This window comes from Xenopus laevis, chromosome 7L (assembly GCF_017654675.1).
Source record: "Xenopus laevis strain J_2021 chromosome 7L, Xenopus_laevis_v10.1, whole genome shotgun sequence".
In the NCBI taxonomy this organism is placed as follows: Eukaryota; Metazoa; Chordata; class Amphibia; order Anura; family Pipidae; genus Xenopus; species Xenopus laevis.
Genome location: NC_054383.1, coordinates 24,257,490 through 24,387,587, shown reverse-complemented (window position 1 = coordinate 24,387,587; position 130,098 = coordinate 24,257,490). Strand labels below are relative to the sequence as shown.

Here is a 130,098-nt window from a genome sequence, read left to right as displayed (position 1 = left end):
GCAGAAAAATCCCCAGGCTTTGTGTCCAAATCCATCTGGGCAATGCCCAAGAATGGGCTATAGGATTTTTCCCTAAGGGCGTAAATAAAGAGCATTTGTCCAAACACACCCTGTGCACCCACTTTCACACTTTAGACGACAATCACTGCGGAGATAGTACTTTCTGAATCCTGACTTTAAATTAATTGCAATTATACAGTTGGTTCCTCAGACTAATGCATTTAAAATATATCAGGGTCAGCATCATAAAGCGGCACAGAATCCAATAAGACATTTTTATCCAACGAAGCGTATGCAATGATTTGGCTGGGCTTGGCACATTTGAGCGCCTGCCTCTGGCTGTCTCTACTACCTCTATTTTCTTGCCCTGCTGTTTGCTCAGCTGAGACCTCCTTATTATACTGCTGTCATGAGATGAAGTGACAAATGTTTACTGCAGAGCAGGACTAACTAGAACAAGCGGAGAGCAGCAGCCCTAGCTAAGTCAGGCTACAGCCAGTTAAACAACTGACCAGAACATATTTAGCTGAGATACAGGGTGTTTTGGGAAAACTAACAAGGAAAAAATTAAATACAGGGGCCTGGGGCAATTTCCACCATTGCAGCTCTCACACCAACCCCCAACGCTCTCACACATTCACTCACATACACACCATTCCCCGCAGTGAATGTACATTTCAACATGGAATGATGTCACACACCAATTACAAATTGTATTGGGAGTTTACAGGGGCAGTAGAGCCATGCTGTAGAGCTAAGGTATAATGCAAGTGGGATAAGGTAACTTGAAGAATATACTTTTCCTATTCCTTTTTCTCTGTAATAATAAAACAGTAACTTGTACCAGTGATGGGCGAACTTTTAAAAGTTAAAAGTTAAAGTCAATGGGTGTCCGAATAGTGTTGACGCGCGCCGATTTTGACGCAATCGACTTTTCAGACACGCGTCCAACAATGTTTTGACTTTTTTCTTTCGCCTGCGGTGAAATTCCGAAATTCACCAATTCACCGTGAGTTTGTGACAGCCGAATTTATTCACCCATCACTAACTTGTACTTGATCCCAGCTAAGATATCATTAATACTATTGGGTTTCTTTAATGTTTAAATTATTTTTTAGTAGACTTGAAGTATGGGGATATACAGTAAGTTACTGAAAGATCTGTTAGCATATAACAGGTAAGACACCATTGTATTGTACACGACTTAGGGGCACATTTACTAAGCTCGAGTGAAGGATTCGAAGTAAAAAAACTTCGTATTTGAATAGGCTACTTCGACCTTCGACTACGACTTCGAATCGAACGATTCAAACTAAAAATCATTCGACCATTCGATAGTCGAAGTACTGTCTCTTTAAAAAAAACTTTGACTACCTACTTCACCACTTAAAACCTACCGTGCTCCAATGTTTCCATAAGTTTTGTAAGCCTTTTCTGAAAAAAAACAAAAAACGTTCGATCGATGGATTAAAATCCTTCGAATCGTTCGATTCAAAGGATTTAATCGTTCGATCGAATGATTTTTCCTTTGATCGATCGATCGAAGTATTTGCAGTAAATCCTTTGACTTCGAATATCGAAGTCGAAGGATTTTACGTCGATGGTCGAATATCTAGGGTTAATTAACCCTCGATATTCGACCCTTAGTAAATATGCCCCTTAATTTTTTTATTTTACTGTTCTTTTAAAGCACTGGCAATTAAATTGTGTTCTCTCAGTAAAACACACAAAGCTTTGTAAGGCATCTCCAGTCTAGAAAAGCCCCCAAGCCCATCATACCATGGGATTTAGAAGAAGGCCAACAACCGTGACTTCCTTACAAGCTTTGGAAATCAAAAGCAGGTGCTCTGCCTCCATGTATTTCCTCTTTCTTGATTGCAAAATTACATATACAGGTATGGGACCCATTATCCATAATGCTTGGGACCTGGGGTTTTCTGGATTTGTATCTTTATACAGTTAGGGGCAGATTTATCACTGGTCAAAGTGAATTAGAGGGAATTTTCAAAGTAAAAAAATTTGAAATTCAAAGTAATGTTTGGATACTTCGACCATCGAATAGGATACTACGACTTTGAATTTACTTTGACTTCGATTCGAAGTAAAAATAGTTTGAATATTCGACCATTCTATAATCGAAGTACTGTCTCTTTGAAAAAACTTCGACTTCAATACTTCGCCAAATTAAACCTGCTAAAGTGCTATATTAGCCTATGCTGACCTTCTACAGCATTTTTCTAAGTTTTTGAAGTCAAAGTAAAAATCGTTTGATCGTACAATAAAATCGCTCGAATCGTTCGATTCGAACTATTTAATAGTTAGATCGTTCGATTTTACTTTGACCGCAGAATAGCCAAATTCGATGAAAAAAGTTTTTTAAAAAGTATTTTAATTCGATGGGACCCTTGATAAATCTGCCCCTTGTTCTACTAAGAAATAATTTAAACATTTAGGGGCAGATTTACATAGGGTCGAATATCGAGGGTTAATTTACCCTCGATATTCGACTGCCGAAGGTAAATCCTTCAACTTCAAATATCGAAGTTGAAGGATTTACCGCAATTAGTTTGATCGAACGAAAAATTGTTCGATCGAACGATTAAATCCTTTGAATCGATGAATTTTAATCCATCGATCTAACGATTTTTCTACGACCAAAAAAAGCTTAGAAAGCCTATGGGGACCTACCCCATAGGCTAACGTGTCTCCTCGGTAGGTTTTACTTACCGAAGTAAGGGGTCGAAGTTTTTTTTAAAGAGACAGTACTTCGACTATCGAATGGTCGAATAGTCGAACAATTTTTAGTTCGAATCGTTCGATTTGAAGTCGAAGTCATAGTCGAAGGTCGAAATATCCAAAAAAAACAATCGAAATTCTAAGTTTTTTTATTCTATTCCTTCACCCAATAGGATTGTTTTGTCTCCAATTAGGATTAATTGTGTGGGTTATTTATAAAAGCTTACATTTTTCTGGTCGGGCTCTTAAAGGGGAAAACTCACATTTTTCAAGGATAAGAAACCTTGAATTTTTCGAGATTTATTATGCTCCAAAGTTGCTAAAAGTCAGAATCCGAAAATACCAGTAAAAAGTATCTGTTATTATGAGCTGCATTTTATGTAGCATGTTGCATGACAGTAATAGAGATACTAAAAATAATATTTGAAATATTTTCCCTGTGCCTTTTCCCATCCTGCTTTATACACACGTTTTTCTTTCATTTTAATGCTGCCATAGAGTGATATTTAAACTCTCCCAGACACCCTGCAAAGCTTTTGGCTGGTTGCATTGCTCAGGAATAACCTTTCTTAGAGGCCAGAACATGAATAATACATTAATGGAGAGCTAAGGAGGAAGGCAAAATGTCAAATGGCAACTGTTAATATAGGCAGTAGGCACAGCAGGTTTAGGTAGAATCTCAAGTGATTGCCTCTTCCGTTCTACGGCTTTAATTAGTTTGTTCTAACAATGCCCAATCCGACTAAAGAGCACACACTGGTTTTCCTGCGTGGATCACAATGTAAAGGGTTTAAATGTCATTTAACACCTGGCGAATGCTCAATCCTTTTCCTGTTATTAAGTTGCCTAATGCTGTCTTCCCCCCTATACTCATCGTCTCACATGAGAAGGCTCCACTTATTTTATATTGAGTTATGATTATTGGATTCGAGTTTTAAATAGATTTATGGGTCAAGCAAACTTTATTCCAAAACTAAAAGAAAACTGAAAAAAATCATATGATAATAAAATGTATATTGCAATAATACTCTGTAAGGATAGTCAGATTATGGATTATACTGATTGTTCTAGGCCAAGAGATTGCCTGCAACATAGAGAGAGAGAGCCCTGGGTTAAACATCTGTCTTGAAGAGTTGTTATTTTAAGGGTTTCCTTATCACAGTGATCCACAACCAGTGACTCATGAGCAACATGTTGCTCACCAACCCCTTGGATATTTCTCTCAGTTGTGTCAAAGTAGGTGCTTATTTTTGAATTTTTTAGTTGCATAAAATCCAGGTGTACTGCCCAAAAGAGCCTCCTGTAGACTTATGGGCCCATTTATTAAACCTCGAATTTTTCTAGTCGAGTTTTTAAAGGGGAAAACTCGAATTTTTAGAGGGAAAATAAATCCAAAAGTGAAAATACTCCATCTCAAACCTGTCGAGGTCATGTACAAGTCAATGGCAGATCTTCCTGAATCTGCCATGCTGGCTTGCGTCCAATAATCCGATACAGTGTCGGACTGGCCCGGCGGGACACCGTGAAAAAACCCGGTGGGCCCTGACCCTAGTGGGCCCTCGCCGGGCCAGGTCCCCTCCCCCGATGCTTGTTTTTTAAAAAAAGAAGGGATCTTCGTTGATGCACAGTGTGCGCACGCGCGCCAATGGAGTGCCGTGTACGCACACACACAGAGGCGGCACCGTGTGCGCATACGCATTGAGGGGGCGCCGCACGGCGCTTTGCAGCAGGGGGACGGGGGGCCTGTAAGTCCGACCCTGATCCGATAAATACGAGTTTTCACATCGACAATTCAACAACGATGAGTTTTCAATCGTACAATTCGAACTGGCGCATGAGTTTGTCAGACTTTTTCAAGAATAATTGATTGATAAATGAGTTCAATTCATGGATGGGAGTTTGGCTGACTTTGTAAAATAATTAAATAAATTCGGGTTTTAGTATATAACCCCCTTAGGGTTGCTACCTGTTCAGTTTTAAACCAAACAGTTTGGTTTTTCTAAGGCCTGTTCGGGTCTCAATTTTCTGTTCAGTTTTCAACCATGCGAAACCGAAACAATAATTTGGCCAATAAAATAAAAACATTTAAATAAGATATTCGCCTTAACATAACTTAATTATAAAGTGCACTTCTTATCGATGCAGAAACAAGAAAAAAGTCTTATCAATCAAATATAAGAAATAGTTTGTCTGAATTAGCATTTCTTTGTTTCAGTGCTTTCTGGATAACTGATTTCTGCATAATAGATCCCATAAAAATGTAAGGATTTGGCTTACTCATCAGGCAGAATATAGATTGAGATAGGTTTGCAAACCCTGTGGTTTTGAAATTTCATTTTTTCAATGGGCTGTCCGTTTAAAATTTTCTGTCCAGTTTAAAACATTAAGAGACCCGAACAGAAATCCAGCCAGTTGTGCCTGAGTGATGCAATAACCTCGACCCAGTGGCATAACTCCACCTACATCATTATGTCTGCCTCTGATGTTATCATGCTCACCCCAAAATCACTGCCCCATCCCCCATGCTATCTGCCCCGCCCCACTTGTTGGAGTCTAGCCACCGGCAAAGTAGCCAATCAAAACCCTTAATTAGCACCCCAGGGACTTTTTCATGTTTGTGTCGCTCCCCAACTCTTTTTTTACCTTTGGATATGGCTTAGGGGTAAAAAAAAGTTTGGGTACCCCTGTCTTAGCATGTTGCACTTCTACACGTCTGAGTTGCAACTAGTGACTTGCACACAAACCACATTACTAATGCTGTGTTCATCCACCTGTCTATGGCCGATGTCAATTCCAAGCACAACTTTTACGCAAGTTACCGATGAGGATGCTGATTTGCTCAATTGCATTAGAATTCTGGGGAGATAACGCTACATTGTGGGTAAAAAAAACATGCTAGTTTGCACCAATGTTTTTCGCTTTGTGTATGAGCCCTTATATATTTAATTTCAAACATGTTCATAGCTGCCAAGTTAGTAACTTTAATGTCCAGGGACAGTCTTGAGTTTTTCTGTCCAATGGAAATGTGTGTCCTGAAAATGCCCCAGGATTTTATAGTTACACTGTAATAAAATCTAATAGCCATGTCTTTTGGTACAATAATGTACAGTGAGAGCAATACACTACGACCCTTTAAATGCAAAAAAAGATCAAAGTGCTTTGGCACTGCTGACATTTAGAACAAAGTCAAATTTGTATTTGTTTTTTGGGATATAAACAAATAATAGAAATTCTGGGCATGCTGTGACCATTCCGTAACCAGACTTTACTCAGTAAGATGTTAGTTACCCTGTTTATGAAGCGCTAACATTTCCACTATGATCAGTTACAGTATCCAGTTTCGGTTACCTTGGAGCAAGGGCTGCTAATAAGGACAGCTAAAACTGTCACCGAGCTCGTAAGGCTCGCTGTTTGGAAAATTCTACAGCTGTGAGATTTTTGGTTTTTTTCCAGAAAAATGTTGTCCAGTAAGTTCCAAAATACACAGTTCCCTTAGCACCAACAAACAATTCTTTATTGTTGACAGACTTTTTTTCCCCTCTCTAATAAAAAGGGAAAAAATGTTATCTGAGCTAGCCTAAATCCATGCTAATAGCAAAACCAAACGATTTTTTAGTAACCTTAAAGCAAGATTCCCCACCAGTGAATTTCACTGCCACTGATCTCTCGTGTTCTAGGGTTAATATGGATAAAGCTCACACTGTTATTCACATGTAATTGTCCCCAGGATACTACGATGAAATATGTGTAGAAAGTGTTTTAAATTATGCAGATACAAAAATTGCATTTCACATTACAAAAAAAAAAAAAGACCCCTTATCTAGAAAAAAGTGTAAAGTAAGATAATAGGTTCCATATTTTTAATATTAAGGGGGTTATTTATAAAAGTCCAAATGCAAATAAACTCAAAAAAATTAATTTTACTATTTTACTATAAAATCCAAATTTTTAGTGGAAAAAAAAACTCGAAGTTTTCGAGATTTGTCAGGATGGAAAAAGACAGAATCCGAAAATCCTCCATCTCAGACCTGCCGAGGTTGTCTAGAAGTCAAAGGGAGAAGTCCCTATCCTATTTGGAAGTGCTGTGCTGAATTGAGCCTGATAATCTCGCTATTTCGGGCAAAGATCCGAAAAATCGTATGATTCAGATTTTCACTCAGTTTTATCGAGTTTTGCTAAACTGCTGTTTCCAGTAGTGATGTGGGGGTCAAGAATTTCGGAACTTTGACGATTTACTAACGGTCGCCGGCATAACTTCGCTAGTGAAGAAGATAGACTCCAGCGATATTTCGCTCCCTAACACCAGGCGAATTTGCAATCTGTCGAATGGACGTAACTACGCAAATTCACTAAGATGCGGATTTTACTGAACGTTACCTCTTGCGCCAGACTTGCTTTCGCCACCTCAGACCAGGCGAAGTGCAATAGGAGTTCCTCAAAAAAGTCCCAAAAAACGCTGGCGTCTTTTCCTTTTTTCAGGGTGATAGGCTGCAAAAGTGCGTAAATGTTTTTTGGGGTAATTGGCTTCCCCCCTACATTTCCTCATATACGGCACATAAACTATACACTGAGCCATGTGTAGGGCATGGGCAAGGTATGATGTACTCTTATTATAACCTGAAATATATAGAGAAATAATTGCACCACATTTTGGTTGGAGAGTAGGCCGCAGCACTGTTTAACTAGCATTTTAAACACTACAGTGTAGTTTAAACAAAAATTATCATTTTTGATATCCGAAAAAACCAGCCGGCCTCTGCTCATACCGAGCAGGCCACCATATGACAATCCAAAAACCTAGCAAATTATAATATCCATGCCATATTTATTTGTCATGTCCACCAAATGCATAAACACAAAAAAATTGCTACTTATAATGCTGCAACAGTTTTTTTTTTTTTTCAATTTATTTATTTATTCCATTCATAAAACAATTGGGTGGGTGGGTGCAGTCCTTCTCCTCTGCTGACTCTGCGAAGAACCTGAGTCACCGTTGCCGCAGGTATTTTATACCCCACCAAATAGGTCACATGACCGCATTTGGCTAATCACAACCAAGTCACCTCACCTGCCGGGCTGGCATCCGCAATCAAGTCAACGCTCAGCAGGTGAGATTAACCACTTACTCGCCATCAACCTGCCCATGTCTGCACAGGTATAATTCCCTGCGCATCACATTGTAACAACTTTATTTTATTTCCCGGGCTTGTGTAGTGTAATGTATTTGCTGCAACATATACGTCCATTCAACTTTAACTTCCCACCCAACGCAAATTAGGCAACGCTAGCGCAACTTCACTTCGTTTGGCGCAGTAACGCCTGCGCAACTTGGCCAGCGTTCAGCGTCCTGGAGGCAACTTCGGTTTTTAGTGAATTTGCGTTGTCCTGGCGAATCTATGCCTGGCGAAGTGTTGTGCTTATTGTAAGCCAAGCCGTTGCTGGCGAATTTTTGGAGGTTAGTGAATTTGCCCCTATGGTAGATGGTCTTCCTGTAATTCAGAGCTTTCTGTAGAATGGGTTTCCAGATAACGGATCCCATCCAAACTTATAGTGAATCAATCCTTATTGGAAGCAAAATGTTTACATGATTTTCTTAAGGTATGAAGTTCCAAATTACAGAAAGATCCCTTATCTGGAAAACTCCAGGTCCCGAGCAGTCTGGAGAACAGGTCCCATACCTGTATACAAAATTTCAACATAGAGCCTTTGAGTAAAGCATTGTCATTCATATGTTATTAGGAGGTGTTCCTGTTTATACATTTAGATAAGGAGATCCTTGCTCAGGTGCAACTAGCTGAAAAAGAATCTGTGTATGGAAACATGCGGCACATTACAAATATGACTAGCTATACTTCCCCTGAAGGCTCCTTTTTGTATAATACATTTTTCTCTATGTCACACTGTGATGCCTGTTCTTCATTAGGCAAAGTCTATTGGAGGAACAATTCAGAGTAAAAAAGAAGACAGAAATGATTCAGATGGGGCTGTGATGTCAAGCGGAGTCCCAGAACAATTGTGCAGCTGTGCTGACAACAGGCACCAATTTGGCATTTGAGTAGGATCCAGCAAAAACTGACATCAAATAACACAGTGTGTAAATGATTTTCTGTAAAATCAAGTAAAACAAAGTAGAACACAACTGAGATTGTGCACATCGGTTAATTCACAATAGATGCCAATGTTACACCTGTAGAGGGCGCTGCGTACCATAAGGAATCCTCAAATTTTACTTCTGTGCACTTGGATGTGCTCTGATTGCTTTATGAGAGTAGTAATTGATACTTAGAATATCTTTGATAAATTATATCCATGATGCAGTAATACTACAGGTATGGGACCTGTTATACAGAATACTCAGGAAAAGACACCTTTCTGTAATTTGGATCCCCATACTAAAAAATCAGATGAACAATAATTAAACCAAAAGGACTTCCAATAAGGATGATTTATGATTTAAGTAAGGACCAAGTACAAGGTACATTTTTATTATTACAAAGAAAAGGGAGATCATTTTCAAAAATGTTAATTATTTGATTTAAATGGAGTTTATGGGAGATGGCCATTCTGTAATTCAGAGCTTAATTAATTTATTATAAATATAATATATATACTACATACACATACCTCCCAACATTTTAGAAATAGAAAGAGGGACAAAAAGAGTTGCTGCGCGGAGCGCTATGACATTTTTTTTGTTCTTGTGGCCACACCCCCTAATTACCATGTCCATTTTACAAAATGTGGCAGGTTATGAAAGTTTGTACACATTTCTGTGTTTTTTTGTTATTACAGTTTTGCTAATGAAGGTGAATTGCCCTTTAAGCTGCAAAGTCTTAGTTTCCCCAAGAGACCTGCTTATCTTAAATAGTTGCAGTTCATTCTTAGCTTATCTTAAATTGTCTAAGTGACCTGCCATGTATTCTGGGCTCTCTGCCAAAAGTCAATTACGTTTTTGAAACTATGGGGCAAATTTACTAAAGGGCGAAGTGGCTAACGCTATCGAACATTCGCCAGCGTGACGTCATTTTGCCACTGACGTAAATTCGCTAGCAAACTGGACCTACTCTAGCGCTACTTCGCAACCTTATGCCAGGCAAAGTTGCGATATGGTGAAGGGACGTAACTACGCTAATTCACTTACTTGCGGATTTTTGTGAACGTTACCTCTTGCGCCAGACTTTACTTTGCCATCCCCGGGCCAGGCGAAGTGCAATAGAGTAGATAGAGATGGTTCAAAAAAAGCTGACATTTTTTCTAAGTCCCAAAATTACGCTGGCGTCTTTTACTTTTTATAGGGTGATAGGCTGAAAAAGATCGAATTTTTTTTTTTTAGGGTACCCTCCTTCCCCCCTACATTTGATAACATATGGCACCTAAACTATACTGGGGGCACATGTGTAGGGCATTAGAACACATTTATTAAGGTTCCCTGGCCTTGTGTAGTGTAATGTGTTTGCTGCTACATATACGGCCTTTGTACTTTAATTGCACGCCGTATGCAAATTTGCCTTCACTAGCGTAATTTCGAACCGCTGATCGTAACATCACTAGCGCAACTTCACAAACGAAAGGTAACTTGTGTGCAACTTCCGATCTTTGTGAATTTGTGCAGCCCTTGCGAATCTACGCCTGGCAAAGTGCGGCGAAGTGCGGCAAAGCCAACGCTGGCGCAACTTCGAAAGTAAGTAAATTTGCCCCATGTTTCTTTTTTATGGCTGTTCGGTGCAGGAGATCAAAAAGAAAGTCGGACATTTCAGTAACGGTCCAGGACTGCTGGTTGAGCTGTCAAAATCGGGACTGTACCAGGAAAAATGGGACAGTTGGGAGGTATGCATATATGATACGTATTGAGAAACACTGCAAGGCCACTGTTTACTGTGTATTATTACATCAGGGGAAAGGATTAATTGAAAATTATTCATTGGGGGATTGTATTTTCTGACCCTCTGCTTTCTATAGAGCAAGACTGAGGCTGGTTATATTTTATAGCAGAGATAACACAGATGCAGATATACACTCAGGATCAGCTCAAGAGTCTGGAAGTATTGTCAATAGAGGCTTATTCACTACATTGTTACCGGATTTGGCCTGTGCTTGATTTAGGGGCATATTTATCAAGGGTCGAATTTTGAATTGTAAAAACTTTGAACTGAAGTCAAAGTTTTTTTTGGTCGAGTAGATCCGTTTTCGGTCAAATAGGTCTGTATTCGGCTGAATTCAAATTCGCCTTTTACCCAAAAAAAACTTAGATTTTTCAAAGTCCACCAATTGACACCAAATAGGTTCTAGGAGGTCCCTCAAACAGCAATTCGGCAGGTTTTTTGAATGGTCGAAATCAAATTTTTAAAGAGCTAGTACATGATAAATTTTGATATTTGAATTTTTACATTTTTTTCAAATTCAAATTGAATTTGAACTAATCCCTAGTCGAGGTACACAAAAAATAGCTCGAAATTCTATTTTTTTTTTTCCATTCGAAAATTCACCTTGACTGATAAACTTGCCCCTTAATTGTGAGAGAGGAAGATATAAGTCATCTTAGTATAGACAGAACACTGAACTCTTCAAACACAGAAAGATGTTAAATCTGAAAACCTAACGTGATAGAAAACAACAAGGGCAATTAAAAAGGTGTATTAGTAAACTGACCACTTTTTTCTTTTTCATTATGCGCTAACAAAATATTGGGTCCATTATCCAGAAACGCGTTATCCAAATTACGGGAAGGTCGTCTCCCATAGAGTCCATTTTTATTAAATAATTCTGTTTTCTCTGTAATAATAAAACATTACCTTGTACTTGATCCCAACTAAAATAAAATTAATCCTTATTGGTGGCAAAATAAAATTAAATTATTTAAATTTATTTAAGCATTTTTTAGTAGACTAAGGGGCAGAATTATCAAAGGTCGAGGTGAATTTTGGAATTTAAAAATCCGAATTTCGAGTTATTTTTGTGTACTTCGACTAGGGAATAGTCCAAATTCGATTCAAATTTGAAAAAAATGTGAAAATTTGAATTTTGAAATTTATCATGTACTGTCCCTTTAAGAACTCAAATTCAACTATTCGCCATCTAAAACCTGCTGAATTGGTGTTTTAGCCTATGGGGGAGCTTCTACAATCAATTTGGAGGCATTTGGTGGCCTTTTAAAAATTGAAATTTTTCAAATTTGATTCAAATTTGTAGCTCGATCCTATTCATCCATTTTTAAAAAAAAAACGTTTTTTTTTTTAAAATAAATTTCATTTTTTTTTTCAAATTTCTCATTTATGGGAGTTGATGGGATTTTTTAGAAAGTCCCATAAACTCGAAATTCGACCCTTGATAAATCTGCCCCTAATTGTATGGAGATCTAAATTACGGAAATATCGGTACCTGTACCTTGAATATCTTGGAATTAATTATTTGTTCCCTTATAATGCTGCCTAGGTTTAATCACACAGATAAAGTTAGAGATATATGAAGCTGTGGAGTATTGTGCATTATAAAATCCTTATTTGGAAAGCAACATGAGGTGCCCCAGGAACAGCCATTGTGCCTCTTAGTCGCAAGGCAAGGAAAGTGCATTTGATTTTATTGGTGCATTTCACTCAGATGGTTGGAAGATAAAAATACAGATATCAGTGATAAATCTCTCTTATCTTGTCTATCACTTTTCCCCTATTTAATGTTTAACAGTGGGAGATCATTAAAGTCGTGTTTTGGCAAGGGAAACGTTTACCGTAGAAATGTATCTGTCAGTTTGAACTGCCAGTCACTCCTAAGGGCCATGTGTAGCCTTTGTATAATATTGCCTGTGCCAGCTTTTAGTAAGCATGGATAAGCAGTAGGAGTACATAGGAGAACAACCCTTATGTACGTACAGTATGTATAACTTTATAAAATACGTTACATAGCACAGCTGGTTTTACTAAACAGATTGTGCTGATTGGAGTAAGATTCCAGGGTATAAACCAGAAATATGTGTGTGCAGGACATTCTAAATTGAGAAATCAGATGAGTAGCAAAAAGTCTTCAAGTCAAGTTGATTTGACTTATTCCTAGAGATAAAGGCATTTGTGTCACAAGCACTTGTGTATAGTTGTGCAACGATGCCAACCTCAATTTCAGAAAATTCAAAAGCCGCTAATTTCAATGCCTTGGCCACGATTGCGTCAGATGAAACTCCCCTTAGTGGGAATTCTGGGGAAAGAGGCTGCATTGTGGGGGGGGGGAAAACGTAGAAATTACTCTTGAAGATTGCACTTTACACACGGCATTTTCTTTTGAATGTTTTTATATAATACAGTGAACCCGATTTTAAGGAGCATATCAAGGGTCGAATTTCGAATTGAAAAAACTTTGAAATTCGAAGTCAAAAAGACCAACCAAAATTAAGTCAAAGTTTTTATGGTCGAATAGGTCCATTTTCGATCGAATAAGTCCTTATTCGGCCGAATTCGAAGTTTCTCCCAAAAAAAAAAAACCTTCGATTTTTCAAAGTCCACCAATTGACTCTAAATGGGTTCTAGGAGGTCCCCCATAGGCTAAAACAGCAATTCGCCAGGTTTTAGATTGCGAATGGTCACAGTACATGATAAATTTCGCTATTCAAATTTCCAATTTTTTGCAAATTCTAATCAAATGTGGACTATTCCCTAGTCGAAGTACACAAAAATAACTTGAAATTAGAATTTTTTTCATTCGAAAATTCACCACGACCTTTGATAAATCTGCTCCTAAATTCCCTGATTTTAAGTTTTCCTGATTTTTAAATTTTTTATTTGTGGTCCCACCAACACTGCATTTCAATGGGTGCATTTCCCTGATTTTAAGTCATGTTTTACTGGATTTTAAATCAAAATTTTGTCCTGATGTTCCCAAAAACTGCCTTTTTTTTCCTCTATGAATGTTATTATTTGTGAAATAAAGAGGTTTAAAATACTAACCAATGGTTTATTGTGCCATGGTTCTGCCTGTAAATGGTCAATTCCAATTATTCTGCCCCTTATACAGTCCTGTACCAATCACTTATTGCTTTAGTTTGTGTATGTGACTGACAGAGAGTCCTTGCACATGCTCCCCATAGTGTAACATTAAGGGGCATATTTAACAAGGGTCGAATCTAGAGTTTATGGGAGTTTCGAAAAACAACCATACACTCGAAAAAAAAAGGCCAATCTAAATTTATTAAAAAACTGGAATCAAATTAGATTGGAGTTTTTCCACCAAAAAAAATGTGATTTTCAAAAGTCCACCAAACGACTCCGAATAGAGGAGGTCCCCATAGGCTAAAACACCAATTCGGCAGGTTTTAGATGGCGAATAGTCTAATTTGAATTTTTAAAGGAACAGTACATGATCAATTTTCAAAATTTGAAATTCTATTTTTTTTTAAACTTGAATCGAATTTGGACTCTTCCCTAGTCGAATTACACTAAAATAAACTCGAAATTCGAATTTAAATCTGATAAATCTGCCCCCTAACACTGCAATAATTAACCCTTGTTATTAACACAGTTAAATCATTTCCCTGATTTAGCATTTTCCCGGATTTTACATCATTTTTTCCTGGTCCCCTGAAAATAGTAAAACGGGGGTTCTACTGTATGAGGATTATGTAGGGGTTGTCTACTGTAGGTAAACACTTCACTGTTACAGACAGTAATGGAGAACCAGCCTAAATAGCACAGAGACCCATTTTTTGGAACCCATTCCATTGGTTAATAATTTCTGCCTTATATATTTTCTATAAAGTATATTGTACACTTTCTCCTATTCCTCCAGGCATTTAATCGCTGCTTGGGGAAATGAAGTGCTGCTCTTACAAAGAATCACGGTCTTGTTACTGGGAGGAAACCCTGAAACAGCTTGATTTGCTGGTGGAAAGCTATAAAACACTGCAGTGCAAGCAAAGGTCATATCACTTGTAGATTAGGTAGAGCCTGGGAAGCACTGCTTACTGGCCACAGATACTGGATTCACACTCTAAGGGGCAGATATATCAAGGATCAAACTTTGAAATTCGGATAAAAGAAGACCAACCGAAATTTATTAAAAAATAATAATATATAAAATAATAAATACATTTTTCTGGGTGAATAGGCCGTTTTCGTTCGAATTCGAAACGTACGCCTCAAAGTAACATTGCATTAGATCAAATTAGATTCAAAGTTTTTTCTAAAAAATAGAAATAAAAAAAAACCTTTAATTTCTCAAAGTCCATCAATTGACTCTAAGTGGGTTCTAGGAGGTCCCCCATAGGCTAAAACAGCAATTCTGAAGGTTTTAGGTGGAGAATATTCAAAGTTGAATTTTTAAAGGGACAGTACATAATTCAAATTTTTTCAAATTTTTTCAAATTTTTTCAAATTCGAATCGAATCGATATTCCCTAGTGGAAGTACACAAAAAATAGCTTGAAATTCAAATTTATACTTTGACCCTTAATAAATCTGCCCCTAAGACTTGAAACAAACAACCCTCCTTTAAATGAACTTTTAGTTTTTATCTATTTTTTTGTGGTCATTGATTCATGATCTTTTCTGCTCAGCAGCTCTCCAGTTAGGAATCTCAGCTGCTATTTGGTTGCTAGGGTCCAAAATACCCTAACAACCAGGCAGAGGTTTGAGAACTAATGCTGCACTATTGCATCAGAACCAGAGAAAAGAAAGGCATAAAGAAACACTGCTTTCGGAGCAATTACTATTTTCTCCCATATTTTTAAGGAATGTACATGTTCTTCATTAGCTACTTTTGGGTACACTTCCCCTTTATGCGTTAGGCTGATGTGTTTAAGTTGAGAGATCTTCAAACTGCGGCTCATTGGCTGCTTTCGAGCTAGAAGTGACACGTGACAGCTAGAAAAGCGCACGCTGAACATCCCAGCGCAGCAGCAGCTCTGTGTACACATGCCATAAACCCGCATGTCTTCACACAAGACCAAGCCCTTTCCGTGCTAACTACGCCCCTTTCGCTTCGAAAATCCGCCCACCGTGGCTGAAAACACACGGATTGGTCCCGCCTCTTTCAGCTGTCAGTTTACTCCGCCCACTTGACAGAGCTCTCGCCTTATCATTTGTTCTTGGGCAAGTCGCTCACTAGGTGCCCGCCCCCTCCGGGAAGAGTTGGTTCAATTCTGGAAGCGGCTGCTAGCTCCTGTCAGAACACGGGCGGGTGTCGGGCAGCGCGGGCTAAGCCTGTGAAAGAGTTGGGATGGAGCCAGGCCGTGATTGGATGTGACCCCCCCTCACCCGGACTAAAGATGGCGGGTGGTCCTAAAGCATTGCCCCTATGTAACATGGCGGCGCACAGCCTCGGCTGGGTCCTGGCTCTGGTGCTTGTGGTGCTCTGCGGTTGCACGGGCAGCTCGTCCGCGGCCGGAGAGGACAGTGAGGAGACCGTCATTATAGGGCTGCGGCTGGAGGATACTGACGAAGTCTCGGCCATGCACGGCGGAGCTCTGCGGGTTAGTGAGCGGACTCGGGTCCGGTTGCGGGTTTACGGTCAGAACATCAACAACGAGACGTGGTCCCGCATCGCCTTCACAGAGCACGAGCGGAGCCGAAGCCAGAGCGGGGCCCCGGGGGAAGAGGAAGGTTTCCACCCCTGCGGTATCCGCACCTCGGACATCATCATCCTGCCTTTTATTGTGCTGAGCCGCCGCAGCTCGGGCATCGTGGAGATCGATATCAAACCCCTGAGGAAGACTGAGAAGAGCAAGTCGTACTACCTGTGCACCTCCATCTCCACTCCACCCAGTGGTGGCCACCCGCAGCCCTGGGCCGAGACCACCTGGATCTATCACGATGGGGAGGACACCAAGGTGATTGTGGTGGAAGAGAAGAAGTTCTTGTTGCCTTTTTGGCTTCAGGTCATCTTCATAGCCATGTTGCTGGGCCTGTCCGGCATGTTCAGTGGCCTCAACCTGGGACTCATGGCCCTGGATCCCATGGAGCTGCGCATTGTCCAGAACTGTGGCACCGAGAGAGAAAAGAACTACGCCAAACGCATCGAACCCGTTCGTAGACAGGGCAACTACCTGCTCTGCTCCCTTCTGCTTGGCAATGTCCTGGTCAACACCACATTGACTATCCTGTTGGACGACATTGCTGGATCTGGACTGGTGGCCGTGGTGGTGTCTACTATAGGGATCGTCATCTTCGGAGAGATTGCGCCACAGGCCATCTGTTCCAGGCATGGGCTCGCCGTCGGGGCCAACACTATCTTCTTGACCAAATTCTTCATGATGATGACCTTTCCCGCTTCCTACCCGGTCAGCAAGCTGCTAGACTGTGTGCTGGGTCAGGAAATAGGCACTGTCTACAACAGGGAGAAACTGTTGGAGATGCTGAGGGTCACGGACCCCTACAATGACCTGGTCAAAGAGGAACTCAATATCATCCAGGGTGCCCTGGAACTGAGGACCAAAACTGTGGAGGATGTGATGACCCCTCTCCGAGACTGCTTCATGATGGCTGGGGATGCAGTACTGGACTTTAACACGATGTCCGAGATCATGGAAAGCGGCTACACCCGGATACCTGTCTACGAAGGAGAGAGGTCCAACATCGTGGACTTACTTTTTGTCAAGGACCTGGCATTTGTGGACCCTGATGACTGTACACCTCTAAAGACTATCACCAGGTTCTACAACCACCCCCTGCACTTTGTTTTCAACGACACCAAGCTGGATGCCATGCTTGAGGAATTCAAAAAAGGTGGGACGTTTTGTTTTTTATTAATTACTGTTCTAAAAGGAGGCGCATAATGTAGGGAACCTTCTCACAAAGGCAATAACTGGATCACATCAGTAGATTAAAACCTTCTAGAAAAGTCGCCTGGTTTTATTGGTTCATTTTGGGCTTAGTATGAGAGCAGATCTATTTAGCTCATATGAGGTACAGTAACATGTAGTCTGGGTTTGCCCATTTTGGGACTATTCAGCTTTTCATTACAATTTTTAGATTCTGTTGAAAGTTGTAGTCTTATAGCTGGAGGTCAGCGGTTGGAGAACCCTATCAAAGATGCTTTACCACCAATTAGTACTTGGGTCAGGACTTAAAATAGGGTCCCACTACTGTAAGTAGCCTGGGTCACTATGATCCCCCACAACTACAGCAACAGTTCCTCCTGCAACAGTAAATGCTAATTAAAACATGATGCATAAATGTTCTAAACTAATTTGTGAAGTTGGTTCTCCAACCTAATTGCCTAGCGAGGCAATTTCGAGCGACAGTAGAGAAAAGATCGCCGCGTGTGTTTTTACGCTGGCGATTTTTCGCGATTCCCCATAGACGCCAGCGCAAAAGTTTCCCCAGCGATTGCGGCTTAAAAGTCGCGGCGAAAAGTCGCCGCGAGTCAAATCGCGGCGCTATCGCCTAGTGTGGCCTTAGCCTAAGTTGAGTAATTTAACAAAAGCTCTGTGGGGTTTCGCTGTCCCAAAACATGCTAGCTAGGATATGCCCATGCACAGTCCACACACCTTCATTTGCTCATCAGGGATCAAGTTGCTGATGAAGAATTTGGGGATTGTAGCTCAGCAGGTTGAAAATCCCTGTTAACGTGGCAAGGTAAACTAAAGTTGCCTGCTCTAAAAAATGTGTTGGGAAGCACTTTTTCAAGATGTCCTTTCTCAGTTCTAGCTATGTATTAAAATGTGCATAACAAAGGTTTGTAGGAGCCTTTCCAAGACTCTTGCATTGCACTTGCTTGGAAACGTATTATGAACAGAATGCAACTGTGCACAGCAAGGTGTACAAAAACACCTCTTGCGATTTGGTGGTGGTCATGTCCAGTTAAGGATAGTAATGCAAGTTCCCATGCTTCTCCAACCCTACCTGCATCATCCCAGTTTACATCAAGGTGCAAAGTACCCAGGGGGGGGGGGGGTTGTCCCTGGTTCAGCTGCACCCCCAAACAAGGGAAATTTGTGCTCACCGCTAATTTTGAAACCAATAAGCCTGTGACTACAAACTTAATACATGCACTCATTAAGTATTAAGGACATTGAGACATTTTGTGCCTTCAGTCTACTGGTAGACTAGAAGACAAGATACACTATCATTACTTATCCTGCCCAACAATCCTTTAATTAGTATCATGTTAAATGCAGGCAAATGGCTTTATCCTTGTAAGCAGCTTTGATGTGTGTTTTAAGCCTACATATTCCCAGAATAATGACCTTATTTGCAGAGCAGGTATCCTATGCTCCTTTGTTCATTACGTTTTAGAATTTTTTTTTATAATGACATTCAATGTCAAGACTAGAGGCCCTTAAAATCCAGCGCTACTGTTATTACCACCTCCATTCAGGGCTTCCATCAAAAATCCCACCTTTGGTTCCGCCTCCTGGTCTAAACATAACATTTGGAAGTACTGATGTATGCAACATGTATCATCCTGGTACAGTTGTACATTGCTTTCTTTTACAGTGGTATTCACTTTACTTCATTGTCATACATCGAAATCTTACCTATGGGACTCTCAGATCACTGGTATTGGTTTTTGTTTGCAAACACTACATCCTATCAATCGTGCAGCATTTCATTCCTTTTCTAATAAACTGTTTAGATTTCTTTGAATGTAGAAAATGGGTGATGGGAAGAATAAATAGGAAAACGTGAAATTTCTGTGTAGGACAGCTGTCCCCAACCTTTTTTACCCATGAGCCACACTCAAATGTAAAAAGAGTTGGGGAGCAACACAAGCATGAAAAAGTCCATTGAGGTGCCAAATAAGGGCTGTGATTGGCTATTTGGTAGCCCCTATGTGGACTGGCAGCCTACAAAAGGCTCTACTTGGCAGTATACTTATTTTTTATGTTTGTTATAAAATGGTAATTTCACCAGTGATGCCCCAAGCGTAATTTCGTTATATAGTGCCCGTGGAATTGTATGTCCCCACTGACTTTATTTATATCATGAAATAAACTTTCTCAGCAACTTCATAATGTACATTCATCATAAACGTACAGTCAGTTTACAGTTACTGGGGTTTGAAGTAATTCTAATAGCCGTAGAAAGCATTATCTGTCTCTGCACTACAGATTCTGACTTCTGAAAAAAAGTAACAGAAGCCGGTAGCAATGACATTCGTGTATAACTGAAACTTTTTGTTTTTACAAGACTGGCACCCAAGCCTAAACCACACTGATGATGTAGCCCCATCCCAACAGCGTTTCACCCTGTCATAGATAAGGACTGAGTGGTCTGCTTTTTTTATTTAATGCTCTTGATTATTTTACCTTCAAATATTTTGTCCTAAATTAAAATTTGTGGATTACAAAGGTTTATAAGGCTGTGACCTTTATAAAAGCACTGGCATGTTTTTATATTGTTTCTGAAACGCCTTGGTGACTTCTCATAATCTTATAAATGACAGTGGGGGTGCATTATCCTCTATATTTAGCATTATTTTTTCCATTACACCACCTTAGAACGGTGGTTCCCAAACTGTGGGGTTTGCAGGGACAGAAAATGGTACGTCTGAAACCAGCTAGTGGGGTTGATCTACAGGGTTATCCTAAAACCCATTATCCAGAAAGCTCCAAATTACGAAAATGCCATCTCTCATAGACTCCATTTTATCCAAATAATCCAAATTTTTAAAACTGATTTAGTTTTTCTGTGTAATAATAAAACCGTTCCTTGTACTTGATCCCAACTAAGATATAATTAATCCTTATTGGAAGCAAAACCAGCCTATTGGGTTTATTTAATGTTTACAGGATTTTCTACGTTTTACGGAAAGATCCGTTATCTAGAAAACCACATGTCCCGTGTATTCTGGATAACCGGTCCCATACCTGTACTAAAGAGCATGTATCAAACGTGAATATATAGATTTAGGTTTTTGCACAGTTACCACTTGCTTGTGTGATGGTCTCTCACAATAGGCAACCTTTCTCTCACAATAGGCAACCTTTCTCTCCGGTTTCAGACTCGAGGGCATATCATTCAGTTTGAAGTGTAGCTAGCTGGCACCCGTGGTAGGATTTTCCAAAGAAACACACAAACAAAGCTTGCATGGTTTGGCTGGGTTATGTAATTAAGAGGCTTATTTCCCTGCTTCATTGTAGCTCAGTAGAGTTCAGCGGCCGCACATATTTGTCATTGTTTGGCACTACTCTACTTATTAATGTGTCCGTGGTGTAAAACTAGGTTGACGGAGTCAGGGGAGATGGTGCATTACCAGGGTCACTTTCTTATTTACCTAGCGATGTTGTTTCATTGAACATTGTGCCAGTGAATTGTATTATTCTCTCTCATTTTGCCACACTTTGCGACTTCAAAGGTAGCTGCTCATATAAAACCACTTTCATCCATTGTATTGCTACAACGAGAATCACTGTGTTGTTTTCTATTCATCTGCATTCTGCTAACAAAATCAGTCCCAGAGATTTCTAGGAAAGGTTTGAACTGCAGAACAGAATTCGGGCTATACGGGTATAGGGTCTGTTATCCAGAAACCCGCTATCCAGAAAGCTCAGAATTACGGAAAGGCTGTTTCCCATAGACTCCATTTTATGCAAATAATCCACATTTTTAAAAATAATTTCCTTTTTCTCTATAACAATAAAACAGTACCTTGTACTTGAGCCAAACTAAGATATAATCAATCCTAATTTGAAGCAAAACCAGACTATTGGGTTTATTTAATGTTTACATGATTTTCTAGTAGTCTTAAAGTATGAAGATCCAAAATATGTAAAGATCCGTTATCCGGAAAACCTCAGGTACTGACCATTTTGGATAACCGGTCCCATACATTATAAGATCTGCTTATTTGGCGAGTTTGCCATACTAGCAAATATTTTATCGATTCGCTCACCTCGAGGTGGGTAATATTGGGCTGATCATTTTGTCCTTGGGCCAACGATCGGATCATAATTGCTGTTCTGCCAGAGGTCTGATCAAGGACTGTATCAACAAGCAGATATGGACTTCAATGCAACGAGAAATCAGACCTGTCTGATTTACATCTGCTCAATTTTTGGCCATATAGTGGTTCGGTCGGCCCATCAGAATGCCCACCATGGTCAGATAAACTGCTGAATTGGTCTCGGTCTAAAATCTGCCCCAGCATGGCCACCAAATGAGCAGATCTCTCTCCGATATGCCCACCTTGAATGGGAACGGGCGGTCGGATCACGGGACCGCATCAACGAACAGATGCGGCCGCGATCCGACTGGATTTTTAGTCCCATTCAATCGAGATCTGGCCGACTTTCGGTCAGATCTCGATCGGGGAAGCCCGTCGGGGGGCCCCATACATGGGCCAATAAGCTGCCGACTCGGTCTGTCGGCAGCTTTTACCGGCCCGTGTATGGCCACCTTAAAACAGAGGTATATCCTGACCTGGGCAAAGTTGTCAAAAAGGTGTCATGACTGTTGGTAACCTTATCTTTTGTGGCTACATAAGTGCACATTCTCTTTTTTCACCTGGGATCTAAAGCTTATAAATAGTATATGACTAGAAAAGTTGCTGTGTATTATATACTAAACTTAAAGGGGTTGTTCACCTTTGAGTTAACTTTTGGGATGATGTAGAGAGTGATATTCTGAGATAATTTGCAGTTGGTTTTAATTTTTTCTTATTTGTGTTTTTTAGTTACTTAGATTTTTATTCAGCACTTTGCAATTTCAACAATCTGGTTGCTAGGGTCCAAATTACCATAGCAACCATGCACTGATTTGAATAAGAGAGAACTGGAATTTGAATTAGAAGGTCTGAATTGAAAGATGAGTTGTAAAAAGTAGCAATAACAATAAATTTGTAGCCTTACAGGACATTTGTTTTTAGATGGGGTCGGTGATCCTCATTTGAAAGCTGGAAATATTTAGAAGACAGTCTGCTTTTTTCCTTTAAAAACCGTGGCGCGAACCGTGCCAAAACCGCTCGCTACTTCCGCATGTGTGTCCGTAGCCTAAACGTACAAAGTAAGGTTATAGAAGCTGATGCTACAGGACTTATTAAAGGATATGTCAACCATTAAAAAAATATATTCATGTAAAATTGCTCAGTGTAATTTTTTCCCCTCGCTTCCAAGATATTAGCAGTTTCTAATCTACAAATAAAATGAATTTGTAAACAACAGCGCCACCTGCTGGCCAAATTGTGACCAACTGTCTACGGCCTGAAAAAAAAATTGAATACCGGAATTTTACAGGATGATTCTGTGGTCCACCTAGAAACAGGTTTCTTTTCTTAGACATCTTTTTCTTTCCTGACTGTAGACAGTTGGCCAAAACAGCCAGTAGGTGGGGTTTTAATTTACAAATTCATTATATTAGTTTAAAAATTGCTACTATCTTGGGAACCAAAGCAAAATTTAATTGCAAAAGTGCTTAGAACACTGAGCAATTATGCGTTTACTTGTTTTGAGGGTTTACATATCCATTAACTATTTCTGATGCTGAATGCGCAGACTTCTATATTGCTCATATATGCATCCAGGGTTGGACTGGGTGGCTTGGGGCCGGCAGGGCCCACTAGAGCCCGGGGCCCAGTCTCTACCCTTTTATCATCTGAATTACTAGTCAGTCTATTTATTGTATGTTATACATATATACAGCATATTGCGAGTTTGTCCTTATGTTCAGGTAACACAACATATCCTGTGAATCAACAGAAAGATTATAGGGCGCTATTGTTAGGTGACTGTTGGGGCCCTGGGCTGGTACAGAAATCGCAGAACATGGGTTTTAGCATTTCTAGCCTTCATTTCTCTGTTAAGAATGTATCACCGGTTGACTTTAATACCATGTTTTGTCTTCCAATTACAATAAAATGTTTAAATTATAAGAGTTGAGATGCCCAGAAATTTGAATTTTGTATCATCTGATTTTGTCAGCATAGAAAATAGAATAAATTGATAAACTTCATAATAAAGGTTAAGATTTAACAACCTTTTGTTCTTCAGGTGCTACAATTCCTAGCATTCCTCGAGCGCATCAGTTAAAATATTGATGTTAGGGGTTATTAGGGGTCATTTTCCAACACAAGTGCAATTTCAGACATAAATCAGTTGAGTGGCCTCACTCAAAGTTGTGCCAACCATAGTTATATTAGATGCGTCTAAGAGAATGCACTTGCGATGTGATGCAAATCCGGTGCAAGTTGCGTCTAGCATTTTCAGAGTGAGCATTCAAAATGGTGTTTGCATGCCATTCACAGGGTGCAAGTCTGGTGCAACCCACTCTAGGAACATTGAAGCTACTGCCAGATCTAGGGATCATTATCTCCAGGGTTCCCCAGTGTCAGAACTTGCAGTTGTGCACCATTCATCAGACACGTGATAGACAACCATATGGAAGTGCAACATCATATGATCTCCGTTGTGTCCATTTAAGAGCACCCCCCACTTGCAGGTGTGTTCATAAATTACCCCTATTGTTTTAAAAATGTAAAACATTTAAACATATTGAAAACATGTATTGAAAAGTTGCATATCACTGCAGCTTCTTTCATTAAGTAAAGTTTTAATTATGGATTTACATCGCCTTTAATCGTAGATGGACCTGTGCAAATGCCATATAATAAGTGAGTTTCACTCCTTGTTTTTCCTTTTTTTTTTTTTTTTTTTTTTTTTTTTGTGGTACATGAAATGCATCGTGATGTAAAACTATTAATTTGTAATTGGTTTTCTGTCTTCACCACAATTGTCAGGAGGGTTGCGACTCCTGATTCTCCGTTAGCCAGAGTTGTACGTTACTGCAATATGCTGATCTGCTATAAAAAAACATAATTGTCCGACTGCCTGAAAATCAATGGTCATTACACTGGTTCTTTACTAGACTAAAATGCCCCATCTATATGCCGTCCTCCTTTATAGAGTGCTTTGGAAATCGAGGTTTACTGCGCTTGGTCAGTCCTAATTACTGCACCAGTAATGGGTATGAAATAATGATATGAAATGGACCAATACAAAGGAGGCTGGGGACCATTCAGTTGAAGTATGCAATGGAATAATACAAGTATGTATATGGAGAGGGTGCATACAATATGGGGCAGATTTATTAAGGTTTGAGTTGTTTTTTCCACAAAAATTCAAGTTTTCGAGTTGTATTTTTTGGTCAAAACTCAAATTTATGGGTCAAAAAGAACTTGAATAAAAAAAAAAAAATGTCAGTATATACCCGACCCTGATAATAGCTCGAATCTGAAAATACACCTGAAAATACATGCCCTAAACCTGTCGAGGAGTCATGGCAGAGTTCCCTTGAACCATTTGAGGCTGTTAACAGCCTGTTTGATGTTCGAGTTTTTTTTTTTGGAGGGATTTCCCGGTACACTCGAATGATTTTAGCGATTCGAGTTTTTTTTTTCCGCTGGAAACTAGGTTAATTCAAGTTTTCAGGTTGTGGGACTCTAACTCGCTGAATCAGTTTTTTACCAATCGAGTTTTTTCTTAGAAAAAGGTAAAAGAAACTCCAACACTCGACCTTTGATAAATAACCCCCTAAATTCGAGTTATGCAGTTAAATGATAGAAATAGATTGAATGGTGGAAACAGAACTTTTTATAGGCTATAGTCAACCACCTTCAATACATGCAATACATACATCACTGCTGTCACTCCCTCTATGGCAATGGCTGATGTCCAATCTTGCCAACTACAAAGGCCAACAGGGGCATTTGCCCATGGCCCACCATCAGCCATTTCATCTAGAATAGCATTGAAGCAGGAGTCCACAAACAGCTTGTGAATAGATGCCTTTTTGGCTTTGGTTCAATGTTCTTTAAAGGAGAACTAAAACTTAACTAAAGAAGAATTATGTTTTGGGCTTTTGTACCAGTTCAAGGCAACCACAGTTCTTTAGCAGGGAAGATCTGTGTCTCCAAAGATGCCCCAGTAGCTCCCCATCTTTTTTTCTGCTGATTCACTGCACATGCTCTGTGCTGCTGTCACGTACTGAGCTTAGGGACCCACTCACAATATACAGTACACATAGAATAGAAATGTCACAATATAATGCTGATTAATACAGATAATTACTACATGGCAGGACAGAAACCAGTGCAATTAGCATCAGAATTTAATAATCAGCCCTGTAGCATCCGCTTATATTACAGGCCTAATTTTCTGCTTGATAATTTGCAATGACCCCTAAACTTAGCTTCTCAACAGCTGTTCAGAGCCCACTAGGCATGTGAGTGTCTCAGACACTTTCCAAGATGGTGACCCCCTGTGACAATTTTGAAGTCCTGGATCATTGCTGTTATTGAGAAGCTAAAAGTTTAAGATGATGCAATAAGTTCATTATATAAAATATGGCATTTTAGCTATATTCATTTTTAGGGTTTAGTTCTCCTTTAACCAACTGTTGGTTCTGGTGTTTTTTCTAAACCCCTTGGATGATTAAGGTTTGCAAATGTGCTGGAATTTTGTCTATTTTCATACTGTTAGCTCCTACAATGTCATTTTTTTTGCTTCTCACATTAGACTTCAAGCTGTAAAGTGGCCCTTATCTACTACTTTTAAAAGACTAAATTGTCCCTGTATAATTTCCCCACAAAGCTATGGGCTCCTTGTTATCATCTAGTATTCAATAAATCTTTGGCTTCTAGCAGCCTTTAATCCGATTGTGATCCGAGTCAATCAGAGCAAATTCTGATCCTCTTGACTCAGATTAGAATTGACAGCCTAAGACAGTGGGGTAAATGTTTCAGCAGCCACAACTTTGCTTCAAATGTCCGAGACTAAGAGCATATGGGATCTAACGCTAGAGGATCTCAATTAACTCTTGAGGGACTGAGATCATTTATTTCTTTGCTTCTCTTCTAGTTCATTGCTTTTCTAAATAATCCCCCTTTTCTTCCTTCCATTCATGCAAACATATCTGTTATACACCAGTCTTAGGAATTACATTTTATCTAATACGAGACCTGTTTCAACATTTATGCTTTCAAAGAGCCCCGTCTTGAAGCCAAAATGCACATACAGTCTGACTTCCATTTCCATTTCATCTCCAGCCCAGAGATACATATCTTCCCTCTTCTAAGGTTGCTGTGACTTGTTGCCCCCATCCCAGGCTCAGTAGACTGTTGCTTCACTTTTTGTGGCACAGTAATATAATCAAACCGAGATATTATGTTTTCCAGTGGACCGGAAAAAAAGAAACACCGGAAAGCATAAATTGGGGTTAGGGAAAATCGGGGTTTGACTGTAATGCTTTTATAAAACATAATATTGTTTCACATAAGGCAAATGTATATTCTGGCTTCTGAAGGTGGCTAATATGGTACGGATTTTTTGACAGTTTTGGTCTTAATGCCCTAACGATCTATAGACATCTTGGAAAGTAAGTGGATCTGGCTGCTTGGAAACAATATTTGATCTGCTGAGGCCTCTTTGTGGATACAATTCAGAAGTAAGAGGGCTGTAGCACTTTCCTACTTTAGTTCAGATGGCCCAGATTATTAGATAATTTTTGAGTAATAACATGAATGTTGTCCCATCACTGCTGCCTTAATTGTCAGCCTTTTGCCATCTTCCCCTTCTTCCATCTTTCTTGGATTCCCGTCAATTATGTATCGCCTTTAAGGTACTTACTATAAAATGTCCCATTCTTTTTGGTTTGATACATGCCACATGTCCAACAGTTGCATATTAACCTCAGTAGTCATACTCTGTACCAGGCCACTAAAAAGCAATGCTACATATTCATCGTCCTGAAATAACTGCCTTCTGACCCATCTTCAGCAAAAAAGAACCCAACGTGTGCTGTCTGGACTTGAACCAGTATCATTCACTTCTGGGTAAAGTTTAAGCTGGCTGCTGAATCACTTGCTTTAGCAGGTTTTTAGCTCATGGAAAGGTACATCATGTTCAGGGTATTGGCAGATGCAGTGGTAAAATTCTGTAAATGCAAGAAAGAAATGGACTGTGGCCAGATTGTCGTGCATCTTGTGGTGTCCATCATAATGTCTCAGTTGCTATAAGCCAAAGCAAGAAACTCTTATGGAAATATTCTCTTACTAATTGAGTGTTGCTTGCTTGTGAACATCTTTGCTAATGGTTGTATTTGCACATTACAGTTTCTGAATATATAAACAATATGGATTGTGCATTACATCCTTTTAAAGCATCTTTTAGCCCTGATAATGTGCTTTTTTACCATATGGCAACCGTAAGTTATACATACTAAATATGACAGCACTGAAAAATACACTTTCATTTTTTCCCAGTTCTGCAGTTTTATTGCCAACCGCATAAAGCAGCTTATTACAGTATCACACCACAGTCCTGCTTGGGCTCCGAATGTTTATTCGCCAGTCTTTTGCTTTTGCTCAACAATTGAAGGGAAGCAAGCTTCTGTTTTGTTATGGGAAGCCTATCTGAGCACAGTACCAGTTGCGGGTTGCTTGCAATCTTTTAGATTACCAGGAAAACCCAGTAAAAGCAAAATTATGAGATTCCAGACCTCAAACCACCTTTTCTGTTTTGTCTTTCTCCAATCTTGAGAGGCCATCTGCATTCTGAGAGCAAACTCACCAGTACAGAATGTGTTTGTTATGCAAAAATACAGTTTCTGCAGTTAGTGTTTCTGCCGTGCCCTTAGTCTCTATATAGTTTGTGAGATAGTACCTCTAGTGAGAGAGTGAAAAGTCTGTTACTTTGTTCTACATCTTCTTTTCTCTTTGTTCAACACGCAACCTTTGCTTTATCATATTAAGGCAGAACTTAGTAGAACACAACTTTGTGCTTTTTTTGCTGAGACAATGTTAGAAACCGAGAACATCTTCTGCCACTTGAGCAGGCATTTCAAAAAGTGTGCCCGAGGCAAGTTGAGAATCTTGCCTCAGGCACACTTTTTGAGATCCCTGTTTAGGGAGCAATAGACCCAGAGCTTACTTAAAGCTTACATTACTGGCCTTACTATTTGATTATTTAGAAGGGCTGGAAAAGTAATTGAGTTTCAGAGTTTCCGTATGTGTTTCTGTTCCTGGAGGATTTCAACTTAATAAGCATCTTCCACTGGTAGTTTGCTTTTGTCATAGTCATCAGCAGGACGTTAGCAGTGGGAAGGGGTTGTAGTGACTAGCAGAGTTTCTAAAAGAGAATTTTGTTAACTACAAAGGCAAGAGACTGGAGACTGACTTCACTTATAAAGCTGAAAGATAAAGGCAAGGAATGCTCCAAATCCACGTTTTCTGGATTCGGCAAATCAATCCTGAACCAAATCCAAGTGCAAATTTTTTATTTCCAGGGGGAAAAAGCACCAATTTCCATAGTATAGTTTGGATTTGTTTTGGATTCGATCAAACCTGAATCCTGCTGACAAAAGCTTTGAATCGGTGTTTATTTCTAATATTCTTATTTATCTAGGGCCATCATTTCCTGCAAATACAAGACATACAGTACCAGTTAATTATACAGTTATACCAATATGCATAGTTAACGTTAAATATTGTTAGGAGACACTAAGGACCCCACTTGTGAGAGCTTACTTTCTAAACGGCAGATATTAAAACTACATATCTGTATTTTTAACAAACGGTCTCCTGTTTTTTTTGTGTAAAACCATTTACTGGTTGTTTGTAAAGTGCTTTTTGTTGCTAAAATTTAATCAGGGTTCAAGTAAATTGAAGGTCAGCCTCACAGAACTTAAGTTACCCAGTGTGACAAGTACAGCTGTCACTTGCTCTGTTATCTCCTGTGGCCATCTAGTTGCCGTTTATTGCAGAAACCCTTCAGGATAACTCTCGTGACATCTCTGATAGGCTTGTCACACTTGTTTTTTGTAAGCAATGGGCCCATAACCCCTTTTTTTGGCATTGACAAACTATTACTGTGCCTAGTAAAGCAAAATACAGCTATATCAATGAATTGTTTGTCTGGCACCATAATGTGCCAATTTTTTGGTAGATCGTTCATTAATTGCAATGGGAAAGTATCCAATTTGATTGTAGCCCTATCTTGTACTAGTGACTGATCCTCTGTCCAGCTCATTGAGCTCAAAGTAGGTAAATTAAAGCTTATATTCAGCATCTTCTCTTGCTTGGAATTATGTGATTGAACTTGGGTTGTTTATACTTGGCACAGTGTAACATTTCCTGATATGGTAAAGTCATATTGGGTGGCTTTAGGGCACTCTTTAGGTGGCTTGCACTGGAACAGGGATTGGGTAATTATGATTTGAAAGACAGATAAGGCCCTGGAAGGCCACTTTATAGGCACATTATTCTTGGTTGATCTTAGCTAGACCTTCAGGCTCTTCAAAGCTGGAAAGAGGTGGCAGCAATGAAAAATGATGAAGTGAAAGTATGTGTAAAGTCTTAAATGCTTGTTAGTCACTAGATTTTCAGACACTAGGCAGAACTGTTAGTTTTTTGGGGTTCAAGGCCTTATATGCAGTAACTAATAAAGCTGGTTGATTCTGCATGTTACAGATGTGCTTTGGGGTACAGTTTAGCAAATCACACTTCTCTTACCTTATCTTGCCTTTGCCACTCACCTTTGTACTATAAGTGGAACCCCCTCAAAAAGTCTCCAGCTACAGGAAGGCGCCTTTTGGAAATATTCCCATCGATTGCGCTTTTAAATCTTGACGAGATAATGTAGCCTTCATGTAAAGCATGTACAGCGTGCTTTCTGTGCTTCGTTTGGTCAGATCAAATCATTTCTGAATAAACGGAAACTGTGAAATTTAGAGTTTTGGAAAAGGTCATTGCTCTCTAAGAATTTCTGATTATTACCAGAATCTTTCTCCTCATCAATTTTTTTTAATACTTAGTGAAAAATAAGAATAATGTCGGATTGTAAGCTAAATTTACTTATGTGAAAAATAACAGTTACGGTATAAATTCAAGTCACTTGGAGTAATAAGTACATTTTGAGACTTCCCTTGAAAATCCCTAGCAGTGGCATTATTGATGATAATTCATATTTGTATGTTCATTCAGCTGAAATAGCACAAGACTTTGAATGTTTATGTAAAATTGCACATTATAATGCTCTGTGTCCCATATTTTTAATATAAATGATCTGTTTCCATCTCTCTAGTTAGTGGCAGAAGCCCTGTTTTGGTTGTAAAGGTACTTTTCTACAGTAGAACCCCCATTTTAAGTCCCCTGATTTTAAGTTTTCCCTGATTTTACATTGTTTATTTGTGATCCTTCTGTATATTATGCATTTCCCTGATTTTACATTTTCCTGGATTTTACACCAATTTTTTCTGGTCCCCTGAAAAACGTAAAATGGGGGTTCTACTGTATTTGAGATCTTACAGTATATTTATTGCCTGACTGAAATACAGGGTATTTCTAGCAATAGATTAACCAGAAAGCTCAGAAATAGGGCATTGCAATTTCTTCTATTTAAGCAAAAGTTTTTTTTTTATGGATTATCTTTTTTTTCTATTTTAATTGGATTAAACCATGTATAGGTATGGGACTTGTTATCAAGAATGGTCAGGACCTGGTGTTTTCCAGGTAACGGATTTCCATAATTTGGATCTTCATACCTTACATTTGCCAGAAAAAACATTTAAACATTAAATAAACCCAATTGGCTAGTTTTGATTATAATAAGGATTACTTATATCTTAGTCTGGACCAAGTACAAGGTACTGTTTTATTTTTACAGAGAAAAAGGAAATAATTTTTAGAAATTTGGATAAAATAGTGTGTATGGGATATGGGCTTCCTGTAATTTGGAACTTTGGATAAAGGGTTTCCAGATAACAGATCCCATAGCTGTACATAATGATAAGTAAGATGGCATATATCTATACTGATGGCAAAACAATTGTGGGTTTCCATTTTAGCATGTAAATATTTTTACACGTTTTAAGGCACATAAATTTAATTTACAGAAAAACCCTGTATCCAGAAACACCAGGTCCCAAGCATTTCTGATAATAGATCCCATACCTGTATTTTTTAGTTGATTATTATATGCAGAACTAAACAATAAAAAAAATATGTCGAGATTTATGGAGAATCCTTGTAACTCGATTCTGAAGACTGGTTATCGGAAGCAGAATATCTTTATTCTGGGGGGGGGCATACTATGCACCACATGTAGCATACTGAAAAATGAAATCACACCCACTTTTTTAAAACCCACCCATATTAAATTGTGTTTTCAGAAGTTTTACAAGATGTTGGAATGGGAGCTAAAATCTATTCAGGTTTAACAACCAAAAACAAACAGATATTGAGATTAGATGCACTAAACAAATAAATGTCTGGTTGTTGCGCATTGGTTATTAGACCTGGAGCAAATTCTGCACCAGTAACTACATCAAGGACGCTAAATACTATAAAAGCATAAAGTAACGGAAGTGTATGACCTAGAGCTTCCATGATCCTAGTCCTATTAAATTGGCTGCAATTAGTTTGATACAATAAAAATAATCAGGACTGGAGTTTTGTGGCTCAACGGGTTGAGAATCTTTTTGCTATGCTGTATACTGGAGTGCACACACAGAGTTTTTGGACCAATATTTGGGCTTTGTCTGGTAGTATTCACTTGCAGGTGGTCTTCATGTCAGTATTATCTCCAGCACATTATTTCATGCCAAAAATGATTGAGTTAACCATTATATCTTAGACAGAGGGCACTAGCAACTCAAGCATATTATGCAATAAGAGACTTTAGGTTCCTTGTAGGTTTACAACCATATTACACTACAGACTTATCATTAGCCATGCGGTGGGATTGGACAGTTTGGCAGATATTCACCTGTGGACCTGCAGTTCTTGTTCATTCCTACTGCATGGCTGACACTGTGTTGAGAGAAGTGCTTGCACCTAAACCTGTTGCTATTGAAATCTTCCTATTGCATTAATTAACTGTGACATTAACCATACATTGCCGCACGAGATTCTTCTACCCTCCCTTCTGTTCAGATCTGCAGGGAAATCTATGGATCTCCTCCATACTTCCATGTTTTTTTCCTTGCTAAATGCACAGTGTTAGAACTTCTAAATTCACCTACCCATTGACACCTGTAATAACAGCCATTGTTACTGCCTTTTTTTAGTGCGAAAAAATATGGCAGGCAAAGTTCAAAAACTGCCCTATGTGCCATTGAACTCACTAATTCCTTAGATATTCCTAGAAACCCAACAGGATTACTCATAAACAATTTTTTCATGTCTCTGGTACAAGGTATTTTGGCCAATTAGATGGCTTAAGAGCAAAATCTTTCACCTTTATGTAGATGTAACCCGCCTTGTTGCACCAGCATGCGTAGGCACCGGATCCGCACACTCACTTAGCAAATAGACGCACAGCTGCATGTTGGTACAGCACGAAGGTTTTCCTTCCTATTATTCCATTAGCCTTTAGCAGCCCAGAAGTATTTGGTGACGATTCATATGCATAAATTCACTGTGGTAAAATGGCCGTCCGTTTTAATCTTCCGACCTGCAACTAACCCTTCAGATTAATATAAAGTAGTAAAGCGAACAAATCACACGATGCTCGGGCCATTAATTGACAGGCGCCAATCGTACAAAAATTATGTCCAACAAACAGTAGTGTCAGTCTCCCATAGTCTCCCATAGGCAATCTTCCAATAAACGCGTTATCGTTAGCCAATCTAAATCTTTCGACAGATTGACCAATCGCCATGGCACGAAAAATGTTGGGACAATCCATACACAGTCCAAAAATCGTACAAATCTTCATTTCGTACAATGTTATCTTTGCGTCTGTGGCCAGCTTTAGGGTAGAACTCGTGCAATGAAACGCATTCAGGATGTCCTGAAGAAACAGGAAGTGAAGGAGAAATCGCAGGTAAGAACTACATTTATCCAACTGTCGGATGAAGCAGCGTTTTCATCTGACAGCCTGATAAATGTAGTTATTACCTGCGATTTCTCCTTCACTTCCTGTTTCTTCAGGACATCCGACATGTTGCATGCGTTTCATCGCACGTCGAGTTCTACCCTTACACAGACAGCACACTACTTTAAATGGTTCTGGTACGTTAAAAAAATGACCTTAAACATGGTGTATTATTGGCAGATCTAATGTCTTTTTAATAAACAGGGACGGCTGAATGAGGTGGTTTTGTAATAACATCCCCAATAGAGAAGAAAAAACTGTTTGTTATAAATGATCCTGAATTTTGCACATTATCTGCAAGCAAAATGTTCCTCTGCGTTCCTCTATGACCTTACTAACGTCAATAAATCTTTCGAGGCTTTCCAATACAATTTTATTGGACTAGCATAAAAATTACAACATGCTCTACGTGCACCAGTCTCTGCTCTCACCCTGTCTTGTAAAACTGCTGAACTTTTCACTTTAGCAACCAAAGTGTCTGAAAGTTACAAAATGTGTAAGAATATATTTGTGGTATTATTGTGGGTTGTATAAAATGCTTGCCACAGGGATCACATTTCAACGCTAATATATTTATATCATCAGCTGGCGCCTACTGAAATTGACCTTATGGTGTGAATGTGGTCCTTAAACTGTAAGCTCCACTGGGCCAGGGACTGATGCAAATGATACATAATCTTTGTAAAGCATGGCATAAATGTGTTGGTGCTGTATAAATGCACACAGGGTTAAGGTGCCCATACATGGAGAGATTCGCTCGTTTGGCGATGTCGCCAAACGAGCGGATATCCCTCCGATATGCCCACCTTGAGGTGGGCAATATCGGCTGATCCGATCGTGGGCCCTAGGGCCCAACGGTCGGATCCTAACGATGCCCAAACGGGCGGTCGGATCGCGGGACCGCATCAACGAATAGATGCGGCCGCGATCCGACGGGATTTTCTGTCCCATCCGATCGAGATCTGGCCGACTTTCGGCCAGATCTCGATCGGTGAAGCCCGTCGCGGGGCTCCATACACGGGCCAATAAGCTGCCGACACGGTCTGTCGGCAGCTTTTATCGGCCCGTGTATGGCCACCTTTAGACATACTCACAGTGCATGAGAAAGGTCAATAAATTCCAGGTACAATGAAAGATGTAGCAGACACAGCATAGGTGGCACCACTTAAGGAATAGAGTTGAAAGTATAGACCTTCCAGGTTGTCTGTACCTCATGTCAGGACCATCCTGGTCAGGATCCCTACAATAGATGTGGAACAGAGGTCGAACAATAACCTGTTTCCCTTGTCAGTACTGACTCACTCTCCTAGAGAGTGCTATAACAGTGGCTGTCCTGCACACTAGCTAACCTTGATCATGGGGTCCCTGTACCCCGACTTCTCTAAAGGGGTTGTCCCTTTAGGGCCTAACACTTCTGGGGCATTGACTCCAGACTCACCCAGATAAACTGCTGCAAGCCAAAGAGGAAGGACCTACCCCTACAAAGGATATGGTCAAGAACCTACAGGCCAATGAACTGGGTATGTAAAAAGAACAAATGGTCACATGAGTTTTAACCCAGCAACAAGGGAATGAGGCACTGGTAGATGAATGAAGTCATAAGGGACAATAAACCTATGGGTCCCTACAGAATCTTACAGGAGGAGGAAAGCAACAATGACTGGAGGATACCACCAGTGATTGTATTCGTTTATCAATGTTCCTATCAACTGAAAACTGCCCCAACCCAGGGTTCTTCTCATTGAGCACCACAGTGTGATCTTCTTTCTTCTCGCAGGTGTGCACGTGCAGTAGAGTGTAAAGCTGAATTATAAAGGAGAACTAAACACCTCGTACCAAAAAAAGTTCCCCCTTAACTACCTGCCATTACTTCTCATCCCGTCTCCACATTGTACAGTAAAAAAAAAAACCTTGGAAAAAAAATTTGACGCTAAAATGCAGCACAGAGTAGCTCCCGGGCACCATCATCCACCGCTACATATTCTTTTGTGACTCAACACTGACACAAAGTCTGCGGGAGCATACGCAGTTGGGACAAGTCAGGAATCTGATTCAACTGCTTAGTTCACCTTTAACAAAAAAAGCTGGCTTTTTCACTCTACCGCACATGCATTGGCACCTGGAATTTTGAAGAAAGGAGGAGTGTAAGAAGAGGATTACTCCTCACTGCTTGCTAAGAAGAACCCTGGGCCTAGGCATTTTTCTGCTAAGAGCACCAGCCTGGGGTATCCGTTATATGATTAAAATCACTTGGAGGTTCCTAACTTAGGGCACCCACAAGTGATTGTGGCTTTTTTCTCCTTTAAGAGTTTATGGATATACAACAAGTTTACCTTAAATCGTTAAGCGGCAGTATTTTAAGACCTTTCAAGATTCTCTTTGTAAATCAGTACAAGTACAGTAAATTGTTATTCACATAGAATTTATTACATTTGTTTTATATCTAGCTTTCTTCTGTTAAGAATAGAATTATTGCGTAAAAAGTGTTAGTTGCCACTTTAAGGGGCAGATTTTTCAAGGGTCAAATTTCGAAACTGCCATAAATTCGAAATTCGACCAGTCTAAATTTATTAATATAATCAAATTTTTTAAACTCGAACCAATTTAACGACCCAAAAAAACTCAAATTTAATTTGATTCGAATTCTCAAGTCGAATTTAAAAAAGAATTTAAAAAAAGAATTTAAAAAAGAAATAAAATTTAAAAAAGGCTACAAACATCAACAAATTGTTCACTGGACCTCTTCCATTGACTTATACAGTAATTCGGCAGGTTTTAGGTGGCGAATAGTCATATTCGAGTTCTTAAAGGGCCAGAGTATGATAAATCTCGGAATTCGAATTAAAACTTGAATGAGTTTGGCTAATTCACAATTTGAATTTAAGAGTTTTGACCAAAAAGAAAATTTTCACTTCGACCCTTAATAAATCTGCCCCTTAATGAGTATCCTATTTTTTATATTTCTTTTTGCCTGTAATTACATTGGCATCAAGTATAATTCTTGCCACCCAGGCCAGATAAATACCAGTGTGGTGGTAACTAAACAAAATATTTTCCTAAAATTCTGTTATTTCTGGTCCTTGAATTTGAATAAATGGAATTGTAATATTTGTCATGCTAAGCTATAATATAATATAATTAAAACCACTGTACTCAACTTTCTTTTTTTTGCCAGTTGTTTACTCAAGCAAGTACAATTATTGTACTTCTTTATGTAGTTCCTCAACATGGGTGGATTTTGTCACACAAGCAAGAGTCAGGAAAGCATCAGCCTGTGTGCTGAGCTCAAGATTGGCCAGGTGACATACCACCTTGAATGGCCCCTTGTTCCATTGTCCTTAATCATATCCAGATTCTATGGCACTGAACCATAGATTCTCACTTCAGCTGTCTCTAGGAGGTCCAAGTCATTCTTCTGCTACAGCATATCTTTCAGAAAATAAATTAATTGGTATGTGTGGGGGTAGACTTCAATTTCTCAAGTTAAGCAGGTGTTGATTTTAGAAAAAGTTTTCTTTCTTTTTTTTTTTTTTAAATTAATCACATCTGCTGAAGTTGTGTTTTTTTGTACCACAGTCTTTTCAAAACCCTAAAACTAAGACGAGGATTGGCACCAATGTGTGATTTACTGATTTATTTGCTTCTGGATAACCACAAAACTGGTTTGTTGCTGCTTTTTTAGAGCACTCTTCTGAACAGAACAAGGTGTACCTGAGAACCGCTTCACTTGTGCATGTTAAATCTACCATGTTCTCTCTTGGCATCATCAGTTTCCTGGCACATGGTGACCAAAAGTTAACTTGACGTGGGAAAGTTGCCTTTTGGAAACTGCTTGTTTGGATCTTTATAGAGGGGGAGAACATAATAAATTAAATTTTAACTTTTTAACTCAGGATGCAAGCAATTTATATTTATTGACACCTCTCTATGGATGAAGCCCCCAAATCATTTTTTAGTTTTAGACTACAGACACTTTCCTCCATAGTTAAAATATTTTGCAGAATTTTCTATAGTTTTTACCTTTGAAAAAATAATTCTTAGCCATACTAACCTCCTCCTGTGGCAGAGACTTTGCAAAGAAGCCACAAATATATTGATCGTTAATGTTGTCGTGCTATTGACTGTAAATATTTGTCATTGCATTACATATCTAGTTTTCATCTGTACACTAGATCATTTTGTACTTTTCTTGAAGGCCCTTTTACATTGTTGTGTTGATTGTAATACATTGTTGAGTTGATGGCAATAATGGTAGATATGAATGCAATTTATACATTAAATGGTGGTGTGTTGCGGGTTTCCTTAATTGAGAAGGTTCTGTCTAATTCCAGGCTGTGTCATTATGTGGCTATTAAGCAGATTAAGTGCTGTCTTGTATAAAAAAAGGCATAAACTCAAGGGATGAAAATATGTTTGCCTCTTTATAGGTCCCTGGTAAGGCTTCACCTAGAGTACAATATATAATGGGATATTAATAAGAGTGGAGAGTTGAGTAAAGGGGGTGTGAAGGAAAAAAAATAAAATCCCATTTTTACTTGCTTTAATGAAATTTATCTCCAATATACTTTAATTAAAAAATGTGTATCATTGTTATAAGAAACCTGACTGTATGCAGTGAAATTCCCCCTTGGTTTTACTTGCTCAGACTGCTGCAGATAGGAAACGTTAGATGGTCCCTAACTTCTCTGCCGGGAAACGATCATATTTTCAAGTCCCCCACCTTACTTCCCTGAACTCGAGCAGCTTTGTTTGTTTCCCTGTAGAGCAGCCTGGGACCGTGTAGAGCTTCGTATCCACAGGACCCAGTGCAGTCTGCATATTCTGATTATTAATCAGTCTTGCTGTATCAGCTTCTATGGCCGAACTTATTTTGCTGCTTTGATAATTTATGACGATCCGTAAGCTTAACCTCCCAACTGAAGCCCAGACCACACTGAGCATGTGCATGGTATTGGTCTTGCAAAGATTCTAAGCAAAGTTACAAGATGACAGCCCTCTGCAGCCAACTTTGAAAGCATAAATAATTTGTTTAATTAGGCTTCTGGTGCTTTCTAGCATTATTCTATTTTAGACTTTAGTTCCCCTTTAAGGGAATGGAAGATTCAAATTAGTTGTTCTGTCTGGGGGAAAAAAGACATTTGTATGGGGACATGATTGCTGTGTGCAAGTACTTTAGAGGGCATTATAGACTGATAATGCGGGTTTATCTATACAATAACATTCTTTTTGTATACAATAGCAGTTATTAGAAATTAAAATCAATTTACCACAGGCTATGTATCTACATAGCCAGTTTCATTATGCATTTTTATCTCTACTGTTAGTAGGACAATGGTAAAGAGAAAATGGCATATGAATTAAGATGCCCAATTCTTATATTGTCTATTGTTTGATCACCTTTTTTCATCCCTTGTATTGTTGGCAATCTAAATTCTTTGCAGCCCTTAGGGTCAGTCCACACGAGCAGATTCGGGGAGATTTAGTCGCCTGGCGACTAATCGTCACTTCTTCTGGGTGACAATCTCCCGAGGAAACTTCGGTTGACTTCGGAAAACAAAGTGCCGCGTATGCTTTAGAGCAGGTGACTTTACATTAAAGCGAATGGGAAGACACGCAAAGGCAATTAGGGGAGATTGTCGCCCAGAAGAAGAGGCAATTAATCGCCAGGCGACTAAATCTCCCCGAATCTGCTCTTGTGGACTGACCCTTAGAAGCTGAAAAGAATTTTGTCTTGGGTCCAAATATTGGGTGCATTGTATATATGTTATATTGGGCCGTGATCTGGAAACAATACTACATTTCTCCAAACCTTGCTAACAAAAGGAATACTATAATATACAATTAGGTAAAGTGTTGAAGACCACCTATATTTAAATTCTTTATACAATCATTCATTTTAACTGATAATTCCATCAATTCCATGCATTTTCATTGTGTTGCCTCATTGTAAGTGACTGTTCTTTTTAAAAGTTACCCCATCAATGTTTCAGTGGTCTGTTGCTCAATCCATTACAAGGCCTATTTCTCACTGATGAAGCAAAAAGTATTAATGGATGTGCCTTTTACTGCCAAACCACAGTTACAAAAATCATGGAACAATGTGTATGTTTGTAGTTAACCAATAGCTGTAGAACGGGGTGAGTAATTATGTTAATGTCAAAGTCCTGATTCCAGTGCCTGGCTAGACCTGTTTATACTGGACACTTCTGGCTGGTCAGCTATTGCAGAATAAGGGATGTGGAGATTTCAAGATGTTGTAACAACCTTCTTACAAATAAAACAAAACATTTTTGAAAGGTTTATGGAACATGGACTTGAAGAGGGCAAACCAGCAGGAAAGTTGTAGTATTTCACTGCTGATGTCCCAAGTTGACCATACTTGATAAGGTTCTCTCTCTCTCTAACCTTTCTTCTTTGTTTTATTACATCTTCTTCTGAATGTTTTTTTTCTTGCAGCATTATCTTTATTCTGTCTTATATGAACTCTTTTTCAGCTGCTGTCCCTTCTGCTTTCCTCTTTTATTTCTGCCAGCTCCCAATTACATCTGATGTAATAGTTGCCCTTTTATTAGAAATGTGTCAGCCAATTATTCAAATTGTAATAATTTAGTCCCTCTTGCCTTCCATCTCCATTGTCCCATCACCTTCCACTACCTGCACATCATCTCTCTCCTTGCCAAACATTGTCATTAGATAGTGTAGGTTGTCTAATTAGAGTATATACCACATTTAGATAGGAGATGATTGCCATGCTAACAGGAAATGGAGGCAAAATAAATTATTGGCCTAAAAGGTAGTCTGCTGTTGTCCAGGGCCACCAAGTGCATTCCCCCATGGTTTTTTTACTTGCCTTGTGCTAGGATACCACTAACTGTTGCATCTGCTCCTTTTGTCTGAACTATCTGGATATTCTTGTTAATTTGCTCCAGGGAGATGTTTACCAGGGTTTCTCAAGGCTGCTGTAGGGGAATTGTCTTGATGAAAACTGATTCATTGGTTTAAGTTATACTTCCCCTAGATAATTCAGGTATAAAATAACAAACAGGCTACATAAATGTTTGGTGTCACAGAAGAGATGCATGGTCCATGGTTTTTCATGACAGACAGCAGGTCTATGCAAATTTTGTTAATGGGATGGTTTCCACAGAGAAATTGCTTGAAATGTGAAGGTATCTTAACTGGACTTGCAGCTTTTTGACCTACAACCCCAACATTTACAGCAATTTTTGTGAGAGGCCAATAGGATTGAGCCTTCTGGAATATCTGTAGTCACATTCCAGAGCTCGTTTACCCACCTCCCTCAAGCCATGTCACACATTTATAATCATGTTTCTGATTGGATGCTGACTGCAGTTATATATATCCATTTTTATGCATTGGCTGTGGAGTATAATTTATTTTCCAGGCACAATTTGCACGAGTTTAAGGAAACCTGTTTCCAGCAGGGTTTTACTTGCAGCTCACTTTTACCTAAATGCAGAATTATGCTCACCACAAAAAGAACCATTGCTGTTCCCACTCCCATCTGAGTTGGAAGGGGTTCTGCTTAATTGTGTAGGATTTGGGGATTTTTGTGGACAAAATACTCTGCAACTCTAGGCAGTGTCTCTAAAGCAAAGAAAGTACTTTTTATTGAATTAAAAAGGGCATTACACTTAAGAGATGAAAACATAATTTTGCATAGATCCCTGCTAAGGCCTCACCTTTAGTATGTAGTGCAGTTTTAATGAGCTGAAGAGATGTGTAATTGGCAAAAGGAATGGAACAAGTATGAAAAAAGATTATCAAAGATGTTTTTTTTCCTCTGGATAAAAGGCCCATGTGAGGGTACATGATTTAATATTATTTATTAAACAGGCTTAAACAATAACAGGGCTATAGTAATTTAAATTTCTACAGTTTATATATTTATGTGTATAGCCCACATTAACTATGTAGTATGTAACTATACTACAGTGTGTTCATAGCCTTAGCTTGTCTGAACGACAAGCACTGCTCCCTAGAGCAAGTAGCACCTGTAGTTGCTTCAGTATGTTTCCCTTCAGCTTTTACCAGTTTTTGATTTTAAGATTTCTTTCAGATTCAAGCAGTAGTCGGTCAACATAGCCTTCACCTAAGAACAAGGAAAACTGGAGACTTTCCTTGCCTTTCATGAACTCTATTTATCTATGTTTAGACTTGTGCCTATGGCCAGTGACTGATAAAACAGGACATAACATTTTTCCCATTCAGTTACAGTTGTTTGCCGATTTGTCACTATTGAACGGACATCATAAACACCTCAACTGTGGAATGTGGGACTAACACTGAACTTTGTGGATTTTTGTGGTTTTGCAACTCTGGTAGCATTATCCTTACTCATTTACAGTATTTGTTTTGGGTTTTTTTCATTAAATGAAAGATACCTAGAGTTTTTGCTGTGTTTGATGTATATTTCAATTCAGTTATATGGTTTAAAATGAGTGGAAACTGATGGAAAAAGAAACCACATGGTAGTCGGTAGTGTTCATGGTTTAGTAATGTGGAACATTTCAGGCGGCTGGAAACCTCAAATGCGGTTCAGATCTGTTTTTCCTTAATTGACTTTCTTTGGTTGTAAGTGGGTAAGCTAAAAAGTGGATTCTTTATGCACAGAATACATTCTTGTGACTGGTAAGATTATATTGGGACTACTATTGTAAAAATATAAGGATGTTATTAACCACTGAAGGGTATGGCAGCCATATAAATTCACAGTGCGGTGCGTTGACTGCTTTTAAATATTACATTAAAGAACTGAAGGGTCTTGTGCTATGATTTTATATTAAATTAGGGGGTATATTTGACTGTAAGCTCTACGGGGCCGGGACCTCCTTTCTACTGTGTCTCTTACCACATAGCACTTAACCTCTGAGTTCTTTGTATTGTGTATATTTATTGTATTTATTGTCTGACTTGTCCTTGTGTGTACTTATATATTTTTCTTTTATATATTGTACTTTTATGCATTGTATGATGCTGCGGTTCCTTAACGGTGCTTTACAAATAAAGTTAAACATACATACATATTTTATTGATATACAATGTTCTATAAATCATCATGTGGCCCAGTTGACATTAACAAGCATGGGTTAGAGCTGAATATATCCCTGTACTGTTTATAAGAAAGCATTTTACAGGGTATTAGTGGCTTTGTGCATATAATGTTATATACAGTATTATTTGCTAAGCAGTGCTGTATCTATTTGTCATATTTCAGGAGGTTATACACAGGTATCGGATCCATTATCCGGAAACCATACAGAAAGTTCTGAAATACGGAAAGGCCATCTCCCATAGACTCCATTTTATCCAAATAATCCAAATTTTAAGAAAAAAATATTTCCTTATTCTCTGGAATAATAAAACAGTACCTTGTACTTGATCCAAACTAAAATATAATTAATCCTTATTGTAAGCAAAACCAGCCTATTGGGTTTATTTAATGTTTACATGATTTTCTAGTAAATTTAAAGTATGAAGAAAGATGCATTATCCAGAAACCTCAGTTCTCAAGCATTCTGGATAGCATACCATACCTGTATAATAAGTCCTTATTGTAAGCAAAACCAGCCTGTTGTGCATATTTAATGTTTAAATGATTTTGTAGTAGACATAAGGTATGAAGATCCAAATTACGGAAAGATCCATTATCCGGAAAACCCCAGGTCCTAAGCATTCTGGATAACCAGTCCGATACCTATATATGCCTATTGGCTGTTAAAGGGCCACTAAAGTCTTGCCGGGAACAATTAATTGCATGGATCTGGTATTTGCTTCAAACTTTGTGTCAGAGCATCTATCTGTGGCTCCCATCTTTGGCTACAAGCAAACTGTCTATGGATGGAGTCTCCTGGCCATCAAGGGGGTGCAGGGTATGTATATCAAGGCCAAACAGAAAGACTTAACAATTTATGCATCATAAGATGCTGAGGGTACAGATTTAGACTAAGGAGAAATTCAATATTGATAGTTCATCATTTTAAGTGAATACCAGGTTATACAATGTGTAATTTATAGTTGTGCACCAAATCCACTATTTTGGATTCGGCCAAACCCCCAAATCCTTCATGAAAGATTCACCGAATACCGAACCAGGTGCAGGTTCACTAGGGGTGTTTTAGGTTAGAGCGTAGGTCATAGATTTTGTGACCCTCACATCACTAGTATGCTATGTTATGTTACAAGCAGACGTATTCATTATCTGCACTAATGGCTAAATAACTATTTTGTACCTTATGGCATTCTATTAGCTAAACAGAGTATTGTGCTTTGAATCACTCAAAGGGCACCGATCTCAAAAATATTATTCCCCCCCCCACCCACCAAAGATGTCAGAGTCTTGACTTCAGATGGGGGAAACAATGGCATGATTGCTATGTCCCCCAGGCTCCGGTAGGCTACACCTACAGTGGGGGAAACAACATTTTGTTATAGGTGTTTTCCCCCCCATAGGCTAGAGTCCTGCGCGGAACCAATTTGTTAAACCCGACCAGCAACCCGAATACCTGCTTGGACCTGCTACCCGACCCGCATGTACTTTATTCGCAACCCGCTGAACATTAAAGAAACAGGAAGTGCTGTCATTGTAAACCAGAAGCGACATCATTAGAAGAAGGCATGATCAGAAAAAAAGGAGTAAAACTCGCTATTCAGAAGACCCACGGCCCGACCTGCAAACTCGGAGAACCGCGTCTATACCTGATCCCGAAACTTCTACCTACAACCCGCAGGGTAACGCCGATTTTTGCGGGTAACCCGCGGGTACCCGACCAGCTGCAGGACTCTACCATAGGCAGCTACAGGATAGTGCAACCACACTGAATTTCTAAAGCATAACTTACATTTGATTCATGTTATGTTCCGAAAAATTGTCAGATCCCTGTTTCAAACAGCTTTTGCAGCTCTAAAATATGCTTGTTTTTCTTAAAGAAAAATACCTATGTCAACCTCTGCCAATTCAGTCTAAAGGTGGCTTCACATGGGCAGATCCACTGGTTTGCAGAGGTTGCCAAACATACATTTTGCACTGATATGCCCACCTTGAGTGGCAAGGTGTATTGCCAGATTTTGCCTTAAACTAATTTGGCAAGGGTTTGTATAAAACACCACATATATTTGCATCGGAGGCTCATCTTACTCTATTACAAATTTACCTGCTACTATATTGCCAGTAGATTTGTAATACCAGCCCCGGCCTAGTTGACAGGTGTTTTGCTGGCTAGGTAAAACCTACATTAGTTGCATGGTTGTTTAATAAATTGTTACAGTATAATTAAGGACCAATAAAGCATCACCTTGCCAAATGCATCAGGCTTCTATACACCATGCATGGGCTTTAGATAGTTGATTGCTGAACCTGTAGACATTCCCAGGAGATTTTAAAGGAACAGTTCAGCGTGAAGATAAAAACCTGTGTAAATAGGCTGTGTAAAATAAAAAATGTTTCTAATATATTTAGTTAGCAAAAAATGTAATTTATAAAGGCTGGAATGACTGGATGTCTAATATAAAAACCAGAACACTACTTCCTGCTTTTCAGCTCTAATACTCTGAGTTAGTCAGTGACTTGAAGGGGGGGCCACATGGTACATATCTGCTCAGTGAGTTTGCAAATGATCCTCAGCATTCAGCTCAGATTCAAAAGCAACAGATATGACCCATGTGGCCCTCCCTCAAGTCTCTGATTGGTTACTGCCTGGTAACCAATCAGTGGAAACCAAGAGAGCTGAAAAGCAGGAAGTAGTGTTCTGGCTATTATGTTAGACATCCAGTCATTCCAGCCTTTATACATTACATTTTTTGCTAACTACCGTAACAATATTAGAACCATTTTTTATTTTGCACAGCCTATCTATTTACCCAGTTTTTATTTTTACACTGAACAATTCCTTAAAGGCCCCCATGTTGGTAATAGCATTGCGCTGTAATTAACAGTGGTTATGTTATTTACATGTTCCTGTGTTTTAGTCACAAAATCCCTTTCTGTTCAATAGGCTTACTGAATAATTTGCTCAGTCTTCTTTTTCAATATATAGTCATATGACCATGGCAGTACACTGAGCCTATTATGATATCTATAGCTCATCAGATTAGAGCGATGCACATAAGCCTTGCAGTGTTCAATGCATTCTACATTTACCAGCTTTTGTGGGAAAAAATGCTAGCTTTCCTACCCTTTTCTGTCTTTCCTTTTGAAGGAGAAGGAACGGCTTGGTGCACTTGGGGGTGCCAAATGTTAGGCACCCCCAAGTGATTGTATTGACTTACCTGAAACCCCGGGCCGGTGCTCCTATCAGCAGAAAACTGCACCAGCCCAGGGTTATTCCAGTGAGCACCAGAGAGCGATCCTCTTCCGTCTTCTTCTTTCTTCAATTTCCTGGGGCAAACGAATGCGCAGTTGAAAGAAATAGACGACTTTTTAGTTAAAGTTCGGCTTTTCATTCTACTGCGCATGCGCGCGAAGGTGGAAGACGGAAGAGGATCGCTCAGTGGTACTCAGTGGTGCTCACTGGAATAACCCCGGGCTGGTGCAGTTTTCTGCTGATAGGAGCACCGGCCCGGGGTTTCACGTAAGTAAATACGATCACTTGGGGGTGTCTAACATTTGGCACCCCGAAATGCACCAAGCCTTTCCTTCTCCTTAAATAACATTGGAATCACAGATTATTTCTAATAGGAAGATGGTGACAATCCTAGAGTGTGCAGACATGTTAACTCCCCCATATTTTGTCATTAGTACCTCTAATTTAAGCCCTTCCCCCCTGCCATCTGCCATTACAAACCCCCCCATTCATGGGATGGTAGCTTCCATTAGATAGCGCACATGCTAAAGGAAGAGCATAGAAGAGAGAATGTGCTGATTAAAGCAAAGGTGATCACTGTAGATTAACAAAATATTTCAGTAGGTCAGCAGAAAAAGGATGGAATAACACATGTATGCTATTTGGTGCATTTTTTCCCCTGAAGGTTCAAATGACAGATCCCTTTTGTAGCTCTTCTGACGTGTTGAATATTTCTTTGAACAATACACCCAGTTCATTAGATCACTGTGGTTGCTGGTTCTGGTCCTTTGTAGAGATTCAGTTCAGGTGGTTGCATACAATGTTCCTTCCATGTAAGCAGTTTTTTAAAGAATCCGTTGCTTTTAAAATACGGGGGGGAAAACACATGACTAAATATACTTTAGTTATCAGCTGAAGATGTAGTTTATTATGTGTTCTTATTATTGTCTGTATATTATCTGTGTTTTCACAAGGAGCGTTAAAATATTGCTTACCTCTATAGACTGAACTTATTGCTTCTCTGTATATTATCTGTTTTCACAAGGAGCATTAATTGCTTACCTTTATAGACAGAACTGTAACAGATGCATTCCTAGTGGCCATAAAAATGTATGTCTTTGCTGTAATCTTTGATGAACATTCAGCTTTCTCTAATTCTTGCCATGCAGTATGGCAGCTTCAATTCCCTTGTTTAGTTGAGTATTTAATGAAGAAATTGTGGTAAGTGTATTGGGCCACTAGTGTGGCATCTGCTGGGGGTAAATACCCACAACCATTTGAGATGCACAGAATCCCGAGTGCTTGGTCCTGGACCCATGGACATCTAAAGTTGTGGTTTTTTTTTTTTTGCTTATATTTCCATATGCTTTTAGGTTTCTAATTTGGTTCATGATTCAGACAAATCTTTTGTGGCAGATTCAGTATTTGACTGGATCTTAAATTATAGATTGAGTGCATCCCTAGAGTCGCCCCTTAATCAACAAGGTAGCTTTTTGTGGTATTGCTGGCAGTGCCTTCACCAGTGTTGGTGTCCAAAACGAGCTCCAGCCCTTGATAGGGAAACGGGTAAGTCGGGGCCCCCACACGTTACCATCATGTATCGTATTTCCGGGAAGCTCCAGTTACAAGCCTTACTATGGGTAGGCAGAAGAGGTAGGTATTTAGCACCCCTCTCTCTGTTGTGCCCTATGCACCAATTGCTGGTCCGAGTTACCCAAATCATAAAAATGTTACTTTGTAATTTGTGGGAAAAACTATTTTAAAACTAATTTGCACATATTTAATTATGCAATATTTTCTTTAGCCCAATGACGAGTAAACCCCATCCTTTTCCATGTTCACATGGAACATTGGCATCAAACCCTGACTGCAAATCCATAGGCTTGGGGAGAGATAAAAGTACTTGAAAGGAGAAGGAAAGTCGTTTAGCACTTGGGGGTGCAAAATATTAGGCATCTCCTAGTGAATGTATTTACTTACCTGAAACCCTGGGCCGGTGCTCCTATCAGCAGAAAACTGCACCGGCCCAGGGGTTATTCCAGCGGGCACATCCTCTTCCAGCTTCTTCTTTTTTTCCCGGGGCAGACGCATGCGTAGTAGAAGTTAAGTAAAAAGTTTGGCTTTTCACTCTAATGCGCATTCGCAGCTGCGCAAAGAAAGAAGAAACCGGAAGAGGATTGCTCCGCGGTGCTCCCGGGAATAACCTCGGGCCGGTGCAGTTTTCTGCTGATAGGAGCACTGACCCGGGGTTTCTAGTAAGTAAATACATTCACTTGGGGGTGCCTAACATCTGGCACCTCCAAGTGCTAAATGACTTTCCTTCTCCTTTAAACAAGAGGAAGACATTCTCATAGAATCGTGAAATTCTGCATTTTCCATTGCTATAATAAAGACTAAACCAAACTCACTTTTACCACCAATGATGGCCCAGATATTTAAAAAGATTAAAAATGTTGTATTATTGCAGATTAAATATTTTGTATTATTGCAGGCTTGGCCACTGTGCTTCTCCCCATTCCTGTTATTACACACCCTGCTATCATCACTTGGTGATTGAACATGCAGATCAATTCTCTACTTGTGTGGAAATATTCCTTTGTTCCTAGAGTGACACGCACAGTTTTTCAATTCATCTTTCATATTGAAATACAGTGAAAAAAGGCTCATTAAGTGCAAGGCTGTATTTAGTGGGACCATGCAGTATGTTATTTTTCTAAGCTTAGGAAAAGCGATTACTCCCTTATGGTGGGTATTTCTCAGGACTCAAGTTTTGCACGAATGCAGCATTTATTGGAAACCAAAAAAAATCCTTTAAAACGTAGATTGAAGACTAAAATTTGTCATAATATCGTGACACGTATATTGTAATACAATGCGATTGTCAGATGTCCTGGGAAAGCTGTTTTTCTTCTTGGCTGTATCTTGTGTTTGCTGTTAGATGTTGCAGAGAACATGCTGATTCAGCAGCAAAATGTGCTCCGTAACAGTTCCACCTTTTTATATGGCATATCATAAAGACAAGTGATTTCCTTGGGATAATTATTCTCATGTCTCCGTGACCTGCAAGAACATCATGTTAAAAAGTGAACCGATTTCATGGAAGAAGCAGAGCTGCACTATCCGATCCAAAGTTTTTTCGGAAAACACAAATATACCAGCTAGGTGACAACCCTACCTACTGGGGGGCATAATCAGAGGCACAGATCTTGACTGGAAAAGGGCTGTGGTCATCGTGACCTAGTACAAAACCCAAAACATAATGTGTAGCATTTTAGCCTACTTCTTGGTTAAGCTTTAGTTGGCCTTCATACATAATTCACACATCTATTTATCTAGTGTCATTCTCACAGCTTAGCTGGGACTGCACTGAGCTTGTGTTTGTAATTAGCTTGTTGTAGCTTTAGGGCTTTTAGTCCCGAGTAATTGTTTTCGTTGTGGTATTATGATTCACCAACGTGTAAACAAGCATGGGGAAGAATGTGCTGGGCAGCAGTGCCGGTCAATTTACGCAGTTCGTTATTGTTAAAGGAAACTATAGGAAAACATGTTTTTTAACCTCAGATTGTGGGGCTGTGTGCTTTATTTATGAAGAATAAAGATAGTGTGAAAGCAAGCAGCAGCATAAATGAACCCCCATCCTTGCAGGATTCTTTACCAGTATTTCTCTGCTGCACAGTTTTAGGATTTATTATCCAGAAACCCATTAATAGATCACATACCTGTACATGTCTCCTTTTCCATGCTTTCCATACTTATCTGCATCTGGAATAGTCCTAATATGTTTTCAGCTTTCTCTGTTCCTTGCTCTAGTTTGTAACAGGCCTGGAGATTGTGTCACATTTCGTCTCTTCCAAAAAAATTTGGACTGCTTACAATCAATATAGAGTCGATTTATGTAACTGATTACTCTCATACTCTCATGATCATGCAACAGCTCATTTGTGTGAAAAATGTAGAGCACATCTCTCTGTAGCGGTCATTTATGGCCACGAGTGCCTCTATATTGAATAAAACGTAACGTAACCTCCCCCCTCAATCGCCAAATAATTAGGGGGCTATTTATTAAAGTCTGAATGTTAAAAACTCAAAAAATTTAGTATTTTTATTAGGGATGCACCGAATCCACTTTTTTGGATTTGGCCGAACCCCTGAATCCTTCGTGAAAGATTCGGCCGAATACCGAACCGAATCCGAACCCTAATTTGCATATGCAAATTAGGGGTGGTAAGGGGAAAACACTTTTTACTTCCTTGTTTTCTGACAAAAAGTCATGCAATTTCCCTCCCACCCCTAATTTGCATATGCAAATTAGGATTCGGATTCGGTTCGGCTGGGCAGAAGGATTCGGCCGAATCCGAATCCTGCTGAAAAAGGCCGAATCCTGGCCGAATCCCAAACTGAATCCTGGATTCGGTGCATCCCTAATTTTTATATAAAAATGTATGAATTTTTAGTGGAAAAAAAAAACTCAGATTTTTTGAGATTTATTATACCCAGATTCTTCAAAAAGTCAGAATCTGAAAATCCACCATCTCAGACCTGCCGAGGTTGTATATAAGTCAATGGGAGAGGTCCTATTTGGAAGTTTCTGTGGTCTATGCGGGAATCAGCCCGAAAATCTGACACTTTCGGGCTTTTTGGGCAAAATTCTGAAAAATTCTGGCTTTTCGAGGGAAAAGCCTGAAAAAAATCGTATGATGCGGGGAAACCTCTAAAAAAAAAAAAAATGTAACAATTTGGGTTCTCTGTCGATTTTATCAAGTTTTTCCCCAATCCAATTAAATCGATTAAACTTTTTTTTTTTTTTTAATATTAAACAAGGTCAAATCGTGAATTCTAGTTTGGTCGGACTTTGGCAGCAAGTCACTGGCGGAAATTACGTTGCACACAACCGGATGTGACAACACATTGTCCGTGTGCATGTTGGTGTGATAAGCCGAGGGGGCGCGATTTGGTCCTGTGCCACTGTACCTAAATATAGCAATGGTTACTACAAAGTACATTTGTGTTAATTTGGGCTGTCAGGCGCAATTCCACAATGACTATGAAATTCTTGGTCGAAAATGCTGTGTTATGGGAAAAAAACACAACAATTGTGCTTACAAATTACACTTTGCTTGCAATCTGCTTTTATTGCTTCTTTCTGCTTTATTGATCCGTTCCCCTCTCAGATATAGATTTTTAAGCATAATTGATAGAAGCTTGATTAATGGTTTATCACAAGCTCTAATGTGTACACAGTGTGCCCATCTATTTGTACATATAAATTATTCTAAAAATAGTGACTTAATTCTCTAGCAAATGACAAGACTTGGGGCTTAAGGGTGTGGGTCACATTTATATGATGGATGGAATTATAAGGGAATTGCCATCTCTATAATTAATACTAATACCTGCACCAATGCACATTAATAATAATGATCTGGCCAAATGCACTTATTTACTGTACTGGATGAATATTGCTATATATAAGTGACTTTTAGTGGCTCTGTATCTAAGTATAAAGTAGTATATGCGCAGTGACATCCACGTTTTTGAAGCTTTCTGGTCGCTGAGTTTTTTGCCTGTTTACAATGATGACTGGTGGCAATTGGAATCTTTTGCTACATGTTCTTTTATCCCAGCCTTAAACAACCGTTATCAACAATCACAAACTTACCCGCCAAAGAGACACAATCGCACCTTATTTAAGAAAGTGACCTTGGGTGTGTCTGTATTTGGCAGTCAAGCTTATGAATATTTTATTTTAGGAATGTTCTGTTAGATATTTAATTTTAAATATTTTGAAAACACCTTCCTATTTCTTTGAGGTTTCTTTGTTTTTAAATGTATTTTGGTTATACAGTTAGACCCATAAATATTTGGACAGAGACAGAGAAGATTTTTCTGGGAACAAACAACATGCGGTCAAAGGAGATCTCCATGCAGGTGCAACAAGCCATCGTTAAGCTGCAAAAACAGAAAAAACCCATTAGAGAAATTGCTACAATATTAGGAGTGGCAAAATCTACAGTTTGGTACATCCTGAGAAAGAAAGAAGCAATGGTGAACTCAGCAACTCAAAAAGACCTGGATGTCCATGGAAGACAACAGTGAAAGAGAAACCCCTTCACAACAGCAAAACAAGTGAACAACACTCTTCAGGAGGTAGGCGTATCTATATCCCAGTCTACCATAAAGAGAAGACTGCATGAAAGTAAATACAGAGGGTGCACTGCAAGGTGCAAGCCACAAGAATAGAAAGGCTAGATTGGACTTTGCCAAAAAAAATCTAAAAAAGCTAGCACAGTTCTGGAAAAACATTCTTTGGACAGATGAAACCAAGATCAACCGCTACCAGAATGATGGCAAGAAAAAACTATGGAGAAAGTGTGGAACAGCTCATGATTCAAAGCATACGACATCATCTATAAAACATTTGGGACAGTGTGATGCTTTGGGCCTGTATGGCTGCCAGGGACACTAGTATTTATCCATGATACAGGACAGAAGCAGCCAAATGAATTCTGAGGTGTTCAGAGACACTCTCTGCTCAAATCCGGCTAAATGCAGTCAAATTGATTGGGAGGCGTTTCATAATACAGATGGACAATGACCCAAAACATACAGCCAAAGCAACTCAGTAGCTTATTAAAGCAAATAAGTGGAATATTCTTGAATGGCCAAGTCAGTCACCTGATTACCTCTGGGAGCACCTGGATAACACCTGAACTGGCACTTATATAACAGTGTAACAAATTGTAACCCACAGCACCTTAATACCCCCATGCGTCTGTATGTTACCCTCCCATTTAGACTGTAAGCCCTACGGGGTAGGGTCCTCTAGCCTTTTGTTTCCTTGACACTGAGGACTTAATCTGTATTGTAATTATATTTTTAATATTTATGTGAATTGTATTTCTAATAATGCACTTATTGTTACTTTTTATTCCAAAGACCCCTTGTTTGTTACTACTAATTTATTGTTTTGTTGTACAGTGCTTTGCCCTCAAGGAGCACTTTACAAATAAAAATATACATACATACATACCTGATCTGAACCCAATTGAGCTGCATTTCACTTGTTGAAGACTAAACTTCGGACAGAAAGGCCCACAAACAAACAGCAACTGAAAGCCGCTGCGGTAAAGACATGGCAGAGCATTAAAAAGGCGGAAACCCAGAATCTGGTGATGTCCATGAGTTCAAGACTTCAGGCTGTCATTGCCAGCAAAGGGTTTTCAACCAAGTATTCGAAATGAACATTTTATTTTCAGTTTTTTTAATTACTTTTGAGCCCCTAAAATGGTTTATTGAAAGCAGTAATGTTTTGGAAGTTTGATACTAAAATTAAAAGGAGGATTTGTAAAGTTGCATCAGATAGTTGAAGCCTAGGCGGGAGGACAATACATCTTTTTACTTTGCTTCAACTATCTGATGGAAGATTGCCTTCATTTGAGTGCCTGCTACATATTTATTTTCGGTTATCCGCTCCCCATGCTGAGGGCTCAGGTCACTGAGTAATAATTCTACTTTGTGGTTAGGATTTGTAAAGTACCTGTAACCCCATTGTCTGAAAAGACTATCGCTTGTTAAGTGCCATAGGAAGGGCATGTCTAGCTTTCTCAATTAGGAATCCAAACATTGTGGTGCACTTTATAATAAACCAAAATGTTTTGTTGGGCTTTGTTGCTGTTTTTAGAATTTCTATCAGATGTCATGACATTGATGTAGCCCACATATGGGTATGTTGAATATGGGAGGCAGGGGTATGAGTTGGAAGTAGTGGGAGGTGGACTTGAGCTTCTATCCAAGATATAAACTAAGACACAACATTGTTATTTATGTCCCGTGCAGCTGACTGTTTCGGTAACAGAAATGTTTTTCTGATAACAGACATTGAAGCCTTTGAGAGCTCAGTGTGGGAGTTGGGAGTCTACGGCTTTGCAGCTATCAGACTTTATATAAAACTAACATTTCAATGTTATTCTACTTCCCGTATTCCTTTGGGTCCACAAAGCAAATTGAAGTCTCAAATATTTAATTAGGTGTTTTTTTTTTCTTAATCTGTGAGGAACTGTTGGTTATCTGTGCAAAGCTTTTCATTTCATAATATTTTCTTTTGTTTTCCGTGACCAAAACACAGCTATCCTTCAGTATTTTAGGAGGGAATGGCACACCACAATCCCTAGACACACAAATAAGAAACTGATGCTTGGGTGTAACATTTACACTTACCCATAACATAATACCTTACCCTGTTGGATTCTTCTAAGATTACCAAGATTTTTCATATAGTGTTTTGTTTAAAAAAAAAAATAAACATGGCAGGTTTTTTTTTTCTTTTTAAAGAGAAGGTTCTTTGTCTCATATTTGTATATATTGAAACAAAATGGATGTTTATTTAGATTTTGATTTAATGGAGTAGACAAAAAAATGGAAGTTGCAATAAATATTGGCCAGGTTTGAAAGTCAGGGATGTACCAGAAAATATGGTTTTATAATTTTTCAGTCTATAATTTTTTTCCTCCCATTATTACTTTCCCAGTGCACAGGCTATTGTAGACCGATGCTTCTGGGATGCAGGTAGAACATGTACCATAAATACTTTTTCTTGCCTTACAGCAGTGTCGCATTTGATTTTTTTCAGCCTCTGCTTGAAGATCCAGCATTTGGCTAGCTGCCCTCTTGAAGGTCCACCTTTGACCAGGTCCCCCATTGCTCATGAAATAAGTACAGTTATAGGAAAATACCGGCGTGTTGCACTGGAAAGGAGCTCCTGGTATGGGTGGCCATATTGCAATGGCGGAAATACTGGGTGAGCAGGGGGTGCGATTGGACCAGGGTCCCCGGCAGATCCCGCACCGTTGTAGCCTATGTCAGACGTGTGCGTAATGATCAAGTGTGGAGACTCCTTATGTGCATGCACTCTATACAACATGACTGCCCACACCGGGAACTCCCTCCAGGCTCGGGTGGCTTTGTGCTGGCGGGGGCTAAATTAAAAAAAATGTTTTAACTGTTTCCCCCAACCGGACTGGAGGCTCTATTAGCCCTGCACCTCTGGGAAACAATTTCAGGTAATAGGTACCCTTTAGGGGAGTCGTATTGGGTATAAATAATAATAATTATAGTATTTGTTTGGTTCTGCCCAAATACACAGTAAGAATTAGGTCAGACTGAGACAATAGACAATTAAGGAATGTTGGCCTGGAACATAGTATTTGTACCTGTTAGAGAACTGGCTAAAAGATAGACTACAAAGAGTGGTGGTAAATGGAACATTTTCTAATTGGACCAGTGTTGTTAGTGGAGTACCGCAGGGCTCTGTACTAGGTCCCTTGCTTTTCAACTTGTTTATTAATGACCTGGAGGTGGGCATTGAAAGTACTGTTTCTATTTTTGCAGATGATACTAAACTGTGCAGAACTATAGGTTCCATGCAGGATGCTGCCACTTTGCAAAGTGATTTGTCTAAACTGGAAAACTGGGCAGCAAACTGGAAAATGAGGTTCAATGTTGATAAATGCAAGGTTATGCACTTTGGCAAAAATAATATAAATGCAAGTTATACACTAAATGGCAATGTGTTGGGAGTTTCCTTAAATGAAAAGGATCTAGGGGTCTTTGTAGATAACACGTTGTCTAATTCTGGGCAGTGTCATTCTGTGGTCACTAAAGCAAATACAGTTCTGTCTTGCATAAAAAAGGGCATTAACTCAAGGGATGAAAACATAATTATGCCTCTTTATAGGTCCCTGGTAAGGCCTCATCTGGAGTATGCAGTTCAATTTTGGACTCCAGTCCTTAAGAGGGATATAAATGAGCTGGAGAGAGTGCAGAGACGTGCAACTAAATTGGTTAGAGGGACGGAAGACTTAAATTATGAGGGTAGACTGTCAAGGTTGGGGTTGTTTTCTCTGGAAAAAAGGCGCTTGCGAGGGGACATGATTACACTTTACAAGTACATTAGAGGACATTATAGACAAATGGCAGGGGACCTTTTTACCCATAAAGAGGATCACCGTACCAGAGGCCACCCCTTTAGACTAGAAGAAAAGAACTTTCATTTGAAGCAATGTAGGGGGTTCTTCACAGTCAGGACAGTGAGGTTGTGGAATGCACTGCCGGGTGATGTTGTGATGCTGACTCAGTTAATGCCTTTAAGAATGGCTTGGATGATTTTTTGGACAGACATAATATCAAAGGCTATTGTGATACTAAGCTCTATAGTTAGTATAGGTATGGGTATATAGAATTTTAATTAAAAGTAGAGAGGGGTGTATGTATGGATGCTGGGTTTTCATTTGGAGGGGTTGAACTTGATGGACTTTTTTCAACCCAATTTAACTATGTAATAGTAGACTAAAAGCAGTGTGAAAGTTAGGATCCTGTATACAGAGTGTTTTAGAAAATATGTTATTCTTAGTGTACAACCAAATCCTTCGATGTATGTATGAGCCAAGACTTTACACTGTACTCTATAAAATACATTCTAACTGTCTGTATTGCAAAAGGCATTGCTAGTTGTTATCCAAATCACTGATTATTGCTAAAGAACACTAACATGGGCAGATAACAAAAGCAGTGTAGTAATTTACCTTTTTAATGCATCTCATACAATATAACAGGCATAATAATAATGAGCAGATTTGTCTCTCAAGTGACCCCATGTATCTTAATTACTTTTTTGTTTTCTACTTTTACTTTTTTCGGACCGTGTGTGGAGTGCCTCGACATTTTTTGTGCAATGTCTATTGGTCGTTCAGTTGATCAGACAGGTTAGAGAATTTCTGTTGGCTACTGATAATATCTCTGCACATATTGCGAATCTGCCGATCAGTGGGAGACTGTAACCAGCTTTTGTTGACATAACTTTGGTAGGTCTGTCAGGTCAGAACATCGTCTGATCTGTTCTTTTACTACTTTATTTAATTTGAAAGGTTATTGGCAGGTCGGGAGATTGGTACGTCCGATTGTTCATTCGATACTGCAGGTATATTTGCATGTCTATGTCCAGATTAAATTAAATCAAGGCACATGGGCCAATAAAAGCTGCCGACAGACCGAGTCGGCAGTTTATTGGCCCGTGTGTGGGGCCATCCGAAGGGCGTCTACGGTTGATATCTGGCCAAAAGTCTGCCAGATGGCAATCGGGCAGGTTAAAAAATCCCGTCGGATCGCGGCCACATCTGTTCGTTGATGCAGTCCCGCGATCCGACTGCCCATTGGAGATTGCCATATCGGAGAGAGATCCGCTCATTCGGCGACAATGCCAAACGAACAGATCTCCCTGTTTATGGCCACCATTAGAATAAATCTGGATATTATGTGAAAACAAAAATGTATTTCTGTTAGCTTTGGACTATATGACGAAGCCAAAAGCCACCTGCTGATATCATCATATGCCAGTGAATGATCAATCTAAACTTCAGCAATTGGGTCTAGAAAAAGCTCATTGGCTGTTATTCAGTACTTGCCAACTTTACTAGACAACCTTGTCTGTGTTAGAACCACAATTTAGATGAAAGCCAAATAAATCTCTTCCTCCAAGCAAATGTGAGCTTCCATATTTGAAGGAAGCCCTTGACACTTTGTATTTTGTGCAGTGTAACCTGCAAATCTAATTTTTTTTGTCCTCTATGTACAGCAGGTTCATTATATACCGCTATGGACCATAAATTTGGAACTGAGGCAATAGTTATTTGAACAAGGTTGCTAATCTAAATAAATTACAGGCTAATTTTCCATGTGAAGGGATCAGTTTTACCCTTGTGAGTAGCTTTTTAAAACTCTTAAGGGGGTTATTACTTTTAAATTATCTGTACCGCAAGGAGAATGAGGTTTGTCCTATGAATGCTCATATAGTAACGGTCTCTTGGTTAAACGGGAGGTTCCACTTTTAAGTTAACTTTTAGTGTGTTGTAGAATGTTAAGTTCTAAGCAACCTTACCATTGGTCATTATTTATTTGCCTTCTCACTTTATCCAGCTTTCAAATGGGGGTCACTGACCCCATCTAAATATCAAGCGCTATGTAAAGCTACAACTGTATTGTTATTGCCACTTGTTATTACTCTTTAAATTCAAGTCCTCTCCTATTCATATTCCAGTCTCTTATTCAAATTTATGCATGGTTGCTAGGGAAATTTGAACCATAGCAGCCAGATTACTGAAACTGCAAACTGGAGAGCTGCTTAATAAAAAGCTAAATCTCAAAAACCACAAATAATAAAAAATGAAAACCAATTGCCGCTTGTCTCTATCTCTCTACATAGTACTAAAAGTTAATTTTAAAGTGAACAACCCCTTTAATTTGTTCACCAATTTTCATATCAAGTAAAATAACCAGCAGTATAAAAAATTACATTTGAAGGTGTTTGAAACAGACTTCAATAATTTCCTCCTAATATTGAAATCTACACTTACAACTTGTAATTCAAGTTGTTATAGATAATAATGAGGGAACTAATTACGGTTTAAATCCTTTGTATATGTTTCCACTATGATACCCCTATGAGAACAGATATGGTACCTTTCCTAAAAACAGGGATTTTGGTGACTAAAACCACAGTGGTGAGCATGAAAATTCACATTCTCTGCTTAGCTATATGATTCCCACAGTATTTCAGGTCATTAAATAATACAATTATTATAACGCCCAAGACTTCTAGTAGCCCAGAAGGAGGGACCGAATTTTAAAAATCACCGTTCGCCTCCATGGCAATCACCTACAAGTACTTATCAGCAAAGTGTGGCTTGGGAATGTGGTTCCATCTTCTGGGCTACTAAAAGTTTAATAACTGTTAATGAAGAGAATTATATTGTGATGCAATTTTTAGCTAGTCTTTTTTTTGTTTTGTGTGTTTCTTTGCAGTGAAGGGCTGCCATTCTTCAACATGAAATAAAAATCTGCTTGCCGGCATTACTGACCCTGGCAATCAGAAAGCAAATTAATTAGGAAGATACATGTATATTTGTATGAATATGGATTATTTATCTTTCTTTTCTGATTCTCTCATAATTATCTTGCTATACATTATGGGGCAGATTTATTAATGGTCGAGTTGATTTTTCCACAAAATTTGCGTTTTTGAGGGTGTTTTTTGGTCAAAACTCGAATTTTCGGGACATTGGTGCGTGGGTAGAGTATTGCTGGCGGGGGGCATTTTAAAAAAAAAAACAAAAAAAAAAAAAAAACTAGTTATCCCCAACCAGAATGCGGGCTCTATTAACCCACACCTTTGGTTGGGGATAAGATTTTTATGCAACAGGTGCCCTTTAAAGGGGTTGTTAACCTTTGTTAACTTTTAGTATGATATAGAGAATGATATTCTGAGACAATTTGCAATTGGTTTTCATTTTTGTGATTTTTGAGTTATTTAGCTTTTTATTCAGGAGCACTTCAGTTATATCAGAGCCTGTTGCATCAGGAGTTAATCGATATAAGTAGTGGGGCCAGATATCATCAGTCTGATCTTAAAGTGCTACAGAGAATTTGGAAACCAACCATCAATCCATGTATGTGCTCCCAGTGGGTGGTGTCTTCAGACTTTCATGTGATCCCATAAGATTGCAGTCTGGAGAGAGGACCGAGTTCATGTGGAAGAAGATCATGGGTGGACCGGGAAGCAGCAGAAGCCAGTGCTCTACTTCTGCAGCAGTGATGGGACACCTGTGGCCCTTCAAAAGTTGACTAGAAGAATTGAGAATTGCTGTTTAACAACATGTGGTTGCTCATGACTCCTGATACATCACTTTCTTTGTCTGTAGGCTGAACTAGTGTAAGGAAAACTCTGTCTTTGGGCACCTGACACATTTTTTTAGGCTTGCAATTGAATGTAAGTTGTTAATGCATTTGTAATATTACAAGTATGTGATCTGTTATCTGGAAACCCATTATACAGAAAGCTCTGAATTATGGAAAGGCCGTCTCCCATAGACTCCATTTTATCAAAATTTAAAATTATTTCCTTTTTCTCTGTAATAATAAAACCGTACCTTGTACTTGATCCCAAATAAGATATAATTAATCCTTACTGAGGTTAGAGCCATCCTATTAGTTTTTAGTAGACTTAAGGTATGAAGATCTAAATTACAGAAAGCTCCTCATCCGGAAAACCCCAGGTCCCGAGCATTCTGGATAACTGGTCTCATACCTGTACTGCAATATTTATGATGAAGTTGCTGGCTTCAAGGATGAAAACCCACACCCAGTTTTATTTCAAAGAATGTTTCCTATGCCTGGCTGCTGCTGCTCACCACTCCAGTATCATATGCCGTTAAGCGAATGACCTGTTTCAAATAATACAGCTGGATATCCCTTTGAATGCCTAGCAAATGGCAATAAATAATAAAGCTTCCGAGCCCGTGGGTACCAGAGGCGCCTCTTCTAATCTGCTTTTGTAACCTTGAGGTAGAAGCAAATGCATTCACTTAGGTGTGGGAAATTCCACTGAAAGTGCAGAATAAACAGAAAATAAAGAGCCCATCACAAATAAACATATTATGTACTTTTGTTATAGGGCTACTGTAGCACGACAATCTACGGTATTTAAAATAATACTCCCCTGCCATTGACATTATCCACTCTGCTGCCCAAGCTATTAGCAATTAGTAATGCCAAGCATTAGTCTTGCACATGCCCAGTAGATAATGGAGACTTGAAATCACTGTTATACTGGGAGCTGGATCACTTTCCATACCCTAAATGACATTCATTAAATTCTCTTCAACATTTGCCTGTAAATAGCATGCTTTTAAGTTTGTCATTACTGTGAGCAGGGGTTTAGTTAGAGATCATTTAGTATCTATGTAGGGTCTCCTCTTTCATTCTTTCTAAATCGCACCCCCTATTCCCACCTATTAGGGCAGAAACACACGCTGCTATTTGGGAGATTAGTCACCCAGCGACAAACGCTTCTTCAGGCAACTAAGCCTTCCCGCCGGCTAGAATGTAAATCGGCAGCGGGATGTCGTTTCGGATTGCGGGAAGTCGCCCAAATTTGCCTCGTGAGGCAACTTCGGGCGTCTTCAGAAAACAAAGCATTTCAATGCCATCCAGCTATCAATTTACATTCTAGCCAGCGGGAAGGCAGTTCGGGAAGATTAGTCGCCAGAAGAAGCAGCAATTTGTCCCTGGGCGACTAATTTACCAAAATAGATGGTGTCTCTGCCCATACCCTTATCCAAAGAGTTGACAAACAAATGGAGCCATGTGGTTACAGGGAGGGGCCAAAAAGGGGAGGAACAGTGATGTAATGGGACAGAGTGGGCAGGGGAATGGTAAGTAGAAGTGGAGTGATAGAGCAGCGGTGGAGATAGAGGGTAAGCTAATGTAGAGAAAGCACTGGGTTGGGGGTAGAACCACTGTGTAAAAATCTTCCTCGCAATCAACTTAAAGGAAAACTATACCCTGAACAATGTAGGTCTCTATAAAAAGATATTGCATGAAACAGCTCATATGTAAAACCCTGCTTCATGTTAATCAACCATTTTCATAATAATATGCTTTTTTAGTAGTATGTGCCATTGTGTAATCATAAATACGAAATTGCCATTTTAAAAAATAAGGGCCTTGAGCATTCTGGATAATAGGTTGGTCCCATGCCTGTATCACCACAATGCATTCTGTGCTAAGGCTAAAAAGTTACATTTTGATCTCATCAAACAAGGAAACCTTTTTTTTTTTTTTGTAACCAGGTTTGCTGTGTCTGCCACATGCCTCTATATGTGTGTGTGTGTGTGTGTGTGTGTGTGTATATGTATATATATATATATATATATATATATATATATATATATATATATATATATATATATATATATATATATATATATATATATATATATATATATATATATATATATAATTCCAAAAAATGAGGTGCACACTGGGAGCCTTTTAAGAAGTAAAACATCTAAATTTTATTTAATACATTTATATATATCTTAATATTCAAAGGAACCAGCACTCCCATATATAAAAAAAGTGTGTGTGTGTGTGTGTGTGTGTGTTTTCTCCAGAACATTAATCTGGACTTATTTTGATACCTCTTTGTTCTTCGTGTATAGCTATGTTTTCTACCGTTCTAACATATTCTGGGGACATCCAGACACATGTGTATAGCATTTATGTTCCATATGGTCATTGCCACTCATGTATTCTTCAATTAACTAATTATGTTAATTCTGGAGGCATTTGGTTGCACCAGACGTTATTTAGGACTTTTACTGGTTCCATATGTTTGGGCTACTACAAATATGACAATAGTATATGACACAAACTGAATAAAGAGATCAGTTATGTACTTGCTTACCATTAATGTTGGTTCCTGGTGCTTGTCCCCCAGACCTTCAGCTTAGGGAGCCATACAGGCAACACAGAGAAAAAACAATCAGTGGTGAAGTCAAAGCAGCTCAATTGATTGTAAAAACATTCTAGTTTAACTGGTAACTATACCAGTTGGTAACTATATCCCGTTAGTAATTAAGCTCTAAATTCAGAATATATGTCTTCTTTATTATGTAAAGACCAACTAGATGTAGAAAATCAGGAAATTGTTACAAAAACAATTTACTCATAATACATTAGTACTTTTGGCAAGCCCCATGCATTTGGGTAAGTGTGTACATTGCAGGTTGGGATGGTTTTTATTGTAGTTCATAATTTCCCAAAATTGGTGCCTGGAAAATATTGCTCAATCCCCACCTGCTTTGGTAAGCCCCATCACATTGTGGGACCATAATTGCACTCTGTCTCGCATAAATATGGAAAGTCGGATATCGTTTTAAAGGAATTTTTCAGTGTAAAAATAAAAACTGGCTAAATAGGTTGTGTAGAATAAAAAATGTTTTCAATGTAGTTAATTAGCCAAAATTGTAATGTATAAAGGCTGGAGTGACTGGATGTCTAACATAATAGCCATAATGTCTACTTCCAGCTTTGCAGCTCTCTTGGTTTCAACTGATTGGTAACCAGGCAGTAACCAATCAGAGACTTGAGGGAGGGCACCTGGGCCATATCTGGTGCTTTTGAATCTGAGCTGAATGCTGAGGATCATTTGCAAACTCACTGAACAGTTATGTCCCGTGTGGCCCCCTTATAGTCACTGACTAACTCAGAGTTAAAAAGCAGGAAGTAGTGGTCTGGCTATTATGTTACACATCCAGTCACTCCAGCCTTTATACATTACATTATACTATATTAGAAACATTATTTTTTTGCACAGCTTATCTATTTACCCAGTTTTTATTTTTACACTGAACTCCTTTAACTGTTTTTTTTTTTTTTGTATATTCTTAAAACATTGTTTAGCTCTTTTTGCCAAGTAATGCTGATCCGCTTCATTGCCCCTCTGTGCTCAAGTGGTAGAAAACATGATGAGTTCTGATCATACACTCATTATGCACAACCAAGGGATTAAGTGAAGTTGTTACATTGCCTGTACCAGAATTGGAGGCTCAAGTTTGTTCCCAACATCCCTAAACCTCTGATTTTAGTTCCAGCTTGAATCGCTTTTTTTTAAAATTACAGAGTAATGCCCTGAAATAAGAACCTACCAGGCAACTTCTGTTATCGACTGACTCTCTTTAATGTCTCATTTACAAGACATCCTTTGTTAGTGGTTTCTTAAATAGATCCATAAATGTGTGCATTTTATATTCTCTTATCTTCTAGTAATTCATCAAGATCAATAGTCTGAGGAACTAAAATAAAATCATATCCTTCCAGCTGTGGTAGAACTGCAACTTGAAACCTTTTCTCAAACTGGCTCAATTTTCCTATCAGAATGGCTGCAGGACACATGACACAACAGGAACAAATTACTCGCTTCTGAAGCTGACAGTTGCATCAACATCATGGGGCTGCCTTGAGCCCCCTTGGAGGACCAACCTATTTTCAGGGGCCCCCTTGCCTTATAATAAGGCTACATATATATAAGCATTGGCGTAGTAGTCATTCAGCCATAGTTCCAATTACAGGTATGGAACCTGCTATCCAGAATGCCATACTTTGGATCTCTTTAAGTCTTCTAAAAAATAATTTAAACATGCAATAAACCCAATGGGATTGTTTGCTTCCAATAAGGATTAATTATATCTTAGTTGTGATTAAGTCCAGGGTACTGTCTTGTATTTACAGAGAAAAGGATATTAAATATGGTGGTGCAGCGCCCCCTAGAATAATACCCTGGTCCGATTGGTGTTTTGCAAATATGAGTCCCAGTCTGTGGTCTGAGGTAAGTGATTATTATAATATAATAGTACCCTTCCAGTGATTAACCCCTTCCTTGGCCTTTAAAGAAGAGGAGACTTGGTCCAGGATAAGAGTTAAGAAACTGGGGGTGACTAATAAATTGGCACCCCAGTTCTCACATGCTGGTGTGGCAACACCTTTTTGGAATAGTATAGAAGTAAGTACACTTTTGTTATACTGCAGCTTTCAAATATAGATACTGTTCCAGCAAGGATGCCACAGGCTGAAAGAGTACACTAACCTTAGGCCAGTAGGTGCATTTATTAATTTATTGACTGCCTTGTTCCTAAAGTTCAACTTTCTCCTGTTTAGTTGACAGCAAATTATATTGCCTCTTTAGATGTGCCGCTGCAACCCCCCCCCCAGCCTGGTTTCCATGGGTGTGTTGTGCACAACTGTATGATATGTCTGTATAGACAACAAGAGAGAGACAGCCATAACTATCCGAGTGATGCTGTTCTGACCCTCTCCTGTTTATCTTCAAGGCTGCTATTCGATCGAGCGTCTAGTTGTTAGGGTATAGTACTCACTATAAGTGTGTTTTTGGGCAAACACCCCCTTTAATGTCTCATGTAAGGATTTGTAGTTGTCTGGGTCACTGATACTAGAAACCAAAGTTTTAAGATCAATATTAAAGAGAAAGAAAGGCAAACAATTTAAAAAAAAAAGACAAAAGATTCAACATAAAAGCCAACTTCAAAGTTGCTTATAGCACCTCCATCTACATGAAAATGGAAATTAACTTTAAAGCCCCAGTTTATTTTTAAAGGCCCTCTTCTCCCTCCCAAACTACATAAAATGCTCACCCCATCAGCTACCCCCATTCCCCTACCTGGGCTGAGCATAAAGAGTAGCATAGCGGGCATTGATTTCTGAGAAGTAGAACCATCGTCCTGATTTCTCCTGGTCGCCAATCAAAGCTGGAGCCTGCTCACAAGATGTGAGATGGCCAGACATGGCAACTGACATTACATCCAGTTCGGTTGGGTGGCACTTTAGGGCTTTGTTCTCTTATTAAATACACTTTACATTTTACAACATTAAATGAAGAGCATTAAGTACATTTGGTTCTGTAAGAACATTGTTTATACCAAAGAGGTATCAAAGTTGCCAAAGGTAACTGGGTAAAGGTTGGATAAACAACATACTGGCCTTCTTTAAATTTAAGCGGAGTATTTTCCTGGGGCTGTACTGTTCAATTGAAGTGATTGATGATCTGCTGTTCATATCACCTATATATTGGGAGGCTGATGTGACTGCAACAGTGCCAAAGTTTAATAGATTCTGCTCATAAACTAAGGCCACACAAGCAACCAGGGTATCCACACTGACCCTGTGTGATACATGGACTTGAAGTGTCCTGCCAAATACTTGCAGTAACCTAGCAGAAAGGCCTCCAAGGATTGGCTGCACCATATATTACACTGCTGCCAAATGCCCATCTGAATAATGTACAGCCAAAGAGTACACCATAAATAAAGTGGCATAAAGTATAGAGATCAGTACATTGTGATCCTTCCCATATTGGCTCTTAGAGAGATTGATGGGATTCTCATCTCTAATGTTAGTTCTGTGGCTCTCGCAAGATACAACACTCTCAATCAAAAGTCTTTGCAAATGTTCCCGTTTACTGTGCAGCAAGAAATGGAAATTGATTGCTTGAACCGCCAACTTTTTTAGGATGTGTAAACATTCCATTTACCCTTCTCCCTGGGTGTTTAAAGGAATAGTAAGTCTCATGTGTTACATTTCAACCACCGTTTTCCATTCATTGTGACGGGAAGCAGCATGGAACTTTTTTGAGAGATTTTGACAGCATTAGCCTATGGAGGTAAGGGAACCCTAAATTACTACCAGATACAAATATTTGGTATTTTTTTTTTTTTTCAACTTTTTATTTATTTCTTCCACAATCCAGTCATATAATACAGCGGTCAGGCCACAAGAAAAAAAACAGAGTTTTACAATTCAGAGAAAATCTCAGGGATTCCTGGCAAGTAGTGGTAGTTGGATTGTGAAAGTACCATATAACAAAAGATAAATACAATAGGAAAAAAGAAAAAGGAAATAAAATAAAAAAGAAAAGAGAGTGATAGAGGAAAGCAGGGGGGGGAAAGGGTGTAGGACTCTCGCCAATTGACATCATACAGCATTCAGATATATGAAAAACACATCACTTCAAGTTGTACCGGGAACCTTACAATTATTAGTGAACATCATGAAATACATTACCAGAGGACAGTCACATCACATTTGCTGGCAAGTTTGATGAAACTCGTAAGTCCGTCTCATTCCAGAGCATCCATGGGCTCCAAATAGTAGCATAATTGTCCATGTTATGCTGGATCATTGCAGTAAGCTTTTCCATAGAGGACACCCACCATATTTTGCGTTTAATTTCCATGATTGTGGGTATACCTTCTTTCCATTTTCGGGCAATAGCACATCTAGTAGCCAAGCATATATGTGAGCAGAGCTTAAATTCTGTCTTAGAAAGAGATGTGGATGGAAAGGTAAGAAGGGCAAGCCAAGGATCCGGCGTGATATGTTTGTTAAAGATATCACTCAAGAGAGCAAATAAGTCTTTCCAAAGATCAGAAACTAGTGGGCATTCCCACCACATGTGTAGTTCATCGTCCTAGTACTTCACAACCTCTAAAGCAAGTAGGGTCAGAGAGGTATATTCGGTTTAGCTTTACTGGGGTAAGGTACCAATCATATAGTAGCTTATAGGCATTTTCCTTGATAATGGTGTTAATGGATGCTTTCCTAATATTGTCAAAGGCCTGTTCCCATTGCGCCTTCTCCTGTACCTTAAGTCTCGTTTCCCATCGTTCCATATATTTATTTTTATCTGGAGTGGCAGAGGAGCGGAAGTGAGCATAAATCAAGGAAATTTGTCCCTTAGTGTGAGGGTGGGCGCAGAGAAATTCAAAAAAAGTTTTCGGGCTCGAAGTTTTACCTCTGTGTGTTTGGAGAAAGTGGCTGAGTTGCAGAAAGCGATAATGTTCACACAAAGGAATAGAGTGTTTGGATCTCAAGTCCTCCCAAGTAATAATTTTGCCAAATGGAGTAAGGCTATTGATATCAAGAAAGCCACTGTCTATCCACCACCTGAAAGAAAGCAAATCCTGTCCTGGAGGAAAAACTGGGTTATAGAATAGTGGAGTGAATGGAGATGGATTAGATATTTGGTATTTTGATGTGAGTTTCGGTTTTGGTTGTTTTCTTCAAGTACTGAGCTTGCTGTAAGAAAGCAGTACATTGGCTCCCATTTCTAATATTGTGAAATTTTTACTTTATATAACGTATTCCACTCTTTACATGACACATTCTGGGTTTTGTGTAAACCATGTTGGATCACAAGTTGTACCCTTCTGAGAAAATCCTCTGATCTCCATTTGTCCTCAAATAACTAAGCCAACTCAAGGCAAAGTTCAGTGTACTCCTTGTTTCGATTATCCAGGTATTTTGAATAAGCGCTAAGGTTCACGCTTTTGCACCCTTTAGCGCTCTAGAACTTGTATTTGGGGTCCTAGTAAATGGTTCCTCAACCAGTGCAGGAAGCATTTCTCAACCAATGTCCTGTAGGATTATCCAGAACATACAGTGAACTGTGACCTCATATTATTATTTTTTTGTTTTCACTAAACTACAACACCCAGCACCCTGCAACAGTCTTTACCTTTTCATGGGAGTCGTATGTTTTGTAGTGCAATGACATCTGGAGAACACCCGATTGCCCAACCCTGATCTCATAGGCCATTGTATGAATGGGGATATCCAGAGATTAATATATTGTTCTAGTGGCACCTTGACGCTGTAGTCTTTACGCAATGTCTGTGTAAGCTCTACAGTTTATCTATTTGGACTTTCTACTCTTTTATGACCTGTCAGGTTTGTACCGGCATCATTATTATTATCAAAGGAGAACATAGTGTTGTTTTCTTCTTTAAGCTGTTTGGACAGATATGTCTTTTATGTGCCACTAACCATATGAGATGCATATGGCCATCCTTCTTCTCTGATACCCTCAGCCGCAGATCAGATTGCACAGGCATTCTGGGAACAGGGATTAGTTGCCAGCGAGCAGGACACTTTTAGTAGAAATCCCTCTGGCAACCCAAAGCCTCTTTAATCGCTGCAAACAATCAAGGCAGTTGTTCCATATTAATGCCAACAGTTTTTAATTTGGGAGATTTACTCACAATTTAGGTCAGGGAGACAGTCGGGAATATAAAATTAGTTCAATAACAGTTTTAAAAAGGAAAAAAAAAGGCACATTTCTCTAATGCATTGTTTCTGTCCAAAGTCTTGAACAGATTATTTATATTACATGAGTATTTTGTGTACAAGGAATTACTTTAAATCACATTAGGTGTATGGTTTATCTTCTATTTATTTTCACTTTGACTTTTCTTGTCTGCAGCTTTCTCCTTAACTGGTGTACTCCTTAACTGGTGCTCGCCATAGGCCCCAAGTTTTAGTGGCCAGTGAGCAGTCACTGAGCTGCAGATAAGGCCTTTGGAGACCCAGGGGCTTAAGGTGGGCATACACGGAGAGGTCGCCAAATGAGTGGATCTCTCCCCGATACCTTGACCTTGAGGTGGGCAATAAGGGCCCAACGATCGGATCCTAACAAATTGTAATGAGAGGTCGGATCGCGGGACCGCACCAACGAACAGAACAGATGCAGCCGCTATCCGGCGGGATTTTTAGTCCCAGCCGATCGGGATTTAGCCGACTTTCGGCCAGATCTCGATTGGTGAAGCCCGTCGGGGGGCCCCATACACGGACCAATAAGATGCCGACTCGGTCTGTCTGCAGCTTTTATCGGCCCGTGTATGGTCACCTTTACAGTCCCCCGGCACTTATTTTGTAACTTTTTGGTTTGTCATTCTGCTGCTCCCAGGTTCTCCAGCAGGGGCAGCTCTTACTATCGGTTAGTAGCCCACTCAGCCTGTGCTCCAACAGAAGCAGCAAATACAGGTATGGGATCATTTATCCAGAAACTTATTAGCCAGAAAGTTTGAAATTATGAGAGGCCATCCCCCATAGACTCAATTGTAATCAAAATATTAACATTTTAAAATGTTCAGTACATTGAGCTTGATCCTAACAAATGTATAATTTATCCTTATTAGAAGCAAATCAATCCTAAATGTTTAAAGAACGATCCCTTATCTGTAAAACCTTAGGCCCCAAGCATTCTGGATAACAGGTCCTATACCTGTATCATTTACATTCTTGTACCAAATGCGTAGTATCTGAGTTGAGTATGAGATTAAAGTGCTGCTAGTGTATTTAATGGAGGGGCACTATAAAAGGCAGCAGCCGTAACTTTGGGGGCCATGAAGCATTGGGGTGAGAGGTGGAGGTCATTCTGTTGTGCACATTGGTGGGGGGTCTTGTCTTAAAGTTTCTGCTACAACTGGACTACATTTCTCGGCACTCCCACTGGGGAGTCATTATATGAAATATCAGTGGTCAGAGCTGTGTTGGGGAGCAGTGATGACGGCTCTCGTGGGTGCCCTGGAGTGTACCAGCTGTACTCATTGGAGGATAAAATGGTTGTTGGAGCATGCTGGGAGCTGGAGATTACATTGTAAATACCAGGAACCCAACATAACAAAGGAAGAGTCCTGTGTCTAATCCAGATGTTGGTGGATTAAAGCAATATTTCATGAAGTTCTAGGGGTGAACAGATCGATCATAGCTGTGTATGATAATACTTAACACTTAGATTTCTGTAAATGATCTATTTGCTTGTGTATAAAAAAACGAATTACGTATCATAATGCAACATAAGACACAGCACAGGGCATTATAATGAAGTCTGCTATGCATTTATACTGGCTGTGTGTTCTGGAGCATGAAACAAAAAGTATCCTCTGCATTTTTACTGCCTTGTATTAGAGGCAATAAGTATAAAGTTGGCACTGCTATTGTGTAAGCAGTTTTGTACTGATTGTAAACATGGGCCAAAAAGAGCACTAATACAAAATATTTATGTGGGTGGTTTCCATGAAAAATACAGGTATGGAACCTGTTATCCAGAATGCTCTGGAGTTTTCCGGATAACAAATCTTTCCATAATTTGGATCTACATACCTTCAGTATAACCCAATATGCTGGTTTTGCCTCTCATAAGGATTAATTATATCTTAGTTTGGATCAAGTAAAAGCTACTGTTTTTTTATTACAAAGAAAAAAGGAAATCATTTTTAAAAATTTGGATAAAATGGAGTCTATGCGAGACGGCCTTTCCATAATTCGGAGCTTTCTGGATAACTGATTCTATACCTGTACCTTGGAATTATAATGTGGTTATGTTAATTTTGGTTTGGAGTAATATGGATAAGCCTGGATTATACTGTAGCCTTTATGGGTAAATATACAGAGGCAAAATAGATGTGGTTTGACAATTCGTTTCTGAAGTGGTCAAAAAATACAGTAGGTGTGGCTTACGAAAACATGGCTTGCAAACTCTATTGCCATGTGACTTCTTCTGATCTTACTGGCTTGTGTGGGGTTAATGGTCTACTCATTGTCTATTTTCTATAGTAGTCTGACTGGTATATCAAGGTCGTTATGGCTAAATGGAGTCCCAAAGGTGTGCTGCCTTAAATTTTCTGCATTTTTTCCAGGCTCCAAGTTTAACATTTGCCTAATGGTGACCATAGACGCACAGATAATATTGTACAAAACAATTTTTGTACGATATTCAGTGCGTGTGTGGTGGGAAAAGAGCCGACCATTATCCGCAGAAGAAGACTTGAATATCGGTGGGTTTGTCGTTCGGGCTGAACGAAAAATTTTGATTGGGAGCCTTTGAAGGCACCGAAACATCGGCCTTTGTTAGTGCTGAATCGTCAGATACAGGTAGAATTGTATTGTTTCTTGGAAGAAAGATTGTAATTGTTACGTCTATGGCCACCTTTAGACCCCATATTTGGTTGAGATGCCCTGAATTGGGCTTTACTTTGCTGCTATAACCACCTCTACTGTTAAAATGCTTCCATTCAGCCACAAGAGTATTAGTGAAGTCAAATACTGATGTTGGTTAGTCAGGTTTTTGAAACTCATCTTAGCAAAGCCATTATGTATGGACCTTGCTTAAGCATGGGGTCATAATTCTTGCCACAAAGTAGGAAGCATGGAATTGCATTTTTACACTGCCCAGAAGTCCCATGGTGGGACCTTCACACAAGGAAGATATGTTTTATAATTATTCCTTTTCTTATATCTACACATTATTTGTTGTAACCCCTTGCAATGCCATGTCAAACAATATTTATTCACATATCTACTCAATGGACAAAATGTGCCAATGATCGACTAATCCCTTGTAAAATAAGCTTTGTGATTGGAATCCGAACAGCCCTGTGTTCAGTTCACAATCTGGATGCGCTCCTGGACAGAATTCTGGAAATTACATTCTATAATTGAGATCTTTCCCATGTGTCTTTCTAGGTAATCAGTGATGAATACCTAACATCACAAAACCTTTCCTAAACTTAGTTCTAAGAAAGTGCTTTTTAAGGACATTCTTGGAAATATCTCCAAGTGAACGTGAGGTGACCAGTTCCTTTTGGTACTGATCCAGCAACATTCTATTCTTCCCACTGGCCATCAGGCACATCTCCACTTTACAAAACACTTTGATTTTAGTGACTGAAATGGACTTTTTATAAAAGTGCAGTGCTTATGTAGTAAAGCCATATTGAGATACAGGTGTGGTACTTGTTATCCAGAATGCATGGGACCTGGGTTTTTTTGGAAAGGGGCTATTTCCATATATTGGTCTACTACTAAATAATTTAAACATTAATTGAACCCAATAGGATTGTTCTGCCATCCATCAGGATTAATTATATTTTAGTTGGACTCAGGTAAAAGGTTTATAGTATAAAATATGTCTTTAAAAAAATGTTTGCAAGGGCTAGGTTATATATGAAATTGTATTGCAAAGAGAATTTTAAAAACACTTCCTTAGACTGCTCCTTTAGACTATTAATGTGTTGTTTCTGTTTTTATAATATGTTTGTTATTTGAGATTAGCATGCATTTAAATGTCATGTGGATATCCAGGGATCTTTTTCTACAACTTCAAGCTATCCTTGTCAATAAAACCAACCTCGGTCGGTATAATACATAGTTACGTAGTTAAGTTGGGTTGAAAAAAGACCAAAGTTCATCCGGTTCAACCCCTCCAAATGAAACCCAGTGCCCATAAATACACACACTGACCCCTCAGTACTCTCACATAAACTATATATACCAATAACTTTACTAATTGTAAATTTTAGTATCACAATAGCCTTTTTTATTTATGCTTGTCCAAAAAACCATCCAAACCACGCTTGGATGATTAACAGCATTAACAGAATCAGCCATCACAACCTCAACCATCAGGGCATTCCACCACCTCATTGTGAAGAGTCACCTGCACTGCTTCAAATCAAAGTTCTGTTCCTCTAGTCCAGGGATCCCCAACCTTTACAACCCGTGAGCAACATTCAGAAGTAAAAGGAGCTGGGGAGCAACACTAGCATGAAAAATGTTCCTGGAGTACCAAATAAGGGCTGTGATTGGCCATTTAGTAGCCCCTATGTGGATTGTCAACCTACACTGTTTGGCAGTGCACCTGGTTTTAAGGCAATAAAACTCACCTCCAAGCCTGAAATTCAAAAATAAGCACCTGCTTTGAGGCCCCTGGGAGCAACATCCATGGGGTTGGAGAGCAACATGTTGCTCGCGAGCTACTGGTTGGGGATCACTGCGTCTAGTCTAAGGGCTAGGCCACACGGGAAGATTCAGGGAGATTGGTCGCCTGGCGTCTAATCTCCCTGAATGGCTTGCTGGAGGCAATTTCGAGGGACTTTGAAAAACGTGTCGCCGCGTGTGAATAGGCGCAGGCGACTTTTGCTCTAGCGGATGCAAGATACCAGCAAAGAAGATTTTGGATTAACCGCACACCGACACCACCCTTCTTGATATAATCACCTGGTGCACAACGATAGAGGCATCGGCCACCTCACAGAATCATAGAAAAGAATTTCGCCGGCACACAGGATTTTAGGCTGCAGGGCAAGCCCTTGCAATTTTTTAATGCAGTGCAGTTGCAACGTTTCGGGGTCATGCTTGACAAAGGGGCGTGACCCCGAAACGTTGCACCTGCACTGCATTAAAAAATTGCAAGGGCTTGCCCTGCAGCCTAAAATCCTGTGTGCCGGCGAAATTCTTTTCCAAGATACCAGCAAGCCATTCAGGGAGATTAGTCGCCTCAAAGACGCGGCGATTAGTCGCCAGGCGACCAATCTCCCTGAATCTTCCCGTGTGGCCCTAGCCTTAAAGGTTGGTTTCTGTTGCAGTGACCCTTTTTATGGGGGAAAAAGGTCCCCCTTTGACTTTGAATATTCAGATAGATAACGTTTTAGGGATGACTTTAATATTGTTTTCTGCCTTAGGAATTTTTTTCTAATTGCATGGAGACATTTGTTTTCTCAGAAGCAACGTGTTTTCCCTTACTGCAGTTTTTCTATGAAAAATGGTAGAAGAAAATTACCTGAACTGCTGCTTGCCATTTCTTATATGATTGAAAGTAGTGGTGTTGGGACTCAAGCTATAGACTATCCACCACCACGTGTCACTTAAGTCTACAGACCTTTGCTTCTAGTTTTATACAGTAGCCTTCAATTATATTGGGCAGTGTCCTCAGAGTGCTAGAAATTTTGGGACTGGTGGTAGTTAAAGTATCACAATAGCCTTTGATAATTTGTCTGTCCAAGAAATCATCCAAGCTCTTAAAGAAGAAGGAAAGGCTAAAATTAAGTAAGCTTTATCAGAAAGGTCTATATAAATACACCAGTAAACCTTCAGAGTAATGCTGTTCTGAGTCCTCTGTCAAAAGAAACACCACATTTCTTTCCTTCTATTGTGTACACATGGGCTTCTGTATTTTTTAGCTGAAACCTCCAGGGCAGGGCTTGAGCATGCTCAGTTTGCTCCTCTTACCCTCCCTCCTCCCATCTCTGCTGTAATCTGAACTCAGAGCTGTAAGTGAGCAGGGAGAGACTCAGGCAGGAAGTGATGTCACACCAAGGTTATATGGCAGCTTCTATACTAAACAAACAGAGACAGTGTCTAGAGCTGTTTACTCAGGTATGGTAAAGCATTCTGCAGAATAAATATAGCATTCTAGCTTGCACTATTGTGGCTAATATGTTGACAATAAACTGTCTTGGAGCTTTCCTTCTCCTTTAATGGCTGGGTTTGCAACTTTGCATAAATATGTTGAAATGATGCCTTATTCAGTGCCCCAATTCCCATCCACCATCTTGATATTGTTGTTCCTTTGGGGGCTTTTGCCATTTATATCATCTGGTATGTGGGACAGTATGGACTTTGAACAGCAGTTAATCTATAAGTAAAGAGGATTGTGTTGCATCCAGACAATTGTCAAACCAAGAATATAAAGATCATTGCTTCTAGAAGGATCCCTGGGAAAACAAGTGAAAATAGCCCAGGACTGGTGCACTTTTTACAGAAGGATAAATCAGGGCTATGTACTGATGCAAGAATTTGACCTCCTAGGGCCCACCATAGAATGTCACACTCTAAGGAACACCCTGTGGACCATTAGATATAGACCAGGGATCCCCAACTTTTTTTTACCTGCGAGCCAAATACAGATGTAAAAAGAGTTGGAGAGCAACTCAAGTTGGTCTTGGTGGTGCAATAAGTGCTGTAATTGGCCATTTGGTATCCCCTGTGTGGACTGGCAGCCTGCATGAGACTGTGTTTGGCAGTACACCTGGTTTTTATGCAACTAAAACTTGCCTTCAAGCCTGGAATTCAAAAATAAGCACCTGCTTTGAGGCCACTGGGAGCAACATGTTGTTCATGAACTACTGGTTGGGGATAACTGATATAGACTATTAAATCGTATTGGTGTGACATGGCTTTGTGCTGGGTATATTAAAGGATGGGGATAACATTTATACCCACTGGATCTGAGTCAGATCTATGGTTTGTGCTGGATGGTATTTAAGAGACATAATCACTGCACTTGGGGTGATTAATGAGAATGTAACATAATTAAAAACAGAAAATATCTAATATAGGAAAATACTTATAAAGATGTTCAAATAGAAATTACTATTAAATCTTTTTTTTTTCATTTGTACATTTTTATTGATTTTCAAAAAAAAAAAAAAAAGGTAGGTTAAACAGCTGGCAATGCTAATACCTTGTTACATATAATCGTATCACATAGTCATTACGTGTCACATTTACATAGTTTTATGCAGTGAGTCATTGAGACAATTAGGATAAGGAATTGTACCCATTGACAGCCTATTGCACCATTTTTTAGCTGTTTTGTTAGACAAATAGGAAGATAGAATAGGTTGGGGAAAGTAATAGAAATTAGGGTAAGAGTTTAGACACAGGTTCTATTCTGAATTCTAAAAGGAAAATGCTTTTTATATTGGGCATCCTAAGTTATTGGTTCCCTGCTGCATGTTTTCCAGATAATGGGTCCACGGAATAAATAGTCTCTGATCGATTCCATTGCTCTGATCCAGTTCACTTTTGTGATCAGTGTGTGTAGTCCTGGTATTTGTGTTTTTCTCCAATGTGCTGCTAGTAATGATCTTGCTGCTCGCTGCTGTAAGAATGTGAGTGGCTAGTTTGCGGGACTGCTTTGAGTGTATAGTTCTTATTTTCATACCTAGTAAGAATGTGTGAGGAGTTGCTTTAATGTTGCAGTGTAGGACCTCGAAGAGCAGGGTCGATACTGTCTTCCAGAATTTCTAGGCTACTGTACATATCCACCATGTGTGTATGAAAGATCCCCTTTCTCCACAGCCCCTGAAACAGGATGAGAGATTTGGGTTGCCACTGAGTTTGCCGATGCGAGAGGGAGTATAATACCACCGAAAAAAAAATGTTATATGCTCCATCACTGCACGTGTAGATGTCCTCCTAGCTGTTTCCCAGATGTTTGCCCAGGTCTTCTCTGGTATATTGATATTAAGATCTTCTTCCCATTTGGTCATATGAGGTTGTTGTATGGTTGTGGTATTGCTTGCTAGATGTGAATAGTAATGAGATTAGATGGTTAGGGTAGGATTGTCTGTGACATATAGTTTGAAAATATGTGAGAGATTGGTTTGTCTGAATAGTGATTTTGGATTCCACATAGTGTCTGATTTGTAAGTAGCGGAAGAATTGTTTGTTTGGGATATAATGTTCTTCTTTGCAATGTTGAAATGTTATAATCTTTCAGTCGGTTAGAAAGGTGGTTAGATTTCGCATATTTGCCCTTATCCAAGGTTTGAAGTCTGATGGAGTGCACCCTGGTGGAAAGTCTTTGTTGTTGAAGATTGTTGTATATCTAGAAGTGGATGTACTCAGTTTCATCTTGAATGCTATTATGTCCCATAAATCTAGTGCGTGTCGTGATGTAAATTGCTATTAAATCTAATTTTGTTCTGTTACTGAACTTGTGGAATGGAACCTGTGATTCACGATGGCCACATACTTGTCGGGTTACTGTGATTCTTAGCGAAAGTAGTGACTTTTTATTTCTGACTCTAGATACAGGGAGTGGACAGGATTGGCAGAGGTGGCAGAGGTGAGGTCATTCCTCATGAATTTACATATTAAAGCCTCTTAAACAGATTTCCATTATTTGCCCGAGTTATATTTAACTTTCCATATCTACGGATTTGAAGTATGCTCGATTATTTTGCTGGACTTAAAGTGAAATACATATACGCAAGTATGGTTTTCTTTTACATTTGTCAACTGTTCTTTAAACTCGGCAATCTTCCAAAGTTTGTATTGTTATAGGATCTACAGATATAATGTGCTGTGCGTTCATCAGTTTTTAACAAACTTTTGCATTTTATTCTGTTTTTATGTTTCAGCTTCTACCGAAAAGGGCTTTACCTTGCATTGCTGACATGGGTAATTATGAAAGAGTTAAAGCCATTTTCTAATAGTGAAGGGATTAGTTGTAATCCCCCGAGCTCTAAGGAACAAATAATGCTGCAGTAACCCAGCGATGGTTCTGAAACCACATGGAGAAATTACAAGTGCTCCCTCTCATTTCCCTTTGATGAGCTTATTTTCAGGACCCTGTGAGTTGAGTCCACCAGCTTTGCGTTTGTAGAAAACATTGCCCTTCGTCAACTAATATATGCTGTTTGTAGCGTTTATTGATCCCCAGCCTGGGCTCTGGAAATCAGTTTGTGTTGCCACAAGAGGTACCTGTGGGTCCAATTGGGAATGGACCTGGTGGTTCTGAAACATCCCATTCTGACACTGTTAATGTCATAAGTATGGTCTTGTCTGAGTCATTCTTCATATGCTTCTAAAGAACGCCCTAGAAAACTTGAATACAGATGTATTGTGTTGCATACTATGAAACCTGTACAGCATTCAAAACAATGACTGGGACTGTTGCTTTGAAGTAGTTGTGTACCTCTGGGGGAACCCTAAATTGTCAATGACCAGTGCTTCCCCTTGGCCCATGATAGACATTAGTAAAACAGGTGATAGCATCACAGTACTTCTATGTACTTTTATGCTGGCTTGGTTGCTAGAGTTTGCTTACAAACATGACCCACACGTTTCGCAATGCTGATGTAATTGTGCGCTAATTATACCACATTGCATGCAGCCAGAGGACAGCTAATTACCCATACCCCAATGCAGGGGTGCCCAAATGGTAGATCGGGATCTACCAGTAGACCTTTAGCTGCTGATCAGTAGATCTCAAGACACTGTCAACAAACAGTTGGTTTAAATCACCCTCCTGTTTCATGCTTTTCATTCAGATATTTTTAAGTTCAGGGTTACGTAAGAAATACTTTTTTGTTAAAAATATACATTATCTATACATTTTCTCATTTATCAATATTTAAGCAATATGTTCCATGGAACAGAATTGTAACAATGCTTTTATGGATGGAGATCCTAATAGGACATCATCACTAAAAGTAGACATTGCATTAGTAAAGTATGGGCACTCCTGCCATAGTGAATAAGTGCCATACTTCTGTATACTTAAAAATTGGATGGCCCTTACACACACTAAAAGGCCCATTTACTAATCATCAATTTTTGATTTTTTTTAATTAGATTTTTTTCCGCGAATTTTTAAAAATTTGTAGTTTTCCTATTTAAAAAAAAAAGCTTTAAAAAAATTTATGAAGTGTGAAAACGACGAAAACCACTAAAAGTTGTTGAGGTCCTAAAGAAGTCAGTGGGAGCTGCACTGATCCTATTGGACTGTTTTAAATTAATTCTGACTTAGTGGTTTTCAGATTTTTTTTTTTTGTTCGTATTTTTTAGTTCATTGTTCAGATTGATTTTCCTTTCATACTTCATTTAATGAATTCCATGACATTTGTAGTTTTAGAGTTTGTGAGTTTAGTCGTATTTTCAAGAACCTCTAAAACAGGAGTGTCCATACTTTACTAATGCACGGTCTACTTTTAGTGATGATGTCCCATTAGGATCTCCATCCATAAAAGCATTGTTACAATTCTGTTCTATGGAAAATATTACTTAAATACTGATTTATGAGAACATTTATATTTCCAACAAGCTATTTCTTATGTAACCTTAACTTCAATATCTGAATGAAAACCATGAAACAGGAGGGTGATTTACACCAACTGTTTGTTGACAATGTCTTGAGATCTACTGATCACCAGCTAAAGGTCTACTGGTGGATCCAGATCTACCTTTTGGGCACCTCTGCTCTAAAACAACTAAAATCCGAGCTTTTATAAATAGGCCTCTAAGTCATGTTAGGTACCTACTGCAGGACACTAAGCTTAGCAGCACTGGCGTAACTAGAGTGCGCCGGGCCCCCTGCAAAATAAATCTTCAGAGGGGCTCGGCGTACTCTGATCCCCATCCTACCGCAAACTTCCCGTCCCGCCTCCTTCCCGCCCATGTCCCTACTCCACCCCGCCCGACTCTGCCCACTCCCGCCCAACTTGCGTCCGACTTCCTCACGGCAGGTAAGAGAGAGGCTGGGGAGGAAGGTTTTTTTATTGGCTGTAGAGGAAGCAGACCACATAGTCCAGTCCTCCCCGTGATTGGGTCTGCTTTCTCCATAGTTACGCCACTGCTAAGTAGTTAAAATCTCCTGCAAGCAAGCATCCCAAAAATCCTTTAGAAATTCATTCTGTGATCTCAAAAAAAGTCCAGGCCAAGCACATTAGCACAGGTGTCAGCTCTAGAGTGATTCACTGGTCATTCAGCTCAGGTAAAAGGTCTCAAGAGACCAAACCAGATAAACTGGTTGCTGCACGTGTGCCCAGCTATATGGCTGGCCTCACATTAAAATCAGTTGCAGTTCTGCTGCAACTGGAAAGCTTTTTGTTACACCCACCCCTTTGACAATATGTAGCCATTTTAATTTGATTTTTATACATGTACTGCCAATATAAAATTGTTAAATTCTACTTGGCCCAACACCCTGCCCACCTGCTGGTTCAACCTCAAACTCCTCTCAGCCCAAACAGCCCCCAAGCTCCCCCTGCTTTACTCCGGTACCTCCTTTACCTGCCAATCACTATCACCGCTAGTTGAGTCCAAGGTAAATTCTGCCTACCCTAGTTCTGGCCCTTTATATTGGTGCCCGTATGAACCTTACAAAATGTGAAAACAGAGTCCATACTATTTAGCATCCTCACTCTATATGTTTGTGTTATGGCGGCCAAAATCTGATTTCATAGCATCACTTGCATAACCTGATAAAGTGCCAGATCCTTGACCCTTTTCTAATTTACTAATCTAATATTCCTAATCTATTTCTAATTTAACTAATTCAACCCTAAAAAATTTATTCTCTGTAATATTTTTGTCTTTCACATTCATATAGTCACACGACACATGTGAACCTCAATTTTCAAATTATGACTCTCATGTAGAATGTGATTGAGATTTCAACTGAATCGTTATAGCACCTTTACATTTCTATTCTTGAGCCATTTTATTGTTGCTTTGGCCTTGTGTTTAGTTTAAATTGAAATATACATTTTCACCCAAAATCCACTTGTTTGTTAGACTTCAATAGGTTCTCTTACCGTATATTCCTACTGGTGAAAAGCAGTCCCACAAAACAATGCTGCCACCACCGTACCGTACTTTTTTGAAGGTATATCAACCATATCAGGAGCTCTGCACTGACCTGTATGTTAAAGCCAGAAGCCGTTACTGAACAATTGGAATTTGTGTCTTAAAGGTATGCTGTCATGGGAAAACGGGTGTTTTTTTTTTAAAAACGCATCAGTTAATAGTGCTACTCCAGCAGAATTCTGCACTAAAATCCAATTCTCAAAAGAGCAAAGAGATTTTTTTTTGTAATATTCAATTTTGAAATCTGACATGGGGCTAGACATATTGTTAGTTTCCCAGCTGCCCCCAGTCATGTGACTTGTGCCTGCACTTAAGGATGGAACTACTTTCTGGCAGGCTGTTATTTCTCCTACTTAATGTAACTGAATCAGTCCTAGTGGGACTTGTCTTTTACTATTGAGTGCTGTTATTAGATCTATAAGGCAGCTGTTATCTTGTGTTAGGGAACTGCTATCTGGTTACCTTCCCATTGTTCTGTTGTTAGGCTGCTGAGGGGGGAAAGGGAGGGGGGTGATATCTGGTGACAGTAAAGAGTGACAGAAGTTTATCACAGCACAAGTCACATGACTGGGGACAGCTGGGAAATTGACTGTCTAGCCCCATGTCAGATTTCAAAATTGAATATAAAAAAATCAGCTCTTTTGAAAAATGGATTTCATTGCAGAATTCTTCTGGAGCAGCACTATTAACTGATACATTTTGAAAAAAACATGTTTTCCCATGACCGTATCCCTTTAACAAAAAGTGTTAGAGTGACCCAGTTGCAATGTGGCAAAAGGTTTGTGGCCAGAGAAGACTGAGATAGGTTTTTGGTTCAAAACATTTTTTTTTCGTTGTCCGTTGTTTTGGTATAATTGTTTAAATTTATTTCACTATCTTCTTACTTGAGTCTGCTGAACCAAGTAGGGACTGGAATAATGTAAATGATCTTGTTTACTGTGCCTTTGTGAAGTGGTGGAACACAATGGGGGATCTAGGCTGACCTTGCCGTTTCCAGTTCGGCGGCCATTTGTTAGGTGGTCGTGTCACATAGTGCTTTCCATTCCCTAAAGAAAAACAATTAATACAAGAGCAATAACATATTTTCTTCATAAGCCGTCTCATAAGGGAATATTATATTTCCCCTTGAAGTACATAATCTGCTTGTAACTAGGCAAGTTACAATGCCTATATAATGCTAGCCTTCGTGAGCCTGCAAGTGTTAGGACAGCTGGTGGCCTTGAATCTACTTTTGTAGGGGCCTGAGAAATCTGCGTGGGATTAGACACTAATATTCAGTGGTCACCTCAATGCCTAGATATTTCTGGCATTTGGGGAGGTGGATTAATGTAAGAAAAGTTTAGTGTGACCTTGGGCCACGTTCTGCTTTAAATGAGACTTATTGAGTTATTATTAGAATATGTTTGGCCCATGGTTATAAATGTGCCATGTGAGGATAACTTTTAATGCATAGGCAATACTGCGCCAGCTAAAGGGTTAACATTCCTTTAGCATAAGTGGTAAATCTCATTAGCTAAATCAAAGCACCAAGAGGCAAATAGGATTAAGTTAGTTTTAAAAAAGCATCCTGTAATTACGAAATTCTTGTTTCACTAGGTGAATTATTTGTTGTAAAACTGTCACTGCACTCTATCCGTGGTGTTATATTTTTCAAAATGGGCAGAAAAAAGTATTTTATGTTTTAATTAGGTTTAAAAATCACCGGGGCACCGTGGCTTGGAATAGAAACCTTATTGTAGCCAGAAGAATAGTTCTGGCATTCAAGGAGTACACCCCTAAAGTTAGGATTTCTACCAAAAGGGCACCTGTGATTTCATGTTCACAAGGCAGATATTCCAATGTTAATTATTAAAGGCAGAAATTCTAAAAAAAAAATATCTCGGGGTACTCATCCTTGAGATATTTGGGGAGTATTTATTACAGCAGACTGGTTATAAAAGGGAGTTGCTATTTTAAACCTCCACGCAGCCCGAAGCAGAATGTTAGAGTGACAGGCGCAAATCCAGTTTTTAATAGGAAACTTATAGAAACACATCATGTAATAGACCAATGAGCGTTTCATTACACAGTTGTTATTGGTAAACACATTGGTTGTTTGCTTGCACTAGAGCTTCAGCTTCAAGATCTTAATCAGCAGATTATTTTGAGTTTTGTGCACAGTTTAGTATTGACTAGAAACACCTAAAGTGATATATTTGTAAAGGTAAAGCTCCCCATAGACGCAACGATTCTTCTTTGGTGAACGACCGATTGCAGTGCAGTCCGATCAATCCGTCAAATTATCGTGCGGTTAGTGGGATTCGAACGATCATACATCTTGCGATTTTTCGGCCGACATCTGTCAGAAAATTGATCGGCCAGGTCAGGGGCGTGCCGCCAAGGAGGCGAGTTAAGTAACTTGCCTCAGACGGCACGCCGGAGAGATTTCCAGGGGCGGCAAAAAGCCGCTCCTGGTACCTTTTTAAGAGCCGAATTTCCGGTTTTTAAACCGGAAATTCGGCTTTACTAATGCGAGAGAGCGCAATTGTGCTCTCCGCATTAGAGTTCCTGCCTCTCCTCCCGACGGGTAAACCGGGAGGGGGGGGCGGCATTGCATCAGCCGCCTCAGGTGGCGTTTTTCTCTGAATCGGCGCTGGGCCAGGTTTAAAAATCTTTATCGGCCCCAGTGCAATCTATCTATGTTTGCAGGGCCAAGCAAGCAGCTACTCTTCAGTATTGCTGGCAATATCACCTGAAATGGTCTTTTTAGTTGTTGGACAAATCGTATATTTAAATGATCATTTCGAGATAATCGTGGTCTCACGATAACGATTGGATCTTTTAAAAATCTTTACATTTATGGCCAGCTTTACACCCAAAACCGTCTCCACCTATAATAATAATAATAATAATAATAAAAAATAATAATACATTCTTATCGAATTTTGCCTGTATCCTCTAGGATAGTTCATACATTCTCATTCCCAGTAGTTGAAGGTTTAGGCACTGATGCTCGTTTTCAGTAGGGTGCATCCCGCTGTCCTATATTTAAAAATAGTAACGCTAGTTGTCACAAAACTGGGACCCCTGCAGTCAAGCCAGATGAGCCTAGTGAGAAAGGAAAAGATACTTCCTTGGCTGAAAAAGTATCCCAGAGGATGAGGCAAAAAAGTGGGCATTTTTTTTATCTACCCTTTGTCTCACTTCAAGGAAGTTTCTCTTTTAACAGTCCACCTTTTTGAAATGTTAGTTCCTCCACTGGATATCATCCCTATGAACGACATGGGTATGTTTTAGGAAATCCATAATTTTGATGACACAGATAGGGATGAACCAACAGAGCAATATTCTGAATATGACAAAGCACTGGAACTGGTCATGGCATCCAGTAAAGCAGTACTAACAACTAAGTCAGACATTGCTTTCTACCCTTACCAGGTCATCGTGAATATTTTTTTCTTTAAAGGAAAATACTAGATATGTGTCTCACTATAGAATGCTATCTCATGCTGTTACTTAGGGGTTATTAATTAAGGTTCAAGTGGTGTTTTTCGAGGTTATTTTTTGTGGTCAAAACTTTTTTTTTTTTTTTGGGTTAAAAAAAAACACCTCATTTTTTCGAGATTTATTATACCCCAACCCTGGAAATAGCTTGAATCTGAAAATACACATCTAAAACCTGTTGAGGTCATGTAGGAGTCGATGGCAAACGTCCCTTGAACCATTTGAAGATGTTAATAGGCTTCATGATGATCGAGTTTTTTCCAGAGGGTTTTGCTCGAAAACTCGAGTGATTCGAGTTATTTTTCATCGAAAATCAACTCAAACTCGCTGAATCGAGTTTTTTCCATTTGAGTTTGAGTTTTCTTAAATAAGAGACCATTTGAGTTGTGAGTTCATTCGAGGTATAAAAAAAACTCTTAACATTCGACCTTTGATAAATAACCCCCTTAATATTTAGTTGATGATTTTGTGAACTATGAACATCTGGGAACATTGACTAACATTTTTAAAGGTTTTGTCCCATTTGTAGAGCTTAAAGAAATGTAGTCAACCATTTCATCTGACAAGGCAAAGTGTTATGGCTTGTTATGGTACAGTAATGGGATCGGCTATCTGGAAACCTGTTACCCAGAAAGCTCCAAATTATGGAAAGGCCATCTGCAATAGACTCCATTTTATCCAAATAATACACATTTAAAAAATTATTTCCTTTTTCTCTGTAGTAATAAAACAGCACCTTGTACTCGATTCGCAACTAAGATATCATTTATCCTTTTTTGAGGCAAAACCAGTCTTTTGGGTTTATATAATGTTTAAAATAACATGATTTCCTAGTAGACTATAGGTATGAAGGTCCAATTTCAGAAAGATCATTATCTGGAAAACCCCAGGTCCCGAGCATTCTGGATAACAGGCTCCATACCTGTAATTGTTATCTGTTGTTTGCAATAGGGTCTGGTTGTTCCCCACCAATATAAGAGATTTATAGGGGCATAGCCATGTTCTGGTTTGGGTTTCAACTGAATTCTAGCACTTGTTATAACATTGTAATTAGGCCAAATCTGAACATTTTAGCCATAATAGATCAGGACCCGTAAAGTCATGTGCCTTTAAATCTCTGGACTACTAAACAGGACAATATTTTTTCGCAGATTGTGCAATTCTGTTATTACACTCTGTGCAAAGTAGGGTCAAGATTTAGTTTGCTACTTCGACAAATCTTTTGTGGAGATTCTGTGCTTGGTCAAATTCTGTTTAAAGCTCAAATTCTTCTTAAAGCTTAAATTCTGTTTGGCCAAGAAATCATCCAAGCCACTCTTAATGGCATTAATCGAATCTTCCATCGGAATATCATCCGGCAGTGCATTCCACAACCTCACGGTCCTCACTGTGAAGAACCACCTACCCTGCTTCTATTGAAAGTTCTGTTCCTCTAGTCCAGGAGTGCCCATACCTTACTAATGCGAGGTCTACTTTTATGTTGTCCCATTATGATCTCCATCCATAAAAGCATTGTTGGCATTCTGTTCCATGGAAAATATTACTTAAACTGATTTATGGGAAAATGTATATTGTTATATGTAACTATTTCTTATGTAACCTTAATAAATATCTGAATGAAAAAAATAGGAAGGAAGCTGTTTGTTGACAGTGTCTTGAGATCTACTGATCACCAACTAAAGGTCTATTGGTAGATCCCAATCTACCTTTTGGGCACCGCTGCTCTAGTTTAAAGGGGTGGCCTCTGTTGAGTTGTTTTTGATATGTTTATGAACGTAATGCAAACAAATTAAAAATTGCTAACCTACAGTATTTGTTTGTGCGGTTCTTAAGTAGAACTATGTTTAAATACTGCAAATTTACCACCAATTTATGTTTCTGCCCGGTGCCGGTGTGGTACCTGCCTTACTGGGCAAGAGCAGTCATTTTCCATTTGCCTTATCTCCTCAGTGTCTCAGGTCAGGACTGAGTTTCCATTCCATATTGCTTAGGAAAATATTCCATCATTTAAGTTTAGCAGACCACCCAAATGATGAAGAGATACCCAGGGAACTTTCTGAGTTAATTATGGGAAAAGGCATATCAAAAAATGGAAAAAATGTCATCCTAAAATAATCATGTGGTGATGGAAAATGGTCTATTTGTATTGTCCACTGGTTTAAAGTTATTTTCTCAGGATTTATTTAGAGAATCTACGATCAGTACGTACATTTATTTGTTAATACATTGTTGCATTAGTCATTGTGCAGAAAGACCATTACTTGTCCTTTTCCCATGATTAAAGTGGGATCTACACCCACAACCTGTTTTTTTTTTGTGTAATGAAAGAAAATCTCATTCTAAGCAACTTTCCAATATACATAAATTAATATGACAGTTGTTTGTAAATGTCATTTTATGTATATGTGTAATTTTATTTATGAATACTCAGCGCTGTGCAGTTTTTGCAGAGTAGGAAAGTACAGCCAGGAAAAACCAATATAATAAATAAGTATAAATAATAATAAGTATAAATATACAGGTATGGGATCTGTTATACGGAAACCCGGTATCCAGAATGCTCCGAATTACAGAATGGCTGTCTCCCATAGACTCCAGTTTTTCTAAATATTCCAAATGTTTAAAAATGATTTCCTTTTTCTGTGTAATGATAAAACAGTAGCTTTTACTTGATCCCAACTAAGATATAATTAATCCTTATTGGAAGCAAAACCAGCCTATTGGGTTTATTTAATGTTTACATGATTTTCTAGTAGACAAGGTATGAAGATCCAAATTACGGAAAGATCTGTTATCTGGAAAACCCCAGGTCGCGAGTATTCTGGATAACAGGTCCCATACCTGTACAAATATTAAGTGACGTGCTAAAAGACACAGGAGGGAGGCCCCTGCCCCATGGAGTTTATAATCTAAGGTTGGATAACACATACAGACACAAATCAAAGGAAAAGTGCACAGATTTCGCCGCGCGAGAATTTTTTTGACGCCCATAGACTTTAATGGGCGTCGGCGACATTTCACCAGCGGCAAATTTTTGACGAAACGGGTCAAATTCGCCCATCCCTAGAGAGAAGGTCTTGATAGGAATTTTACCTGGGGTGAAGAGATTTCCCCAGATTCTAGCTTCAGGATAGAGAGGTAGGAGTCTGAGAGACTGGTTAGAAAGAGATTGCAGTAGTCTTAACTACTGTATAATCTATCTATCTTTCTATATCTATCATCTATCTATCTATTTGGGGCAATATTTCACCAGCCTGACTGGTAAAACTCTGCCTGAGACCAGTGCCAGTTACACCTCTGCATACCTCCCAACATTTTGGAAGTAAAAAGAGGGACAAAAAAGTTGGTGTGCTCAAGTTGGCCCATTTTTGTGGCCACACCCCCTAATTACCAAGTTCATTTTACAAAATTTGGCCGGTTATGAAAGTGTGAACACATTTCTGTGTTTTTTTCTCTCATTATTACAGAATTGCCCTTTAAGCTGTGAGTCTAACTTCTCCCAAGGGACCTGTTATTTTATATTGTTACAATTACTTATTTGCTTATCTTGAAATTGTTACAAAGTATCTTATCTGAAGCTGTGGCTGTTCTGGGCTCTCTGCCAAAAGCCAATTAAGTTAGAAACTTTTTTTTTCTGGCTGTTCAGTGCCAGAAAAACTTGACTTTCCAGTACAAATGAGGGACTGCGGGTTGAGCTGTCAAAAGAGGGACTGTCCCTCTAAAAATGGGATGTATGCCTCTAATCAAACCAGGTCCCCACACTCTTTACAGCCAGTTTCCCCCACACAATCCATTCCAATTTCAATTCAATTCCCCAATGACCGTATGAGAATTGTAGGATATGTAGTTCATTATAACTAATAACTAACTCATTTGGATCTTCATACCTTAAGTCTACTAAAAAAACATGTAAACATTAAATAAACCCAATATGCTTGTTTTGCCTACATATCTTAGTTGGGATCAAGTACAAGGTTCTGTTTTACTATTTCAGAGAAAAGGGGAATCCATGGGAGATGGCCTTCCTGTAATTCAGAGCTTTTCTGGATAATAGTGTTTCCGGATTAGGCATCCCATACTTGTATATGTTTGGTCACATTCAATGAATGCAAGAGATTGTCTTGAAGACTAGTTATAATAATTTTGTCAGTTGTTTTTTTTTTTTTTTTTCAATTACCCCATGGTTTTCTTAGTTTTGTGGCCATTGTAGATATTTGAGAATGCCCCTGGTTTTATGTGGATGGGAAATGTAGCACTGGAAACAAATGCAGCCCTGTGCAAAGAAGAGTGGACTGTTAACTTGCCCTTTTATAAATAAATGAGTCCTCTGTGTGTTAAAGCTCCTGCAAGTAGAACAAAAGGACACGCATATATGCCACAGGTCCAATCACGTGCTGTAATCTAGTTTTGGTACCCAGGTCTCTGGGAGATTAAATAACTTGTGCAAGGTTACAGTGAGACGTGACACCGTCATTTGAGTAAGGCTCATCTGTCACAGAGATGTCTTTGCCTAAACCACACTCTGTTATATGTCTTCTAGTGATGGACTCACTGCAAGTCATGTTAAATACAAAGTTCACATTCAGTGCATCTCTATACATTCTTAATGGCTTGACTATCTAGGGAGAAAGCCGTCTCCAGGCACATTGCTGCCGTTTTGGTTTTGCTGCCATATTGAACAACATGAAAGGAGGTTAATTGTAACTTGTCCAATTTGCAATTCTCCCCAAATATCTGTAACACGATTTTGGCTTATTTACACCAACGGGGTTAATCACCAGTTAGTATACTAGAGCATGGGTTACATTGGCTTCTAACACTTAAGGCTTTTGCAAAGTGGAAGAAATGAAGGTGCGGTGTTGTGAAACTACAACTCCCACAGGCTACTGTGCTTTAACCAATAAAGGAGGTTCTTGCAGTCTAACAGAACAAAATAACTTTATTTGTCAGAGACTAATGATCCACAGGTTACTTACATCAGTAAAGAGGCATTTGCGGATATAGGAACACAGCTCAGACAGTATGTCAGAGGTAGATGCAGGTGCATTCCCTGATGATGTAGTCAAAGCAGTACAGCACCTCCAGGCAGAAATACCTCACCCAGTGGAGTGGTCAGGGAGGAGAACCTAAAGCCTGACACCCTATCCCCTGTGTCCCTTTACTGTAGGCAAATCTTACAGCCTGGGAAGCTACTCCCTGCTACACCTCCTTGATGGAGCACAAAGCTGCTCTTTCTCTCTTCCCTCTCTGTCTCACTCTCCTAGAGAGTCTATAACATTATATTCCTGCCACTCACTAGCCTCATTCACAGGGTCCTTGCTCCCTGACTTCCACACTAGAGTTTCAGGTCCCTCTAGAGCACACGACTTTACTGGGCCTTGGTGTACCCAGACTCCTTGGAAACATCCAGATGGGTCAGACACCAGGAGCCAAAAAGGAAGATCCACCCCTTCTCACTCACTATAGCAAAGTGTGACAGGAAGTGGTCACAGCATCTCCTGGCCAATAATACAACTGTGCAAATTACATCTAGCTACATGGGCATCTGCCCAGCAACTAGGGAGATCAGGAAGTGTAAAGATTTAAAGCCATGGGGCCCATTAACCCTATGGGCCCCTACATATCATTTATGTAGGCGCTGTGTGCAAGCATTGTTCTGGTGCTTACATAAAAAAGGTGCAAGGGTGTTTTTACATATGGAATCTGTGTGCAAAGAAAATTATGCATTCTTTCTTGCTTCTGCTGTATAAATGAATAAGTTGCTTAATTGTCATTCTGGCCACATATAGATCTTGGATCCATTATCTGGACCTAGGCTTGCTTAGTATTAGGTTTTGCATAAGTTCATCAAGTTCAACCACTCCACATGAAACCCAATATCCATACACACACCCCTCCATATCTTCACATAAATTATATATACACATATCTATACTAAATAGCCTTTGATAATTTGCCTGTCCAAGAAACCATCCAAGCTCTTAAAGGAGAAGGAAAGACTAAAATTAAACTTTATCAGAAAGGTCTATATAAATACACCAGTAAACCCTCAAAGTAATGCTGCTCTGAATCCTCTGTCAAACGAAACACTGCATTTCTTTCCTTCTATTGTGTACACATGGGCTTCTGTATCGGACTTCCTGTTTTCAGCTTAAACCTACAGGGCACGGCATGAGCATGCTCAGTTTGTTCCTCTCTCCCCCTCCCTTTTCCTTCCTCCCTCCTCCCCTTCCTGCTGCAATCTGCCCAGAGCTATGAGTGAGAAGGGAGAAACTCAGACAGGAAGTGATTTTACACCAAGCTTATATGGCAGCTGTTATCCTAAACAAACAGAGAGAGCGTTTTACTCAGGTATGGTAAAGCATTCTGCAGAAAAAATATAGTGTTATAGCTTGCACTATTGTGGCTAATCTATTGGCAGTAACTGCTTTGGTAGCTTTCCTTCCTCTTTAAACACATTAACCTATTAGGGAGTGCCAGGACACTCGGGGGGGCAGGCCTAATGCTGCAGAATATTAGGGGTGGCAATTTCCCAACTTCCCAGCCACTTCCCAGGGAGCATTGGGGAGCCCAGCTCCCCAGCGCTCCAGTGCAGGCATGCATGTGCGCTCGCACCGGAGGGGGGTATGTGGACGCTAGGACTGTGTGGCCGGGCGCCAGGATCATGCAGTCTCGGGCCGCCCATCCACTAAATCCGGCGCTGTTTGCTAAGGGTTACTGCCAAGGTGCAGACTTGCCCAGTGTTTATAAATGAGCCCCTTCAGAATTCTATAAATGTACAGCCAATAAATAGCAAAACCATCAAAGTTTCAGTTGGGCTTGGAGGACTCCTTTACAAAGCCAAGTTGGAATGCAAAGCACAAAAGTGTGACCATTGCAATTCTGTTCCCAAAGATACTTTTGCATCAGTTGATTGGTCCTCATTTTTCTGAATAAAGTACAGGTTGCAAAGTACAAGGCACATGGCCAAAACACCTCCTCAATGTAAGTATTAATTCCAGGGCTCCCTTTTATATCCTTACTGAAGGGCATACTAATGTTGTTTCCAGATCTGCAGACCTTGCAGTGCCAGAACCATCCCACCACATCCAAATCTGGCAAAGATCTATTGATTTAGTGTACTCTCCAGAAAAGCTGATCTTTCTATGCATGGCCAGCTTGCAGGTATGGCCCTATGTATGCAATTATTTTCATAGTCCTGCCTAATTGCAAGGCTTGAGATGAAGAGGAAACAGTTTGCGGTTATATGAGTGCTGGTAATGCATTTGATTGTAGCAAGTACAAATTAATTATTGCACATCACAATATAAATACAATGTTTCATTGGTCCGAGGTCTGTAAAAGCTTTTAATCCAATTTTATAGGGTCTGTTTCACCAGAAGCCAATTAAAATTGCCAGCATTTTCTGGAGTGTAGTAAAGAAACCACAGCACCTGGAAGAGACCGACCCACATCAACCTTTTATTTCATATGTTGCCTTCAAAGTGAAGTCCGGCTATCATCTGACTCTCTATTATTCCATTTTTGTTGGGTCTGTGACAGCTCAGTTTATCTAGCCTCTGAGTCACTGCTAAGGAATTCTCCTCATCATGTTATAACTATTATTTGGGCTAATTGTTGAGTTAACTCCTATTCCCATGTGCTCATCGGAAAAATGTTCTTATGTCTTCATTAGAGACTCCCAAATAAGTTTACACTAAGTCTGTTTATCATTATGGTGTTGGTTGCAACCCAGAATCCCTTAGGGCACAGTATTCCAGTATTTGTTGCAAATGGAGATCAAGGCAAATTTCTGCTGAAGGACATGTTGGCAGCGACCAGTTATGGTTTCTTCTCATAAACCAATGTTTGTAAGGGCAGAAAGAGAATGCTTGGATTCACTGGGATCTATAGCTGAAGTTGTCCCTACCACAACCTTTTAAAAGGTGGGGCAGACAAAATTAGCCTTGTCTCGTATTGGTGTAGAGCAGTCACTTAAAGAGCAGTTATCTAAAGAGATGCGTGAAATCCAAAAAGTTAAATTAGGTACACATGGAGCTAGCCTTACACATCTCTTTTGAAGACTGCTCTTTGAGTGCCTGATCTACAACAATACGTTACAGAATTATATAATTGGGAACCCATGACCTTCAAGTTGGCTGCATGCATTGATTTATCTGTTTAATGCAGTCATATAATTGCCTGTTACAGACCCCTAAGTGATGCCCAGTATTAATGTGTCATCATTCAGAGGATAGGTCTGTGCTACCAAAAATGTACTGTTTGGTTCGTCAATGGGCAGCCAGTCACATATGGTAAGTGCAATTGAGCCTTCCGTGTGCCATCTTGGCTGAACGTCCCTGGTATAACATGAGTGATTTAATGTTTACCAATTAGAAATCACCCATCGAAGTCTAGAATAATAGACTTGAAACTCAGCCACTAGCCAGTCTTCAGAGTTTGCCAGTTTGAATATTACCAGGGGCAATATACCATTGTAATATTTCAGCCGATGCCAGCAACCTAAAGTGTTTTCTGGCACCTTTGCATTAATATTGGATTTATGCAGAATCTTACCTTGTACTTGAAATTTGAAGAGCTTGGCTTTGTTTGTGTACAAAATGTAGTGTTACCGGAAATGGGCCTGCACCAATAGATCTTCACAGAGAACATTTAATTATTGTTTTTTCCACAAACAAGTTCACTGGAGTAGAACAGAGAATTTGAGCCCTGAGGTCTAGTGGTCATTGTTGGCAAACACCCACATGTTTGTACCAATATAATGCCAGTACATTCACCCACAGTATACTGGGCAGCATTCTGCCTCTTGCCTGCCAGGAAGTAAGGTCCATTCACTAAAAGTTTTTACATTCTCATTTATTTAAACTCTTAGGGGCAAATTTACTTAAGGTCGAATATCGAGGGTTAATTAACCCTTGATATTTGACTGTCGAAGTTAAATCCTTCGACTTCGAATATCGAATGTCGAAGTAGCCGAAAAAACCATTCGAAATTCGAAGTTTTTTTCCTCTATTCCTTCACTCGAGCTAAGTAAATGGGGCCCCTTATTGTACAGAGATGTGTAACACTTAATTACATAACTAGTAGTAATTCGATGGTCCTATTTGTGATTGAAGGATAAAAGCAGCATTTACAGCACAAGGAGAAATCATAATGCAGCATAATAACTCTGACCATTCTTAGCAGTTAGGGTGTTGGGTGCTCCAAACCAATATTTGTCTTCCATTAGAGTTTCTTTTGTCTATTCACTTGAACTCCCCTTTTGAGACTTTACTTGGCACAGTACTAATGTACTGTATATATTATCTGGAATGCTTGGAACTTAGTGTCTCCGGATAAGGAATCTTTCCATAATTTAGTTCTCTATACCTTAATAAGGCCTGCTAAAAATAATTTAAACATTAGCGGGTTATTTACTAAAATCCGAATTTAACAAATTTTTTTTACCAGACCAAACTCCCATACCTGATTTTACCTTATTTAAAAAACCAAAATGTAACTGTTTTGAGTAAAAACTCAATAAAATCGAGCGAAAACCCAAATCGTACGATTTTTTTGGGGCTTTTTCCCACGAAAAGCCAGATTTTTTTTCAGACAATTGCCCGAAATGGTTGAATTTTCGGGCTATTTCCAGCACAGACCACAGAAACGTCAAAATAGTATTTGGGACCTCTCCTGTTGATTTATACACAACCTCGGCAGGTCTGAGATGGAGGATTTTCGGTTTCTGGCTTTTTGCTGCATTGGGCTATAATAAATATTAAAAATTTTGAGTTTTGCCCCAAATAGCCCGACCAGACTTTAGTAAATTACCCCCTTAATAAACCTAATAGAATGAAAATGCCTGGGTGCTTGTCATAAACAGGTATGCATATAACAAAATGAAACCGCACTCCAACGTCTTAGGTGAAAAAAAAGGTGTTTGGCTTTATTACAATGTTTCGGCTCCTACACTTGAGCCGTCTTCAGGAACTTCCAAGTTCAAGCACCAGTCCAGATAAATTCCATGTGAAATCTGGACTTTTTTGTTTATATATAATTTGTAAGTCAGGGACAGGTCAAGTGCTCCACTCCGATTTGTACGGATATATATATATATATATATAAATATATATATATATATATATATATATATATATATATATATATATATATATATATATATATATATATATATATAAAAAATATATTTAGGCAAGTGCATTATGCAAAGTGATATTTAAGATGAAAATTGGCTTCTTTTTTTTTTACGCAAAATGCTGTCTTTCTTCTCACAATTTCAGCATTATTGCAGCTGAGTGCAGCATTGTTTTTTTCAATTCCATTTTATACATCAAAACTGTCCGTGGTTCAGGTGCAATTTGCAGCTAATTTCGGTAGTGGGGATGGCACCCAGTGTCTGATGTTAAAATAGCATAAATTATTGGGTAAAAATCTGGTGTTCCTATTGATTAATTGATATATAAATAGATATATATAGATATATATATATAGATATAGATATAGATATCTGTGTGTGTAGACTGCTTTACATTTCGTATTATTAATAGTACAGGTATGGGATACATTATCAGGAAACCTGTCCAGGATTCTCCAAGTTACGGGAAGGCCATTTACCATAGACTCCATTTAGATCAAATAATTCAGATTTTTTTTGTAATTGTTGGTAGCAAAACCTGCGTATTGGGTTTATTTAATGTTTACATTATATTTGTAGATTAAGATATGGAAATACAGAAAGACCCCTTACCTGAGATGCCCCAGGTCCTGAGCATTCTGGATAGCAGGTCCCATACCTGTATTGATAGCTGGGAGAACAAAGTCATAGTGCTAACAATATGCTTTCAAATAGTTACCCCTTAAAGTGATGGTAAATGTCCCTTGCTTTCTGTGGTGTTTCTTACAGGTGTAAGTTGTATGTCATTGTCAATGAACGTAATTATCTTTTATAAAGTTTCTAGATTTTCTCATCTTGAGCCCACGTGCATGTTACTTTGGCATATCCGCCCCAATCACACTGCTTGCTGTATAATCACATGTGGCAGAAGCCCACGGGCTGTGACTAAATAATAACAGCTTGTTACTATAATGTGTTTTTCTGCTGTTTAATTATTGGTCGGAAAGTGCTTACAATAACAAACATAGGCCTATCTGATTTAAGTCTTTGGTGTTCAGCTGGTATGTAAAGTATGTCTATCTGCATTTAAATGAGTGGCTCGAAGACAATCAGATTATATAGCAGTTACTTTGGTGAGAATATCGTTGGAGTAGAATGGAAACTTCATTTTAAATCTAATATTAGACTGCTTCGGAAAATTCCTTTTAAATGATCACAAGCTGAGAATAGCAAAAGAATTTCAAGTTTCAGCAAACGGCATTCACAAAGAATCTTTAACCGCTTGCGATTAACCATGGGAAAATTGAATTTATTCATTGTTTATATCAGCTGAGAAGACATATCTTCATTCCTGGGCTAATTTTATTCCGATCCTTTCACTCTGACAGACTCACCGATGACCCTTTAGACTTACAAGGTTTATTTTTGTCTGGTTTGTAGACTCATTTGATTAAAAAAAAAATTTGAAAGAAATCATTACAAAATAGTAATGTTCTTCTGGTCCCATGCCATAAATGCCCGATTATTAGGACTGAATGACGCAAATAACAACTATTCATCAATATGCTTGTGAAAGTTCTCATTCATCCAGGTCATGGTATATCTATAGAAATAAGTCCAATCAACTGGACTTGCTGTGTTTTTCTTGAAGAAAAACCACAGCTAGTCCAGTTGATTTGACTTATTTCTATAGATATAACTATTCATCAAGGAGGACAATATGACTGTCCTATACCAATTTACCTACTCTGCAAACATCATTTGTGTAGAAACAATAACAGAATTCTCTAGCTTTGGAACAGATCCCTTGGTACTAAATCAGAATCCGCTTCAGAATATAAAGCCTAAATGCAATTTTAAAGAAAAGTTAAACCTTACAAAGAAGTAAAAAGAAAAAAAAGTAGGATAGCAATGCTTCCCAGTATGTTTTAGGGTTTTGTACCAGCCCAAGGGAACCCCAGCACTGAGCTGCTGTCAAGTTTCCTGAGCTTAGGGACCAACTCACAATAAATATATATAAAAATATAGGATATAAATTTGGCAATGCATTGAGCTCTGCTTGCCCTTTAATGTATTTTGTGACACACGGTAGACTCCTGCGTGGGTCCATTTTCTGGGACCCGACCCGTACCTGCAACCCGGACCCGCAACCCGCATTCTTATCCGCTTAGAAATGCCACCCGACCCTACCCGCAAGTACCTTATCTGCAACCCGGACCCGTGACCCGCTGACCATCAAGAATCAGGAAGTGCTTTCGTTGTAAACCGGAAGTGACATCATCGGAAGTAGACCTGATCAGAAAAAAGGAGTAAATATCGCTATTGAGAAAACACGCGGCCCGCAAACCCGCAGGACCGCCGACCCGCGTCTTTACCCGCACCCAGAACTTCTCCCCTCAACCCGCAGGTTACCGCATGTTTTTGCGGGTAACCTGCGGGAACCCGCGGCTACCAGACCCACTGCAGGACTCTGAACACAGGGTTCTTATTTTGTTAGTGGCAGAGATTTCACAAAGTGATTCTCAGCAAAGCTCATATTGACAATTGCATGTTTACTGGATTCAGTATTGCCTCTTATGTTGGATATTCAGAGCAATAACCTTGGTGTTCTGGCAAATAGGATCATGGGTGTGTGGGTCTGCCTCCATAGCAATTAACTGGTGAGCCAATGCCTTGAGTTCGAGCCAAAACGCCGGTATTCATTTCCAGATCTTTATTATTATTCTCTTTCGAGTTCTCTAAAATAAGATTGTATTAACTGTTGCCTTAACAAGAATTGTTAGATATCCTGTTGCCAGACAAAGACACCCCCCTTGGACCTTCCCTTACCTTCCCTGGATATAAAGAGGGAAAATGGAAAGGGAAGAGTCCTTTGGAAACAATCCTGCTGCACTGTCACCCATTATAGATTAAACAGTATCCTTTTAAGAAAAGCTATTTGTTTAGTTTGTCATTGGCTTTGTAATTAAGTGGCAATAAAATCTTTTCTAACATTATTTTTTTTTCGGCTGCAGGTAAATCACACCTTGCTATAGTGCAAAGGGTTAACAATGAGGGAGAAGGGGATCCATTTTATGAAGTGCTTGGCATTGTTACCCTCGAAGATGTGATTGAAGAGATCATCAAATCTGAGATCTTGGATGAAACAGACTTGTACAGTGAGTAAAGAAATGGCAGCAGATTTAGCAAAGGTTGAGATGGAAAAACAAATTCATTCTCAAAGAAAAATTTAGTATTTATCAACTTTTTTCAAGTAGTATTCTCTGCACCCCGTCTGTCTCTTCACTCTCCTTCTCTTGAGTTGGGGGCGGGGCTTGCCCGGCCCGGCCCTGGTGATTCTACAAACAATATAGTAGGACAGAAAGACACTGCTATCCACAATTACAAACTCTAAAATCACTGACATTTGGAATTAAATATGTTGGAAGATTTCTAAGAATTAACATTTATTTCATTATGTCAAATAATTGGGGGTTAGGCTCCTCTTTGCACTTTAAGACCCTGGGCAGAAGTGCTTTTTTAATTAGTGCAATGGGGCACAAGAGTGGTTCACCTTCAAGTTAACATTTAATATGTTATAGAATGGCCAATTTTAAGCAATATTTCAATTGGTCTTCATTATTTTTTCAGTTTTTTAATTATTTGCCTTCTTCTTCTGACTCTTTCCAGCTTTCAAATGGGGGGTCACTGACCCCATCTAAGAAACAAATGCTCTGGAAGGCTACAAATATATTGTTATTGCTACTTTTACTTTTTATCATACTAAAAGTTAATTTAAAGGTGAACAGCCCCTTTATGCACTGGCATTTGTGTATAGGGTTATAGTAAATAAACCCTTTGGAAACTTCTTGTGTTGGAGACAAATGATTTGGAGGGCGCTAACCAGTCCTTTCCTAACTATGATAATTTTTGTGCTATATGAGGCTGCTGGAATATTCAGGGCTCAGAGGTGGCTCCTAATATCCTTGCATTTTACAACAGGAGGTACATATTTTTGTAAATACAATTTTTGGTGTAATATTCAGTGTAATACACGTGACATCATTAAGCATGGATTATATCTGATGATGTCACTAATATCCTTTTGTTTTACAATAGGAGGAACATATTTTATAAATGCAATTTTCAGTGTAATAAATGTGACATTATAAAGCATGGATTATATCTCATGATGTCACTAAGCACCTTTAATAAAGATATATATTTAACTTAGATTAGCCATAAAACAGCGACAGATGCAACATTTTAAGTAGCCCGTCTGTGGCCCCTGACTATATAAAAGTGCCACACATTATATTTTTTGTAACTGATAGTTCAATACCATACCTCCCAACTGTCCCATTTTCAGTGGGAGAGTGCCATTTTTGACAGCTCAACCCGCAGTCCCACGTTTGTACTGAAAAATCCCGACTTTCTCTGCACTGAACAACCAGAAAAAGAAACAAAGACTCTAACTTAATTGGCTTTTGGCAGAGAGCCCAGAACAGCCACCAGGTGCAACTAAGATACTTCTAACAATTTAAATAAGGAGGTCCCTTGGGGAAAGTTAGACTCACAGTTAAAGGGCAATTCACCTTCATTTGCAAAACTGTAATAACTGGAAAAAAAACAGAAATATGTTCAAACTTTCTTAACCTGCCAAATTTTGTAAAATGAACATGGTAATTAGGGGGTGTGATCACAAAAATGGGCGTGGTCACAACACATTTCGCCTTTGTAATAACATTTTCTTTTGCGCAACTGTTCAGCAGCAGTATGTTAACATACGACAATTTGTGTATTGTTTTTGTAACTTTGCAGCGGACAACAGGACGAAAAAGAAGGTAATGCACCGGGAGAGGAAGCAGGACTTCTCTGCTTTTAAACAAACCGACAACGAGATGAAGGTTAAAATATCACCACAGCTTCTCCTGGCAATGCACCGTTTCCTAGCAACAGGCAAGTTGGGCTTATCACAGTTTGAGATCACTGGTAATACGAAAGGCAGTATTTAACTGGGGATGGGAAAGGGGCACTTGGGCTTAGGGACAAGTGACTTTTAATTCTCCATCAGTGCCGACACGTGTTTCTCACTTCCTGAGTGCAGTCACTGAAGAATCACGGAAACTAATCTATACAGCAGCAGCTATAAAAGAACATATCTCAGAGTTGAGCTTGTGACGCTTAAATGTGTAAGAGGCCTAGAGAATTCAGTTTTTTCTTATTGATCTAAAAATAGCGTTAAGATAAGAAAAAAACTGTTCAGGGGCCTCATTTGCAATGCAGCCATGTGTAAAGTGACTTGGAAATAGTGTAAAACACAGTTTCATATAAATAAAGCTTCTTTTAATGAATAATATACTTTACAAGTAGAATGTGCTTTACTAGGCATTGTGCTGTCACACAAGGGCACACATATCAGTTAGGTTACATCAGCCAATGAATGAATAGACAGTATCTTCCCACATTACTTCCTGTTTGTTACAACCTGCATTATTTCCTGTCAGGTGATCAGCTGCTTTTTTTTTTTATCAGTGAGTGACACACAGAACATTACAAAATGGTGGCTCATAGACCGGGGTGTAACTTTAGGGGCCTAGAGGGAGGGTTTGTGAGTGACCCTGGATTTTGCTTCCGTTGCAGGTCACTAGCATCACCCTTATCACCCTCCCCCACACAAAATCTTATGTAACCAACGGCATAACCCCCACAATATCACTAAGATAAGCCATTCACGTATTATTAAGTTGGCCATACATCTAAACACCCGCCTGTTTGGCAGGTCGTCAAGCGATTGTGGATCAGATCATTTTGTCCCTGGTCCAACAATCCGATCATATTGCATGGACCCTGCAAGAGCACATGTGCAGCCGCCCGCTCATTCTGGGGGTCCTCAGTCAGCTGCTTTTTTTATCAGCTCATGTATGGTCCCCTAAACTGCATGTTAAACCCCCTTGCCTGCCAGCTATGTGGCAATTATGTGACTGGCACTAAAGTTGCAATGCTAAGCAAAAGGGATGCACCAAATCCACTATTTTTGGAATCCTTCATGAAAGATTTTGCCGAATACCGAAAGAATCTGAATTGTTATTTGCATATGCACATTAGGACAGGAATGGGTGAAAGAGAAAAAAAATGTACTTCCTGTTTGTGTGACAAATACAGTCGTATGAAAAAGTTGGGGAACCCCTCTCAGCCTGCATAATAATTTTCTCTACTTTCAACAAAAAAGATAACAGTGGTATGTCTTTCATTTCCCAAGAACATCTGAGTACTGGGGTGTTTTCTGAACAAAGATTTTTAGTGAAGTAGTATGCAAAAAGTTGGGTACCCTTGTAATGCCCTTGTTTGGCAACACCAAATTGGTTGAATTAGCTTGTTATATATATATATATATATATATATATATATATATATATATATATATATATATATATATATATTACGAATGGAGCGCACACCTTACAAAAAATATAGCCTGGGTGCTAGTCAGAACAGGGTAAAATAAAAAATGCAGCAGCGACAGCACTCCAAGGGATTTCAACCAGATAATAGTGGTGAAATAATAATTAATATCCAACGTTTCTGTTCCTAACTCGAAAACAATAAAACGATTAAAGAAGCGGTTATGGCGGAGCTCACCTCGGCGTTCAGCGCTCCCTTCCTGGTCGCAGCTATCGCGAGACTTCGGGTATTAGCCCCAGATACTCCAATCTTCACACTATAGATTCCTCGCTAGCAGCGCCGGCCATTCAACGGAAGGAATAACTCGAAAACCCCTGATGAAAGTTCCAATTAGGAACTGAAACGTTGGATATTAATAAACCTATAAACCTTTTTATTTCACCACTATTATCTGGTTGAAATCCCTTGCAGTGCTGTCGCTGCTGCAATATCCAATTAATATCCTATTGTCTGGACTTTTTTGATATATATATATATATATATATATATATATATATATATATATATATATATATATATATATATATATATATATATATATATATATATATGCTCTGGATGTAATGTGAATCAGTACAAAAAGGATGGAGAGTTACTGGGGGCACTGATCTTCCCTGCTAAAGGACTGTGGTTGCCTTGGGCTAGTGAGTTTAGCCTTTCTAGTATTATTGGAGGCATTGCACTAGGATGCATGGGTGCAGTTGCACAAAAGGTTAATCTCTTGCATGGTGTTTCCTTTGTAGAAGTGGATTCATTTAGCCCCTCTCAGATGTCAGAGAAAATACTTCTAAGGCTGCTGAAACATCCCAATGTCATCCAAGAGCTGAAGTTTGATGACAAGAACAAGAAGTCTGCTGAATACTACCTCTACCAGCGGAATAAGCCCGTGGACTACTTTGTTCTTGTTTTGCAGGTCAGGCCAGTTGCTGCCAAGCATTTCACGTGCTGTGCATCTTTCCCTTGCTCTACTGCCTGGTGTTGTCATGTCTTTGTAGTGCACTAGGGTTTTGGGGAAAGTACCAGAAAGACTAGACACCTCTTGTTAACATTCCTAACCGTGGAACGTACCCATATATTTCCCTTCAAGTCTCCGTAGTAGAAAAACAAGTTTGCTTTGCTCAAATGATATTCTTTTCCAATACATATGTGTAATACCTATTTATTCACAGGGGAAGGTAGAAGTGGAAGCGAGCAAGGAAGTCATGAAGTTTGAAGCAGGTGCATTTTCATACTATGGCGTAATGGCTCTCACTGCATCACCAGGTAGATTAGCTTGTTATAGAATCTGTCTCTCTTTTTCTCTTTGTGCAGTTTTTTGTTTGGCCCTTGCTCATGGTCAGTGCTATCAGAAATGTGCTTTCTGGTTTTGAACCTGGGCTTTAAAAATATTGCTTATTTGCAAACACTACTCTGCAATAAAGATGTTTCAAGTTCTCCTGCATAGGCCTAAATATGTCAACACCCTTAGTATTTTTTTTGTCCTATAAGTCATGTTGTGCTGTTTGCTGTTAAATTACCTGTTAATTGTCTATGGTTCACTTTGCTCTGTGTGTGCATCGTCTGTTTCTCGTTTGCGTTGACCTTTGATGCCTGGTTAAAATCCTCACCATAAAGGCTAATAGAGCTGCAGTTTAACAGGAAGTATACACTCACACAATGGCTTTGTGCCAGCTAACAAAGGACCATCTTTTTTCCAGCTATAAAGTTTTTGTTATATATTTATTGTTTTTATATAACTTCAGCATATTCTGCAGTGATATACAGGGATTATACATCATTCAAATCAGTATATGCCCCAGTGAATCATATTCACACTCACCAGGATCAATGTTTTCAGCACACTGCATTATATAGGGTATAAAGTGCCCCCTATTGTAAAACATAAGGATATTATAAGTTACAGAGGAGTTATATACCATATAAAAGCGCAAGGCCGAAGGCCTCATGGAACTTCTAATTAAATGACTTCTAATATCCTCATATTTTGCAACAGAGGTTACTTTATTTATTATAATACACAAGTTTCAGTGAGTCGTGACAGAAATGACATCACTAAGCTCCAATTATAACTGATGACATCACTAAGCACCGTTAAGGATATAATTTACAGGATATTCATGGCTATAAAATAAATGGATACCAAGGTGAGTTGACAGCACTCCAAAGAAGTTTTGAGGCAAAGTTTCAACAAAATGCAGGTTTATTGGTTCCAGCGTTTCAGTTCCAGATTGGAACTTTTGTCAGGGAAAGACACTGCGCCGTGTGTAGTAGAAGAGACCAAATATTTTACACACAGCAGTCTCTTCAGACATTCCATATTTAAGTAAGTGTTGAACAGGGTAAGGGAAAGTGCTAGGGGCTCTTCTTCAGCACAAACAGGCTCATCAGTGTCACTAAAATATACTGTTTAGCACGTGACAACTGTAGGTCCATTATTCCTTCCATAAAATACATGATATAATTGCCTAAATGATGATAAATGTGTTCCTCTTGCCTTTTGGAAAGTACAGTGGCATATATTCTATTTGTTTGACTGATTCCACTGAGAGGGCTATAGCACCATCTGCTGGTACACATGAGAATGGTTGTGCAGGTATGGGATATGTTATCAGAAACCCATTATCCAGAGAGTTCAGAATTACAGAAAGGCTGTCTCCGATAGACTTAATTTTATCCAAATAATCCAAATGTGTAAAAATTATTTCCTTTTTCTCTGTAATAACAAAACAGTACCTTGTACTTGATCCCATCTAACATGTAATGAATCCTTATAGGAAGCAAAACCAGCCTATTGGGTTTAATTAATGTTTACATGATTTTCTAGTAGACTTAAGCTGGCCATAGATGTTGAGATTTTAAAAAGATCAGATCCTGATCGTGAGATTTACCATCAACTAAAAAGACCAATTTGCCAGGAAAACAAAGGGGAGCTGCCTGCTTGGCCCTGCAAACATAGATAGATTGCACTGGGACCGACAAAGATTTTTTGACCTGGCCGATCAATTTCCTGATACCTTATGATTTTTTGCCGAAAAATCATAAGGTGTACGATCGTTCGAATCCCACTAACCGCACGATAATTTCGAAGGATCGGTCGGGCTTCCCTAAAATCGGTCGTTCGGCAAGAAGAATCGTCGCGTCTATGGGGAGCTTAAAGATCCAAATTCTAAAAACCACAGGTCCTGAGCATTCTAGATAACAGATCCCATAACTGTACAGTGTCTTTAAGTGACTGTCCACCCAGAAATTTTTTTTTTTTTTGCATAATGAAAGAAAATACGCTAATTAAAATTTCAATTAAATTTAATTATTTGTAAATGTAATTACAATTAAAAGCAGTTTCTATGTGTCTCTTACAATCCCCTAATCTCCTTCATATCATTGCAGCATTGATAGCATTGATTGGTCGGTATTCTCTTCTCCTTCAGCAAAGACTGTACTTCCCACAATGCTCTGCACGTTCCCTGATAGGTCTGAGAATAAATAGAATAGAAGATGGAGGGCATTGTGGGAACTGGGGTCTTGACTTGAGCTGATTTCTGATCTACTGCTTCTTAGAAGACAATAACAAAGGGCAGGCAAACCACTTTCAATTGCAATTAAATTTACATATACATTTTTGGATCCTCTATGTCCACAGGCTGGGTGCTGATGTACAGTAGAGCAAAGTGATGGCTTTTTGTTTTAAAGTTCAGTTCCTCACTTTACTTCTAGAAGAAGATGGCGACATGATGCTCCTGTATTTGGACCCTGGATGGGGCTTTTTTCAGGAGCGCCAGCCCAAAATCTCTGGTAGAGACCTGCATGGGCTGTTTTTTGCAGATGTGCGCCCAACCCGATTACTCCCCACCCACACCTGCTTACCCACATTATTTTCCATATTCATGCACCCTACATCAGCATAAGATTCCCGTAAGCTGGAAGTGACAATACTCAACAGGAGAATTCAACCCTAAACTTTAAAAAACCCTACCCCCCCACCCTACATAGACTCCCCCTCCCTCCTCCCCCCCCAGCCTAAGTGTTACCTCCGGCAAATGGCCCTAACGTTTTACTTGCCCTTCGGTGCAGATGCAGGCATCGGAGTTTACGGGCAATGCGGCTTTTTTCAGGAGGGGGGGTCTATGTGGGGTAGGGGGGTAGGTTTTTTTTTAAGTTTAGGGTTGAATTCTCCTTTGAGAGCAAGATGTCCCCACCCCCCCACCCCAAAGTGAGAGCTTAGTATTTCTAATAGTACTTGCAGTTGTAAATGCCTGTAGAAGGGCAGCTAGATTGGCAATATAATAGAGGTCTGGCAGTGCTGTAATTTCCGCCCCCATCTGTACCCAGTCCAGGTGTGTTCTGTTATTGCTTAGGCAAGTGTACTGAACTGCATGAGTTTATTCTGGTACAAATAAAGCATCTTCCACCCAACAGTAATGGTTTCCTTTACATTTCTGGATTTTCTTTTCTCCTTTACTTTTTTCTGACCTGCACACAGCCTGATTTAGTGCTAGATGTTAAAACGTTTGTTGTTTAAACGTTTTTATTGCACCATCACCTTTTATTCCAGCCACTGCCTAATTGTTAGATGGAATGAAGGTCAGATGCAGAACATTTGCTGTTATTATGCAAAAGTTCACTTGAGCTAACTCCCCAGTGGGACTAGGAACCCTAAGGGTGAACCTTAGGGTGTCATGCATCTCTCTCTGCCTCTGTGGTGGGCTTTGTGGAGATTCTCTGGAAAGCAAAGGGATTTCAAGTCCCAGAATCCATCACTTCAACATGGAACAAGGTGAGGGAGGGGTGGAATGACAGTCGAATGGGTAAGGAAAATGGTCTGTGCCAGTCAAACACAAGCTACAATCATGGTTTATTCTCAATCAATTTCCCTCTTACAGGGAAAGCTCTAGTATCTAACATGTTAGCTAATTCGTAGCAACTTTTTGGTTGGCTTTCATATTCTGCCTTTTTTCAGGTTGCAGTTTAAAATGCTGGTTATTGGGTTGTGTTGAATCTCTATATGGCTTTTATCACTTATTTTTCTATAAAGGTTCTACTCCTCCATTCATCTTCCATTCTGACTTCCCAATAGGGATGCATTGAATCCACTATTTTGGATTCGGACTCCTTCATGAAAGATTTGGTCGAATACTGAACGGATTCCTATTTCGTATATGCAAATTAAGGGTAGGAAGGGGGAAACTTTTTTACTTCCTTGTTTTGTGACAAAAAGTCACACCATTTCGTATGCAAATTAGGATTCGGTTCAGCCGGGCAGAAGGATTCGCCCAAATCCGAATCCTGCTGAAAAAGGCAGAATCCCGAACCGAATCCTGGATTCGGTGCATCCCTACTTCCTAACCACTGTCTGGTTGCTAGGCTAATGGGTACTCTAGCAACCAACAACCACAACAACAGAAAAAAACGAGGACGAATTGCAGAGTGTCTTCCTATACCATTGTCTGTCTATTTAAGATGAGCTACCACTTGCACATTTTGTGCTGTAAAGTACTTACCCAGTTTCCTCCCTTTTCATCTTTTCTTTCCTTAATTTCCAGTTCCCTTGTCCCTGTCTCGTACCTTTGTTGTGAGCAGAACAGAATCGTTAGCAGGTTCTCCAGGTAAATCTGCATGTTTCTATTTAAGCTCCTCTCCGTTGCTTTTTTTTTCTTGCCGGCTTTGCCTAGGAACCTGTAGCACTAACCATGCTTTCTGCAACAAAATCCCTTTTTATAGGAATCTCTAACATCATTTGCAGCGGAATTGGGTACAAACCGGTAACCGTAGCCAAGCTTTTTGTAGCAACTTTTTGTGTATGTTGGAATCTGTGATAATAACATTGGTTGTTTGCAGCAGAATTCCCGTGCATAGGAATGTGTGACACTATTGTTCCATTAGTATCGGAATTCGTGTTGACCTTGTAAATTCCCGCAGCACTAATCTGTCACTATTCAGTCTCACGTTGAACAAGTGCTGAGCAGATACTGGTGTGCTTTTTTCTCTTGCAATGCCCTTAATTGCAAATCATGTAAAAGTACAATTGGCTTGAAAGTTCATTGCTCTTCAGATCAGTATCGGCATTTGCTGCAGCAGTTGTACATTGTGCTACTAAAACATTATCATATCATTATTAGTAGCACTGACCTATTCTGCTGCACTTTGCAGAGATTATACATCAGTCCCTGCCCCAGTGGAGCTTACAATCTACAGTCCCTATCACATTCACATATAGTACGGTCAGTTTTATCAGTAGACAATTTACCTGCCTGTGTGTTTTTGTAGTGTAGGAGGAAACAACACAGACATGGGGAGCACATATAATCTCCTTGTAGATCGGGCCCAGGCTGAAATTAAACCTGGGACCCCCTGCACTACTAGCAACAGGACTAACAATTGCTCCATCATGTAGGGGGGGAATTGATTGGGTTTACTTAAACTTTATTTTATCATAATAATCATATATTGGGCATAGATTGTTGTGTATGGAGAAACTGTTTCTTCTGGTTTAACAATGTGATAGCTGCCATACTTAATACCCTAGCTACCATAGACTGTCAGGGAAAATGGCAGAATGCTGTATTTTCTCACTTCCATTTCATCTCTTTAAAGTGATAGAGAACACTCTCAGATAATTTTCTGTGCGTGTGAACTGGTCAGTAACGAGAAAGGAAAGAGAAAAAGGTGCTACTGTGCCAATGTCAATAACTCCCCAAGTCTAACAAGTGGTCCAGGTGGCCCAGACCCTCAGCTTCAGGGAGCGGAAATAAGGCAAACAAAAAAGGAGCTGTCGGGCACTCATGAGAGCCCATGAAGTGTCTGTAGGGCATGAAATGTGTAGGGCCCGTGGAAATGTGTAGATTTTAAACTCTACGAATAAATATTGTTATATTTATTATACTTTGCCCCTATGGATTCCTTTGCGTGCTGGACAGCCTCCTTTTTGTTTGCCTTAACAGTTTAGTAACACCCATTGTCTACTTAAAGTATATAGCTAAATCCTTTGCCACTTCTAAGGTCACAGGCATTGACCCTCAAATTCAGGGTAGCATAGAGACCCCCCAAACATACCTGATGTCCTCAAGCTTCAGAAATTCCAAACACAATATGTATATACCACCCAACGTCTTGTCACATTTTATGTCTTAGGTAAATTGAACTTAATTTAAAGTTACTCTTCTTTTAGGGGCTGATGTATAAAATATCATTGCCTGTTACTGAGCAGGAAGGATTTTGATAAATAGAGAGAATATGGAAGTACTTCTGATAAATCAGCGACATGGTTCTTTCCATATACCCTGTTGCAGCCCAGTTTGTTCCTTCAGGGTTGTGTGTCTGTATTGTGTTAATTTAACTTTTTATTGTTGTTTTTTGTCATAGCAGAGAATAAATCTCCACCCCGTCCATGTGGATTGAACCATTCTGACTCGCTTAACAGAAGCGATAGGATTGATGCAGTGACACCTACGCTGGGGAGCAGCAACAACCAGCTCAACGCCTCCTTCTTGCAAGTCTATATCCCTGATTACTCTGTAAGAGCCATAACAGACTTGCAGTTTGTCAAGGTATTACTTCAGTGTTTTTTGTTTTTTATTTTCAAAATCCAAGATTAATAAAGGTTAAAAAAATAGTTAAAGACTGACCATGTCTGCCAGACAGACCTCTGTCTAATTACATGGCTATTTATTGTTATGCAGCATATAGGTGTATATGAATCCAAACACAGTCAGTACTGCCAGCCAGCTCAATGGGTTACTGTTCCTTTGTTTTATCTCATAATTGTAGGAAAATACGAAGAATGGATTGTGATCATTTTGCCCTTTTTCATCTCATTAACTATAAGGTGTTACTAACATACATACGAAGTATATCGTTTTAGAATGGCAACCTGGTCCACTTAAGATTTCCCTGAATCTTATAGGCCGTTTATGTAAGGTTGCCACCCGTCTGGTATTATACCAGTATTACAAATTTACTGGCAGTGTAGTAGCCCATAAATTTGTTATACACTTAATATCAGCCCCCAATCCACCCAGAATCTACTGTAAATTTACCCTTTTGCTTCCTTTTTTTTCTTCCCTGATCCTTCTGGAGGCAACTGTGATGCCATAACTCTGCACACTTCTGTCATCATCCTGCCGCTCTGACATCATGGTCCGCCCCCTTTGTTGCCGTCCCTTCCACTGGCCAGTATGGATCCCTCTGAACAGCCTACCTGACCAATATCTGCCTGAAAGCTATTCATTAAAGCAGAAGGAAAGCTTTATTCACTGGGGGCTGCCAAATGTTCGACACATCCCACTGATTATAATTACTTGCCTTATAGGGCTGGTCCTACTGTTAGCTGAAAACTGCACTGGCCCTGGGTGCCCATCTGCAATGAAAAGCTGAAGTTTAAACTAAAAGCCAACTTATTCACTCTATTGCACATGCGCTGGCCTGCAATGAAGGCAGAGTTAGAAGATTTGTGGCTCGTTGCTCATACAAAAGTAATCGGGGCCAGTGCAGTTTTCAGCAGACTGGAGCACCAACCTGGGGTATTAGATTAACAGTTATAATAACTGAGAATTGCCTAACATTTGGCACCGTCTTCTCCCACCCCAGTGATTTTAACTATTCTTGTCCTTGAAGGAAAAACCTTTTATTTCACCAAGTGTCTAGTACATTTCAGTGCTTAACAGTTTTCAGGTAGGGTTTGTGTTATCAGGATAATTATGTGCAGTGCATGTTGGTAATTTTGTTAACACCATCTGTCATAAAAGTCTAAATTAAGTCTTTTTTTTTCTTCAATCATATCCTGAAATACAGAGTAACCAGATATTTCTTCTACTTCTAAATTATGCAGGCCCTTTATATTCCCAAACCACTCATCAGTCCCAAAGTATTGTTGTTATAGCAAACACAAGATATTACGAAGCCCACTAAGAGTAATATCACAAGGCAAATGAAAAAAGAACTCATACCTAAAATTCATAAATGGCAAATTCACTATTTTGGATTCGGCCGAACCCCTGAATCCTTCATGAAAGATGAAACGTCACATGATTTTAAGGAATCGGATTTGGTTCAGCCAGGCACGAGGATTCAGCTGAATCCGAATCCTGCTGAAAAAGGCTGAATCATGGCCAAATACCGAACTGAATCCTGTATTCTCTGCATCCCTAATCATAAAGCACATGGCAGGGATGTTCAAGATATCCTAACTCCATTATGTCCTCTTAATCCTCCACAAAAAATGCAAAAACTCAATCCAAGCCACATTCTGCATTCACAGATCTAGTAGTTGGTCTAGTAGTAACCAAAAACAGCCAGGTATTTGTATTTATTTGCGCTAATTGCTTATTGGTTTGCTAGTTTGTGATATATTAATTCGGATACATACAGGAAGGCTGACTTGTTATACATTGGTGCTATAAAACATTTAATTGATATTATTGTAGTAAATTTTAGTAAGTATACAGATCGTCATGCTGATGTGTAATGCCATCTTTTACTTATTGAATTCTCTTGTTTATCTGCAAATTAGATCACAAGGCAGCAGTACCAGAATGCGTTAATGGCTTCACGTATGGACAAAACGCCCCAATCCTCAGACAGTGAAAACACTAAAATAGACATGACTCTTACTGAGCTACATGACGGCTTAGCAGACGAAACAGCGAATCTGTTAAACGAACAGAACTGTGTCACACACAACAAGTCCAATCACAGTATGCACAACGAAGGTCCAATTTGAGAGGGTTCAGCCCAGCTCATTGACATTCAGGACTGTCCTCACTTCATTCTCAAGCTTCCTTCACTGCAACTGCGAACATCTTGAGTAATATGCCGAGTGCCACCCAGCACTCTGAGACCAAAGATTCTGAGCCCAGCGGTGGCAGGAACCGAAGTGCTTAAAACAGGAGCAGGAGAGAGACATCAGGAATAAAGCAAATAATAGTAATAAATAAAAACTAGGGATTGGTGAGTGAGACCAAATCATGATCGAACTAAAGAAGACACCGTTTATCCCCTTATTAACTCATGGCATTTGCAAAAAAAAGAAAATGTTAATTGGTAATGTTTTGATATCAGAACAATCCTAATGCAGCCATCACTACTGCAGTATTGTGATTGAATGGCAAAAACTCAGGCCTTAAATACATGCTAGCTTGGTTCTCATAAACTCCAAAGTGACTGGCTTATTTCACCTGAAATTTCACTGGAAATTTCAGCCAAAAAAATAACCATTTGGTGTTTAAAGAATCAAATATCATAGGGTAATTAATGGTTTCCCTTTCTTCCACCTCTTTGGAAGGTGTTTATTCTTTAACAGTGGAAACCTGTAAGAGTACGGGTTGTTTTGCAGAAAATTTAGTTTTTCCTTCCAGAAATTAGAAGTCTTATGTGTTAGGATGTCCCTCTGTTTTATACTTTCAAATCTAGACCTAGATGGATACCAAAATTCATTTTTTGCTTGTAATTCTGTTTAACTGACATCCCTTGTACACTGAGCAAATATTAGACATGCACCGAATCCACTATTTTAGAATTCGAATCCAGAATCCTTTGTGAAAGATTTGGCTGAATACCGAACTACATCTGAACCCTAATTTGCATATGTAAATTAGGGAAACTAGGGGGAAAGAGAGTAGAAAAAAAAAAAAAAGAGTAAAACATAATTGACTTTCTTGTCGAGGCATTTGGATTCGGCTTAAAAAAAAGAATCTTGGTCAAATCCCGAACCAAATCCTGGATTCGGTGCATCCCTAGCAAACATAAGATACAGATCTTATCATTTTTAACACTGGACGAACACAAAGATATGTCAGATTTCAAATCGTTTTCTGGATTTTTTTTTCTTCCAGAAAACAAATTGTAATGTAAATTTAAACAAATATATATATGGATCATTAGGATTTAGCATGAACTATCCAGCGCTGTTTGCATTTGGGTACCAGATTTTCCAGACTGAGAAAACGTAGCAAAATTATAAAAAAAAGAAAAAATTACTTATTTCCCGCCTGATTCTTCCATTCCCCATCTTGATATTTGCCCTAGTAGCCCAGAACTGAGCTGAGTGTCAGTGCCTTATGATTAGGTGGTGAATATTCCCTTGTGTAAAGCTGGGGATAATGACCAAGATCGTTGAGTGTTTTTATTGTTCAGCTGTAGACAACTGTTTTACAACCGTACAAAGAACACATTTTGTTGGCTTCTTATTCATTGTGCAATTGTCCAAGTGATCACCGAGCATCATAAAACACTAAACTAGAATATTTCTCCAAATCATCAACCACCCTGTGTGTGATACAGCTAAAAAGTCACAGGGAAAGGGTTTACTCCATATCTGAGTATGTTTGGTATAATCTGTTATCATGGCGTGTAAATGATCCAATAGTTTTTGCTTTAGTTCTATATTTTTTAGAACCCGCAATATCAATGCAATTTCTGGAGAAAAGAAGTATTTTAATCCCCAATGTTTGTTCTCTGTGCGAGTCTCTCCAATAATGTTATCCAGCAGATAAACAAAAAGGTGTTCTACGTTCAACAAAAATATTTCTAATATTTTTCTAGAATATGTTGTGTTTTATGTACTTCAATGATGTTTTCAATGCTGCTATGTTAGCCAGTCTTAATGATGATATGTGTGCTACAGGTGATGCCCCGCCAGATTCTAGAATTATGTGCGGAATACAAAGCTTACTGATATATAGGGAAAGACAGATTAGCCAAAAAAATTGGGATATACCATTCAGAAAACTTTCTCTTGCTCTCTAAGAAAACTAATGTATGGTGTTAAATGTTTTTCTTGAATTTCTGGCTCGACCTTCGCCGGGAACTCTGTAATGATATTTTCATTTGTTACACTATGGGTTGGAGGATTATTTGTTTGTGCTAAAAGTAATATTAAGTGGAAATTAGGGACTAGCAGGTTAAGTGTATGATAGGTTTGCCACCTTTCCCCCCGACGAACTTCGGGGAAGATGGGGCCGCGATGTAGCGGGGGGCGGGGCAGTAGAGACGGAACTGACATCAGGAGCAGGCTATGACATGGCCGATTGCCGCGTCAATCTCCAGAAATCTTGCCCATTTTGACCTGAACAGCCCTTCAAAAAACCGGGTCAAAACCAGACAGGTGGCAACCCTAGGGTATAACTTGTGCAAAGAGCTTCTTCTAGGAGACTTTTGGTACGTTCCTACTGTATCCTTCATATTATGTGGAAATGATCAATGGAATAGTCATTGCTATTCTCAAGAATTATTATTTAAGAATTCTAGAGCATTCCCCAGCTCAGTTAAATGAAACATTTGCTGACTTTAGAAATAATTATGGATGCACCAAGACCTAAGGAGCCTATTTATCACAAGTCAAAAATATGTTGTTTTTTTCGCAATTCAAGAATATCACGGCATTAAAAAAAATTATATCAAATTTTTGGGAATTTGAGTCTTCCAAATTTACAGTTTTAAATTAAAAAAATCTTGAACATTTTAATGACGCAAATAATCAGCTAAAACCTGATGAGCTTCTATAGAAGTCAATGCATTTTTAACATTGAAACCCATTTTATTCAAGTTTTTTTTTTTTTTTTTTTTAAATATTTAAATGACCAAGTTTAATTTGAATTTTTTTCCCTTATATTTCTAAATAACTTTGAAAATAAATCTGTCTCCCTGAACCAAATCCAAGCCTTTAAAGCAGGAATCCCCAACCTTTTGAACCCGTGAGCAACATTCAGAAGTAAAAGGAGTTGGGGAGCAACACATGCATGAAAAATGTTCTTGGGCTGCCAAATAAGGGCTGTGATTGGCCATTTGGTAGCCCCATTTGGATTGTCAACCTACATTGAGGCTCTGTTTGGCAGTACACCTGGTTTTTATACAACCAAAATTTGCCTGCAAGCCTGGAATTCAAAAATAAGCACCTGGCTTGAGGCCACTGGGAGCAACATTCAAGTTGTTGGAGAGCAACATGTTGCTCACGAGCTACTGGTTGGGGATCACTGCTTTAAAGTAATGTTATTTGAATGCTCTGGACAATTAAATGCTATAATTTTTTAATGGTGTTCAAAATGTACAGAATTCTCATAAAATTTTAACAATCAATATGCAAATTAGGGTTTCGGATTCTTTTTAGGTTTCGGCCAGATCTTTTGTAGAGAACTTGGTATTTGGCCGAATCTAAATATTTGGAATTTGGTGCATCTCTAGAAATAATAAAATATTTGACTACTGTCAAGAGGAAGTGATAATAACACTTTTATTAATGTTATAGAAGCCATGTTGTTTTCCTGTAAATGAGGTACCTGAGCCTTTGGTAGTGGTGGTGGTACAGTGGGGTCTTCTCCAATGCAATGGTGCTAGACAATCAGATTAGAAATTATACTATATATATATATATATATATATTCTTGTATGCATATGATTCTCCATTTTTGTGTCTGATGTTGCCAAAAATGTGTGTGTGTGTGTGTTTATGCAGCCCCTACTGTGAAGTCACTAAGACGTCCCATAACCACATGACCATATAAGGCTACAGACTCATGATTATTCCCTGTAAGATATACAAATATAAGAGATACTGTATATAAACACATACATCACAAGCATACATTTTACTCCTTTTAGTTTTGGAAAGTGATTTAGCATTTGGGGAGGGTTCACCTTGTTGCTATTTGTTCAACTGTGTTTTGGCAGCTCTTTATTTTACGCTACAGGACCGTCCTATCCAAGGTCAGGCTTAAGTTGACCCATAGACAAGGGAGGGTAGTTCAGGAATCCCTAAATACCTCTTCATTAAATGGAGTCTGTTTTTAAATCTAGGCCCTTGGGGTAATGTCCCCTGTAGATATTTTGATTGCCTTAATTTAATCAGGGGAAACTGTTGTGATCAATACACTGTTCCTGTGACTTTGGTGATGCATTGGTTGATATCTACAGCGTTCCAAGTTTTTGAATCTCTGCCATTTCTTCTGAGAAGGTCGTGGCTATGGGAAAACTTCAGGGGCTTTGTAATTGTACAGTCCATCACTGGAGTAGACTGAGACATTTTGTATCGGGCACTGATGACGACGCCAAGTAATGGTTTCATGATAAAATATCTTTATTTTTTTCGCAAGTATTTTTAATACGAAACAAAAGCTATTTTTCTCCGGTTTCCTATGTTTTGTCATTATTTCCTCCTTATTATGAAAGACATGATTTGAAGCAGCTGCTAGCAGGTCTGTTACAGCGGGTCCTTGAAGCCTTTGTCGGCCCACTGGTAGAGTGAATAACTATGTAATGGTTGGGGGCTCTTCCATCGATGGCCCAATGGGTTCTTCAAAGATGAGTTTGTTTGGGAAAAGGTTCATCTTACTGGAGTGTTGAGAACCCGAAAATGATTCACTGTGTTTAGCGGAATGTCAATGTCGAGTAAGCCATGTCCTCTTACTTATAAATGAAAAAAATTGAATATAATATATTTTGCCTATTAAATAAATTTGCTATATTTGCTATAAGTTGGTGAAGTGTTTTGCCAAGAAGGTAATTCCAGTTCAATGTGATTGATGCCTTATGTATATTTTTGATAGCCTTTTAAATGAAGAGTTTTGTGGCTGTTTTGACTTGGTGGCACCGCCATTATGATGCTTTGCCTTTATTATGTCCAGAACCAGTGTCTGGGCACGAAAATATGCAAAACCTTAGAGTTTGATAATTACATTTTTTCAGCTTTCCACATACTGTATAATTGATTATATACATTATAGAAAGATGAGTGTCTTGAAAGTGGAAGACCTTGAATGAAGTTGGTTAGGCTGAAGAACAAAACTCACTCTCTGGTGGAGATGGGTGAAACTTTTGTTTGGGGACCAGTAGAAGGCTTTCTATTGGAGAACTATAATTATATATGAACAGGTATGGGACCTGTTATCTAGAATGCTCCGGACCTGGCGTTTTCAGGATGATGGATCCTTCTGAAACTTGGATCTTCATACCTTAAATCTACTAGGAAATCATGTAAACATTCAATAAGCCCAATAGGCTGGTTTTGCTTCCAATCAGGATTAATTATATATTAGTTGGGATCAAGTACAAGCTACATTTTTATTATTACAGAGAAAAAGGAAATCATTTTTAAAAATCTGAATTATTTGGATAAAATGGAGTTTATGGGAGATGGCCTCTCTGTAATTCTGAGCTTTCTGAATAACGGGTTTCCGGAGAGATATATATATATATATAGCAAATGATCATTCTTTTATCAAGTTTTATCAAGTTTCCGGAGATATATATATATATATATATATATATATATAGCAAATGATCATTTTTTTATCAAGTCTAAGCCTCCCTAAATCTTAACAATTTGTCAATCCCCCCTAGTGCTAGAAACTCCAGCAACAATTACCTGTACCTGCTGACCAAACTCCATAAACCTCCAAAAACCTCCTGTACTTTTGTGTTTGTTACATAGATTGAATAGAATTGTCATTTACTTTCAATAGCCCAGCAAACCAACAATGAACTGATATACTGGGGCTCATTATTCAGACCAAAAGCAGCTTGCCTGGGTGCAAAGTGACCAAAATGTTGGATTCCACATAAAATATTTATGAATTTGATCTGTTGAGTGCAGAGATTTTTGCTACTATTTATATATAAAGCTTTGAGGACAAAGTACTATTAATTAGCTGCATGATGGAACATGATTGACCAATTGCTCCTCCTTCAAGTGACATTTCTGTATAGAATATTAATTTTACTACACAGAAATCATAATATACCAGCTACTTGGCATAAGCTTTTCCTCCAACAGAGAGTCCGGCTAAATTGTTAAAAACCATTGGAAAAAGGCATTCTTGCATGTTCTTATTTAGCAATGCAGCAATGATCCTGTAGAGTAATATCTTACTGTAATTTACTAATAATGTCCCTGTATTACATGACACTTTATGGATTTGCATGCCAGTTTTACTGTATTGTTTGATGATTTTAATGATAGAAATTCATTCTCAAACAGATTGTCTCTTTTTGCTTTATGTCCTCTCCATCCCCCAATGTGACTGTAATGTGCCGTTTGTTACTAACTGCCGGCCAATCTCCATCAGTATAAATATCTTTATGGGGTCCAGTGTTGTTGCAATGCCTTGAAAAATGTGTCATGTGGGACCCATAACTGTTTGGTCATTGATGATGGATCTGCATAGACCTGATACTCTATGGCCATGGAATTTTCTGGCTGCCTCTTCAGTTAGGTGATAGTTCTTCCACCATATAATGTCCTATATGGATTGTAGGTCTGTGAGGGCACCATTCCCTAGTCACAAACAGTTCTTATATGAGAAACCTTGCCCTAGTGGGCTCATCGTTGACTAGTAGACTCTAGTGAGGGCTGTAGCCTAGTCACATAGGCACAGACCATGGGATTCCCAATGGGTGCAATGTCTTTATGGTTCTTTTATGACTTTTCATTGTCCATTTACCATTCCCAAGGCTTATATTAAGTGTAGCTAATATATAATATGTGTAGCTGCCGTGGGCCACTGAGTGCCCTTTTGTCATGGAGCTGCCTTGATGTGCAACCAACTTGATCAGTTTGCTCATTCATTGTTTTTCTTTGGCTACTTTTTTTTATCTAGGATTAAAAACCTGTTTTCATAAAAACCCAATGTCTTCATGTTTGAGATTTCTCTTGACCTGTTAGTGAATACATTTCCAGTCCTCAGCCATATTCCCCCCCTGCACCTCCATATTATTTACACATTATTACTTATATCTTCACTTTATTCTGTACTTTAATCATTTAGATGATAGTTAAGTTAATGTAAGGACCTCACACAATGTAAACGGTGTCTTGGAACTAAATTCTGATTTGTTGTTATTGAATTGTATATGTATTCTGTGAAAGACTCTAGAAGTGTCGTTGTGTTTTCCCATAGGGAGCCAATGACTCTTCTGCATGGAACAATGCCCGGATATATGTACTAATGCATATTTGTTTGACAGATTGGTGCTATAAGATGAGGTTTTCAAGGAACACACCAGAACCTTGAATTCTTTTGCCACCGCTGGGCATTTGCCGTATCTTGCCATTCTGGTTTTGCAATAGAAAAGTCCAAATTAACTCCACCTATCCATTTGCTCTGTTATAGGGGCAATATACACTCACACATTTGTTCAGTACGAGCACAATATGTAGGGCTTGTGTTTACTGTTCTGCCTGTTTTTTTTATTCAAAATCTATATTTTTTTTTTCTTTCTAGTGTTGACCAATTCTTTTGTCTTTTTCTGCTAAAAAAGCACTTACAGAGCATTGCTTTGTTTTCATCCATTCTACTCCAAATGAGAAGAGTTGGTTTAATGATCTCTGTAGAAACAAGCCCCTCTCTTTCCCCAGCTGCAGCCTTAGGTTTACAGCTAAGGAGGAGTTTGCTTTATAGAACCAGGCAAGAAGTAACACAATATAGATATTTCTTAATTAAAATAACAGTCCAAAAGTTCAAGCATACTCTTTGCCCATTGAACTCTTGTTGACTATGGGAGGGGGATGTATACTCACCATTTAATCTAGTCATTTGCTTTAGTCCCAAGATTTGGTACTGGTTTTGTTCCTTCATTCATCTATTAAAGTTCTGTTGATTTTTTTTGTTGTTGTTTTATGCCTGTAAAGTATTGAAATGTTGTGTACCAGTAAGTTCTCACTTGATAGCAACCTCTTTGGCATCCAAAGGTTAACCACGGATTCTGAAATGCTTAGCTCGTCGGTGAAGACCAGCAAACTCAACAGATACTCGGTACTCTTCCTCCACTAGTCAGTCAAGTCCAACGGAGAGAAAATGGTCTGTCAGCCTCAGAGATATTTTAATGTAGCAAGGTTTCCCCCCCCCCTTAATTTTAAGATGTTTGCACAGAAATATGTTTGTTGAAGTAATGTATCCAGCACCACTGTGAATGATTCATGCACTCCTGGTTTGTTTCTCTATATATTCCCTTCCCTCCAGCCAATGGTAAGGAATACTCTAAAGAAATTCTGGTCCTTACCACTTGGCTAACAGTGGGCATTGCCAAAGTATTTCACTGTTCTCGGTGTTGGACTGGCCCACCGGGATATCAGGAAAAGTCCTGGTGGGCCCAGGTGTCAGTGGGCCTCTTGCTTCTAACCATTTGGCCTATTTCATGGTCATTCCCTATTTCTTTAAGGAGCTTAAAGGGATACTGTCATCGGAAAACATTTTTTTTCCAAAACGCATCAGTTAATAGTGCTGCTGCAGCAGAATTCTGCACTGAAATCCATTTCTCAAAAGAGTAAACAGATCTTTTTATATTCAATTTTGAAATTCTGACATGGGGCTAGACATTTTGTCAATTTCCCAGCTGCCCCTGGTCATGTGACTTGTGCCTGCACTTTAGGAGAGAAATGCTTTCTGGCAGGCTGCTGTTTTTCCTTCTCAATGTAACTGAAAGGGATACTGTCATGGGAAAAATTTTTTTTTCAAAATGAATCAGTTAATAGTGCTGCTCCAGCAGAATTCTACATTGAAATCCATTTCTCAAAAGAGCAAACAGATTTTTTTATATTCAATTTTGAAATCTGACATGGGGCTAGACATATTGTCAATTTCCCAGCTGCCCCAAGTCATGTGACTTGTGCTCTGATAAACTTCAATCACTCTTTACTGCTGTACTGCAAGTTAGAGTGATATCATCCCCCCTCCCTTTTTCCCCCAGCAGCCTAACAAAAGAACAATGGGAAGGTAACCAGATAACAGCTTCCTAACACAAGATAACAGCTGCCTGGTAGATCTAAGAACAACACTCAATAGTAAAAACCCATGTCCCACTGAGACACATTCAGATACATTGAGAAGGAAAAACAGCAGCCTGCCAAAAAGCATTTCTCTCCTGAAGTGCAGGCACACGTCACATGACTTGGGGCAGCTGGGAAATTGACAAAATGTCTAGCCCCATGTCAGATTTTAAAATTAAATATAAAAAAATCTGTTTGCTCTTTTGAGAAATGGATTTCAGCGCAGAATTCTGCTGGAACAGCACTATTAACTGATTCATTTTGAAAAAAAGTTTTTTTCCCATGACAGTATCCCTTGAATGTGTCTCAGTGGGACATGGGTTTTTACTATTGAGTGTTGTTCTTAGATCTACCAGGCAGCTGTTATCTTGTGTTAGGGAGCTGCTATCTGGTTACTTTCCCATTGTTCTTTTGTTTGGCTGCTGGGGGGGGGGAGTGGGTGATATCACTCCAACTTGCAGTACAGCAGTAAAGAGTGATTGAAGTTTATCAGAGCACAAGTCACATGACTTGGGGCAGCTGGGAAATTTACAATATGTCTAGCCCCATGTCAGATTTCCAAATTGAATATAAAAAAATGTGTCTGCTCTTTTGAGAAATGGATTTCAGTGCAGAATTCTGCTGGAGCAGCACTATTAACTGATTCATTTTGAAAAAAATTTTTTTTTCCCATGACAGTATCCCTTTAATAATGGAAGAATAAAGTATAGTATGTAGAGATAAAAGACTAAGAGAAAAGAGAGGTTGAGTGAGGAGAGGAGGAATAATAGTTTGGAAAGTGGGTCTAAGGTTTTCTGGTGGGTCCCTGGCATCCCAGTCCAACACTGACTGTTCTACATGACATTCCTGAAATGAATGGTCACTACTAGAGTCTGAGCAGAACTCCGACCATGATAATGAAGAACTAATCGATGAATTCCTTAATGGTCAATCCAACACTAAGACTTCTTCTAAGTACCAGTGTGACTACTGACTCCTACCCCAGTGTTCCACACGACTCCATGTCCTGACGCTTCACCATAAACGATTGTTACGCCAAAGTAGCCGTGGAAAGCCGGACAAAGGAAGTACATAATGTGTAGCAGGAGCTCATTTTATTATGCAACGGTCTAAATATTCCTTTTTTTGTTGTTGTTTTGCTTCTGATGAAAATATTGTAATACGGTGCGGAATGATGAAGGCGTGTCATTTTAATAAAGTCATCTTTGTACTTTCATTCCTTATCATGAAAATGTAATTTCTGTTATTTTTGTTGATTTTCTTTTGTTTTTAAATGACTGAATACCATGTGCAATGCATTTGTGTGTGTTCCTTTCTATCTGTAGCATATTGAAGGAAAACGGCAACACCGCCCTCTTATTAACCAGAACTTGCCAAGCCTTAGGGATAGCAGCAGAGCTGTCTTTGGTGGGGTGCAAACAGGGGCTACCTCTCATAATGGGCCACACCCTAGATTCCTGCAACGGGTCAGGTACCCACGGGTTACCCGCAAAAAAAGCGGGCACCTTGTGGAATGAGGGGAGGATTTTCAGGTGCGAGTATACCCGCGAGTCTGCAATATAAGATACATTTCTTATCTTATGTAATATTGTCTATATTTTACTCCTTTTAAAGTTTTACAAAAATTGTATCCGTCCCGCCCACTTTCGATGACGCCACTTCCGGTTTGCAGCACCATCACTTCCTGTTTGATGGTTGGCCGGTTTGCGGATAAGGCAATTGCGGGGTCGGGTAGCGGATCAAAGTAGGTAAATATGCGAGTTTGGGTCGGTCCGTGTCTTAGCAATTGGTTCCGCGCAGGACTCTACCACACACAGCAGCCTTTGTAAGTAGGGACAGAAATGTAGGGCAATATGGTGGCCGAAATATCAAATCTGGACTATATTCCAGTCTATTCATCGCTGAAACAACTCCTAACCATAGGCACTAGAATTGGGCAGCATAGGTGGCATAACGGGGTGGGCACATTTCCCCCATGAAAAAAAAATTCCATCTAGTTCCCATTTGCTGTTGGCCAGTGGAAGTGGGTTCAGTAGTGGCAAGTGGTAGCGTGGGGTGAGTTGGGTTGAAAAGTTCCTTCCGATCTTCCATAGTTCCTCAGTTGAAGTAATAAATGTACAGCAGTTGATCAGCTTCATAGGCCATAAAGGACATACAGAACAAAACTCCAGCAAAATAACATGAGGGTACAGTGTAGGTCACCAGTGTGCTCCCTAAATTAAAAGAAACTCAGAAGATTGGTCCTTATCTTATTTGCTAGTTTTCTCAAACACCAGGCAATAGGGTTTGAGTGGAAGGTCATTAGCTGTATTGGTAAATGAGCAATGGCCTCATTCTACACCCATCCAACCATGCACATAATTGGGGTCGTACCATGGAGAAATAGCAGCCACTTGCTAAAATAGCCTCATGCGTTTTGTTCACTAGGCACTTAATCATAGGCTACTGTATGTGAGTAGTAGGGGGCCAAAGACCCAAAGAAAATAAATCTTCAAAATACTTTGCTTGTAGGTGCAATCTATACCCTAATACTAGCGCTCTCTGTATGTTAAAAAGACAATGCATGAAAAAGCAGAGTCTTGTTCTGTGATCCTCATGGGGCCAAACACAGTGACTTGGCCAAGAGTCTTTATATGACATTTTATATGATCCATTCATAGGTGATTCATCAATAGTCTTAAACCTTCAGCCAATCCACTTTTCTCAATGAGTCCTTGGGTTTTTATTGGGTTAATATTGGCTTAACACTTGCTCTAGTGTCATGGTTTTCACAAGGACCAGAATTAATATAATAGACCCCAACTTTTGCCCAAGTACTCAGAGATGGATTTATACCCTTCTTATAACTTCTGGGTATGTGGTAGCCATTAAAAATCTGACTCTCTCTGATATACGTCTCTTCCTTGCTAACTAACTTCATTTTCTAAGCACAGCATCATCATTTTTGTGCAAAATTAATTTTCAGCCATTTAAAAACGAAAATTTTGAAATCTAGAAAGTGAAAGATGTCCAATTCCAAAGAATTACTTGGCCAGGGCAGATTTTTACGGGCAACATCTTCTTCGGTCTTCTGGTGTTCGGGAATTTTCAGTGACTTTCAGCGCATGCGCAGTTGACAAAATCCCGAAGACTGCTTCAACTGCGCATGCGCCGACACGGAACTTACTTCCCGTTGAAGACCGAAGAGAAGTAGATGGCTGCCGTGAACTACGATGCCGTAAATCTGCACCAAGGGGTAAGTAAAAAGTAGGGATGCACCGAATCCACTATTTTGGATTTGGCCGAATCCTTCGTGAAAGATTCGGCCGAATACCGAATTCTAATTTGCATATGGGAAGGGAAAACATTTTTTTACTTCTTAGTTTTGTTAAAAAAGTCACGTGATTTCCCTACCCGCCACTAATTTGCATATGCAAATTTAGATTTGGTTCGGCCGGGCAGAAGGATTTGCCAGAATCCTGCTGAAAAAGCCAGAATCCCGAACCACATCCTGGATTTGCTGCATCCCTAGTAAAAAGTTAGGGGCATTTATCTGGGGTAATACCTGGGCTGGGGGTGGAGGGGGGTCTATGTAGGGAAGGGTTTATTTTTTAATAAGGAGTTTACTTCTCCTTTAAAGTGATATTGCTCAATAAAACCTTTCCTCCAGATCTTCAGGGCCAGCGGATGAATTAATAGGCAAAAATGGGAATCGGATCAGTGTAAATCTGGTTCTGTTTTAGCGGCACAGAACAGTTATGTTCTTTTTCCCCATGTTTGGTTATAGGGTAATACATTAAATGTAAAATCACTCAAGAATCTCTTTCTATAAGATAACCGGTTTAGATCCCACGGATAGGGATTTCAAGCCATTTCCAGACATTGTGCAGACCCAGTTTTTATGGAATAATAAAGTGTCCGTTGTGTGTTGTCACATGACATGAACCAATAGAGGGATAAAACAGGATTCCTTCCCATTTAAAGGGCCAGTGAGTGGATCGTTTAAACCTGTGACTGCACAGACAATGTTGTATGACACGGGGGGGAGTTCTCAGTATTGGACCTTGTGTGTTCTGTTAAATCTTCCTGCTCGATACCCACACACTTCAGACTGACTGATATTTCAGACTGTGTTGTACATACATCTAATGAAGCACAAAATCTGCAGATGAAGTGTAAACGTTCAATGGGCTGATTGTTATGCAAATTAATTCTCTGATTATTGAAATGATGTTGTAGATTTGCAATTTCTTTTATTTATTTTGTATCATTTTGTTTATATATTTTGTGATTTTATTTTTCATTTTCATTGTGCTTTTTTATGTTATTCTCATTAGATAAACAATCATTGCTATCTGTTTGGCGTTTCTCTTTATTTTCCCTGATTGGTCCCTATGGGCTGCCATCATGTTTCTGTTTTATCCCTCCTTCTCTTCAGCGGAACACAAAAGCCCCACGGGCTTCTACAAGCCACCTTAATACTCATGTACTAAATACTGTCATTTTTATTGGTTGCAGGAATTTGTATTGTGATGACTGCTTGAATGGGATCTGCATGACCCACTTGTACATTAGAACAACATATACATACATCCCAACATTTTGGGGGGAAAAAGAGGGACAAAAAAAATGTGCTGCGATACGCGTGCTGATTTTTTTTTTTCCGGCCATGCCTATTTTTGTGGCCACACCCCCTAATTACTATGTTCATTTTACAAAATTTGGCAGGTTATAAAAGTTTGAACATATTTGTGTTTTTTTTCCCAGTTATTACAGTTCTGCTAATGAAGTTGAATTGCCCTTTAAGCTGTCTAAATTTTCCCAAGGGACCTCCTTATCTAAATTGTTACACTTACTTATTTGCTTATCTCAAAATTATTACAAAGTATCTTAGGTGCACCTGGTGGCTGTTCTGGGCTCTCTGCCAAAAAGCCAATTTAGTTAGAAAGTTTGGTTCTTTTTCTGGCTGTTCAGTGCAGAGAAAGTCGGGACTTTTCAGTACAAACGAGGGACTGGGGGTTGAGCTGTCAAAAGCGGGACTGTCCTGCAGAAAACGGGACTGTTGGGAGGTATGCATATGCGGATACTGTGGCCCTGCCCATCGCGATACCTGCAGAAATTCGGGTGGGCCTCAGAGCTGGTCAGGTCCTTCGGTAGCCTATGTGACCCCCAGTCCAACACTGTAGGTGACTGGTAAAGCCACTCCTTATTCCACTTGATGGTATAATTCTTTCATAAGAGCACTGTGTTTCCTTAAAGGAGAAACAAACCCTTAATTGAAAAAAAACCCTACCCCCCTACCCTACATAGACCCCCTTCCTTCTCTCCCCCAGCCTAGCTGCCCCCCCCCCCGGGCAAATGCCTCTAACTCTTTACTTACCCCTCCGTGCAGATTTTGTCCAGCGGAGTTCATGGGCGCCATCTTCTTCTCTTCGGTAATCTTCGGAATGAGACCGGCAAATCGGTGCATGCGCCGAAACTCACGAAAATTGCAGAAGTGCCGGTCTCATTCCGAAGATTACCGAAGAGAAAAAGATGGTGCCAATGAACTCCGCTGGACAAAATCTGCACAGAGGGGTAAGTAAAGAGTTAGGGGGCAGCTAGGCTGGGGGGAGGGGGTCTATGTAGGGTAGGGGGTAAGGGCTTTTTTTTATTAAGGGTTTGTTTTTCCTTTAAGAAAGTGAGATAGACTGGAGCCAACAACCACGGGATATTAGAGTAAAAGAAGAAAGTCTTTATTTCCAAGCATCTTTAAAAACACAGACAGGCATTCTCCTGAGGCTGTACAACTAAACCATGACGTGTCTAGTCACCTGACGCGTTTCGTGCCTCTCTTTGGCACTTCATCAGAGGTGGAGTCTGTTCCTAGCTCTCTGTCTTATATAGTGAGTACAATTAAAACAATACACCCATTAAAATTAGCATATTACACTCATGGTTTGTTTTCAGGCTACATTTTTTCTATTTCCTCTATATATCTATATGGGAACATTTAGTTACAATTTATATAATAATCGGAATCTCAATAAATACAAATTATTCCAGTAATTTTGAATTTACTTAGGTTTAAAGGAAACATGAAACCTCCCAATCACTATTCAATCCTTGTGGGAGGCGTGTTTTTAATGTGAAAATCCAATATACCTCCCTTTGATCTATTTTTTTCTGCAGATCTCCTCCTCTCACCCCTAGTTTAACCAGTTCTATACCTTGAAATTTTATTAGGTTGAAATTACCATTATGATTTAACATGATATGTTTACTTATAGCTGATACTCTCCTATGGTTATAACCAATGTGGTCCAAGTTATTCAGATTAATAGGTGTGAGATGTTCTCGTACCCGTTCTTTTAAAGATCTGCATGTGCGGCCCACATATTGTATGCCACATTCACACGTTGCTAAGTAAATTACACATTTAGAGTCACAATTAATGTAACTACGTATAGGGTAATTTTTTCCAGTTACAGTGCTGTTAAAGCTTTCTTTTATCATTATATGTTTACAAACCTTACATTTGTTTTTACCACATTTATAGCACCCATTTTTGTTTAACCATAGATTACTTTTTTTTCCCGTTCTTTTGTGTGAGTATAGGCTGGGGGAGACATCACTTGCAATTGTTCTATTACGTTTAAATACATATCTAATATTATTCAGAACTGATTGGTCCAATAGTGGGTCCATTCTGAGGACCTCCAATCTTCTATTAATTATTTTCTTAATCTGATTTGCTTGACTACTAAAGGGAGTGATAAACAATGTTGATTTTTCGTTAAAGTGTCTTTGCGAATTATTTGTTTTTTTAGCTCGCTTGCTATTAGATTTTTTATTTGAGGTTCTACTTAGGAGATCATGTCTGGAGGTGGCCACTGCTCTCTCATAAGCCTCTTTGATATCTCTCGTATCGTATTCCCTCTCCAGCAGTCTATCCCAAAGTGCCATGGCTTGGTCCTGAAAGGCATCCCAAGTAGTGCAAATACGTCTTAGACGCAAGAATTGCCCCACTGGTATGCCCCTCAGGACCGATTTGGGATGACAGCTGTCGGCTCTTAAAATGGTATTTCTCATAATGGGTTTCATATATACATCACATTCTATTTTGTCATTAATGGTACCCTTCAGAGAAATATCCAAAAATTCAATTTTGTTTTTTTGCCAATTATGTGTAAAATGTAAATTATGATTATTGGTATTACAGTATTCCACAAAAGTGATTGCTTCCTGTTCAGTACCCTCCCAAATTATAATCAAATCGTCTATATAACGTTGGTAACTTTTTATACAATGTCTGAAGGGGTTAATGTGTCCATAGATGTTGCACCGTTCCCACCAACCCATTACTAGGTTAGCATATGTGGGGGCAAATTTTGCCCCCATTGCGGTGCCCCGTCTCTGGAGGTAAAAAACCCCATCAAACATAAAGTAGTTATGTGTTAGGAGGTATTCAATACTGAGCAGGATAAACCGTTGTGTATCTGTGTCGTAGATATTTGAATATAATAGCCAAAATTCAATGGCCTTCATTCCTGTTTCATGCTGTATACTGGTATATAAAGAAGTGACATCTAGTGTCAACCAACTATACTCCGGTGACCAGTCAATTTTTTCCACTATATTCAAGTAATGGCCAGTGTCTCTTACATATGATGGCAACAGTTTAACTATGGGTTGTAACATGTTGTCAACAATACGAGAGAGATTCTCATTTAAGCCGTCAATACCGGAAATTATAGGCCTCCCTTTAACATGTTCAATCCCTTTATGAACTTTTGGTAAAGCATGAAAGATAGGTATTTTAGAGTTGTTGGATATTATTTCATCATGTTGGTCTTTGGTAAAGACCTTCATGTCCACTCCAAAGTCAAATATTGTTTCTAAAATAGCTTTATAGTCATTAGTTGGGTCACTGGGTAACGGCTCATATGTCTCACAGTCATCCAATTGCCTAGAGCATTCCGCAAAATATTGTAGTCTATCCAATACCACCACTGATCCGCCTTTATCCGAATTTTTTATTATAATTTCTTTATTTTGGGACAGCTCTTTTAATGCTTTTTTTTCCCCTTGGCTAATATTGGAATTAGCTTTATATTTTTTTTGTACATAATTAGTTTTGTATGATAGTTTTTCTAAATCCTGTTCAACTAATTTTTGGAATAATTCAATATACTGCCCTCTATGTTGGATTGGGTAGAAGGATGAGGACCGGGCTTTGTCAATTTTCGTTGGGGTCACTTCTGTAAAAACATTTCTATCTAGACATGCATCTACAACATTACATACATCAATAAAGTTAGAGCCATCATATGTCATATTGTCACTTTCATCATGTGAATTGGAGTTTCCTTCTGAAATAGAATGTGAAGTATCGTTACAAAGAATTTGATCTACATTATGTGTCTGTTTGTGAAAGAAGCGTTTCAAAGTGAGTTTTCGTGTAAATCGGTTCAAATCCAATACTGTGTCAAAAAGAGAAAAATTATAATCAGGTGAAAAATTTAGGCCCTTGTTCAAAAGGCTAATTTGTGATGGTGTTAAAGTGCTAGAAGACAAGTTTATGACATTATTAGGCTTAGACATTTCCATACTTATCTCTGATCCCCTCTGTCCCCCATCCCCAGTCCTGGATCCCCACTGTCCAGAAATCTCTTGCGCTTGGCGTTTAAAAAGACCCTGGATTCATCTCTCATCGGATATTCGGCGTCCTCATCGCTGGTATAGGCTGTGTCTGAGAATGACACTCTACTGGATCCAGTATCTGAATATGTGTTACGTGATCCTGATTTCTTCTTTTTAAAAGTATAGTTCTTCTTTTTCATTGCAGGTCGTGGTAGCTGAGGTGGTCGCATCCTGTGCCAAGTATAAACATTGTCATTATCAAAATCAATTTTATCTCTGTTGTACTTTTGTTGTTTGATCTGCATGATTTCATCCTCATTGTTGTTCAATTTTGCCTTTAATTTTTTATCTCTATATATGAAATCACTATTTCTTGGTAGATTATTCATCTCTGCTTGTAATAAATAAATTTCAGTCTTTAATTCTGCATGTTTCACTCTTTCCTTATTAGCAATCAGTGTCATCAAGGTTATAGAACAAGTGGTCAATGCTTCATTCCAGGCTGTTATAAATTCATGATCTTTAGGATCAACTCTAAAAGCAGGGTATTTATTTATTCTCAGCCCCCTAGGGATACGTTTCTCTTTAGTATACCTCTCCATTGTAGTGTAGTCCCACCAAGTTCTTTGTTCAGCCAGCATCAACTTTTCCAGCTGATAGAAGATTGCGGACATAGATTTGGATTCCGAATTATAGAAATTTGTAGCACCTGCGGTAAATAAAAGATCCGCTTTGTTTCCCCTTGTATCATTTAAAAATTCAATATCATGCATACAAAAAGCCTGTGTGTTAGCAGTCTCTGATGCCTGTTCGTGTGCTTGGTCCGCCATTGTAAGCGTTGAACCGTAAATTTTGGTGCGTCTAATGGCTGAAAAAATCAAGTCAAATATAACTCACTCCCCCGGTATTTTGCAATATATTAAGCAATGTCCAGCTTACCCTTCTTCGCGGTGTTGTTTTAAAACCAGTTCCCAGGTATCATGGCCGTTGTGTAGCGGTCCCTTAGAAAGACGCAGCAGTTGTTGTAAGGCAGCCTCTCGCCACGGACAGGCGCGTATCCCTCTGCGTGTGTGTAACCACGTGATGTCCGACCGCTTCAAACACACTGTTCCTCTTAACCTGGGAGCTGGCGACGTAGAGACGCTGTCGTCTCCCTCACTCAGCAAGGGTTTGCGGGCATGGAAATTGCGGAGACACTCCCAGTGGCTGTAGTTGTCTCTGTATTGCTCGGGGTCAATAAAGTTGTTAATGACAATGCAGTTCACCAATACTTTCCGCTTACACTTCCGGATCTTCGTGTAACATTAATATAACAAAGTTAACGGACTTTCAAAAACAGGTCCGATGATATGCAGGACTTAAGTCACATGTATAGCGGAGTAAAAACAACTTTATATGTATTTATTACTCACACGCGACTGGTCCGCATCTATCCTCGTGGTGGCCCTCAGTCAGCCAGACTCCGCACCTGGCAAATTGGCAACATCCAAGAAAGTGAGATAGACTGGAGCCAACAACCACGGGATATTAGAGTAAAAGAAGAAAGTCTTTATTTCCAAGCATCTTTAAAAACACAGACAGGCATTCTCCTGAGGCTGTACAACTAAACCATGACGTGTCTAGTCACCTGACGCGTTTCGTGCCTCTCTTTGGCACTTCATCAGAGGTGGAGTCTGTTCCTAGCTCTCTGTCTTATATAGTGAGTACAATTAAAACAATACACCCATTAAAATTAGCATATTACACTCATGGTTTGTTTTCAGGCTACATTTTTTCTATTTCCTCTATATATCTATATGGGAACATTTAGTTACAATTTATATAATAATCGGAATCTCAATAAATACAAATTATTCCAGTAATTTTGAATTTACTTAGGTTTAAAGGAAACATGAAACCTCCCAATCACTATTCAATCCTTGTGGGAGGCGTGTTTTTAATGTGAAAATCCAATATACCTCCCTTTGATCTATTTTTTTCTGCAGATCTCCTCCTCTCACCCCTAGTTTAACCAGTTCTATACCTTGAAATTTTATTAGGTTGAAATTACCATTATGATTTAACATGATATGTTTACTTATAGCTGATACTCTCCTATGGTTATAACCAATGTGGTCCAAGTTATTCAGATTAATAGGTGTGAGATGTTCTCGTACCCGTTCTTTTAAAGATCTGCATGTGCGGCCCACATATTGTATGCCACATTCACACGTTGCTAAGTAAATTACACATTTAGAGTCACAATTAATGTAACTACGTATAGGGTAATTTTTTCCAGTTACAGTGCTGTTAAAGCTTTCTTTTATCATTATATGTTTACAAACCTTACATTTGTTTTTACCACATTTATAGCACCCATTTTTGTTTAACCATAGATTACTTTTTTTTCCCGTTCTTTTGTGTGAGTATAGGCTGGGGGAGACATCACTTGCAATTGTTCTATTACGTTTAAATACATATCTAATATTATTCAGAACTGA

The 130,098-nt window shown here is 39.1% G+C and overlaps 2 protein-coding genes across 5 annotated transcripts; one reads left to right on the top strand and one right to left on the bottom strand.

Moving 5' to 3' along the window:
• Positions 1-15,643: 15,643 nt before the first annotated feature.
• cnnm2.L (cyclin and CBS domain divalent metal cation transport mediator 2 L homeolog) lies at positions 15,644-113,445 on the top strand. Of its 3 annotated transcripts, none has more exons than XM_018241686.2 (8): positions 15,644-17,437; positions 96,837-96,980; positions 98,623-98,760; positions 101,010-101,179; positions 101,436-101,529; positions 105,807-105,869; positions 107,629-107,810; positions 109,772-113,445. In XM_018241686.2, the coding sequence occupies exons 1-8, from the start codon at positions 15,982-15,984 to the stop codon at positions 109,979-109,981; spliced, it is 2,457 nt and encodes an 818-aa protein (XP_018097175.1). In that variant the 5' UTR covers positions 15,644-15,981; the 3' UTR covers positions 109,982-113,445. The 3 variants fall into 3 exon arrangements, with proteins under 3 accessions (XP_018097175.1, XP_018097174.1, XP_041424612.1); XM_018241685.2 differs by having other exon boundaries at positions 107,626-107,810; XM_041568678.1 differs by lacking the exons at positions 101,010-101,179; positions 101,436-101,529; positions 105,807-105,869; positions 107,629-107,810; positions 109,772-113,445 and having other exon boundaries at positions 96,837-96,984; positions 98,623-98,686.
• Positions 113,446-124,659: 11,214 nt separating this feature from the next.
• Positions 124,660-129,161, bottom strand: LOC121395346. Of its 2 annotated transcripts, none has more exons than XM_041568676.1 (2): positions 128,213-129,161; positions 124,660-127,849 (listed from the first exon to the last, which is right to left on the bottom strand). In XM_041568676.1, the coding sequence occupies exon 2, from the start codon at positions 127,583-127,585 to the stop codon at positions 125,063-125,065; it is 2,523 nt and encodes an 840-aa protein (XP_041424610.1). In that variant the 5' UTR covers positions 127,586-127,849; positions 128,213-129,161; the 3' UTR covers positions 124,660-125,062. Both variants share the same exon structure in this region, with proteins under 2 accessions (XP_041424610.1, XP_041424611.1).
• Between the last annotated feature and the right edge of the window lie 937 nt (positions 129,162-130,098).

Bases quoted from the DNA above. Each gene is read 5' to 3' on its own strand.
- cnnm2.L (XM_018241685.2), top strand. From the start codon at position 15,982: ATGGCGGGTGGTCCTAAAGCATTGCCCCTATGTAACATGGCGGCGCAC. The intron at 17,438-96,836 runs GTGGGACGTTTT...TTTCGGCTGCAG, and splicing joins GCTTGAGGAATTCAAAAAAG to GTAAATCACACCTTGCTATA. The intron at 101,530-105,806 runs GTAGATTAGCTT...CTTAATTTCCAG, and splicing joins GGCTCTCACTGCATCACCAG to TTCCCTTGTCCCTGTCTCGT.
- LOC121395346 (XM_041568676.1), bottom strand. From the start codon at position 127,585: ATGGAAATGTCTAAGCCTAATAATGTCATAAACTTGTCTTCTAGCACT.